This window comes from Cinclus cinclus, chromosome 26, assembly GCF_963662255.1.
Source record: "Cinclus cinclus chromosome 26, bCinCin1.1, whole genome shotgun sequence".
NCBI lineage: Eukaryota > Metazoa > Chordata > Aves > Passeriformes > Cinclidae > Cinclus > Cinclus cinclus.
Genome location: NC_085071.1, coordinates 2,996,084 through 3,138,027, shown reverse-complemented (window position 1 = coordinate 3,138,027; position 141,944 = coordinate 2,996,084). Strand labels below are relative to the sequence as shown.

Here is a 141,944-nt window from a genome sequence, read left to right as displayed (position 1 = left end):
AAATAATGCCACAACTCTATTTTCAGCTATATTATCTTCATTTTTGATGGAGCAGGAGCAGGTACACAGAGAGATTTTGTGCATAGGCCCAGAGTCAGTACAAATGTACACCAGGAATACAGATCTACAGACAAAAGAACCTTTGAAACAAGTCTACTCTTTGGCCTAACACTAGGGAAAATAAAACCCCACAGCTACATTGGCATGATTGGCACAGTCACAGCAATATGTTGGTGATGCTCAGTCTATAGATCCCTGTGTTGGAGAGGTTGTTGCTGCACATCAGTAGAGCTCAGGCACATTTGCATCCACTTGGTGCTGTCTGAGGCATGGTCCTGGGTGAAGATCAGGATTTCATAAACAGCTTTTAATATGTTTCTTCCTTTAATCCACTTATTAGACTCTCACAAGGCTGATTTAATTTTTCCTTTTTAAACTGAGCTCATCTAAGCAGTCCTACCTCTAATTTTGTTTCTTATCATGTCTGACTCCCAGAATTTCTCACTGCTTCTGCTCACAGCTTAAACATTTTCCCTGAGCAGCCTGAGCCAGAAGTATGATGCAGCTGAGCCTTGGGTTCCCAGGCTGGGGAGTGATGGAATAAGGGTTACAGGCACGTCCAAGGAGAATTAAACCTCATTCAAACCTCCTTCCTCAGAATCCCCAGTAAATGCCTCACCATATCAACCAGACTGTTGATTGCCCTAAGGTGGTGAAAAGCCTCTCCTGGTTGTCTGATTTCGCAGAGATCAGGTTTTTATTCCCTTGCTGCAGTAGAAAGGCTGAAAAGTTGATGTTTTCGTAGCGTAGACAACAGATTCCTTCCTGGGTGTAGCTGGAAGGGCTCCTTCTCAAGGGTATTGGCTGTCCAGAGTGAGCCCATGGTCTGTGGTCTGAGCCCTCCTCTGGGCTGATCCAGTTCAAGACCAAACATATTTGGGTGATGGTGTTTCCCCTACTGTGGCTCCCCAGGGAAGTAGGATGATAATTAACTATTTAATTTCCCCAGAAATTCTGGAGGACTCTTTTTGCTTGTTTGAACAGGAGGTGTGACAATCAGTAACGAAAGTGGGGCTGTACATAGGCACAAACTAATCTGGTTCTGGTGGAAGACTGCTCTGTTACACTGACGACCAGGAGAGACAAAACCTCTGAGACTAGAATTGTTTTGCTGCCCTGGCTGTAGCTTTTACAAGAGCTGGAAATATCCCCATGTCCTTGTCTAACATATGGGAGGGACACTGGACTGAGCAATAAGCATGAAAACCATCACCTGAACACATCCTCCTCAGGAGATGGAAATGACAGTAAAATGGCTCGATGGTGTTCATGTAAAAATATCTCCTTCCTCATCAGCAGCATGGCTCCCTGTGAGTGCAGCACAGTCAGATCCATTGCTTATGTGGACACAGTTGCAGATTTTCTCTTTGTAAATCTTGCCAAGCCCTGACTAGAGAAGGACAGAAGGCAGATGTCATCCTGAGTACTACAGCAAGTACTTCAAAACTGCTTTTGCTCACCATTAAACTATGGTGAGAACACTAATACAAGAGACATTCCTAGTTTTCAGTCTGTTTTTGCCAACTGCTAATTTACATCTATTTCTCCTGCATCCAGCAGGACCTTCCTTGAGGTTTACCCTCATGATTTACCAACCAACTCTTTTGTGAGGCAACAAAATGTACTGGCTTCTTGTCACAGAAATTTACTTTGGCTGAGGAAGATAGATGCACCACGTGAGGTCCCTCCTTTGGGTTCAGGAATTCTCTTTACTTTTTGATATTTGATGTCACCTTGCTTTATCATTGAAAACTTAATTAAAGCCCCAGACATTCAAAAAAAAGGAGGAAGCTCACAGTAGTTTCTTTCCTACATGAGCTATTTTCCTCTGAATTCCACGTTTTTGTCACATTCCAAAGCTCACACTTCGATGCTGACATATGGAAAATTCCTCAGGCACTGCTTCTCTACAGAAAGTGTATTTTGGCCTTACAGCTTTATTCTTAGGCTTGCAAAGGAGCAGAACCAAGAGCCTAGCAAATGCTTGTTTCTTCCGAGGCTCCTCTCTTTCCTTTCTCTCAACCAAGTAGAAAAATGTTCAGAAATTGGTACATAATCAAAATACAAACCTCTGCTATCATTGCTGAGGTACCTTGTAGCAGAGCCTTGAACTGCTTGGCACTTGCTTTCCCCAGAGTTCCTTGAGCCTGTTTTAATCATCTGATTTATGCAGAATATGGCTGATAAAGGCAGTCAGCTTCCAAGAAATTGTGTGTGCTCACTGAACTCCACGAGGTCTTATTTACACATTAAACAAAACAATATTGTTATACATAGACATGAATTTTCCTCCACAGAAGAGATGAATTCTCTCTCAGCACTGCCCTCCCACTGACTTAGTGAAGCATTTTTCTGCACAGAGCTTGTGGTCTTGACATCAGGGTTGGAGACAACCCATCAATCATTGAATGAGGAAAGACTGAAGGACCTGGCATGGTCATTTTGGAAAAGACAAGGGGGATCTAGCTCCCATCTTCAGTTAACTCCTGGGTTATGCCAGATGCCAGAATCTGTGTGACATCTCCATGCACAGCATGGGTATCTTGCTGTGTCCAGCACTGGCTGGGTCTCATAAAGCAATCATCAATCAGAGCTGAAGTAAGGAAAGGGCTGCAAACAGGTTGAGTAAACATTTATGTCTTTTGACAGTGATCCCTGCATGCAACCACCGAGAACCTTGGATTTTAAGCTGACATTCAGCTCTAATGTTGTGGCAAATCCTCTGAGGAGGAAATCTGCCCCAGGTGTTCATTAGTGGAAGGCTACTGAATAGATAAATATATTCTTGATTAAAAGTGATAGATCTCTATCTGCTCCTTGCCATCCTTTCCTTGTCTGACAGTCTAATATGAAGTTAATGCATGTGAAGAGAAGAACAAGGGAAAACACTGAAACACAACACACTTTGATTTAATTTTAAAAACCCCACTTCTCCCTGTCAACTCCCATTATTTTCCTGACAACATATTTTTCTAAGAAGGGTTCAAATATGCAAAGCTGTGAGAAAAAGCAGTCCATGTTTCCCTGCTCTCCGGTGGAAAGCTGCAGGTGCAGGATGATGCCAGCAATGTGAGCAGGCACACAGCGAAGAGCAGCGAGCTCTGTGCTGGTGGTGTCTCTGCTCTTGCATTATTCTCACCAGTGGCAGAGACTGAAATAGTCCCTGTGTATGGAAACACAAGTCAAATCCCAGGATAACAGGAAGGGATCCCTGGAGGTCTGTAGTCCAATCTCCCACTGAAATCTGCAGAGTTTAGAAGCTGTAGAGCAGGTTATGAAACCCCATCCATCTGGGACATGAGAATTGATGAGGGTGGAGGATCATAAAGAGTTACAGCCATGGGGTACCAGGAGGGAAATGTTGCCTGCCTGTGGAAGCAGTTCCTGTGAAGGCAAACCACCAGTGATCCCAGTGACAGATCCCAAAGAAGCACAACTAGAAAGCAGGCAGCAAGATGTTAAAGATAGAGGATTATAGCACATAGCAGAGGAAGGAGATAAAACAGATAAAAAAAATTAAAGCAAATGGAATGTTCATGTCTTTAATGCATATTTCAAAATTATATGTTTGATTTTTCTCAGTGGCAAAAAAATTTGGAGTAGAAAAAGAGAAAGATCAGCCTGGGAATGGAAGATCTTCTGTTCATGATTCACCTGGAAGAACTACTCTTGTTTGTAGTCATGAGAAAAACAGAATGTACAGACATAAAATAATTCCTCATATTTTGTGAATTTATAGGTAATTACACATTATAAAACACATGGAGAAAACAACATTGAGGGGGGAAAAAAATCTCAAAATAATTTCCAGTTTGTACACTTGTTAAAAAATAATTTTTTTACATTTTGTCCAAAATTTCATTGAATTTTTGAAAATTTGTGTTTCTGGACTTTTTATTGACTATTATTTTTTATGTTTTCTGTCTTCTTTTTTTTTCCTTTGGTGCAAAATTTTGAATGGATTTTTTGTTACTTTTGCTCCATCTACTTTTCCTTGCATTTAGCAGTGCCTCACTGGGTTTTTTGTAGGCAAACTGAACAGTGAAGAAAATAAACCATTTTTGCTCATCCGAATCCTGTCCAAAACTACACTTGAAAAATAAGCTGAAAGAAGGTAGAGGATGAAACCCATCAGAGCAGATGAAACAAGGACAGCATACTGCTTATTGACCTTTGGTTATATTTGTATCAAATCTCAGTACTGGAGTCTGAGCTACTTGCTATTGTTCATGGATGTTAGTGAGTGCCTTTACTATTATTATCTCCTTTTTTATAACCACGGAGCTATTTTCACTTTAATATCATACTTAGATTCCATGCTTTCAAAATAATTGCTTCAGTATCTGTCATTGTCATTAAAGGAAGGTATTTTGGGCGTTTCCCCTGGGTCTGATCCAATTTTTTCCTGAGAATTGTACCAAGTGTCCCCATCCATACTGAGGCAGTTCACAATGGAGCTTTATTGCCTAAGGAATTTAATAGTTTACTTTTTAAAATTTTAGCAGACAGCTAGAGTAGATCAACGCGAAGCTCAACAGATAAAGACATTGTTCATTTTTATAGCACTGGATAAAAATACCTCAGAGACTTATAAGCCTGGCATAAGAGAAAGAGCTAAGCATTATAATAACATTTAACTACCAAAAAAAGAAGCAGATACTGTGTAGTTTGTCGTTGGAACAGAGCCTCTTGCCTACAGCTCCTCAGAGAGGGTCTGGTGCCCTGGGATGGGCTCTGTACAGCCCTTGAGGAGCAGCACCCAGAAGAGCAAAGGGCTGTTCCTTTGGGAAAATCCAAAGACCCTGGAGACAAAGAAGCAGATGCAAACAAATTCCAAACTCAGAATACTCTGTCTCTGCTCCCTCTTTACCAGCTGGAGATGAAATGCAGCTCGGTATAGTACTGACCCCTGGAGCGTGAATTCCTCCTCTTTGCTCCAGCACGCTCATGAAGGCAAGCAATGCATTATATCACACAGCTAAAGGATTAAGCACAAGGGGACCGTGATCCAGAACAAGGCCTGCAGATGTAACACTCAGAGAATTGCAATTGCTGAGCTGAACCAGGTCCAGCAGTTGTCTGATCATTTACAGGTGAATACTGCCCACAAGAAAGGAGAAATGCACAAAGCAAAGCAGAGCTGGTGGAGCGTCACCAGATAAATATCTGAAGGATATTTTCTAGTTATTTTTCTTCCTTCCTGTATTTGCTGTACGTGCCCCAACCCTTGCATGCACAGCAGTCACCTTGACAGCAAAATCTTCTGAGAAATGGGTGAGCTGAAATGGCACTGCAGTTCCCTGGGGACTTGGGTCCCAGGCATTCTTTCCTCTCTGTGGGAATACTGAGGCTGCAGTCATACATATTCAATGTCAATGGGCTATATGCTACATTACTAGAAAATGTTCACTTTGAAAACTTCTTGGGTTCTTCTGTGCTGCAAGGGATTTTCTCAGTGCCTACCCAGCTGTCTGAAGATACTTCTGCTCTCACAATGGAAGGATCCTCTTAGAAGAGCTTTCTCCCACAGCAACTTTCCTTACAAGCCGCACAAAGTAGAGAAAATTGGAGCGATGCTTCATTTCTCTCTTTTGATTTCTGCTTCTAGCTAGGAACGAGGCTTGTCAGTAGTCCTTGTTTTAAAATGAGCACTGGCATGTTGTGAGTTACTGCTCTGCACAGAACACCTTTACCTGCTGAGATTGTAAATCATGGTCCTTGCTGTGGGTGAAGTCACACCCTCCTTGCTTCCTGTTTTTGTCTTGCTCTCCTTTCTTTTTTCAACTTTTTTTAGCTTTCCCTTGGAGCAGAATTTGCATCACTTGCTTTAAGCCTCCACATTGCAGCTGTCTGAATGAGTCATCCTGCAAAGCCAGAAAAGGGTAGAGTCTCCAGGAAGTCTGATCTGATCCTCCTTGGGTTTGGCTAACTGCACTGTCCAGTGAGTTTTCTGCTGAAAGGAGCAGTGGGCTGGACAAAACTCACCAGTCTCATCCTCCAGCCCACCGACCATCCTCTACCTCACAGCAAAGAGGATCAAGCTAGGACTGCCACCTGCAATGGGCTTCTCTCAGACTTCCTGACCCAGAGCTACCAGCAAATGCTGGCCACAGGGAAACACTGCAAGGCAGTGAGCAAATCTCCACTGTGGAGCTTCAACCACAGGGTGCCAAAGTGCTGCTCAGCCATTTCCATCGCTCCCTCAAAATCTGCAGCAAGATTTCAAGAGCAAGATTTCTTGCTCTTGAGTTAAATGCACACCACAAAGCCAGTTTCAATTTCTTGCTCTCTGCTGAGCAGTTATTCTGTAGAATGCTTTTCTTGTTGTACACACATAGAAAAGAGCAATATTTCAGGCAAGATGGGGTGACAGATATGACGCCTTCCAGTTATACAACTCCTCTGAAAGTAGCACCTGACCAAACTCTCATTGGTTTCAACCACAATGGAAAAGTCTGCATAGTTTTCTATTATCGCTCCCTGGTCTGTTGGATGTGCTATTTCTTTGGCTTTTACTTATCACCAGTGTCTTGATTTGTCTTTGCAGTTGGTTAGGGATTAGGAGAGCTTTGCAGTGAGGAGTGAAAAGGTACTAATGGGAATTACTACCAGACACAACCAGAACAAGCCGTTTCCAGTTTGAAGAATGTCCTACAAGAATCACTTTCACAGGGCAATCCTTCATTTTTCTTTCTGGCAGATGGGTTCAAAGATGCTTCTCAAAGAGCAAAACCCACATACTTCCGAGATAGTGAGGAGAACTCAGTCCTTGCTGGGCTGTGGCTACCACAGCACAAAGAGCCATGGCAGCACAGCTGCCTGCCAGAGGGAGGGTGGGACCCTGAAACAGCAGCTGGAAGCACTGGCTCAGTGTCTTAGCTCACTTCAGCACTGCAGTCGAGCGGAGAGCACAACCAGACGCAGAGGTTTTTCCTTTTGGTACAGTCCTTACCCTGTTCCTATTGCTCACCCTGAGGAGCAGTGCAGGAGAGGGACAGTGCCCTGCTCAAGGTGCTCTCACTGGAGTCTGGGCCCCCGATGCAGGAGCAGAACCCACTGCTGGCTTCAGTGTTTCTGCCTTGGCTCTCATCCACTAAGACATAGGTGGTAGAGAATAAACCCAGGGTCCCAGCCATGCTCCTCCTGGCTGCTGCAAAAAACCAACCCTGTTGTGGCTGGAACCAGGACACCTGTGAAGCCGCTTGTACCCCTTTTCTTTTGGAGCCTATTCAATAACTAACTTAAAAATTATTTTAATAAGCAAAAAACCAAAATGCTTTTAACTAGGAAAAAATTTGGGTTTGCCTGAAATGTGATTCCTGTGGCATTGTGTGGGTCTGATTTTAGTTACCTTGTCCCATATATTGATGTAATGGTGGCCCTTTATCTATATGCAATCCCTTAGTCCATCCATAGCCATAGGGTGTCAAAGGCCATGTCTTGGTTGACCTGTGATGCGATGACAGGTGAGAAGGACAGGTCTGGATTCAGAAGAGACCTCACTGGACCAATGTGAAGCAAACCAGCACTGGCTTGAGGCAAGATCTGTTAAATGAAGGAGGTCTGCCACACAGTCCACTCGCCCTGAGGGGAAAAAATCCCACCAGGCACACATGGGATTTTCTCCTCTTTGTGAACCATGGAACATGTAGAAATGTGCAGCTTGTCCTTGTTTTATCCTCAGGGTTTTCATGACTTGGTGGGGAGTTTGGGCTGCTGCAATGCAGGGGAATTTTGCAACATCCAATTCACTGAACATTCTTGAAAACCCCTTTATTTTCCTCTTGTAGTCATGCAGCCTTCCTACTGTTAAATGGAAAGGTGGGGATAATGGCAACTGTTGTATTAAAAATACATTGCCTTTAAACTTCTAATTATACTCTGACCAATTTACAGAAATGTCTCATTTTAATCACTCTTCAGTATGCCAGAAAAAAATCACTTTTAAAAGGCAGTTCTAACTGCGTATTCATGTCAGTAGGAGAAGTGCAAGCCAATATTTTGTCAAATATGCTAAATTTCACAAGGAAGGGGTTGCATATATCTTTAACTGTGTGAGGAAGGGCCTGTGTGGAGAAGGCTCTGGCATAGAGCAGTGAGTGATGGCAATGCTTTGGGCAAGAACTACAGGGGAAAAAATTACAGAGCAACATCCATCACACTTTGTCCAAATGCAGTGCCTTGAGACTTCAGTTCAAACCTGAATCACCAATTCAGTACAGTTTCTTTGTTGTTTGTTTATAATTTGCAGAATTACGGAGTAATACAAGACTTCTAAGGACCACCTGATCCAACCAAGCTCCCTAAGGCAGGACCAGCTTTGAAGGTAAATTAATTTTCAAATTAATTCAGGTTGTTGAGGGCCTTTCATTTTTAATATTTTCAAGAATGGAGCCTTGACACCCTCACTGGGTTCCTCTTCCAGTGTTTAATTCCCCACTTCCGTGTGGAACCATTTTGTATTTAGAAATCTGGAAACAGTGCTTCATATTCTTCTAATAGACTGAGCAGGCAAGTTCCAGACTGTTTTACAGAATTGAAAATTCAGCAAGATTCATGAAATAGTTAATGAGATCAAAACCTTCTGCTCCTGAAAATCCCAATCAAACAGCCTGTTTTTCTACAGTTTTGGAGCTGTTTTAGCACAAGCTGGGTGGCACTCATCCCCATTACCAGTTTCCTGGGCAGAACACATTAGCCTGCACTCGCTGTGTTCTCTGGAGGTGCCTGATGCAATCCTGAGTCCACGTGCTCTGACTCACTTGCTGGAAGAGACTGGGGGAGCTCTCAGAGCCAGCTGATCTGCAAGATGCTACACTTCTTGAATTGATCTTACCTGATGTGAGCACGCTTGTATTCAAGGTAAGACATCTGTGATGTGAGACCCAGCTCCACCATGGCAGAGAACGTCCCGTGACCAAAACAAGTGAGATTCTGCACGTCACCCTCAGTGGCACGGAGTGTTTCACATCCAGTCTGAGAGGCCCATCTGCCTGGCAGTACAGGAGCAGAAAGGCAGTCTGTAGCTCAGGCAGATCCAGTCACTCTGCAATAATGTTGGCAGACTCTGGGATGTGTAGGTCATGTGCAAGGCAGGAAAGTCTTCAGTCGCTCCCACAGGATTTGGTTTCATGGGAGCAAAACACTGAGCCAGCATTTGGAGCAGGCTCTGCACCAGGTTTTCCTGGAGCTAGGGGTGCTAGCTCATCTCCCAAGATAATATTTCCTTTTTAAGGGAGCCATGTCCATGCCACATCCACGATGTTCCAGCTGCAGTATTTGTCTGCACAAGGTCCAGAACAATTCCCATTTCCCAATTCCCATTCCAGCAGACAGCAGGAGGAGTGGGCAACACCTGCCCAAGCTGGCTGAGAGGACGAGCAGACTGCTGGCAGTGTGTCACAGAGTCCACCTTGCCCTGCAGCATCCTGTCAGGTCCTTTTGTCCCTCCCTGACTGCTCCCCACTGACTGTTCCCAGCTCAGCTCTGGGATTACTCGTGCAGCACCTGGTTCCACCCTGGGACAGCTCAGCCTCTCCTCTCTTTGAACTGAGCACTTTTAACTCTCCTGCTTTCCCTCAGCACCACAATTTGCTTTTGCAGGCTCAGGCACTTTAGATGAGAGACCCTGGTACCTGCTGTGCTGTGTCCAGCTTTGCAGCCCCCAACACAAGGAAAATATGGACCTGTTGGAACTATCCTACTTCTCTTCCATCAAGTCTTGGACTGGACACTTGAAATGGAAAATTAAGCAGCAAATCCTTACGGTTTCCAAAACAAAGATGAATAGTTCTGTTGGAACAGAACCCCAGCATGACAAGTGATTTTTTCCTGACATTTTGAAACTGAAGCATTTATTTTTGACATTTTAAAATATATGGCTTTCCCCCTCCCCTCAGTTTTTGTGTTCAGATTTTCAATTTAAATTTTTAAGTAAATTCAGTGTGAGTGGAAGGCAAACTGCATTAACAAAAATGGACAAATATGCCTCCTTGTACATCCTTCCCACCCCACCAGTCCTGCAGAAGACAAATACTCTATTTCAAATAGAGTATTTCAAACCAGATTATTTTCTTTTGTCCTGAAAGAAACCATTTTGGTTTTCCAAATTAAATTAAATCCAGTATTAAACGCTGAAACCACAATATCTGCATTCTCTCCTGTACACAATCATATGTTTCAGAGAAAAGTGCAGGAATCTCTTTTTAGCAGCATTGCCCCAGCCCTACCAGACCAAACCATCTGCTTTAGGGCTGAGTTTTAAAAGGGAGAGGGTCTCTCTAAAGAGCAATATGCAACTTATCCTCATGAGATCCACACAGCTGCATCTAGAATTCCCAGGAGTGTTTTGGTGCTCCAGAGCTTCTCTATTTCTCCAAGCTGGTCCTCTTCCTACAACTCTATACACTGAGGTGTATTGTTCTTTTTCCACAGATTAAAGAGGGGCACTGCATACAACTGTTTTATTTGTCTGCTGCAAAATGTCTCAATTCTACCTCGACCCTGCCCTCCTGTCCCCACATTGCACCCCCAGAGCACGGTCACTGAGCCCCTTTAGAGGAAGGCTGGGCTGGCTGAGAGAAGCTGGAGCACTCAGGGGAGTACAGCCCCATTCACACTGTCAGCATAAGGCCCAAAGTACCCAAAACTCTCCAATTTCCTTTTGCAAGCGAAAATCTTGCTGCTTAACTCAGTGTCAGCTGAGCCATGCAGAGAAGGTTTCGAGCAGAGGCGAGTCCTGTGACGTAGCATTGGTTCTATATTTGTGCACAGAGAGGACAGTTCACCCACTCTATGTATAGAAAACCTAAATGTGTCGTGTGTGTTAGCTGCTTTTGCTGTGTGTGCTCACACACCCTCTGTAAAACATTCAGGCTGCTCTACAGAACCATCCCTTCTCCAAGACTCACGCTGCTGTCTGCTTCCCACTGTGGCTGCATTACCCAAGAGAGAAGAGCCAACACAACCATTCCCAAACTGGGTCTGCAACTAACCCTACACCACCCCCTAAGAATCACCATCACCCAGATCTCTTCACACAAAAGAAGATTTTTTTACTTTGTGGTCAATCCAACCAGCTCGCTGAAAATTCACCGCAGTGAAAGCCCAGCAGAATTTTAAAGGAGATTTTAAATTTTCAAGCAAACTTGGAGTATTTTTTCAAGGCTTAATGAAAGTTCAGCTTTATATTCTGGAGTTTCTTAGCTTTTTCACTTACATGAAGCTCTTTTTTCTAAGCAGATGTTGAATATTTTCCTTTAGAAAATTTTTGCACCAAAAACTTCGCCAGTTTGTCTTCTCCTTGTCTTAGGATTTAGCCTGAATATTAAATGTAATTCATGAGATATTGTGTAAAACATAACATTTAATCATCCTAATGATAATTTAAACAGCAAGCTTATTTAATAAACTGTACTTCTTAAAGCCTAATTTCAAAAGCATTCCAGTGGTCCATTTAAGTAGCTTTTGTCTTTCAGCCATTCACACAATCCCTTCCTTCATGCTTCCCTCTTAGATTGGAAGGAATGAGAAGGAGGTGTCTGTGAGCCTGCTGATAGATAAAGCCAGATACTGATAGGTGAAAGAAGCAACTGGGAGGAATCTGAAATTCCATAAGAATTCCACTAATTGACACAGACTGTCACTCAAGACTGTGTTAAATCCCTGGACTTAGAGAAAAAGAAGAGAGACACAAGGAAAAGGAAAAGGGGGGTGGGGAGCAAACATCCAAAGGGGGGCTGTATAAGGTGTTTGGGGAAGTCTGTACCTCCCAAGTACCTCAACCAATGGGGAAATGCAGCCAGGAAATTGGGATTAAAAGGAGGTTGCATCCTCCAAACACTTGAGAGACCCCAGGGGAATGTGCCATGGTCTCTCCCTTTATTCAGATACAGTTACAGGACTCCTCTTTCTCCTTTTTGGACATAAACCTCTGGTGTTTGTGGATTAATTTTCCTGACGAGATCTTCTGGGCAGCAATCTGTCTCCCAGTCAGTACAACAGGAAGGCAGAATGTGTATTTGGTCTGTGGTACTTTGTTGTCATCCACCTGCTGTAGGAGTGCATGTGCTCTGCTGAACTCATTTGCATCTTTTGTTGATACAAATGACACTTTTCTCAGTGCTAACCAGTTTTATGGCATGGTGCTTACCCTGGTTTTCTCCTGATGCTTTCACACACAAGATGTGAAAAATCCAGTCAAAGTCATGTGTCATGAAATTATTTTCTCTGCACAATCTTGGCTATGTGTGAAAGAAATTATTTCTGTTGCACATCTTGGCCAGAACAACATCCTGGCCAGAATGAAGTAATACCTTGATTCTCTAACACTAGAAATGTTGTTGGAGATTTTTCTGTTTTTCCTGCAGTTTCGGTGACAGCCTGAACCTGGTTGAAATGTTTTTGTGGTTACTCAGATTGACATCCAAGCTGTCACAGAGGGAATTGATGCTCCCTTTCTTTGCAAAACACTATTCAATTGATATTGAATATCACTGTCTTAGCCACTCACTGTCTCCATAGCCACCTTCCTTCCTGGTACAGACACCCTCCTACTCCTCCTTGCACACAAATGTTCCTGTTCACACACTCACTAAGCCAATGTATTGCACCTGCTCAGATTATAGAGTGGTTGGAGTACTAACATGGCCCTGGTGGTTCTGTTATTTTCTTTCAACAACCATACTCAAAGAAGTTCTCAAATGGACTACAGAGGTGGCACCACGAATGTCCTAGGGAAAGACTTATTAACCAGAGAATTTTGATAATAACACTTACAGTTAAATACATACTTTTAAATTTCATTGGAAGACTGTAAAGTCAAAAGTCACCCATCTTGGCTTGGATATGTGAAAGACTTCCATTGTCATTTTGAGTGAGTGACCACATAGATGAATTAGCCTGCCAGGAGGTCCCAACTGGAAAAAGTCCCAAGCAAGCTGTTACAGCTGGTTCCTTCCATGTCCTTACATTCTGTGATTACATGATCTATTAAACAGTCCTTTACAGTTTGTGGAATAATGTGACAGACATTTTTGTTAGCATTCCAAATGCAGTCCTGAATTTTCAGCAGCTCATTAAAATACTCATTAAAGCCAGCTCAATGAATGCTTTGAGTGGGTATTTGCATCAGTAAAACAGGAACATTGAAACCTTGCAAGGAGAAAATGGGAAACAACACAGAATGCAAAACACAAGTGCTCAACTGATAATGTGTTCTTTCCAGCTAAAGCAGCACTCAGAACCAGTCTTACTGAGCATTTCCCACCCAAACCAACTATTGGCACTAAGTCAGCTTTCCTGGAGCTCTTAGGACTTGTTCTTGAAGCACCGTTCATGGCACCCTGTGCCTTGGACTGAGGTTGTGATGTGATGCTTTAGGCAGGCCAGCTAAACCTCATGGCAGGAGCAGAGGTGCTGCCTCTCTCTTTGCATATGCACAAAGATGCTGTCTGGGCAGCAGGGCCAGAACCCTCCTCTCCAGAGAGTGTCTTCAATGGAAATTACTGAACAAGTCCAGAACCATTCTTAGTTTTCCCCTTGACAATGGGCCACAAGTGAAACAACAGGACATTTGATGACTTTGCTGTAAAGTGAAAAAAACAGTGTCATCACTTTTTGCTAAAAAAGTCATAAAGTCTGTGAATTAGAGACACCTTGAACAGAGTTAGCTCTTGGGGCTCTCTCTCAAAGTGAGTTTCTTGAGAACCACGATTGATTTTCCATGTCCTGCTGTGCAGTGTAAGGGGAAGAGCAAGGTGTTGCCCAAAGGCTGGGAAATGCAAGAAAGGTGAATATAGCATGGCAGTCTTGTCAAGCCACTTCAAGATGTTCTAAAGACAAACTATCAGATTGTCACTCTGCATTACCTTCTTCCAGTCTGGCACAGAACAAGATGGTTCAAGATGAGCTGACAGCATCACAGAGTCCTTGGAGCAGGTACTGGAGGGCTTTAATTCATCTGACAGCATTGCTAAGGTAAGGTTCTCACCTTTGCTCATGGAGCAAAGTCTTCCAAAAGCATGAAACACTGGGCATTTCTCTCCTTAAATCCATCAGGCTGGCAATCTGTAAGCAAATAGATTCAATAACTTATATCTCATTCTTCCACAGACAAGAACGGACTAATCTCTTCCTCTCACAGGAAATGAAAGAGAATGTTTTGAGGCACAAAGATGAAGGCCAGACTGTAAAGATGATCAAAACCAAGATGAAACTATGAATGACGTGCAGAAGTGCCAAAGGAAAGAACAAGAACATGGAACAGTTAGGAGACAGCAGCCACTATGTTTCTCCTGTTCTTCAAAAGGGCCATCACAGCCTTGGGCTCCCAGAAAGGGAGACAGCAGCTGCTGGATCATGGTTCTGTTTTTGAGCACATCAGAGGGGTAAGAAGAAAAAGGCTCAGCTGCTTCACCTAAAGGGCAAAGATGAGTCAAAACCCATGATTTTGAGCTCCTGGGTTTAAGCTCAAAGTGTATGTGTTAGTAGCTCACTACCAGACTTAGTTTCTTAGGAAGAAAGCGTGCCCTGCCATGAAATCAGTAAGTGCAGAACCATCTCACTGCAAAGTGGAGAGGAATAAACAGCACAGCTGGATCAAGGGTTTGATGAAGAGGAGGATGTTTACTTGTCATCTTTGAGCTCTGGGACTGAATGATTGATCCTGGAGAACTCTTTCAACTCCACTCCTGATGAGAAGTGTTAGAGACCAGATCAGAGAACTACTCTCAAAAGATCCTTCCTAAAACTACCAACAGTGGTCACTGCTTTGGAAATTCCTTTTGGGTCCTATTTCCTGTGGACCATCCTTTATATCAACCACTTGACAGAAGTGTCCTGATGGATGGGCAGAATCTGTGTATCAATAACTAGAAATGGGCAACAGTTTCATGTGTTCAAATTGTGTTAAAAATATTTGAGTAGACTGATAGTCAATTTTTCCAGTAGCCCTACTTTAAGTCAACATTTTTTTCTATAGTTCCAGTATATTTAAGTATTATCCTTTTTCCTACATCCCTACTCAATGTGCATTATTTTAACAGCAGGAAAAAGACTTATTTCCCTTTGGTCAGAACCATGCACTCAGTGTTAATCCACGCTCAGCGATGAGTAGTTTTAGCTAGATGTAGTTTTAGCTAGCTGTATGACACACAGATCGAAAAATGACCCAACACTTCTTTTCACCCTGCAGGTTTTGGAGAAGATGCTGTCTCTGAGGGCCAGGATACCAGGAGCAGAGGGTGACCCCAGCTCAGACCATCCCCTTCCCAACAGGGTCTGAGCACAGTGGGCAGAGCTGGCTACTGGTAAGAGGATCCTCTGTCACAGACTTGGCAAGTGGTGAATGATGTCCAAGGTTCATCCCTGTATTTCAAACAGGAGCTAAAAGAGATGAAGCCAGATGTGGAGCTGGAAACGAGCCTACAACAGGGATCCCGGTCTGGATGCCTCAAACAGGGCTAGCTTGGAAGAAAAAGCAGGTCACTAAGGACCCAGCCAAATTTTGAACACCTCCATTGATGGAACCCCCAGAGCCTCTATAAGCTTCTGCCCTTGTGTTTGGCCACTCCAAGAAGTCTATTTTTGTTTCTGCCTGTTCAGACTTTCCCTTTCTGTATGCCCACTGCCTTTGGCTGCTATTTCACCAGAGCAGCCTGTGTGTGAAAACACTGCCTGGTGAGGCAAGGAGCTGTGGGAGGCTCAAGTAGAGCAGAGAGGATGAAACCTTCTCTCAGAGCCACCACTTTACATGATACAAAACTTTGCCTGACTGAACTTCCCAGCTCTTCACCAAGGTGTAGGATGCCAGAGCTCTTCCGGGAAAAGACTGGGAGAACTTGCTCACAAGAATAATATTTTCCTATATTGCTGGAAATTGCTGTGGAATATATTCAAGCTGTAGAGAACAACTTGGAATAAACAGGATTGTACAAAGCATACAGAGTACAGAACATTTCAGAAAATGATCGGTGTGTGAATTACATGTGATACATGGGAGAAGAAAAAGAAAGTTCCTAGTGCAAGTAACTTGAATTTTCTAGCAATTCAGCTTTGGAAACTGAGTTGGAAGCTTTGTTACAAATAAGACAAGACCTAGGCAATTTGTTGTTCCTGGTAACTCATTACTGTCTTTGAGCAAAAGAATTAGATCAACATGTCAGACTCAGACACAGCAAGTGCTTAGAGGTATAAGCTGATTCCCTACAAGGAGCAGCCATAATTCCAGACCATCCACAGAAAGTGAATTTGTTTGACCCTACTAATGACTTTTCAGCATAGATGAACTACAGATTCTAGGATTCTAGAATTCTGTGAACCAACCTCTGGTGTTTCTGAAATACTCAGACCCATAGCTGCACCTCTTGTTAGAGCTCATGAATTTTGATCTGATGAAGGCCCTAAAAATACAACAAAGGGTCCAAAAGAATTCAAAAGCTGTCTTTTCTTTGTCATGGCAAGAGAACTTGGAAGTTGTTCTTCCTTTGTCATGGCAGTTCATCATATTCAGGGTGGATTTTTAGTGGTAACCTAATGCTAAATTACTTTTAGCACTTAGATACCCCAAATCAGCACACAGCCTGGAGGTTTGCTTCACTCTAACTACTTACACTCCCAGTGTAAGGCATACATGACCATGTTCAGCAGTGATGTACAGGCAGCACCTTTTTTATGTCACAGTCTTGACAGGATTCACAAATGAGATTTTCTTCCCACCTCATCTTTGGGACAGGATTTGTCAGATTTTAAAATAAAAAATAAGGACTGCAAACTCTACCATGCGTGGCTCACATCTCTCCCCATTCCTGAGCCTCTTGTCCCTGTTCTGTGCTCAGAAAGCCAACAGGCTGGATTTAGAGAGAATCACTCTCCTTAGGGCCTTTTTATTGCTTTCTTTTGGAGTTCCAGTGACCCCAATTAACTTTTAGAGTATGACTGGTGAAAAACATATCAAAAAAGACAGGAAAAGGAACCTGGAGACCTCAAATGGAGCCAAACAGCCTAAATTACTCGAAGACTCATTCATTAAATACTAAAAACAGTGCTATGAGCACAGGGAGTCCAAAATGCTTCACACTGGTGGGGGAGTCTCATGATGTGCTGTGAAAAGAACTCATCCCTTGTTCTCCCCGCTGAGAAAGCAGAGGCATGTGGGGCCAAATCCATAGCACACTGCAGAGCTGGTGCCAGGAGACACCCTGGATGAGTCAAGGCTCCCTTCTGGCTCCCTGAGCACGGCCATGGAGTTATCAGTAACGTGCTCCTCAATGCCTGGTACCTTGTTGTTTCTGCCCCGTGCCACTGCTAAGATAACCAGGAGAGCAGACTCCCTTGGAGCCACAACATCTCACCCACATCTCAGCTCAGGGACTCTCCTTTCCCCCTTAATCTGCTCCTTCTTCTAAATAAGCTAAAGTGGCCTTTGGGGTGGGCTTTGCCACCCATTGTCAATAGGATCAAACCCCTGGGATGGCCTCACCCCAGACATGATCCCACCCAACACACACACCAAGGGGAAACAACAGTAGTTCCAGAGATCACTAATTAAGAAGAACAGTGGGCTTGGAGGCACTGATGGAGACCAAGGATCTGGGCTGGGGTAGGGTCCTCAGTGCTTACTGAGTGGGAGTACTGGGGGGTTATTGGAAGGTTTTGGGGGCTGATGAGAGAATTCACAGAATTCACAGAATTACTAAGTTGGAAGAGACCTTCAAGATCATCAAGTCCAACCCATGCCCTAACATCTCAACTAGACCATGGCTATTTCCAATTTCCAGCTGTTTTCTCACTAATACTCATTAGATGCCTGACCACCTTCATCATGTGGTTGCTCCTCAGACTCTGGTGAAACTGTTGTGCAGCAGGTCTATTAGTGGAGCTGTTCCCCATGTAGCTGTCCCTGACTCGTCCTTGTTGCATTGAGTTATTCACACCATGAGCAGGAGCAGATATTTCCCTGTGTTAAACTTCATAAGATTCCTATTGACCCATTCTTCCAGCTTACTGAGGCATCTCTAAATGAGAGCTACATTTCCTAGGGCTGACTACACCACTTCTGACACATTCCTGACCTATTTCCATGGCTTCTCAGATGTAAGTCCATATCAACTCAGGAGCTGATAGCAGAACAGAGCAAGGGTAGTTTAACAAATCATAGCTCATTTGCTGAACAGTTTATGGCTGTGAAGATGTGGAGAGATGCACAGAGAGTATGTTTTGAAGGTATGGAAGAAATTCTGCAGGGATGGGGTGGTGATGTCCCTGCTATGGGAACAGGAGGGGACCCAACTGGACATGGAGTACCAAGACTGGAAAGTGGGGAACCCACAGAACAAAGGACAAAACCACAATGAAACCCTGAGCTACAAGGCAGCTCTCCCTTCTCCCAGCACTCACTTCTGCTAAACCCATTCCCCTGAGTATAAATATTCTCTCTCCCAGTCCCAACAGGGCATTGTCCCAGCAGTAGGCATCCACTTTCTCTCCTTCATGAGCATCCAGTCCTTGGCCAGAAGGGAAGAGCACTAGGGAGGACAAACCCCCTCCCTGTGCTCTGGTGCAGGTAAGCCCTTCAGCTTACACCTTGGTTTTGCTGCTTGTTTCAGAGATTTGGCAGTGGTGTGTTGAGGTCAAACAGGACCAGCCAGTGTCTCATTCCTTAATGCCTTTTTCAAATTACTGCCTGCTCCATATTACATCTTCTACAGTAGCACTGGTTATTACCAGGAGTGAAGGAGGGATTAACCCATCCAGGGTTGGATGGTTGCCCTTTTCCAAGCACCCTTCTGCTCTGGCCAGGAGTGTCCACCCTTGGAGTGGAGCTCCTACACCAGGAGCCTGGACAAAGGCTGGAACACCTGCAGCAACTGACTGTGGTAGTGGAGGATCTGGGATGGCTGAGCTGACCAGACCACGTGCTGCCAGTCATCTCCTCTGCTCCTGGCTGCTCATTCCCAAGGTGTAGCTCTTGGGCCATGCCCCTTTTCATCCCAGTTCCTCCAGAGCTTGTGTGACCCTGAGGTGGTAACTCAGACCTTTGAGGGTGGAGATGTGATGGGAGCAGAGCTGCTGCTCCACTGGGCTGGCACTGTCCTACAGTTACCCAGCACGTGGCAGCTCCTGGGCTCCAGGTCAGCACTGAACACTGAGGGCAGAACAAAACCCTGTTATTGATCCTAAGCAATTCAGACACACTTACTGGCTGTCACGGCACTTTCTAGCAGGAATAATGTTACCTTCATCAATAATTTAACTCAATGGCTGTTTCCTCATAAGAAACCAAGATATTATGTTGAAAAATTACACAATAATCTTATTTTTAATGCAGAAAGAAATCAACAGTGATTCTATATAGGGAAAAAAGACATAAAAGTACCAATAACTCTAAGAAATTCTCATGAAACAATAGCATCTGAGTAACATGGAGAGGAAGAGGGTCAGAGAATATACCACAGATGAGAAAGCAATCAGGAACTAGTGCAGACAAACCTTTTAAAAATTAACTTCCATGCTGTCCATATGCTGCATTATTTAACATAGTGTGGTTACAATACACTTATATTTATCCAAGTTGTCATCTTAGAACCAACTTCCTGTGGATCTGGAGATGTCTGGGACAGAGGAACATTGTGGAAAACATCCAGATAAAGCTGCTGAGTGAGGACTGAGACGTGAGAGTTGGGTGTTCTCCAGGTAAGAGGTAGGTTCACACAAGGCACCACCTCTGGAGCCTGGCACTAACACAACTCAGGCACCACTTGCAGACGTGGGTCTGGTACTGCAGGATGTGTTCAGGGCTGGGTCGAAGCAGGCAGCAGGCAGGGCACAGCCTGAAAACATCCTTGTACACCTATACCCAGTGGTGTCTCAGCTGCCTGAGGAGCTTTGCTAACCCAGGTTAGCTGAGCCCTCCATTCTCCCTCTCACCCAGGCCTCTTGAGACCATGTCTTACCCAAAGGGACAAGTCACAGAATTACAGCAGTGCTGTAGCGGAAATCCTGGAGGTCACCAGTCCACCCTCCCACTTGGAGTAGGGCTGTCCTTCAAAAAGCTCAGGTTGACCATGGCATTGTCTAACTCAGCTCTTGTTAGCCCAGGGTTGCACTCCCTGGGGAAGAAGCTTTTCCTCTCCAAGTTCTTATTGCACATCTAGACATTGTGCCCTGCCACATGTTGGGCTGTTCATTTCCCTGAAGAGAACCTTCCCCTAGCATGCAGGCTGCATGGGAGACCTCCCTGTCTGATTCTGCCTTGACCTCCTCCATCAGCTGGAAGAGGAGGCAGCTGGAGGAGCTTCAGCTCTCTCATCTGGCTCTTGGCTGAATGGGCTCCTTCTTCCCCCACCACTGGCAGTGGTCAGCTTTCAAGTTACACTGTTCTCATGGGATGATATGTGGATCACAGCATCCTCTGCCTCTGTGAGGCAGCTCAGCTGACCAGTAGCATGAAGGCAGCACTTTGTGATGCTTTCCCAAAGGACCCTCCTCTGCAACCCATCCAGGCCTCAGGGGCTCCTGGACTGGAGATGTTGTCTGGGTTTTCTTCTCAGATCTTTTTCCAGGAACATGTGAGCCCTCACCCTCTGTACTACCCCAACCAACCATGTCTACATGTTTCACTATGTGCAAAGAGCAGGGACTGGTTGTGGTTTGGCTCACAACCACCAGCTTCTTCTGACATCCCCACATCTTATTCTGAAAGAGGTAAATGGGAGTATTGAGCCCTTCAATCTAAATGGGATAATCCTGAGCACACACCTGAGGCTTTTTCTGTGCATTTTGAGCTGTCCTGATCTATTCAGCCTTTTCTCACAAAACATCTCTCACAAAAGTTATTCCTTAACGTCTGTTATCTTTGCTGCTCTTTTCTGAACTTCTCCCTGCAACTTCACCTTCTTCAAACAGATGCTACAGACAGCATTGCTATATGGACGGGCCAGGGATTTAAAGAGCATTGCAAACACATCTTGCATTCTTTCTAAGCACTCTTCTTAGTTTCTAGCATCTGAGTCAAATTTAAAGCCCCTGCTATCTGGGCAATATCAGGATCACTTTTCCTACACTGGTGGTGCATCACTTGCAGTAGCTTTCCCAGCCTTGCTGAATAGTCATCAGGGCTTTAATAAAAAAAGGCAGAGGACTCCACAGTGTTATCTTCAAACAGGCTTCAAACCCTCTGTAAGTATTGTACCCTTTGGTCTGTTCTTTTGTTACATCTTTAACAAGACTTTTTGTTTTCATTTTTCATCAACACTACTGTATATGACTTTGCTATTTCGTTGTCCCTGCACAAGGCAAACCAGGCCATGTTGAAAGTCACTTCTGTTGTGTGTTCTCTATTCTCTGCTGCTCTATACAGTCACTTTTCTTGCTTTCAGTCATTCCAACATCCCTTTGTTTCCTGAGCCTGCTCTAAATGTTCTTTTAGCTTTTAGGCCTGTAACTTCATTCCAAAGGGGTTATTTGTTGAACCAGTTATTTGACTCAATGTTCCCTTAGCACATGGCACCACATGACACTGACACTGGAGATGTTATATATTGTGCATCCTAGCATCAGTGCATTCCTGGCACCAGGTGGCTGGTGTAATGTGCTTTCTGGTGTCCTCATTTCAAACTAGGATTTCAACTCTTCTTTTCTGGCATCTGTGAGGAAGAATGAGACATTTCAGGGGCTAGTGGGTTTTAAATGAACATCACAGCTCCTGTAACTTGGGATTCTGTTATCCAAGAGCCTCACATGACTGCTGGTCATCATGCAATGCTACTCCTACATCAAATAAGCTTTTTAAATCCCAGTGGTTGACTTTGAACTACAATCACATAAGCTTGTCCTCAGCATTGATCCCTCACACTTGCTCTGCCTAAAGCAGACCTAACAATTTCTGTAGTATAAGCAGCAAGAGATTTCCTCCCTGCAACCATCCTTTCATTCCTCAGTGCAGGAAATCATAGCCACTCCTTTATCTGCCAGCACCTGCCAGCTTTCCATCTCAGCACAGCAACATCAATAGTCCAGGGCAACTGACAACTACCTGCGTGGGATAAATATAAGAAATGTAAATGCCTTGGGAATGGAAGATAAAAGCCCTCCCACTGCCCACCAAGACGGGCGTAAGAGGTGAAGAACAGACTGGCATAAAAAGTGAAGAATGTGTGCCCTGCAGAGGGCACGTGCTGGTGGCACAGCACAGGTTTGAGGGCTCTGGAGGGCTGCATGTGCCATGTTTGCACACCCCATCCTGGCACTTCCTTGTCTCCTGGCTCTGCTTGTACAACAGCCTGGATCTAAGTGCAACTTCCAAGTGAGTTCATCTCCTCTCCCATCTGGAAGCCTCTTCCTCTGGAAGCAGCATGTGCCATTTAATCCCTGACTTGCAGACACTTTCCAGACCAGCTCAGGAACTGCTGGAAAGTCTCTACAGTGGCAACTTGTCCTCCCATCACATCCCTGCATGCACCAGAGCCAGGATTTCTCCAGTTTTTGTTGAAACTATCAGGCAGCAGAGCACTCCTGACCCAGCCATACCTGTTCCAGTGGGACACAGACCATGGGGACAGGTCTCTGCACCATGCCCCTGTCCTGGCAAGAGAAAGACTCTTGCTCACAACAGAAAGCCAGTCTGAAGCCCTGAAGCCCACGGCCAGAGCAATGACTGGGGACAAACTGGCCTGGCACAAGATGAGCAGATGTGACAGGAGCACCTGAGTTGTCCAAGACAGTGACATCAGTGGTCTCCTTTGCCCAAGTGCACCTAGCAGTCTCTCCCAGAGGCACACAGCAGCTACAGGACAGGGAATGGTTTCTTCTTGTTTCATCATGTTTCAATGCAGCTAATTCTGCTGATTCCTGCTTTCCACATCAATTCCTACACCTTTTCCATAGTTTGCCAACTTGTCATCTCAGGAGCAGCATGTGGGAGGGCATGGCTCCATGGGATAGGCTTCCTCAGCCTTCCTGTGCAAGTCATGCACCCCTTTGGCCACAGTCCCAGTTTGCTCCCACTGCAGGCACTGCTCAGGCAGAGCCTTCCTTATCTGCTGCTTAACATTGACCACCCAAACCTTTCCACCAGCTCCTCAGAATGCTCACAAGGGTCTCTGTAAACCTTAGATCAGGCAGATGTGCCAGTGCAAAGATGGCTGTAGCAGGAACCTTGCGAGCAAATGCGTTTTATAATAGTTTTCAGAAGTGTTTTTTTGGAAGGTGTCACATTCCAGACCCAAGATGGTGTAAAAGCACTCTGCAAAGGGACCATACTTTCACTCAGCACATTTGCATTTGTCCTACTTCTATTCCTGTAGACCTAAAAATCATCAAATTCCTCCTCTCTGATATGCAGTACCACCCTCCCCAGGATGCTATACCACAGCATTTGAGCAGAATATGTCAGCACTACTCAGAAAATATTTTAAGATCCTACCCTGTGTCAGGAACTCCCCCAAACTCACGTCTGTTCTGACTTCACCCCAAATCACCTGAACAGTCAAAAGAAGAGACAAAATATGAATAATACCTGTTTTATTTTACAGCTTCTCTGTATTTTTTTTTTTTAAGTAAGAAAAAATTATGCCCAAAAAATCAAAACTTCAGGCTGGTATGCCTGCAATGAGCACAAACCTCCCAAAGCAGGAGTGTGACTTCCTCCAAGACTGTAACCAAAAGGCCTAGGGCAGCCCAGGGCTGGAGCTCCTCTGCCCTGGAGAGCCAGGAGAGCAGGAGCAGGGGTCCTGTGCTCATATGCCAGGGAGATGCCAAGGCCATGCTTCAATGAAACAGTACCTCTGAGGGGACACACAAATCCTGCATATGCCTCTTGTCCTATTCAGAGGTTTCTGAAGGTGCCAAGCAATCAGATCCCAGGTGAAAACCCTTCCCACTTGCTTTTCTTCAGCAGCTCTCAGCCTGGCTGGAGAACAAACAGTCATGTCCTGCCTCCAGTCATACATTGGAATTGTGTGTTCAGGTCACAGCATCTCCATTGCACAAATCTCCCTGGAAACAGCATTGTTCTGCTCACGTTATCCCATCAGCAATTCCCTCCTGCCAGGACCCTGCTGCTCAGGAGGAACCAACAATCCAGAGCCATTCCTGCAGTGCCAAGCCCTCCCACAGCCACTTCCATGCAAAGGGATACACCTCCACCAGGAGAGGGATGGAGAATCCTCCAAAAGCCTGCAGGTGGGAACAGCTGTCCCCAGCCCAGCCTGAGGAAAGCTGACCCTGGGGAAGAGCTCTGGTAGGGACATCACTGGCTGCATTCAGACCAGCAATTGCAGGGATATCCCTGCTCAGGAGGTGATAGTTGGGTCCCGTGTTCCTCCTGCAGGAACAGGGTATGTCCCATGCTTCTACATATACAAGGACATCCAGGACCACCCAGCCCACTGGGTCACAGAAGGCTAGAGCATGGTTGAAAGGGAGCACACTGGGAGAGGAGGTCCTTGCCTGCAGGGCCTGGCTTGGGCAGTTCTCCAGGCACAGCCTCCAGCTGGGCTTTGCCTGGAACAGGGCCCATGGTCTCATTTGCACATGCACGTCAAATCTATATAAGAATATATTCACCTGTATGGGCAGGTCCCACTCTGCCTGCTGCAGCCAGATGTCATACTTTCCACCCACTGGAGAACATTTATTTTTGCTAATAAACAATAAATAAAGAGAAAAACAAGAGCACTATCTCCAGCAGGGAATTACTCCTGGGCTGGAAAGCAGCCCCCCCACATGCCAACCCCCCCAAAGCACCAAGCACAAGTACCCAGGGCGCATGAAAACATTCCCCCTTTGCACGAGGAAGATGAGGGCAATTACATACTTAAATCATGAATCCCCAAGTATTTCAATGCACTCAAGGAGCCTCAGGATCTCTAATCTGACTAGAGACACTTGCTGCCCCACAGGAGGTGGCTCCTGTGTGCACAGGGGTGCAAGGAGCCAGGAAATCCCCAGACTGGAGGTTCCCAAAGCAAAAGGCAGGCAGAGCTACAGGTTCCCAGCTGAGGGAGCTAGGGCACAGGAATAACCAGATTTCACAGAATTTCAGTGTGAAGACCTCCCTTGAAGGCCCTGAAAGTTTTGATGTAGGAGGGAGCTCAGTGACAGAACTCAGATGTGGGAGGCAATGACAGCAGCCATGGCAGACAGGTCATGAGACAGATCATCACAGCAGCCAATACTCAGGCAGAAGAGCTGTAAGGTGGATGTGGGTGGTTTCACAGAGGGGACGATGAGAGTTCACTGAAGTTCAGGACCACTCCTGAGCAGGGCCCAGTGACACCCAGCTCCAACACCTCTTTTCCAGGTAAGGGGAAGCCATGGAGGAAGGGTGCAGGCTGTGTGCCAAGGCAGGGTAAGCCCTGGAAAGCAAATGTGGTCCCAGTTCCACCCTGTCTCACATGGTGTACCCTAGGATACCTTGTTCTTATTTTTGCTGCTTTATGCACCTGTCCCTAAAAATGTGCAACGTACTCCAAACCTCTAAAAGCCTTCCTCATCCAGGAGAGCCCCAGAGCTCCTGTACCACACACATTCACAGAATGGTTTGGGTTGGAAGGGACCTTTAAAGATCATCTCATTCCACCCCCTTCCATGGGCAGGGACACCTTCCACTATCCCAGGCTGCTCCAAGCCCCATCCACCCCACCCTTGGACACTTCCAGGGATCCAAAGGCAGCCACAGCTCCTCTGGGCACCCCGTGCCAGGGCCTCTGCACCCTCACATACAGTATTTTCTCTGCAATATCCCATCTAACCCTGCCCTCCTGCAGTGGGAAGCCATTCCCCCTTGTCCTGTCTCTCCAGACCCGGGTCTAAAGTCCCTCTCAGCTCTCCTGGAGCCCCTTTAGGCACTGGAAGGGGCTCTAAGGTGTCCCTGGAGCCTTCTCCAGGCTCAGAAGAGCCCAGCTCTTCCAGCCTATCTCCACAGCACAGGTGCTACAGCCCTCAGAGCTGAGGCCTCCTCTGTGTTCCCTCCTCACACCAGCTCCTTACCCAACCCAGCCCATCTCTGGAGACCCTGAGGGATGGGTAGAGGGGTCTATAGTAACCACCACTAAAACCTGAGGTGTGTAAAGCTCTCGGGAGGTCATGACCAAAGAGAATTTATTACTTTTCATGTTTTGCAAGACTCTGTAGGAAATCCATTTCATCATAAAGCAAAAAGAAGCTGCATAGAGAGAAAATACAGGAAAAAGCATCAGAAATCAGAAGCAGAAACAGTGAAGTCTAAGGCAGAAACCAAGCATAAATCTTTGGAGCACGGAGTGAGCACAGGACATATGTTTACACTAGATAGTAACTGGCAGTTCATGACATTATCAACATAACAATAATCATTGTCACCTGCTGTTCTTTAATGTTTTTACATCAGTTGCAGGTGGGTCAGGTTCCTCCAAGCCATCCATGCCAGGAAACTTTGCACTCACTTTCCTGGTAAGCCCCCAGGTCACAGCTAATTTTTAGTGATCCTGGCTAGAGCTGCTTTCCAGGCACACCCTCCACAGTCACCCAAAAATCAGCAGCAGTGACGTAACCAGCTCCCAGTGATCCAGGCTGCCCCAGCCTTGGTTCCTGCAGAGTCTGACCAGTGCAACCAAGAGCAGCACAGCTCAGGAGGAAGGATTAGTATCAAATTTATACTGCAGAGTTGTCCAACTCCATTCCAAAGCCCTTCTTGGATGAAGGGCAGGCCCAGGAATGCAAAACTCCCCCAAATTATCACCCAGGTTGCTGCAGCTGTCTGGAAACGTTTGTTTCTGGAGCTGCAGGTCACACTTTGTCAACACTGCCCTGTTTCTGTGCTGTCCCTGCTGTCCCCAGTCCCAGTGCTGCAGCCCAGGCTACATCTGTCCCCTCAGCTGACAGCACTGATATCTGCACACTATTTTCCAATTCTGCCCACTATCAAATTCTTCTGATTTCCTTACAAAGATGAAATTCAAATATTGTCCTTCAGTTGTTTTCTCAGTTGATCTTTACAAACAAAATGATGAGGCAATGAGTGGTTTGGTAAGGAACAAATTAGCCTGCATTTCTTTAAATACATCTCTAAAGCACCTGCCCTCATCTGAGGGCATTTCAGGTAGCTAAAATATTAAAAAAAATCAGACTTTTTATTTGAACTCCAGCAGGTGGCAATAAAATCACCTGTAAAGAGCTGCTTGTTAATTTTTAAAATACAAGAACTATACACCGTGAAGAATTTTTTCTATGAAAAATAGATTCAAATAAATTGTTGGGGGCAAAAAAAGAAAAAAGTGAAATACTGAGAACATAACTCCGTTCCAGTTTTCTTGGAGCCCCTTTTGGCACTGGAAGGGGCTCTGAGATCTCCCCAAGCCTTCTTCAGGTGAACACCCCTAGCTCTCCCAGCCTGGCTCCAGAAGAGAGGGGCTCCAGCCCTCAGAGCATCTCTGTGGCCTCTTCTGGACTCTGTCCAGTAGCTCTTTGTCCTTGGGACCTCACAGAGGGGATGCAGCACTGCAGGTGGGGTCTCACACAAATACAACTTACACATGAGATTCATTTCCAATTCACAGGTGCCTTTAGAAAAAGCAAGAATTCGCACAATCAAACAGAAACATAAAGCAAGTTTATTCCTGTTCTGGTGGACTTGCAGGGCTGGGGATGGCTCCTCATCTGTAGCCGATGATTCCTTCAGGCCAGTCTTAGTTGAAAAGTGTCTCCTCTCTCCATGTTAAAGTAATTTTTGCTTGGTTTTTCACAGGATAAACATTTTTCATCATAAGAGACATTGAATTTTGATTGAACACAATGTCACACCATCCTGTTCCCAGGGAGCAGGTGCCTGCCAGCAGGCCACACCAGGGACTGTGCTCAGGGACTGCACACACAGCACTGACACCAACATGTGCCAGAATGAGACATCCCAGAAGATTTTGTTTCTTCGAGGAGGGCTAGAGCTGAATTGAACATCAAAACTTTTGGATTTTAAGTTGACAAACATGTTTGGTTTTGCATGTTTTTTTAAGTTGCCAAACATATTTGTCATAGGATTAACTATAATCCTGTTTTCATGGCCAAGTCTCCAAAATAACCTCGTGCCTGCTTCTTAATTTACACTTCTGTAGCAGCTGTTGTTAGGAAACATACATTCCTGCTATTCAGCAAGATTAGAACAATACTGCATGTAAAAAGGATTAAGCACAGGAAAAAAGACTGTCTTTCTGAGGGATTCTGGTAATGTCTGCCCAGCTGAACTGAAAAACAAAGGCAAACAGATCTCCACAACATGCCAGAACACTGCTATAGAAAAAAAGGGATTTTGAAGTCAATACACACATGCACACCAATTTTCACCTCTTGAAAACAGATCTGCATGGGCACACAGGCTACCTTCCATCCTCCCTGGAAAGAGCCAAATGGAGGAATATTGAAAACACACCACTGGGTGCATTCTACTCTCTTCTCAGTCCTCTGAAACAAGAACTTGCAAGCCAGGATGAAGCCAAACTCTTGGTATTAATGTAATCACAAGATAGTTCACCTTCAATGGCTGAAATTTCCCCACAAGGACTTGGCACTTCACAGGAACAAAAGCCCAAGATCACAACTTCTCATTTGTTTCACCATCATTTCCCAAACCAACATTCAGAATTTATTCTTCTTCATGAGAAATTTCTTTTTGCTTACAGTGGTTTTCTGTCTGATCTTATGCATCAGGACACTCCAAGAAAATACTAAAAACAGAGAAACTACTAGTGAAAGTCTTGTGTGGATGTAGCAGCTTCAAATAAGGTTTTTATTCAAAGGGAGCAGTTATGATTCAAAGAATACATCAGAAGGATGTACCTGGACCCTTGGAAATCAGCCACAAAGCAAAGACTTCAAAAGATGTTTATTAGGAAAACCAGTCATTACAAGAGGGTCAAACAGATTGTACAAGACACGTGCAGTTTCCAGTACAATGCAGAGAACAAGAAAATTCTGCAAATACAGGTAACACACCCACCTGAACTGCTACCATGGGCACATCCATGCTCAGGTCACTTGCCATGAAAGGCAGGTGATGGGGTTCTTCAGGCAGCCAGCCAATTCCTGGGACGTTTCACATTTCCTGCAGAAGTACAGATTGTACACAGAGTTTTAATGACAGTTAAACCAAAATTACTACTCAGGAATTCCTACATCCAGGTTGGGGCATTAACATACTGTATCTCATAAAATTTTATTTCTTTGTTGTCATTCAAGGTTTCATGTTCTTATAATTCATTTTTCCTTACAGACAATAAAACCTTGCTGTCTTAACATGATTCTGCCTAGCAAAGCATATCTGAGACTGTTTGCTTTGTTAGCCAAGGAAGAGATACAGATTTAATTACCTGTCAAAACAAGGTAATTCAGATGTATTGACAGGCAAGTCCTTTATAACCCACATCAGAGAACCAAGATATACATTAGCTAATGCTTTTAATAGGCTTTAGAACTAACATGTCCTAAACTTGACCAAACCCAGGAATTCTTGTCTTTAAAGCACAGCTTACAGCAACCAGCAATCCCCCATCACAGAGCAGAGAGCAAAACTCAGAGCTCAGCAGAGAAAAATGAACATGACCAGCTCAATAGTTTCTAGCAACAAGTGCAACACTAACACTAAATCAGGAAAATGAATAGGAAAAATATCTCACTGAATAGATTGGTGAATTTGCATCAGTATCTGTACCTTAAAGGATAAATAAATACTGCAAGAATGGTTAAAAATCTAATTCTCGAATTAGTCTCTTCTCCTCTCCATATAATACATAATAAATGCCCAATTTCTTGCCATTTTGTAATGGCTTTAGCAGCTGCCTGATCAATCTGAGAGATGTCCATAAATCCAACATCTGCCCATAAACTTCAAGGATTGTATCAGAAAAAAAACCAAAACAGATTAACTATCCAGAGCTTGGTTGTCAACCCCTTCGTCCCCAGCCCCAAGCTCTAAACTTACCTTCTGTGTTGCAACACAGCTGCTGGATATGCTACAAATGAAGACAAACATTTCAATCAACACTGAAATTAATAATTGGGGACACACAGCACCTAAGCCTTCATCAGACATGTCAGACCACTGGGACCAGAAAGGAGTACCTGCCACCAGACTGCACACTTAAAGTCCATGCTTTAGTGCCCATCACAGGGTCTATCCTTCACCATCTAAAAACAGACCAGAAATAATGGCATTTCAAAGAGGAGAAAGTTATTAAAACAAAGAACACAGATCCTGCAATCCTACCCCATGGAAAAGAGGAAGGTGGCATTCAGCAGATACAAAAGCAGCAAACATGAATAAAACAGAATTCACAAACTCAGGAAAGGCTCTTCATTAACGTGGTGAATAATTTGAGATTGCTAGGTAGTAATATTAATATGCAAATAGTTAATTAACTCACACACACACTGTTTACAGAACTGCAGTGAGCATGAGCAGGTGTTACACCATCCTCCTGCCTCTCTATAAAGCTGAAGGTAAGTGAAATAAGGTCACTTATTTCACATGCCACCAAATATCCCAAATTACTGAGGTAGACTTGGAAAGATCCTTACTGGTTTTTTTTCAAAATAAGCTGCAACTCTTTGCATCATACAATTCTCTGTAAGCTAAAACTTAGGACTGAAACTGGAAACAAGAATGCAGGTGATGCTCACCTGAGCTACTGCTTCAGCTCACAAAAGGAAATGTGACATACTGCCAGAGCTGATTTCAGCTATTTTTACAATTCAGTTTTTGAATACCAGTTTGGAGGTTTGGTCCATGGTAACAGTAATGAATATGTTTCTTGATTTTAGTGGTAAGACTTTCTTCTTTTTAATTCTGCTCCTCCTGCTATTTTTTAGATACTTCTCTTAAGCATGCAGAATGAAAAGAAATCCCAGCTATTGTGGAACAGATCATCATCTTTTTCAAACTGGCCATTGAGGAGAGAGAAACTGTTCAGAGATGGATCAACCTGAACATCCTGCATATGAAATAAAATGCAACAGTCACTTCACTAACATCTGCTCAGGCAATTCATAACATTGTGCAGCAGTGACATTAACTGGTGTTTGCTTACTCTTTTTCAAGACAAGGCAAGGATTTAAAGTCCTAAATGACTCTGATGTACTCATGTGAATGACGAATAAGCAGGCTGCAAGATTTCATGTTGCTTATGCAAGTATAAGTGATGATACATGTCAAGGAGCAAGGTGCTACCTCAGGAGGTAGTGCAGTACCACACTCCCCAAGAGCATTTTCTAGGACTAACAGCCAAAAGCCATGAATACAAAGCAGCTTATTCCAGAGAAACTAGAGACTAAGATTCAAGAACTGTGATCAAAACATTCTATTTCTCTAAAAAATTAATGAAGCCTGAAGAGATCAAGAGGCATAAGCTAAGCTGGGCTGATGATCCAGCACATGCCAGAGACCAGAGATCAAAGAACCCAGATGAAAACCACTTGCCTCAAATCAATGCTACCAATAAATAACTCTTAAAAGAAGCCATGAATGCTGATGGAGTCCTGCCATCAGTGTGTGGATATAAAGCTCTAAAGGTCACTCAAACCAAGCTGACTGCTGGACTTAAAACTCTTGGGTCATAGGACATACAATTTGTATCAGAAAGGGCTCAGACAACAGAGCAAAACCACAAAGCCAAAAAAGGATTGATCTTGTCCTTCCTGTTACCTCTGGTAATGCTCTGGAAGATGGAAACTCTTCCACCTCAGCAGTGCCAGGAAAGCAGTACTACAGACATGGGAACACCTCAACAGAATGGGAAGGTGTTTAGAGTCAATGAAGCAGAATCACCAGAACACCACCACCTCAAACATCACCTACTACTTCCACACCTCAGACATTACCCTGGACTCTGAGTGATGTCAGGATGGACAAAACCCACCAAAATGAACAAAAAGACTGAAAATATTTTACTTATTGTAAACATAAGCCAGGTAGGAGACTGGAAGACCAAGACTTGAGGAGCCATCATGAAAGCAGAAAAGGTCCAAGCCCAAAGAGGAAAGGGTCACACACGAAGTGGAAACACAGACAAGCACAGACTTCTTTGGCAAAACATATAAAAGCTGAAAAGCTGCAGGCAAAGCTACATTTTTGTTTGGATTTTGGCAAGACCAGGAACTTCCCTGAGAGAAACTGGAAAGGATGAAGGTTTTATGGGGTCTGACACGTTTGTGACCAAAGAGAGAGAAGCTGCAGGCATAGGTCAAGCACAAAGAAAGCAATGGTTGAGCAAGGAAAAGGTGCACCAATGCCTTACCTCTCTCCAGCTCCCAGGGCTGCCCTCCTTCAGCCAGCTCATGCAGCTCTGTGCTGCTCTTCAGCAGGTATCAATGGACAAAACACCAAAACTATTTGGTTCAATTCTTCTCCCAACCCAAATCACACGTGAAAAAAGCAGGCATTGAGCTCCACTTCTGAGAATGGATTTTTATCCTCCTCTGCCTCTCCTGTTGTGTCAATCTCAGAAATATTCCACCTGAGCCTTGAAAAGCAGCAGGTTCCTGGGAAGGCACTGAGTCAGGTGACACCCAAAAAGGCATTTTTAGACAAATATAATGAGCAGTTACACAAATACTTCTCTATCTCACCTCTACTAAAAGCTCATTAAAACCCAGCTTCCTAATAATTTCAATTTAAAGTAGAGAAAACCAGGAAGATGGGAAATACTAGTTTCTTTGTTTCTTTACTTCTTAAATGTTGCAAGGAGAAACAGCTCTAAACTGTGAGGTAAATATGAGCCAAGCCTTCTGACTACTGGTGCATGATGAACCTTAAGAGATTGAGAAAGACAAAGCCTAAGTCCAGGAAATGTAGAAAACACCTAGAAAAGGAAAAATATTTTTTAAATGTAACAAAAACATATGGGAAAGAAACTAGGGAGTCATAATCTTCTGTCCAATTTCTCTACTTGTCACTTACTTATTTTTTTTTTCAATTTTTCCCTGTGTAAGGTTGCAAAGGAACACTGAGAAGCCATATACTGGTATGCCCAAATTCCTTCAGTCCAGATTCAGCTGAAATTTGTGTGCAACACCATAAGAAGCAATTATAAATACTTCAAAAACAAGTTTTGCCTGAGCAGTTTCAATTCAAAACCACTGGGCTAAAAATAAACTTGATTTAAGTAGTGGAGCCTATCTTGATTATTCCAGATATTTAAGAAGTTTAAGAGCATGGTACCTAGCCCAGGAATCCAGGATGTGATTGATACTTGTGTTCCTGTTTGCTGTTCTGCCAGACATCAGCCAGCAGCTGCATCAGTCAGGCAGTGAAGAGGACTCCACTGGCCTGCAGGCTACAACCCACAGCACTGCCACAGGCCAAGAGTCACCTACAGGGAAATAGGAATTTTGCTAGATTTTTATAAATTTAAAAGCATATCTAGGCTCCAACTGACTTGATGATATGCCAAAGCTTTAGTATCCTAGGGTGTGTGGAGAGCCTGTAATATCAGATTGCAAAAATGAAGTCCTGAAATCCTTTCAGGAAAGCCAGAAATCAAACTTCCCCACATGTACAAGGAGAGGTAACTTACCAACTCAATTCATACAGCATCATTAATGCTCTTCAGGGATTATGAGATGACATGAGAATGGAAGCTAAAACATTATTAGCAGATAAAAGTCCAGGCACTTGTGTACAGAAGATAAAAAAATGAGTTTTAACTTCTTCAGAGCCTGATTTCTGATTGCTGTTAATAACTAGTTTCAAAAATAACTTATTTAGAAAACTAGTAGAGAAAAAAAAAGTGCATTTATACAGCCACAAACTTGTGCTTCTCCTTTCATTCTGCCACCAGCCATCTTCTTACAGCTGCAGCTGTAAGACACCTGCACTGGCTGAACTGTTTAATGACAGGACTGAACCATGACAAGCAAATTAACATCTAATCAAACTTACATCTCAATTTTCATCAACCACTCCTATCTCTGTAATTAAGTACAACCATTCTCAGCCTCTTGGTATTAAAGTCTGATTGTGGGTTTCTTCTCACTAAAGGTTTTGTGGTCTCAGTTTGGAACAGAGAAGAATTTTTTGCTACCACAAGCAGAGGCTCTGTGCATCAAAAAGGAGTCTGTTTTTCCTTGAGATCCACCTGGCTCTGCCAATCCCACACTTCCTCCTGGAAGTCTTCTTACATATTTATACACTACAGTTCCTCCGTGCCCAGGGGATTAATCAATTCAGGCATCATTATGTAATTTTCAACTACCAACACAGTACCTGACAACAGAGAATCAATGTGAATTATGTACCCCATGTTTCTGTTACATCAAGAGCAAAATTCACAGTCTCTAGGGCCAGATCCAGCTCAGTATCTGAAAAACATGTATTTTTAAATAGAAAAAAAAGTTATGCCAAATATCCTCATAGTCTGTCCTGCATTAATTAACTTACTACTAGAGGCTTTGTAAGAAATACACAATGGTTAAAAAAAGATGTAAAACACACAACTTCTTTGTATTTCAAGCTTGTAGAAGCTCAAACTGAAACAGCCACAGAAGACAGCACAGATATCATTTAGTGTTAGTACTTCCTACTCCTCTCCTGGCTACCCAGCCTACAAGCAAGTTGCTACTTTGCATTTGGGTTTCATGCTAGCAAAAAGCTGGTTCATTGCTGTCATGATTTTCACCTTACACTTGTAAAGCAATTTTATCCTGTATCCTTTCTCCAAAGGGTGCACGCCTAGTGGGAATGACTGAGCTGAGAGGAAGAAACTAAATGGAAAGGTAGAGCTCACTGCAAGCATTCTCTTAACAAAAAAATGCTTGTTACTTTCTTAAGAAAAAAACCTTGCAACTTTACCAGCTTTCTTCTCCCTGCCTAAATACTATTGCTACTTTGTACCCAGCCATCATATTTGGAAAAAATTAAGACATAACAACACAGAAAATTGAGACTACATCATCAGACTACATCAGATTTCTTTTAATGCAAATTAGATATTACTGCAAGCAGTCCTTCAACTGCCTATGCAAAATTCCTCTGGAAACTTTTACTTCAATTCAGGGTTTTAGACTTCACATACATTTTGCTTCAAAAACCTGATATGACTTTACTTGCCTGATATGCACATCTCAGAAGTGGAGTCCACTGGTCTGTGGTGGGCATACTTTCAGGAAAGCAAGATAACCCACTACAGCAGCACAGCCCAAATGTGTTCTTCAGAGATATTACAGGGAGATTGAAGTCAAACAGCAAGCTCCTCCAGCATGCTGCCTGCTAGACAACTCCGTAGCACACTTAGAACAAGATCCTGTAATCCACCACATCTTTCCAGTCATTGGGTGGAACTCCCCTGCTCACCCACACAGATCTGTGTCACTTGCTTTATTCTCTGTCTACAGCTAGTAGAGACAGCAGCCACGATCTGCCTCTCACATGCATCACTCACTTCTCCTAGCCTTGTATATGCCTGTTATCACCACATTAATTTATTCTTTAACTGAAAGGAAAACCTACAAATAACTTGCCAGCAGTTGCCCTCAGCTGGGGAATGGTCCATCACTACATGCCTACATCTTAAGCTGCTGGACACCTGAAATCATTTCACATACTTCACTGTCTCAGCCTTCCTGCTCCACTCCTGGGAACTTCTTTATGCTTTCCTTTAATGTAGCTGCTCATTCTGGCAAGGAATGGCTGCCAGCCTAGTATGGAAATATGGTCACATGTACTATGAAAGAGATGTAACCAAAGCTCTTCCAGTAAAATCAGATTAGCAGAAGTGTTTCCCACTTGGAAAGTCATGTAGGAAATGATGGGATCCACCACATTTAACCCCTTTTCATGATTCATTCTCCTACATCCCTCTTCCTGGACTGCACAAAAAGCTGTATCCTGGCTCTTCCCTAGCTCTCATTCTCAACCCTAAACAAAACATGCACTGCAGCCAAACCAGAAACCAGAGTGTTAGTGTGAGAAAATCATGAAGTCAGCTTCATTTTCAAGGATCTGTGTGCATTTAAACATAAAATATTTGTTCCAGCCAGCTCAAACAAATTACAGATCTCTGAGACAAACTCTACTCTTCACTACTAAGAGAGCTTCAGAAGGGAGAATAAAGTCCATTAGTGAAGAAGACTGCCTGTACTGGTCTAATGTACAATTGTTCTCCTAAATATCTGGTGCCCCCTCTTTTTCCTAAGGTCAGTCATTCTGTACAAGTATCAAGTAGAAAACATTCTGAGCTAATTCACTTCCATTCTTCGCTCACATAAAAACAACACTGAAAATAGCCTATCTCAGTAGGAACTGCTCAGAAGATTATATCTGCACTTGACAGTTCAAACAAGACAAGTCTACCAAAAAATGAAGCAATTTTCTTCAGAATGCCAAAAAACTCTACCCTGCAGAAATAATCTTCATGGAAAGTCAGGATATCACACCTGAATCCCCACAACTCAAATATATGGCCTTTGTATAGCTAGAGAACAGAAAACACCGAATCAGTACAAAAGTTCAAATGAGTGAAAATTACTGAAGTTAAAGGAATAAACATTCCAAGTGTTGCTTCTAAGAAGGAGGATGATTATTCCCACTGCAAAACTGGATTCTAATCCCTTATGCTAGAGTCTAGACTTTGCTATAACAGAAGAGCACTGCTTTTCATGTATTCCTGAAATGCAAATTTCCATTATTACTTACTCCTTGGTCAAAGAAGGGGTGGAGCTAATCACACCAATTAAGAGCTGAACAACCAACTTTCTTCCACATGTATAAACAAACACTCTGCCCATCCCACAGTGCACACATCTCATACCAGAAAAATCACAGAGCTACTCAAATACTTGCATATCTGTATCTTATTTCAGCAACTTCTACTGATACAGCCACACATTTGATGTTTTTTAGCTGCTTCTATTTTAAACTTCAGCCTAGCTGCTGAAAGGATTTTTTCAAGCTATTTCCAATGAATGAACAAGGATGTCTTGCACTGATGGAGATACCTCTCTGGCCACACAGCCTCCCACACTGGGGAAGGTGCAGCCTTCACTCCATGGACCCCACTTTGGCCCAATGAAATAGATTTAATTTGTGACCTTTAGATTTTACATGCTACACTGCAAACCCTTCTGAACCCACTCCTAAGGCATCTAGATGAAAACACCTATTTGACATGAGAGAAAAGGCTAAAACCAAGATTCAGTCAAGCAAAAAAGGAGAGCGGAAAAAAGCACATTTATTTTCTATGAACTGCCATGAAGGAAACATCAAAAAGATTTAATGTTTACCAGAACATTAAAGAAAATATATGTTTTAATGCTTCACAAACATGATGAATGATGAATGCTTTTTGCATAAAATTATTTTATGAGCAAATTAGCTCCTAAGTGCATGCCTGCATTTCTCTGCAACACCTATCATCTAGAAATGCTGACAAAATTAGTAACTCAAGTTCTCATACTTTATGTAGATAAGGAATAATATCAAAGAAATTTGAAGAATCCTGCAGTATTTTTACCTTTAAATACCACATAGAAAAATCATTTGAAAAAGAGCAAGGTCCACTCAAAAAGATCTCAAACTTTGCAATAGGGCTTTGCATCTGCACCAGCAGCTTGTTGGCTCAACAAGACACTGCAAGGAACTTTTCTCCCCCTTCTTTCTACATAAGGAGACAGGTACAGGTGAACATCCAGCCAACAGTGGGAGAGGAAAGGAAGAATAGAAGCTATAATGCTACCATTAAGGGTTTAAGCATCTTCATTTCTCAGGAACCTTGAATTCAATATCTCTACTTGTAATTATTGTTTTGTACAGTATCATAGCAGCAAGAACTGCTTCCAGAGAGCAGCCTTGTTGTAACAAGGGCAACAGCATTGATGGTCAAGTGGATTCACTTTGGATCTGAATGAGAAGCAGCTGAGAAATCCTGCTGGCAAGTTCACCAGGAGAACTGCTACAGACTCACTCTTCAACCTGAAACTGAATTTTGCCTCTGACCTATGTGTTCAGGTCAGCAGTGCTCTATGAAAAAGCTTACAGAATGTTTATGAGATGTAATGCAATGTATTAGCATCCTGCAAATGTACAGCAATTTGGAAAATCAAAGCTACAGAAATCCAAAACATGTATGGCATAAAGACCGACTAGGTATTCATTAATAGGGTTCTTGTAGTGAACCCCTAAATAATAGCTGAAAGAAAAACAGTGGGGCAGAAAACCAAATTTGGCAGAAATAGTTATGGTTAAGAGTCATCTTTAAAGTTGCATTCACCAAAATTTTAAATTGAATCCAAAACTGTTTGGAAACAATATAAAGGTGGCTGCTCAACTTTCTGGAGTAAATACAATGGGATAAGCATGACTGTCCTTATTTATGAGCTTACTGCTCAGCTATCTGGCTATTAAAGGACCCTTTTATGTTCTACACTCCTCCAGTGTTTGACCCTGCTGAACTTGACATGCAGAACGCTAGTGTGCTAATATTCTCCTGGCTTAATTTTTAGCACTGTACAAGATCTCTGTACTCCCAGCAGAGTTCCATGATCACCTAACCACTGCTCTTTTCAACTCTAGCCTTCCTGATACTCCATCAAGGACACTTCCAAAATGGGAAGACAATGACAACTGTTGCATGAAGAGATTTAAAAAACACCTGAAAAGTGGTCATACCAGCAAAACCAGAAATGCACAGTACTTTTCCTCTTCCTGGAGCAGCACGCAGCAAAGACTGGTGAAAGGCCCCAGACCTGATGTCAGACTAGAGCCATCCCTGCCAGTAACTCCTGTTTCTTGAAAAAGGATCCAGCTGTTCCTGAACTGCTGCACTAGTGGGGTGTTTCCCAAACCTGACCAGCTATCACCTACCTGCAAGGACACTACTGTAACTCCTCTGTCCTTCCCAGGGAGAGAAGGAAAAGGTACCCAGCCCACAGGGTGCTGTGGGCACAGCCATACTGTCTTTCCTTGTTTGAGACTTTGGATTTTTTTGTAAAGGTTGTTTGCTTGGTTTTTAATAACTGAAACTATTTTTAATCAGAAGACTTTTAGCCCATGCAGCAATTCACTTCCCTCTTTCTGCAGCAGTTAAAGCAGCATAGCAGGGAACTTCAGAACAGGAAGAAGCAACCATTGCTAAGACAGCTGAATGCTCTCCAGAATTAGATTCCTTTCCTATCATGAAATTAATGCTTACACCCCATCTCCTCCAAAATTCCAGCTGGATATGCACCCTTCTGCACACCAAATCTGAAATGTCTGAAGGTTATGTCGGAAAGAATAATGTCACATGAACAGGTGCTGATGCAATGGATGCTCACTTCTTGAAATTAAAATGGAAATACAATCACTTCTCACAGGCTGCTGTGAAGATTTAGAAACAGAATGAGAAAAAACTGTGTATCCTACACTTACACAAGCTCTGCAGGAAGTTCAACAGGAAAATCCCATGAGAAGACTGCACGTTCACTGGTACTTAGGAAGGAAAAAAGTGAAGCTTGTGGCTGAAGCAAGGAGGGCAGAACTGAAATTTGGTCTGCTTTTCATTATTTTTTTTTTCCCCTGCTTTATTTTGCATTTAATGCAATTTGGTATCTTACGATCACATGAATATATTGACATTGTGTTTTAAACTCATATACTTCACTGATGAGAGACTGATGTTTTATGGAAGGAGCATGTCCCATTCCCATTATTTCCAGCTATCTCCAAATTCCACACGTGCAAAAAGTAATCCATTAAGTGTTTTTTTTCCTCCTGTAAGGACCTTGCCATCTGCTTCCTTTCCCAGAGACAGGCCACCTGAGCAAGTGCAACACATTCTACTACATTCACTATCAGCAGCTCTATGGGACATGCAGATTGGAAAATCCAGAATTAAGAGATCCTCTTTTTTCTATTTACAGTCTTTCAAGTGAAACAACATTGATGGCTTCATATGATCATAACTGTTCTCAAGTTGCAGTATGCCGAGTGAAGTGTATCTGGAATTAAACAAATACTTCATTTCTGAAAAATCCTTACAAAATACCTCTACTCACCAGGCACATTTCTTCTGCAGTCGGTGTCAGAACTGGCATGTTATTCAGTCCCACGGTAAACAACGACTGCACCTGGAATGCTCCTCTAGCCTAGCAAGCTTTTCCAACTTCTCTGCTCCTTTCCAAGTACTGCATGGATAAGCAGGAAAAGACAAGTCTGCTGGCTGAGGAAAGGTGCAAGATGAGCAGGTGCCATGAAGAATTCAACATGTCCAAGTACTTGATTTGCAAACCTATTCTTCAGCTTTTGCTATTTGTTTGTCTAGAATCAACATATGCCCTCCACAAAAAGATTATTATTAAAATCCAATGGGATTTTATAATGGGATCAACTACAACTGTCCCTTGGTACAAAAGCCGCTCTCTCTCTATTAGTGCCTTCTGAGCATTATCATGTACAATATGCAAATGATTCAAACTCATGATATGCCAGTTTTGCTATTTCCAAGGCAAAATTTATTATTTTCCAGAGATCTACTTGGACACATTTCTTAACAGCATTCTTAAGCTTTGAAGAAGTGTGCTGCAAATTCTTTGCTTTTCCATGGCTGGGGAAAGAAACCCAACCCATTCCTGGATTTAATTAGCGAGGAAAAATTTTAATGTTCAAAATGTTTTATGCTTCCGGTACCCCTAAAAGAGCATTCCCCCTTCTTCTGAAGTGCAAGTCATCTTTATTTTCAAATCAATTTCAAGAACCTATGCCATGCCCCTCTTGGACAAATTTAGTATCAACCTTTATCTTCCACACTTGCAATCTCTCCATGGTAATGGCAGATTTTGAAAGCTATTCCAGTGCTCAGGTCTGCGCAGCTCATATCCTCCCTCCTCCCACACCAACCCTTTCACCTTACTGAAGGAAATGAGAAAGAAAGGTTTCTTACCGATAACTCCAAGGTTAATGTCCCCTGCGAACCCCACCTAGCAAGTCGACATCATGACATGTCAGGTCAGCCTCAATCACGCTTCCCTGATAGTCAGGTAAAAGGAAGGAGTTAAAATACAAAATTGACACTTGCAGATTTCTGGACATCAGAAAATATATTCTGAACTGTCTTTCAGAGCTTCTGGTAACCTCCAAGTTGTTAAAACATTTCTTCACAGGGATTCTGCTGTTCTAAAATTTCAGAAGTTCCTGATCAATAACCAAGTATCACAGATCCACCTTGACTATTTTATTTGAATGAGACCAAAAGCTTATGGTTTCCCCTTACTACAAGTGATTTTTTTTCTCTCTTACTCTACACATTTTATCAACTAATACATGCTCAACAAAACTGCTCTGGGTTTCAAAGGACAATTTAAGGCAACAGACTACAACACCTTCATTCAAATTCTAAGTTAACAGAAGCTCTAACTTCTTTTTTTTTGTTGTTGCTTTAGAAAAAACAGGAACACAACGTGGTACACTCTTTCTATAAGGCTCTGAGCTACTCACGTAGTTCACGTGAATGACAGAATTCCACTGACACCTCCACCGTCCAAGCAATCCTTAATCACACACATACTCCACCTCAAGTCATGCATAATCAAAGATTGCTGATGACAGATTTCTAGGACAGGTCCTTGCTGTTCTGTGGATGGGCCACCAACATTTTTTGATAACAATTAAACCTTGCTGAAAATGCATTCATTCAGTAGGGTCTACAGGTCTTGGTACCAAATGTTTTTGAGAGGTTTAAGACTTTTTGCTCAGTACTTGACATTTATTTCTCTCCTAGCCTTATAATAAGAGTGCCCTCTGTATTTTTTTTCTGTGTAGCTCAAATTACAGAAATAGGCTTAATGTCCAAACAGAGAAAGGACAAAAAGTAGTCAGGTTTTTATACAGTCACCAAAATCATGCGGTGATCTTCTACTTCGAGTTTATTTTAGAAAGGTTTAAGCAATGCAGTTGTCATTCTTTAATAATCAGACTACAGAAGCTGAGATTTAAAAAATAAACAATTGCTAGAAAAAAATTAACCCTTTAACACTTTGAAAAAATGCAAGCTACGCTGAATGAAATAGTAAAACTGTAAGTTGAGTTTAGTAAACGGACTTGTTAATAAAGTGAAATTAAGTATATAATAACACATCTGTAAAAGTATTTTGCTCAAGTTTTGGAACTGCTAGGAATCTGGTAACTTGCTTCTCAAGTCAAAGACCTTATCAATACAGACATTTAAGCAACTGCTATAAATGAGTGATCAAATGATTACTAAAACTCCATTTCATGGCTCCTCCTTCAATGCCAGCAGGACACTCATAAAAGCTGAATATTGGTGTGTAAGTTGAAATCCATTTTCAACATATTATAGAGAATCTTATGCTAAGTTATACTGAAGAAACAATCAAAAGAAATGCAGGAGAGTAAATTTAAATTTATTTTTTAACTAGATGCCAAAATTGTGCTGAGAAATTCTCCCCTTGAGTCAGGCATGGTAGTTTCCACTGTACTACATTATCTTTGCTTGATAATTTTTTTCCATCATTTCATTAAGTTCTTCAAGTACAGCACACACTACTATTCAAGTAAGCTGGAGTACACCTTATCTAAGTACTGAAGTACTGCTGCAAATTTAAGAGGTGAATTTGAGTAGCCATAAACCATCTAAATCAAAGAACTCGATAGATCTTGTAAATATAAACTTCTACTGAGTTTAACTGTTACTTTCATTTATAAAAATGTTCAACTCGCTCCTCATAGTTAATAACTATTAGAATAAATGGTGATTTGGGCAGAAATAAATACAAGATGCAGCCTTACAGTTCTCGAGGAAGATAATTTAACATTTTTGTTTCTCAGCTGTTTTGCAACCACTATAACTGAAGTGTTTCACTTCCTCCCCACTCCCCCCACAGCATTTACTAGCACCTCACCTCTCCTAGGCTAATGTGCAGTATAAGAACACTACCTTCTTCCAAGATGGAGAGGACTTGAAATGATGATTCCAATTAAGCTCCTTGTACTAGATCCCCTTTACATTGAATACTGAAAAGCCAATATTTATTGGGACTACAGGGTTCTGCTCAGCACCACATCAGCTGTATAACTACCAGAAAGTCATCTAGATTGGGCAGCAAAACTTTTGTGTTAGAACAGAATTACAAACCACATCCTTCTCACAAGCAAAAGCCTGAATATATACTCAGGCAATAGCCCTGTGAATTCACTGCTCAGGTAAGAAACAGAGAGGACATGATTTGGCCCCATTAACTTTATGAAGTGGGGAAAAAACCCCAAACCCCAACATACTAGATACTGATTTTTTTAAAAAGCACTTTTGAGGTACTTATGACCAATTGTATTAATTGGAAGAGCCTGACACGGGCAAACCCATTTCTGAGAAGCAGACATCTTTGATTCAGGTCACAACTCAAACCCTGCAATCCCATTCCACATCCACACCAGTGTGGGCAGGCCCATCTTACTGGATATATTCTGACATAACACACTTGAGACACCAGACAGGAATAGAAGACAAAGGGAGGAGTATGACCACTGAAGTTTAACTTCCTCAATAGTCTGTGTTTGGAATGCTGTAAATCAAGTATGAGCAACGTATTGGATTTGGATATTTAGAGGTCCGGCAATAGTTTTCTTTAGAGAGAGTATAAATCCGTTTGTTTCTCTCTTTTCTTGAGAAGCAAATGTTCTTCATTGGGGTACAGAATGGCTTAGATGCAACACAAGAGTAATGTCATGATTTGCCAGTTAAAATTGACATCTGGGAATGTCCAAGACAAGGGTCAAAGCAACACATAATATAATGTAGCTAGCAATGCCCTCAAAAGATAAAGTCTTAATTTTTTTAACAGCCTTTATTATAAGGCAGGAGAATTCTAAGGCAAATTGTTCATCATGGCAGAACATCAAATTAAAATGTCAAGATAGAAATAAGCAGAATCTGGAGAGTATGTTTGTGTTATCCATAGCAAGAAGTTAGTGTGCCACAGCACCCAAGTTGTAATTCTCATTCCTAGTCAAGTACTATTTTAGATTAGACTAAGATGCTTGAGATCAAAATAATTTCCCTGTGTGTTTGAACGCTCAATTATACAATAAGGCTGGATCCTACCAGAACAGCCTCCACAGGGACTCCACAGGACATCATCAAAGGAACAAAATTAACACCGTTGTAGGATCTGCTTCCTGTTCCACATCACAAGACTAGATTTAAATTAGATCTCTGTGAATGCTTGGATACAATTCAACACTTTTGAATAGGGAAAAAAGTTCCAAAATTAGATGCTGATAAATTATTGAACAGCAATTAAACAGTGAGTGCCTTTTGGGCTGTCTGTAATTTCTCCTAGTTTTCAGTCGAATGTCCACAGTGCTACAGGTTGGAAAGCACAGGATATTTTGCATGAATTTGATCACTCACATAGGCAGTTATACTTTGAAAACAATATTTTTCACAAGAATTACCAATGAAATAATGTTTTAGGACACAATTGAATTTGAAATAGGTAATGTTTTGAATAGATTTTTGAGTTTTATTGAAATCTTACATGAACAAGAAATTGGAAATACAATCACATCAAGGAACAAATTGCCACGGCTTTGACGTTTTAAGCCAAACAAATTTTGTAGGGCAGATTTTCAAAAAGGTGTGAAGTTATAACAATTTAAAAACACAGTTATCCTACTTCTAGGAATGCAAAACATACAATCATGTTATTTTCAATACAAGAAAACTTAATTTGTTGTAATTTCTTTAAACTACTAAGACAAAGCACTAGCTTTTACTTTTATGTACAGCATACTCCTATGTAGTCTATCCCAAATCAAAAAAAAAAAAAATAAAAAAAACCAAAAATTAAAAAAAAAAAATAGAAACTGTCCAAAACCAGAGGTTCTGCAAAATCATGATTGAACAGTGTGCCATTCCTGCTTTTAAACTGCTAAAATGAAGCCTAAAATGATAAAAGCGCTGAAACCCCATATGGAGTTCAGGAATTCTGCAAGCCCAGTAATGTCCAAGTGCGTTTATGAAAAAAGAAAACTAAGAGACTCGAGTATATACACAATAGAGTGATTCTTCAGCCCAATACAAATGGCAGCCAATCGCTACTGAAGGATGAAACATTAAGCCAATTTTTTTTTTTTTAAGATGTAGAGCTATAGCCAATTCTATGTTTCCAATATTCTCAATCCCTCCTCACTTGTCTACTTCCACTGTTGCCCATAAGTATCCTGATAAAATTCCTGGTTGTCATTATTGTAACCATAGTTACCGGCATAGTCACCACCTTGCTGGAGCGGCTGCTGAGCGATGGGTTGGGAGCCCCAGTTCTGCTGGTTGTTGGTCTGACGGCGCTTGGAATCGGGCTGGTTGTACCCATCTGCCTTTCTCTTGCCTCCTACGTTGCCCCCACGGTTGCCCCTGGCTCCACGAGCACCACGTCCTCTCTGCTGCTGCGCAGGGCCCCCTCTCCCCCCCCTGGCTCCTCTCGGCGGTCCCATGGGTGCCCCCCTCTGTGAGTAGCCAGCTCTACCTCTTGGTGGTGGTGCTCCCCGCCCCCTAGGTGGTGGAGGGGCACCTCTCCCACCCCTTCCTCCTCCTCCTCTTCCTCTTATAGCATAGCCATCATCATAGCCGTAATAGGGATCTTCATAGCCACCACGGTAGTCATGATAGTCATAGCCATAGTAATCATCATAATAATCTTCATAGCCATAGTAATCTGGGGGATAGCCATATCCACCTCTTCCTCCACGGCCTCGGCCTCTAATAGGAGGTGGCATGCGAGGCGGAGGGTAGTAATAATAGTCTTCATACCTAGCAAGGAAAAGAAACACACAATTATTTATCTCCAAAAGCAACCCAAAACACAGCCTACATTTGCCTTTGTAGATTAACAATATGCGACGTGGAGAACAGTTAAGTCATTCAGGTTCTTCTAGAGCAGCCCCAGTGTTCACAGCACAGCTTCACTGCAGCATTACCACAGGGTGAAGGTGACACTCACGCAGTGCTCCGGGAGGCCTGTCTGGCAGCCTGACGTTCTTTCCTTTTCTTATCCGGTGGCTTTGCTAATACTATTTCAATTTCTTCCCCTTCTATCTCTTTCCCATTCATTTCATTCATAGCCTGTGTAAAAATTAAAAGAAAAACAACTAAAGATGTTTTTCCATTCAAAAGTGAACTAAAACTTCCTACAAGAAACCAGACAGTGGGACTGCTCCAGGCTGAGCTGTGCCATGTGCTTTGCTTTTGTGCTACATAAACAGACTGCTACACACTTTTCCAAGTCCCATTTTATTCACCAGTTACAGGGAAGGAGTATTTTTTTTTTAAATATGCTCTTTATATCATAGGATAATAAAGAGGATTAAAACATATTAAGCATTATTTTTATAAAGTCAGATGTGGCACCCTGAGTTTTTATGCTCCTAGAAACCTTTCAGAAATACACAATTTCTCACTACTCACACTGACATGAATGCTCACTGCACTTATAAGCCTGGTAGAACATGTGCATACAAGAGAAAGAATTGTTATATTTGGGGTTCTCAGGTAGCTGAATGAGTCAAGCGACTGAGAAAATCAAGTAGTTCTGAGGACACATACTTGAGAAGAAAAAAAAAAAAGATTACTTGATGATCTCATCAAGCAAGCCCTGAATCTTCCAGAAAAATAACGTGTAATTTTTCACTATCAAATGCACCCACAATGAGAACTTAATACACAAAGTACAATTAGGACTAGACCCCAAATTCCTCACCTGGAGTTATCTGCTTTGCATTAAACATTGGGTATTAACATTTGCATTAATGAAGACTTTATGTCTGTACAGCTACATGCCTCAAAAGCATTAGAAATTATGGCAATTTATTTCCAAGAAGGTATGAAAATCAGGAGATACTAGAATCAATGAGCTAGTTCCATGCACTCCACACATAAATACCATTACAATCTCAATGAAAGCTAAAACACCCATACACAAAAATATCTCATGAAGTTCAAAAGCCAATTTAAAGGCCATGAAGCAGTCACATGAGCCAGATGTGCTAGTTCCCAGCTTGAGATGAGCATTAGTGATGCATTTGATCTGTCTTTTTCCCAACTGCTACAAGTTGCCACTTGTTGAACTCTAACAGAGCACTTAGCAGGTAATTGTACAGGGGAGAGGCTGGAGAATGTTTACACACATACTACAGAAAATCACATCCAGAGAGAATGTGACTTACCCTCTGTTTTAACAATTTCTTGTCTCCCTTGGACATGGTCTAAACTATCCAAACTTACTTCAACCTCATTAAATACGAGTGATATTCATCCTAAAGCCATACTCAAGAGTATTCTAATCTTGTGTGTAGTAAGATCCTAAGCAATTAAATGGCTATAAAATCCTTAATAAGAAGATTGAGTATAGAGCCTTTCAACTGTCCATGTGGCCACATACACCACATACAATGTATCTGCCTCAGGACTCCCAAATGCAAAACCACTTCCTACTCTCCTTCTTTCCCCCATGAACCATGGATTTAAAAAACAGATGGAGTAATTTCTATAGTTCAATACACTGAAGCACAGACAGCAGATATTAATGACCTTCTCAAGGGCTCACGGACACAAAAGAGAACTCTGAAGCTTACAATAATGATCTTCAAAATTTAACGAGTCATTGAGAAGAAACCTCGGGTGCATGCAGAGTTAAGAACAGGTAATGCTTAAAGAGTTACCAACATTTTCCTCTCCTTCACAAAGCATTTTTTAATTACCTCCCACTTTCTCTTTGAAACTTTTGTCACTCCAAAACTACACACAGCCTTTATATAGGGGTCTTTGAGAGACAACTGATAACTTCTGCCAGTGCTTCCTCAGAAAAATTGTCTAGGTTGATCTTTTTTTATTTCCTCTTCTCTAGACTCCTGAATTGTTCTACACCTCTTTTCCAGTCTACTTGTTAACTTGCTACAGTTTAGTCCTTTCAAGTTTCACATCCTCCTAGCTACTGAAATCATAGGAATAAAATTATTAGCATTAAAATTCTCACAATGGGAACCTTAATAAAAATGGGCTCTACGGTTCGTTTTATAGAGGTATTTACTGTGAAGAAATTTCTTAAAATCATTCGTACAAAAAAAGTGCTCTCACCAACTTAGTTAGGAAAGAATAATCAACCTACCTTCACTGCTGCACCTCTGTCCTCAAAATGAACAAATGCATAATCCTTCAATTTCTTTACTCTTTCCAGCTTTCCAAATTCAGAAAAGGATTTCTCAAGAATTTCTTCTGTCACAGTAGTGGCCAAGTTTCTCACAAATAAAACTTTAACCTAGTGAAAAAATGAGAACAAAGATGTAACCTTTACTAATCAAACCTCAAAGGAAACCACCAGTTCCTTTTTTTTGTTGCATTAAGAAATTTGGGTACCTTTACTAATTCTGTATCTGTTGGGAAGGGAAAAAAAAAAAAAAAAAAAGAAACAAAGGAAGTGCCTTGCAGTTACCTGTATGAAGTTTCTACAACTTCTCTCCTTACACAGTTCCCTTCCATAACCAGAAGAATATCCAATTTTGATTTTCTGCTTCTGGGATGCTAAAAATCCCAGCAAAATTTTAGAAACAGACCTCAAGGACAGCAAAGAGAGACCCCGAAACACCGGGATAAGGTGCACATCATTCCCCAGGCTGAACTTCACCTCCATCTCACTCTGGAAATTAGTTTTGCACAATACCTACCTGGTACTGATTACAGCTAAAGCAGAAAATGCACAGCCTGATGTGTCAATCCAGCAGGATAACCCTGCACAGGACTAGTTTAGATGTTTCAATAATTAGTTACAGCGCATTTCCAACATCTTTCAACAACAACTCATCTGCAGTTGAAATGCCTTTAATTGCTTTTTGTGCCTCTAAACTAGCCTTGCTCAGCTGGAACAAATCTTTGTCACTATGGCATAAAGAAATTCCTTCCAAAGCACAAGAGCATCCAGTGAAGTCTTTACTGACCTTTGCCATGACTTCTGGATCAGGTTCCTCTACTGGATCAGCCCATTCCACAGTAACAACATTTCCCCAGACTTTTACTTTCCCACTCATCAGGCGTCGGCGAGCTTGTGCTGCTGACTTGTGATCCTCATATTCCAAGAAGCAGAATCCTCGATTCTTCTTTTTATCATCAGGTTGATGATACAAAATTACATCCACCAAACCCTCTGAAAAACAGATCTTTAGTACTGAGCTTCAAAAGGAAAGAAAAAAAATCTATAGTCTACCCTAAAATGCCTTGTGTTTTGCAGTGAATTTGAATTTTACTCCTGAAAGGGGGTGGGAGCACAAGAAAAGCAAAACAAATAGCAGATATACATCCAACTTACCCAAAAACAAGTCACCTAGCAAATGAAATTGTACAGTAGAAACTTACCTCACAGTTAGGCTCTGCAAAGCATCAACCTCAGCAACTCACACAGTTTTAAGTTTCCTATACTTTTTAAACAATTTTTACATCTTTGAAAGGCAGCCAGGACTAACATATGACCTCCCCTGCCTCCTGTGGAACTCAGAAGGAACATCTTGCACATCTCTCCAAAAAAGAGGAGAGAGAACTAAATGAATATTCACCTTCTGTTTTCACCACTTCCCCAAAGAACTTATAAATAGCAATCCTAAAAAAAGAAGCAGGAGGTTAAAGCTCTCCTACAGGAACAACAGCAAGTGACTCAAACTCTTATCTAAGGCAGAAGCAGCCTTTCAGTGATGAGCTGACTTCTCTTCTTCCTACTTGCTGCACATAGTGGAGAATGCTGAAAAACTGGGACAAAAATTAGTCTGTTATGAACTATTTCTCTAATAATATTCCCTCTACACCAATTTAGTATTCCCTCCCTCCTCCCCTTCGCTGCTCAGGAATACATTTGCTTAGGGTTCCCCAAAAAACCTTTCCATGTTGACAGCAGCACCTCCTGTGGATCCAGTAACAAAAACAGAACCTTCAACAGAAAGCTAGAACAGGTAAAAGAAAGGGAACCTTCATTTTTTTTCTGATTTCATGTGTGCTGGTTTGTCTGAGTTCATTTGAACGGTTTCCATCTAATTGTAAAGTTACATCATCATTCATTTAACAATCACAAAAACAAACACAAGTCCCTTTGCACTTCACCTTAAGATAAAGTACATATATAAAATTTCTAACAAAATCAAACCTGGAATCCAAATTGAAAATAGTTTAAATTATACCTGAACACATCTGTCAAACAACTAGACCTACAAAACAGAGACTAAATGGTATTGTGGGACTCATTAAGTCTTACCTGTGACTTTACCAAACTCTTCCAATATGTTTTCCTTAGTTTTGTTCTTTGGAATTGACCCAACAAATAACCTGTTGTTTGCCACGGAGATGCATACTCCAAGGTGCTTTCCAGGACGGATTTCATAGTTGTCGCACTGAAAAAGCAAAGCCATTGATTTGCTTTATCCACAATACTATGCATAAAAAAATCAAAAAATCATAAAATCAGCTGTTTTCTTCATCATCTACTACTTTTATACATAGCACATTGAATCAGCATTGCAAGAGAATTCCTAGAACAGCTGTTTTTGTGTCGGCGTTCACTTGGAAGAACAGTGCCAATCTTAGGATTTCCACAAACTTCACAAGTCCTGTTGAATGGAAAGCTACAAAAAACTGCAGTAACAGGAACAACAGGGGACCATATACAAATTGCATGGCATAAATTTATTCATCTACTGTTTATCACAGACTTGAAAGATCGTTCTAGCAACTGGTTACTGCTTCCTCTGCTGTCAATCACTGCTGCAGCTGCTATCAGTAAGCAAATACATGGAATTAAAGATACTGGGAGTTCTTCCTCTTTCCTTAGATAGCTTTGAACACTGACATGGTTTGCCAAGACAATCAACAGCCAAAATCAGTCTGTGACCTGGCTTCTACCCCATTCCCACTATCAGGTATTTTTTTGACTTTGTACATGATAGGATCAAAAAATGTTAACATCAAGATTTAAAACTTCCATCTCAAAAAATCTAATCCACTGCTCCATGCCTGTACCACAGCTGATTACTCTGAAAACAAAGATTCCCAATAGGCCCTTAAAAGTACAAGAATTCAGCCATTAAAAAAAAAAAATTCAAGATAGACAGTCTTTGTTTTAGTCAGGATTTTCAAACACAGCAAAGAGGATGGATGTTTCATCATCAGTCAGCTTCTGAAAATCTCATTAAATTCTTTAAAAGCAGGCTTTTAGCCATTCTAACTCTAGCTGAGACATAAGCCCTAAAAATGTCAGCAATACCTGCTTCATAGCCTAGAAAAATGTTAAGTTACCACAGATTATCAAACAAGATGACTTCAAGGAAGATAAAAGCATGTCAGGATTTTGCTTCACATACTAAAGTGATTCCTAACACAGTAAAACTTTTTCTTCTGGTGCCAGGAACTTATGACCTGAACCTGCTTTTCCCACTGTATCTTATGCAAAGCCATTTTGCTAATAGTCAGTGCCATTCCCACTGGTGCCTTGTCAATACAAGAAGGCTCACAAGGTTTTAACTGCTTTTAACTTTCTCCAGGTTTCAGGTTTCCCTGCCCTCACATCTTAACTAAGGTGTTCAGATTTTACCCCTCTTCTTCATCCCTCATTCAGGATGAGCTAAATTCCATGAAGGCAATTGAGATTAGGTTTTTCAACTGTTTTGGCTCAAAGGATACACAGTATTTCATAGCCATATCCAAAACTCTTGGGAGATACACCACAATCTGCCTAATTCTACTTCTTCCTCTCAGGCAGAGGCAAGGCCCCAGTCAGAATGCTGTCTCTCCCTTTGACCATCTATTGCTCCATGTCCTTTCCCAAATTGCCTAGGTGCATGTATGACAGCTTCCAAGCACTGAGGAGACTGCATGACAGGAAAGAAAAAAAGGCCACTGGAAACGACCAAAGGAACTAACTCAAGAGACCTCCTCCATGGCAGCAGCAGCTAAACAAGGCATCTCCAACTAGCTCTTTACAGTAGAAAGGGTAAGGAAACCTGAAACACACTGAAGCTTAAAAAAATTAATTTTCTAGCTGGAATCAAGTAGGCTCCTAACAATCACCTACGTACTCTGATTGGCTGCAGTAAGATACAGCAGATAACAGTCTTATAAGTATCTGTACTTACTAATGAAATCAGGAGGCCATTTTTAAGTAAGTAAATTTTTGAGTCTGTCAATGGATACTTTAAAGACTTCTTTACTTAAGAAATTACCATCATGTTTGCTGTTTACTTTGTCTTGACCTGTCTGGAAATAAGTTAACTCACCAGTTTGACTGCTTCTTGTGCTGCATCTTTACTACAAAAGGTAATGAAAGCATAACCTCTGTTTTGACCAGAAAGAGGATCCATCATGAGACGCAGATCCCAAATTGGACCAGCCTTCTCAAAGAGTGGTACCAATTCATCTTCGTAAAGGTCTCGGGGAATTTTACCAACAAAAACCTAGAAAGGAACAGGACACTTGAAACAAAGCTTTTTCAGAAATACAAGCTTCTTTTCAACACTTGAAATTTCCTAAGGGAAGAACAATGCAGATAAATCAGCAGAGCAGAAACATTGCAGTCACCAGTGCAGCCTTCACAGCAGCTGATGTTATTCTATGTCCCAAGTGTTCTAATCCTTCTGGCACTTGTGTGAGGTTTTACACACAGAAAATCTGGGTTTGTTACTAATATTGAAGAGGCTGTGAATTTCCTCTGCTGAAGAGATAAATGGTTCTTACCTGGTTTTAGTTTTGGCAGTTAAAAACTAAGACCTTACAGACTATCTAGTTGGGTATCATATGTTAAAGCAGGCCAAGCACTTCCTTGCTCTTGCAGTATTTTCAAATCACTCTGTAAACCAATCTTCCTTGGAAAGTTACAGAGATGCAGAAATAATTTAATAATAATTATTTCCTTTTAATTGCTTGATGCACATTTTCCACTTTTAATATATACTGTAGTCCTGTTTCAGCTTCCACCAACTGAATGTTTAATATTTACTTCAGCAAACCTGTGAGTTCCTGTGGTTTTGCTCCTTAGAATTAATTTGAGTTTTGTTAAGAGTTAACGTCTTTAGCTGAGGTCTCCCCAGAAAGAACCCCCAGTTGTTTAATCACTGCAGCTATCCCCTGAATTCTCAAAACCTCTTCCTTGTTAATACAAACAAAACATTCCAAACACCCATTAAGATCAAAATACATTTATTTTAACTTCAAACACTTTTTGTAGAAAAAAGCTATGAGTCAACATTTTCCTTCTCAGTAAGGCCTTCTCATAATTGCATCTCACACTGAAGGCATAGCAGAATTTCAACTGTAGACACTCAGCATGCCCATGTTAGCACCAAAATAACAAACTCATGAGAATATGACTAACTTGAAAAACATGGAACATGGTAGAACTTCTAGAGATTTAATGTTATAAATATACCTGAAATTCAGTTTCCAGAACATTTCTTAAAATTTAGCCTCTCTCAGTTCAGTGTGAATGTTGACTGAACATTACTTACTGGGGAGAAAAGAAAGGAACTGATTTTTTGCACTAAGTGAAAGTTTAATGGCAGACCCAGAAGGTTTTCCCCACCACCTCCCTGGAAAGCTTAAGGTGGTTCTTTAAATAGGCATTTATATTGTCATTACTTCCAGGACACTTAATTCTAACTCATTTGGAGCTTTTAAAGACAAAATCTCAATTAGCATAGAGCACACAGACATAAGCAGAGCTTGAGAAGTTACACACATCAGTTATTATCTTTCAGTTCAAGGACTCATTCTAATTATTTAACATCACCACTATATTAATTTTCCTTCATGGAATATGAACATTCCCTTTAGAAATCATCCTTACTGTGATACTTCTTGACATCTTCTTGACAATAAACACAACAGCTTCAGCATCTCAAAGAATGGAAAACTTCTCCATAAATTGAAAGTTATTTCTCAAATCTAGTCTGGTTTACAGAAAAATCTCTGAGAGAACTCCTGTACTGGACATGCAGCAGTGTGACAGAGTATATACAGTGTTGAGCATGTAGTACAAAACAACCTGCTAGGGACTAAAACCTTGAAGAATAGCTAAGTGAAGAAATACACAGTTCAAGCATTTTCATAACCAAACCTAAGTTTGCTCACAGCTTGCTAGGAAGATGCACAGGTTCAATCATAACCTTTAATTCCTAAATAATTGCTTAAGACCTTGGAAGGAAAAAAAAAATAAGTCTTTGAAACTCTTCCAACTATCTTCTAACTTTAAAAAGAACAGCAGGTGTAACATGGAGTAAGAAAAGGCAGAGAAAAGAAGATGTTAGAAATTTTAAGCAGAACAAAGGAGCACTGCACAAGTCCTTCAGGATAAGCAGTTATCAGCATGTGCAGATGCAAAGGACAAAGTGAGTGTAACAAGGGAAGGAAACACCCAAATAACTGCTTTTATTCTCATCAATATATACCCCAAAAACCAAGTATCAACATCATGTGGCCTCACTATAAGCAAAATGTCTTACAGTGGAGCAGCAAGTCCTTTAGTAAAAGGAACACTCAATATTATACAGAAAATCCTACTGCCATTATTTTCGTCTTTAAAGCCATCTGCACAGCTGTAACTTTGTCTTTTATTACAGAATCACATTCCAAAAAAGTCCAACTGCTCTTGAAGCTCACCCACTTAAAAAAACACACAGGACTGCTTCACCCACCTAATCCTTAGAGCCAAGTGTTCACTGTGCCAGTCTGTTAATGTTCAGCATGCTGACCAGTCAGAACATAGCTTATTAATACTTTAGCTTTATTGCAGAATGTAGCTTTAGCTCTCAAGATGTTCATCTGTATCTTGAGAGCTAAAGCTACAATTAACATACAATGAATTCAACTTCATGTTTTAAAAATTAGTTGGTGTACAGATATTTACAGCAGAAAGACTGAGGGCAAGAAGTTTAGTACACATCTTCAAATTAGTAACAGTACTTGGGAATGCTCAAGAACCAAATGTTTGCCATTATTGTCATGAGTGACAGATCTGCATCCGTCTGAGCTGACACAAGCTACAAGAGATTCATTATTATTTAAATAATAAGTTTCAGACAAAAAATGCACTGTCACAGTCCAAAGGAATAATTCTTAAAATTTTTTTTATCCCTAAAAAGAAAAGAAGCATATATGCTACTATATAACCAGAAGTGTCTGGAAAAAGAAACCGAGAAGTGGTTCTCAAAGGCTTAATTAAAAGGAAACAAAAAACACCACCAAAAAACAAAACCCCACCCACCTCATTAAGGCAGAAAGTGCCCACACCATTTATGTGCAAACATGCTCTGCCTACCATCAAATCCTAGGATCCTGTTTAAATTGACTGCAATGCCTCAGAGCTCAACAACAGGAGACTAAGTCTACATTTCATAGAATGAAATGTACACCAGTTTCAGCAACATGTTCAGTATCTCAGGCTGTCAAACCAAACAGCATGTCTAAGTGAGTAATCAGCCCTTAAATCCCACAAAAGGCCAACAATACAGTCTTTTAGTAGAGGTATCATTTCTAGAATTAGCTGGCTGAGGTTTGCTACAGCTTCTAATGCTGATTGAAGGCGGAAGTATTTCTGTTAAGGGAGTTTCCACAAGTTACTTGTTCTAGCTTCAGGAAACTTAAAAATATAAAAACTTATTCTTCATAGTATGAAAGAAAGTGCAGCTAAATTTATGACTTTCTGTGAACTCCTAAAAAGCCAAGCCACCACTGGACAATACACTTAAGAGCAGCAGTCAAGGACTTTCAGTCCTGAGAGCAGTTCACTGTAGGAAGGGACCTACAATGATCAGCCAGTCCAATGGCCTGTCAACTTCAGGGCTGACTAAAAGGGAAATTATGTTATTAAAAGCACTGTCCAAATGCTCCTAAACCCTGACAAACCTGAGGCACCCACCAGCTCTCTAGGAAGCCTGTTCAATGTCTGACCACCCTCTTGGTAAGGAGATGCTTCTTTATGTCAGTGAGACACAGTGCAATTAAATAACACTTTATACATCCCATAATCACCCTGGCAACATCACTAAGTTGGTAAACAACCTCTAAGTCACCTTTCTAAGTGCAGAAATTAAAAAAGAAAAACACCAACACAAAAACAAACAAAACCCTGAAGCTACAAGGCCTCTTTTCAATGTAGTAGTTGTGCTAGTTTCATTATATCAGTCCATGCAATCATCAACGATTTTTTATATAGATTGAAACAAAAGTAAACAAATCCTTACTTATTACTAATCTCATCTGTCCTCTCCAAACCTTTCATGTGAGTACTTCATACAACACCCAAGTCTTTTTCACTTTTAACACATTACATGAAACCAAGCTAGTGTTGCTTAAATTCCATTTCTTGTAAACAGCATCAAATATCTTGAAGTCACGTGTTGACCTACTCATGCAGCCACAGTCACTTTTCAAGCAATGGACTGTAAACTTCAGGGTGAAACATTAAGTCTGAAGATTAAATTTTAAGAAATTTTGCATAGCCTTTCTTAGTATATTCCACCACCTTTTTCTCCACTTTAACCTATCTTCCTGTCTTTTGCAGAACACTGAGGAGTAGGAAAGACTGATTAAGACACATAAAAGATTACTTTCCTCTACAATACATTAAACTTGTAATATAGTTTATTCTCAAGTATTTCCTATTTATGAGTTTGCATAAGCTTGCCAAGCAATTATCAGATGAGTCTGTATATACCAACCTCTGTTCCAATGCCAGGCTGAACACCAGAATACACAGTATCTGGAGGAGGACCCCCATATTTCCTCTGTCCTGTAGTTACATCCAAAGTGTAACCAGTCCGCTCTAGCAAAGCCTAAAAAAAAATTAAATAAAATTCAGACTACTTTCAGGAGAGAGGGCAGTGGGTTAAAATAACAGAACAAAAAAAAGCATTCCAAGATAAGCAATTCTTTATCTGCTCCTTGCCACACTTGATAAGGTATATATGAAGAGACAGAACCTACAAAAACCCTGGCTGTTTTGTGGGTTTGAAAAGCTATCATGAACAGCAATATTTGTTTTATATTACAAGACAGCTGGAAAGAACTAGTTTGTCTTTGCCCTTATTTTCCATTTTATATGTAACATCCCAAGAAGTGCAGAACACCAGACAACTGAGACAATTCTTAAACAGATACCAATATTTTTAGAGAGCTTAAATTTTGGCAACTATGTGATCAGAAAGAGCTGCCTTCCCAACAACTCTTACCTATAGAATCTCTATCATGCATATACTTCTTTAATTTTTAATTGAATACTTATCCAGGTGGTATTGATGTGTTTTAAGTTCACATTCAGTCTATGTACATGTTAATATATCAGCTAGTACAGAATAACCAGTATCTCTAAGTGTTACCTTAATCTTTGCTTCATCTGGTCCCTTCGTTGATTCCTGCACTTTGCTGCCTTGTTTCTCTCTTTGCCTGTAGGTCTTCATAACTCCACATAAAAATGCACTTTTGTTCTGTAGATACAATTTACAAAACAATTCAATTGTGTGTATGACAAGCCCTGGGAATCCACTGAATTTTACATTCCATACCATGAAGTCAATACTTCAAGTCAATGCAATAAATCAAATGTCAAAAGAATCCTTCAGGAAAATAAAATAATTAATTGAAAAAACTTGTCAGATTGAAAAAGTCATCAGATTCCAAACAGCATTTTAACCTATTTTCTCAATTACACACATATTTTTATTATCTGGGAGCTTTTCTTTGTGCTCAAACACCAACACACATAAGGCAATTTTTAACAGACTTGTTATTTGGGTTTGAAACACAACACAGCAACATCAGTGAATTTCTAAGTTACAACTCTCCTGCCAGTAGTGCCAGAACACTATTTATACTTGTGTGCTCACACTCCTGGGGCTCTCACCTTACCTGTACATGCGACAGGTCACTTTCTTTAAATTGCTGTAATACAGAGAGGGCTCCTTCTTCATTAAATTCCCTAAGAGCATCAATTGCTCTTTCATCAAGATCGACATAAGCTACCAACCCTAAAAGTTAAAGATAAAGAAGTTACAGATTTCTATTGAATTTCATACAAACTAAGAACTATGCAGTTTGCTTCTAAAGCCAAAAAGTTACATTCCATAGCAACAGACTTATACATTTAATTATATATTCCTACACAAGTATATGAAAGAATATGAGTACAATGAAAAAGTTAAATTAAAATGTATATACCTAAACACTAACTGATGTGCAAGATTATATCCCATGTGTAACAGTTTTCTAGCATTCAGGAATGCAATCTGCATAAAAGCAGTATTACACACCATGGTCTGAAACATTGAACTCTGGCTCACTTTTAATAATTTGAATTTTGTTTGTTTATCCCTCATTTTAAGTTCCACACTTCCTTCTCCTGAGTTGAGCTGTTTTAGAGTAAGCTGACAGGTGAACATTACAAGTATCCTATTGTACAGGAAAAAGGAGCTACCCAACTGATGATCAAATACCTAGGAAGCTCTACCCCACAAAATATTAGGAAGCAAAAATTATTTGTTCACTCTTTCCTCCAGCTTCAATAAAGCAGGAGTAAGTGAACTTCCTGTGTATCTTAAATAGTGTTTGGGGTTTCTTAAACTCATTTTGTTGCTCTATGTAGTTCCAAGAGCCAGAATTCAAAAAGGTATTACTTTGAGCCCTGCTATGTACCCAAAAAAGCTAATGTTAATTTTACAGGTACAGACTCCCCCAAGAAACACTGGACCAGTTCTGAAGCATTTTGTTTTTAAGGATCTTTACAAGGGTTGGTTTTTTTTTTTTTCCTTTTGTAATGCACTTGCATCAGTTGTGGAGTCAAGACATAGAGACTGAGATTTACACTTTTAAAATAATACATTCAAATTTAGGACAAATACCAAAAACTCCACGCACTTTGCAACAGCTTGACCTCCAAAACACAGAGATTATTTCACTGCTACTTGATTTGGAAAATGTACAGTAGTGCCAAGCCCAAGGACTACATTTCAGAAGTGATCCTGCATATTGGAAGGCACCTGTATCTTTCATAGAAGACTTCAGCAGATAAAAAAATTGCTGAATTCAACCCCAAATTTGGCTCAAGTGTTAAAAGCAGTTTGCTTCACTGACAAACCCCTCCACAATGCAAACATCTTCAGTGGCATTAATGAAGTGTAAATAAATGTCTTCAGGTAACTCCTGCAGTGGAATTATACTTGGTAGTCAGGTTCTGGGCTGAAAAGATTTTAACCTTAAGAACTCCTCACAACACAACCTAACTGCAACACATGTTAGAACCCCACGAGTTCCTCTGTTTATTTACACCTTCTCTCAGACCATCAAGTGCATGTCATCATGACCCACAGTTGGAAAGTGCATCTCTATAGCCAATAAAAGCTGGTAAAGGCTTGAAGAAAGCTCACTGTGAATGACTTCCAAAAGACATCACCCACATGAGCCAGTTTCACACTGAGGATTGATAAGGTCTTGGTTTTGAACGGCCTTCACTTGATCAGTGTAATTTTAACTCTTTTCAACAAAAACTGTCATCTTGCCACCCAGGCATTCAAGATAAGCACATAGAGCAGTTCTACTGCTTCTTGTAAATCTGTTCACAGAACACACTCTAAAAAGGAAAAGAAAGCCTCTGTCTGTAAGATAAAATAGGGTGGTTTTAAAACAAAATAGGAAAACCTCTGTATATAAAGAAACCTCTTTAAAAGTTGCAGAGACCACTTGCTACCAGCAAGGTATTACTGGAGTTGCTAGATAGCTTAGTCCTCAACTTTGTTAGTGTCAGGCTGAACATTTCAGTGTAATAACATGGATTAAACTGTCCACTCAGAACTAGAGAGAACAAAAAATCCACAGGCAGACTCAATTCAAATGTAGTCCCAGGCAAGACAAGCTAGTTGCTTCCCTCACTACGTCACCTATCCAGCCTTTGAGTGTTTTAGAATCACTGTGACAGCAGAAACGTAAAAGCAAAATGATGATTCGGACTGAAGAAATAAAAAATGTACAGTTTAGTATGCGGAAACATACATCGTCATTTGACGTCTAAGGAACTAGAGCTCTGTGCCCTAAAGCAACTAAGATATCACATACAACTCCAAGGATGTGTCAAGTAATTAGTCAATGTCAAACCAAATTTGCCTTTAGGGAAATCAAAGTAGCAAAACATTCAGAGCTACACAGATCAAAAACAATTTTTTAAATCTTAATCTATAAAAATTTGAAAATGGTATGCCCTCACTTTCATAACCAATCAGAAACAAGAAATGCATATTATACCTGTCTGAAATATTTCATCAAGTCTTTCTGCCACCTTCTGTGGGAGGCCTGCCTCTATCAGTGTCTTGTAGTGTTCTGTGTGAGTTACACTGGAAGTATCCATTGGTTCTTCCTCTTCTTTTAACTGTACCGCATTACCATTCACCTGATTAGCCATTTTATTATGCTGCTGGAAAAAATTCAGGAGCTATATTACAATAAGCCAGAAATAACTAGTTTGTAGGACAATGCATGATTTATCTAAACTAATTTGTATACATGCTGCAAAATCACCTGTATCAAGTTTTATTTAATACTGTTTGGATGCAGCTGATCTAAGTTTCAAAGGAAAGTACAACCCTTAATACTGTGGAAAATGTACATGGAAGAATTTACAAAACTTTTAAAAAATGTACTTCATGTACATAACAATATCTAAACTCCATCTACTGATTGTCATTAACTGGTTACCATAGCAGCTAGAATGTATGGGGACATGGCAGTAACATCCTTCAGCAAAGACTCAGAAGATCTAGTGCTATTTCCATTTCCCATTCTGCTACTTTTAAAACAATCGTTTAAAATGTAGTGAACACATAACCCTGGAGAGTAGCTTAAGGTATAAAAATGTTAAGACTTGTTTCTTGGTAATACTTATTTCCACTTGCTTGGCTTGTTGCCATGTCTTCCTTCAAACCCAACATGCTGCACAAGACTAGCCACACGCTTTCTCACGACGCTGTCAGAACTCAAGGACAGAAAGAGAATAATTGCACTTTGATGGACATCGTCATTTGAAGCTGCAACGCAACAGTTTCCATGCTTTCAGATTCCCTCAAATAGGAGCTGTACAAATCACAGCTACTATTTCATTAATATATACCTTATTGGTTTAAAAGGAAGGCATGACTGCAGCATCTTCAGTTCTTTATATTAATAAAAGTACTTGCTTTCAGAATTAACAATCTGATTCCAAATACGTGCACCAAAAAAATGCACAACTATCTTCTCAGACAATTCCAGTGGGCTTTGCCCAATTCATTAAAGACTGTTTCAATTTCCCAATTAGCCAGCCAGCTGATATTCAGTGCTTTCAAATAAAAAGGTTGCCAAGAGACAATTCAACTACCTGGCAGAGAACATGAGGATCATCAGCTGTTAGGTTCAGAAATGAAACAAGCCTCAGACTTTAATTGATAGGGCAGAAGTTGATGAGCAGCAGTGAAATGATAACCAGGTAGACAATGCAGCGTGGTTGGAGCAACACAATTAAGTACTGGAATACAGGTATCAAGATGATTCAAGAACAGGATTTTTAAAACATGCTGAGGCCTCAAGCTATTTACTACGCTGCAAAACAGGTCTCCAAGCATAAGCACACCTCTAACAGTCCCTTGAACACCCAACCTTTCCAGACTACAGCTCATGAACTGCTTGGAAGATATCCTATGATGATTGGCAAGCTAGAGCAAGGGAAGAAAAAAACCAAATCATTTTCCTTCCGACAGTAATGATTTTACTAAAACTATCTTATCTTGAAGGGCAATTTTAGAGACATGTAAAGCAGCCTCACACTGTTTCTGTCAGAAGCCACTTCTTTAAGCCATTAGTGTGGTAAAGAAAGGAAGTTTTCCATAGCTACATGGCATATTTATACACACATTCTGTTACTTGAAAAAGAGAAATTATTTTCTAACCAACTCAGTTTACTCAAAAGCAACTATAGCCTAATTACGGAAGAAAAACAAAATGCTACCCGAAGCTACAATAATGCTTAACTATCCTGACAGGTATTAACTATCAAAACCCTAATGAACATCAATTTTCTGTAGGTTATGGACACCACAGAAGGCAAAACTCAGCTACATGTCTGCTTGCCAGACAGCCTCAGCAAGATCTCAAATTTGAAACAGTGCAGGGCAGAGCAGGTTTAATTACTCCAAAAATGTTTTAGGTACAGTATCATTCTTAACCCATCTTCTCAAAAACTCACAAGCTGAGACACACAAAAAAGATATAAAGAGGAGGGCATTTTTGTGTTTACCTTTCTACTGCCTTATAAAATAATTTAATTACATGTACACTGTCTTCTCTGTACACAGGGAAAAAAAAAAACAAAACACAATGAACTGAGAGGCTACAGCAACACCTAAACACAGAAAATGTACTTGAAGCAATTACTAGAACCTTCTGAACTACAAGGGCTTATGGTGACATTCAAGGACAGTTTTTTGTTAACCCAGAGCAGCTTCCAAGTGTCACATATCCTAAAGTTGAACACTTCAGTGTTGCCTACAAGTGAACAAAAGTTTGACAAGCTATGCTGTGCCCAAGTAGAAACACCTCCTCTGGAGTACAGTGACTCAAACTTCTGACAGGCAAGATTTAGAGCATGAAAAGATATCAGCCTTCACCACGAGCATACACCAGTGTGGGGAGCAATATCTAATCCTAAGAATCGGATTACTACACAGCATCATAGCTCAAAGGCTTTTTAAAGTAGGCTTTTAGGCAATTCAAATTAATACTAAGCTATGTAATTCAATGGCTGTATTGTTTATTTTTGCTTAACAATCAGTATCTTCATAAAGAACTAAAGTCAAGTGCAATGCATGTTCTGTTTGGGTTTTAGAATCATTAAAACCTATAGCTATTAGGTTTTAGCTATTAGCTAAATATAAATTAAGCTATTAGCTAAAATAGCTAAATAGCTATTTAGCTATTTCCTGTCACACAAACTTAATTTAAAAGGTTTTCCTAAAGAAATATACTGTAGAAAATTCTGAAGTGAAACAGCTGCCAAAACATTCAGGTACCAAGAGCATCCAGAAGACATATTTCTTCTCACTGACACAGCAATAGATCCCCTAATAGCTTGGCAAGCTCAGCCTGAAATCTGAAGTTAAATTGACTTTTCTTCCACAACAATCACCAACAAGCAAAACTGCATCTCTTATAACACTGGTTCTTCCCTCTGAGTTCAGCAGAGATATGTGGGTTAAAGTCATAGCTGAAAAAGACTGTTTAGCTCTCCCTCCAGGTAACATCAGTTATTTGTAGCTAGAAAAATATTTTTAACTGAATTTTATCTAGTAAGTAAAGCACGCAATGACTACTTTAACATTTTCAGTCTCCTCTAAAAAAATACTAAAAGCATGTTAAAGAGGAGTGCCATCTCTGTTGGTATGCAGTGTGTCCACGTGACTCAGCCTATGACAGGCCAGGCCATGCAGAAGAGCATCTGCATACACTCAGTTTTTAATCTGCATTAAATAAGATATGAAAAAATCTAGATAAGAGGGAGACTGTTTGAAAGACTTCAAGGCTGGATTATAAGTAAAGAATGATGTATATAAGTACATGTGGGATATGTATTTGTTTTTAAAACATGCAGAAAATTATTAATTTAGAACAGCGTACACAAAATCACGCTTACCAAATGAGCAGAAGTAATAAATAGACATTGGGGATAATTTTATATAGGCAAGGAGAATTCTCACTGGTGCCCAAGATGTTACCTACCCTCACCACCTCCTAACTGCATACTGGGAAGAGTCTTGTTTCAAGTTTCACACTACTGTTACAAACAGTACTTTTCTGAAGACTGTAAATACTTCATGATAAAAAGCATGTTTTTAGCTGTTCACTGTCTTTCATCCAAAATTCCTTCATTTCGAGTGCAATTTACAAAGTTACTAGCCCCTTTTCAAAGCTCTCATATGACAAGTAGGAAGTTAAAACTACAGGTCCTTCCAGTGTTTCATAACTCAAACGGCTCAATTTGTTATTTTTCTGCAAAACAAAAACAAAACAAAAACAAAACAAACAAAAAAAACCCAAACAAACAAAACCAGAAAAAAAAAACAAACAAACAAAAAACCCCAGTGGTCCTAACAGTGTATGGCATCTTGAAAAGAGATGGCTGATTGCAGACTTAATCTGACAATCACTGGTTAAACAGCCATGATGTTACTATTCCCTTTATCTTATAGCATGCCTCTAACAGAGGTTGCCACCTACAGACTATCTAAGTATAACTCCATCCAATTAATTATAAATTCAGTCTAGTTAACTCAAAACATGCTTAGGGACAGCTTAATTGAGAAGGAACATAAAATTTCTGGCAAAAGGACAATACCTAAAACGACCATAATGAACTTCACGGTAATTATACACCACTATTGGTTTTGCTGCTGAAAATTTAGTTTCATGTAGGAATGGAACTTATTTAGCTCGGGTGCACAGGAAGCCAACTAAGGTACACATAAAAACTCTGCACCAAAGTCATTCCACTTGCTTATGTTACTACTCCTTCTAACCAATACATTATCTGAGCCAAGCAGTTAAATCATGTTAAAAAAAACACTGAAGGAAGTTTGGGAGACATTTGTTTGGTTTTGTTGTTTTAATTGACCACAGGAAAACAAGTGCAGTCCCTGTAGTTATGTCTCACATTTCAAGAAGGTTCTTGTTAAGCAAGGAAGATAAACATACGAGTAGGAGGGAAATAAGAATTCGCATATAAAGACTGAACCGGGGTTTTATTAAAACCTCACTTGTTCAGAAACATTTCTATACATGAAGGCATGTACAAAAGGGTGGGCTCTTATTCTGTACATGCAGGCATTATAGTTATTTCTTTCGTCCCTCAGCTTATTCAAACACAGAAAGCACATTTTAATAGCTTAATTATGATATACTAAGGGTTTCTTAGCATGAATTGCAAGAAACCTTATTCTGAAGTCATCACAGCTTGAAGACCTTAACACAGTAGCCAGGATTTCTCACTGCCTGTAAGCTAAAATGCAGTTGGCACCCTCAGCTCTCCAGCTCAGCTTTGCTCACTCCACAGCCCCTTAGAAAAATCTGAGAACCTCCAGCATGATGCTAAGCAAGAGACCAGCACAGCCCACAGAGAAAAAAAAACTCTGCTTCAGTACCCACACAGCTATGATTGGGGGATGACTTTAGCACAGCAGGTTAGCAACGTGTCCATCAGTGCCATAAAAAAACACTGACTGCACCAATAGCTCCTATGTTTTGCTAACCTAAACCATAAAGTCTGCCCATGCTCATTTCTTACTGGTGTTGGCTATTCATAGCTCATTTAGTTGTCTGGGTTGTACTAAACAACACTCCTGGTACTCCAGTTCCAAGCAACACTTTAACAAAAATGAGCTTTGTTTCGAAGAATTTATCTTCAAAGTATTGTGCAGATGTCTGTCTAACAAAGCAAGGAATATTGGGATTTTTGACTAAACTAAGAACTTGAGTGTTATCAGGACACTCGAGTATTATTTCAACAGTGTTCACCTCGACAGAAAAACTGAGAGGAAAGGAGGACATGTAAAGCTTGTGGGAAATACAATTTCAAGGATGCAAAATTATCAAGCAGACAGTGCTCGTTTGCAAACACTATATTTTGCATACGTTACAAAATCCTTACACTGTGAGATGCAAAATTTGTTAAGATTACTTTTGCAAGTAAAAAACAAATGCAAAAAACTGTGTTAAAGTGTAGTCTCAAAAGAAAAAAGAAAAACTACCAACCAATAAAAAAAAAACAAACAAAGCACCAGCTTCACAAACATTAATGTCCTTTGCAGCACTAAGTGCCAGTGGGATCCTTCAGAGCCATAAATATGGGAAAGGGAACCCAACACAGTTTCAAAAAGAGTAGTCCAGCACAACTTATGTACTTAAGTACCATGTTCAAAGACTGACAGATAACAAGACTGCTCAGACCAAATAAATGAAGTCTTATTTTTAAAGTATTTGCAATAACGATGCATTTAAGCAAAACTTTTCAAGATTTAGTAAAGGCTTTTGACAGAAGTTAATTTAAGAAAAACAATATCATAACAACAAAACTTCGGATAGTTTCTCCTTTAAGTGCTTGACAAGCGTTATTCCCTCCATGGAAGTAGGAAGCGCAGACCCGAGCGCTGCGGGTGGGTGCAGCTGTCCCTCCCGGCTCTAGCACATTATGCGCTACCTAAGATCTAAGGGCGCGCTGCGGCGGCGACGCGTTTGCTTTTGAGAGCGTTCTTCCGTGCCTGCGGGCAGAGCGGACCGGGCACAACCGCAACCGCCGGGGCTGGTGCGGCTTTAAGAGCCCGGAGGGACCAAGCAGGGACCCGACCCGACCCACAGCCCCGGGAGAGGCGCGTCCCGGCTGCCCGTCACATGCAACCCTGACCCGCAAGGCTGGGCGGCGCGGGCCGCCCCCCCCCCCCCCCACCACAACGCCCGCCGGGCCCGCCCCCGGCCCCTCCCCGGCGCCTCTCCCGCGCTCGCGCCCGCCCGCCTTGCCCGCGGAGCTGCCCCGCGATGGCCCCCGCCCCCCTCCGATCCGCCGCGCCAGCGCCCGGGGCCCGTCCCGCCCGCGCCGGGCCTGGCCGCAGCCCGCGCTGCCCGTTCCCTCGCGGGGCCCATGCAGTACGGCTCGGCGCGGTCACGGAGCGCCCCTGTCCCGCGGGGCGGCCCCGGCACTCACCGGAGCGTGGCCGGCGCGGCGCAGCTCGGGCCCAAGCAGCGACGGCAAATGGCGCGCGCTCCTCCTTCTCCTCATGGACGGCGGCGCGACCCCGGCAGCACGCGGGGTTTCCCGGAACTGTTTCCAGGGACCGCTGCTTCGCCCACTCAGGAGCCCGCGCTACGGACGGGCAGCCGGCTGCGCCAATGAGATGCGAGAGGCGGGACGCGCCAGTTCTCCCGATGACCAATGAGAGGGAGGCGCCATAACCAATCGCGGGGCGCCTTCCAGCCGGCGCGCCGGTAGGGCCGGACTGGGGGCATTTAAAGGGGCAGCGCCACCCGCGACCCGAACAAAGGGAGCGCGCGGGGCTGCTCTGCTCGGCTCCGCCTCGCGCGCCCGGGGCGGGGCCTGTGCTGAGGGGGCGAAACCGGGCCCGGAGCTACCCCGGGCCCTGCTGCCCGCGGTGCGCCCGGACCCCGGCGCGGCCCTGCCTGCCCGTGAGGCCTCTCGCTCTCTCCGGGCCGTGCCTCGTGTGAGCCCCCGGTCCGAGTGTGGGCGCGTTGCCCTCCGGGCCCGAGGCAAGGAGGAGAAGTTAGGCGGCTTCCGGAGCTGCGGGTCAGGCTCATCTCAGGACGCTGGCGTGCGGGGCTCTGCAGCTGCTGCTCTGTAATTAATCGGTGATTAAGTCTTACTTACCTGCTCACCGGATTTTCTTGATCAGGCTTCGATAAGTGCAGACTGGACACAATAAATAGAGATAAGTCAGAAGAAATCAGCCTGTTGGCACCGATGGTGTGCGGGCTTCACGTGTTTGTGGTGCTGTTGCATAACGTGCAAGTCGATGTGTGCTGGGTTGGGTCAGGCTGAGTCCCGGAGTGCTGTGTCAAACTGAACCCAGAGAACCTGTGTCTGTTCTACGGTCATGTGAACTGTGCATCTGGAGTCCGGTGAACAAAAGTAGCAGTTCACGGACTCTCAGAGAAGGTTATTCCAGTACCCTCACCTTAAAAATCACTCTCCTGGAGATGGCATGTACCTGTGTGGTGAATCATGTATGTGTGATATCCCACCACTGGTAATGAGGGACATGTGAGAAAAAGTGGGAAAGTTTTATGTGATGTCCAATGTTTCCAAACCAGAAGCTGGAGGCAAGGTTGTGCAGATACTGGAGGTGTTCGGTCTGTCTTGCTGAACCTGTCTGGTGGTAGACATGCTGCTTCTTCTGTAGAATTGGCACTGCCTCAGTTACTTCCCTCTTGAGATTTGGCAGTACAGCCAGCTCTTCATTGCTGGATGTAGGGTTTACTGTGATGTAGAGATGGAAGGAGGAGTAATCATTTATTGCTTTGTGCATCCCAATTCTCTGCAGGAGTTTTCTGAGAATGATGAGTTAAAGAAGTTCTTACAATACAAATATTGAGAATAATTGAGGTAGCTGAGCATCTTTGGTGGTGCTATTAAGCACCACTAAATGTCTCACAAAGCTCTTAAATTTTTTATAATATAGTATCTAGGAGTGAAATATAAAGTATAATGACATATGTCCTGTCAGCTGGCAACTGAACATAATGAGGCTAATGAGCAAAATGTATATTGAGGTATGTATGTTTCTGCAGTGTAATAAATTGGGAATAATTACCAGGACATCTCTAGCAACTACCACCCTAGCTTCTGTGTGCTTTGCAGTGCTTTGTTCTTTGGTCTCATGTTCCACACTACAGCTTCAGCCCAAAATGATCTGAACTTCGGACACCTCTAACCAGGAACAAGCTATAGCCTGCACGTAGTTGGGTTAGTTCTGTTGCAAGCTGTGCCTGAGACGAGGCCCTGGATGCTCTGAGATGATGAAATTTAAATTTTTGCTAGATCTCTGAATTGCACTTTTTTTCCTAGAAAATCCCAGAATGAGACTAGTTACAGCTCTTCAGTATACAGTGATTGGAGGTGAGCCGACACATGCAAGATCTGATTTAGCCCTGTGCCAAGGCAAAACAAAAATCGTCTTGGAATCAAGGAGAGGGTTAATCTCAGCTGCTGAGAGCTGGGAGGGCAGGATAGTCCCGGTACCCCTGACCATGCAGAGGGCGAGCCTGCCTCTGGCAAGGAGGCTGCCCTGCTCTGCTCCTTCAGCACGTTCGAGTCCTGCAGGGGGAAACGCTGAGCAAGCTCGTGAGGAGAGAGCAAATGAAGTAAAGGGATCCAGCTTTCCCACAGCTCTATATATTTACTCTGCAACCTATTGACGTTTTCCTGTGTTAAGTGGCCAGAGGTTGCTGAGGCTCAGCATGTTCCCATCAGTCTGTCACTTCTCTTCCACACTGGGCTGAAATTCCCGTGTGTTCCACATCACTGGTAAGATGACAGAATTAAATCTGCTGTAGTCTGTAGGCGAGCTCTTAGCTTATTTATGGAATATGACATTTCCTGATGCTCTAGACTTCTTATCCTGACCAATTATTAGTGCAGCATACAGATGATATGTTACAGATGTGCCTACCTCCAGCAAGTACCTTGTTCCGAGGAGCTCTGTGTGCACCTCTCACATGTTTGGTAAATCCTAGGCTTTAAGAGAAAGGTCTGTTTTAAAAATCTTTAGGCTTTATTTATACGGAACTTTCTGAGCACCCCCAATGTGTTCCACCACCTCTACAGCAGGGAAATGCTCAGGAAAATTTCTGCCTGCAGAGGCCAGGCTACTGTTATTACCCTGTGCACATACATTTATTTTGCCTTACACACAGCCAGTGCATTTGCTTTTTAGGAAAACACACACATGTGCTTTGTCTTTGTCTTGCCTCTTTCCCTTTATCTCCTCTGGAGTGGGGAGGTTGAGTGTTACAAAAAGGCCCAAAGATACCAGACTGGTCTCTCTCAAGGCTATCTGGGTGCCTTGCACTAAAAACAGCTTGCTAAAGATCTTGGATCTTACTTTCCTTTCTTTTCATTTTTTCCTCTACCCCTGAGTCAAGGATTCTTGGCAAACAAACAGAGAAACTCGGGAAATAACTTCTGTTTGCTGCAGCAAAAATCACCAGCTCAGTTTTATCTGAAAACAAATTGCAGTTTTCCTGCTTCTGCAGTGGCCAAGCAGTGTTAGGCTGTGATATTTAGAAGCACAGTGCAGACAGAGGATCTGGTGTTAAGGAAGGATAAGCATCTCATTGAGACATAACGGCGGCTTCAAGAAGTGAAACTCTTCATGGAACTAAGAGTAGGTGGCTGTGGGAAGTCAGGGTGTTCTGAACAGGATCAGTCCAACCCTGATGAACTAGTAAATAACCAAGATGCAGCAGTTCTGGCAGAGAAGAGAGAAGAAACCCTTCCTTTGTGTACCCCTGTACTTGTGGGACAAAGCAGGGGCCTAGTCATGCTATCAGTCATTCCAGAGAGACTGAGGAAACCCAGAACAATTAGCCCCTCTATGGCCTGTTATCTGAGTTCAGCACTGTCCTTGCAGCCTTAACAGTTTCAGACATCAACTTTGGGTTTTGGTTGCTCTAAACCAGAGTTGCCTGGAAGCAGATGGCAGAAGTTTGTAGCTTTCTGAAAGAGAAGTAAGCCCTGCCTTCCAGGTCACACAGACTGAGGGGGAGTCCTGGAAAGGTCTCTAGACAACTCGTGCCTTTTTAACTCCTCAGCAATCGCCTAGCTCCGAGGTATAATCTTGTTTTACTCCCTAGCATTCCTGCTCTGGAATCCTGCAGTCAACAGTCTGTAGTTGGCATCTCTCTATCCATGGGCCCTGGAAGTGGTGACAACCCAGACAAACTGCTTGCTGCAAGTCATTCAAATGCTCATGTCATATGCTGGTGGGCAAGAAACCTCATGGTGGTGTAGCAAGGTACTGACTTGCACACTGCAGCCCTGAGGGACTAAAGTTTGTAACACCTCTCTCTGTGGCACAGTACATCACAAAGATTCAAATCACTGCATTCCCAGTCTCATAGCAAATCCTTACAGGTGCTTGGGCAGAGGCTCTGTGGCTGAGCTTAGATGGCATAGTTAGTGCACCAAAATGCAGAATAAAACCTAGAGACATGAATTTAAATCCTCATCTGTTCCCTTCTGAGTACAGGGTTGTCCTAGTATTTATGTCAGCTCTCCACAGTCCACTGAAGCTGTTATGCCAAACTGCTCTCTAGTGACTCTGCAGATTTTGGGAAAGCCAACCCCAGCTGACAGATACAATAGGAAAAACATTCTGAAAAAGGTTAAAATTTGGATTTTTAAATAGATATAACTCAAACAGGTTGATAGTGTATTACTTTTCATGACTCAGTTCATCTCACCAGCTTCAGAGGGGGGGAAGGTACTCCTATTTTGTTAATTAGCCTCAACTAAAAGGAACAAAGCCCACAGCGAAGCTCTGTACACAGCCTTGGCAGAACTCACCACACCACCATCTCTCACAGAATGAGCATGGCCAGGCAAAGACACTCCATAGCATCTCTTCCAGGGCTGATCACATGGCTAACACCTTTATTGAAGAACAGTGTTTAAGTGACAGTGACAGTGGTGTCATCTACTCTGCAGACAAGATGTACCACTACTTGCAAAATTCGCCAAGTGAGGGCAGCCCAAAGGGAGCAGCTGGCTGGGCATGTATCAGGAAACACAGGAGAAACTGGGACACCTTTAGCCAGCTAGTCACACCCTTGTAAACCACTTTCAACATCAAAGGCATCATTTGCCTCCTCCGCTTTCAGACAGGGCAGTTCCAGTTCCAGGCATGGACCCACCCAGTTCGAAGTTGTTGCCACCCTTCACTGACTGTAAGGCAGGCAGCCTTTCATCAGTGCTGCACAGTAGGCCTGTTGGGGGAGACTTAACAGACATGACACAGTGTGGGCATAGAAGGAAGAATGTTTTTCTTACCAGCCTGTTGATACATAAAGTCCCCTTCTTGTCAGTGCTTACTGCAGTAAGGGCCCATTATTTCACGTCACTTACTGTTAATTTTATGATGAGTTTCCTACATTAAAATGTCAAAAGTGTTTGAAACTGCATAAAATTACTCTGAATTCATCCTTCTTTGGAAAGAGACTTAGCTAAGGAACTGAGAAGTTGAGACAGTAAAAAACCCCCTAATCTACTGTGCAGTTGAAGTCATTGTGGAAAAGAACATTCACATGAAAGTCAGGATCTCAACTGTCTTGCTCCAGGAATTAGGACCACCACAAGTGACACCAGCATAACTTAGAATACTATTTTGCTCTCTCGGTTTATAAATACTACTTTTGTCAGTTTATGGCACTGAACACTAAGCACAGCAAGTGAACCTTATTTTGTCACCTACTAGTTCAGTGGAGATAACAGCCCTCTAGGCCACAAAGATAGTTTACTTGAAACAAAGTTTCTTCTTTGTGAATGGATTGCTACACAGGTACTATTTTTCTCCAACTCTTCTTGCAGCTCTAAAGTCATTCCACTAGGCACATAGTCGTTTCTTTCATACAAATCTAAAAAAAAACAATAGCTCGGTTCTATACAGGCCTGCCTACTCATGAGTGCAGCTTTACATTGGAATGAAATGAAGTTTAAAAGCAGACAGTGGGGTTGGTTGTTTTTGTTTGCATTGAACAGTTACTGAGCAAGAAAGTGAAGCTGAGTAGTTTATTTGATGTTGTTGGAGACATTAATTGTATGGATTGGGATTATGTTGACCAAAAATACAGTCTTCACGCTGTTTTACACCATTATTAGTATTGGCCATGCACATTCAACAACAGCACCAGCTTAGTCATCTTTAAGTTGCTTGATCTTATGCTTATGGCGCTCGATTTCTTTCTGCAGACGCTCAATCTCTTTCTGGTGGTGGTGGATCTCCTCCTCGTGGTGTTTCCGTAAGGCAGAGAGCTGCTCCCGCTCCTTTTCCCTGCAAGAGAGCACGGCAGAAGTGTAGCCCCGCAGCCGAGCGGCGCGGGAGAGGCCGGCCGGGCCCTGCCCCGGGCTCGTGGGGAGCGGCTCCACAGGCCCCGGGCCCCGCTCACCTGAAGTACCGCTCCTCCTCGGCCGCCTGCTTCTTCCCGAAGGCGCCGCCGGCCTCACGGATGGAACCGCCGCCGCCTCCGCCCTTGCCAGCGCCTTTACCCAGCTCGCCCAGCTGCAGAGAGAGACGGCGGTGAGCGCGGAAGGACGGACGGACGGACGGGCAAAGCGACAGACTGCCGACAGACTGCGGACATACGGACGGAGGGGAGGACGGACAGACGGAGGGGAGAAGAGACACACTCGGAACACCCACCTGGTCGGCACCCGATCCCGAGCTCCAGCGCTGCTGTTGCGCCAGCAGAGCTCCACGCAGGCCGCCCCGCGCCGCCGCCACGGCCGCCGCCGCCATAGCCGCCTGCCCTTGGAGCGCCGGACGAGCCCCCGGGCGGGCGCGCCCAGCCGCGCATGCGCAGCCGCAGCTCCGCCCCCAGGGCCCGGCGGCGCTGGGGCGGAGTCTGTGACGTAACAAGGCGGGACCGGGGCCCCCGCGCGCTCTTAGTCCGCCCACGCGCCGTGGGGGGGCGGGGCTTGTCACTGCTGCGCGCGCCGCGGTCACGTGTCCTGACGCCGCGGTCACGTGTCGGTGGCGATGGCGGCGGCGGCGGCGGCGGGGCCCGGCGCGGGCGCGGCCGAGGACGCGTTCCTGACCTTCTATAATGAGGTACCACCCGTGCTCCCGCCCGCCCCCCGCCACCCCGGCACCTGCAGGCCGTGCGGAGCCGGGCTCTGGCGGGGTCGGAGGCCGCCGGCGGGCGGGACGGGCGGAGCCGCTCTCGGCGTTGGGCAGGGAGTGGGCGAGTGGCGAATGCCGGCGGGTTCGTGTTCGGTCCGGCCCTGCCACGGCCCTGGTGGCAGCTGGGGACGGGACCCCGCGTTCGGCCTTCGTTCCGCTCGGCTGAGCCCGGGGGGAGCTGTACGCTCACGGTCCGTGCGCGGGTGGCCCCGGCGCGCTCCTGCTCGGCCTCGCTGTGGGCGAGCTGTCACCGGGGAGGGGACGTGGGCCTCTTTCCGTCTGCCGGGCCCCGTTATGTGGGCACAGCAGCCTGAACGTGTTTCCTGAGCTGTCCGCACAAGGCCTGTGCCGGTTCGGTGGATGCACATTTTTGTAAATAAAGGTGAACGTTAAATATAAATACATGGTTTGGTTCGGCATAGTACTGAGAAGGGTAAAAACGGAACTAAATTACCTGTGGTCGGAGTTAAGTGGGCTTATGTATTTGCATCAGTATCACTTAATGTGTTTAAAGGGATGCACTGCCAACAACAGGTTAAAAGTATTAATGCCTTGGTTTCCAAGGAATCATAGTGACTGAACTGCTAGAGGTGCATGGGAGGAGGGAAGGCATGGCTGTAGAGCAGGCCATAGAAGAAACAGACAGAACTGTTCTGCAGTATTTTTTATAGTTCATATGTGATGCTGAAATTACTGTTGGGCTGCAGGAAAGGCTAAAAGAAGCATGCTGCTGGTGCCTGAGAAAATAACTACAGGCTTGGGGTGAGTAAGGGACATTATGAATTGTAGTACAGGACAAGGATGACTGGTATACTAACAGCATGGAATAAGCAGGTAAGGGTGTTGTGATGTTCAGTTCATACAGGTCTCTCTTGTTCTTTAGGTGAAGCAAATTGAAAAACGAGACTCTGTTTTAACATCAAAAAACCAAATTGACCGGCTGACCCGACCTGGATCTTCATATTTCAACTTGAACCCTTTTGAGGTTAGTTTGAACAGTCTATCCTCCTTTCTCAATTGGTGTATGAGCTTCCTGATTTCCTGAGTATTTATTCCAGTAAAAGGCAACATAAGGAAAGAAGAAAATTTTCTGGATACAGATTACTGTGCAGAAGGTTTGCAGAAGTCAGCAGGATGGTGTATGTGTGCTCATTGTCTTTCTCAGTGTTTGATGGCAGCACAAACTGCATATTGTCACATTTCCCTCATACAACACAACTGGAGGATTTGGCTGGATACTTTCTAAACAGTGAGGTAGTAGCTGGAAGTGGCAGCTTGACAGGTTTTTTATTTTGAGTGTTCATTGTGTTCATACCACTGAACTCGTATAGTGAATTGAGTAAGAAAAGGTTTCTCAGTGGTCACACCAGTGAGTAGTCTCTGAGGAGCCATTTGGTAATAGATAATCCCCTTGCACTTTATAGTGTTTGATTCCAGTTGCAGTCAGTTATAAGTCTAGATAAGTAGGAAAGTCTGAGTTGGCTTGCCCTGGGCTTGTTCCTTCCTGATGTCATCTTCACTGCCTTTTTCAAGCCTCAGGTGCTTCCCAGTTCAGGGCTGGTCAGCCAGATAAGTCAGAAGATTAACTTCCACAATATTCAGTTTTGTATAGGTCTTATTACTTGGCTTGAAGAGTAAATTAAGAAAGCTGTTTCAGAGTATACTGTAGCTTTCCTGTAGGAGACTGTTTTTAATTTACAGATTCTTTGAGGCAGACCAGTGTGCATCTGATCACTTTGTTGCTTAAATCTTACATTCAGTAAGTTAATTCACAAAAGAGTTCCTAAACTTTGCTACATCTGTAAAGATTAATAAACAAGTGGTGTCACTTATGGAAACAAAACAGTAAAACTCTTCTGTCTTCTTTCAAAATGATAAGATTAGTAAATTCTTATAAAGGAGTATGTTTCCTGTCCAGAATTCTGAGTTATGAATGACCTGACATTGTCCCCAAACCACTGTATGCTTTTGTTTCTATGAGACTGAGTGTTCCTGTGGGACTGGTGGAAGGTTCAGACCTTAATGGACTGTAGCTGTCTACACAACACTTGAACAGAAGGGACACTGGCATAGCCAGAGGAATCTAACATTGGTGAAAGTAGTGTCACAAATGTCAAAAAAGACTGTGAAATGTTTCTGTTTTACTGGGTGAAAATTCATGTTGTTGTGGGGCAAGCTTTCTGGTACGTGTCTGTGTGCCACTGAACCAAGTCTTGCAGAATCATAGAATGTGCTGGGTTGAAAGGCACCTACCAGGATGATCCAGTGGATAATCCAACCCTGTCCCTGCCCAGACCCCCCAACAACCCCCCCTGTCCATCCCTGGAGCGCTGTCCAAACGCTCCTGGAGCTCTGGCAGCCTCGGGGCCGTGCCCATTCCCTGGGGAGCCTGGGCAGTGCCCAGCACCCTCTGGCTGAGGGAAGAACCTTAACCTGATCTCCAACCTAAGCCTCCCCTGACTCAGTTTCTTGCAGTTTCCTCATGACCTGTCACTGGTCGTGAGAGTGAAGAGATCAGTACCTGCCCCTTAGCTGCCCCTTGGAAGGATGTTTAAGAGTATAATGAGTTCTTTCCTCAGCCTCCTCTTCTTCAGGCTGAACAAACCAAGTGACTACAGCCACTCCTCACGCGAGTGTTAGAGCTTACTGCTAGGAACCTGAAACATAGAGAGTAGCCTCACACTTGCTCTGCTTTCATGGTCTCTTTTAGGTGTTGCAGATGGATCCTGAAGCCACAGATGAAGAGATAAAGAAAAGATTCCGACAGGTATTCAGCTTTTGCACTCAAAGTCTGTGGAAGGGAATTAGAAGTGCTGTAGAGGTTGTGCAGCTGGGTGTGGGCACAAGAAAAATGGTAGTAAAGCTGTATCTGGGTAGAGGGGTGTCTATTTTTGGCAGAAATGCATAGAACAATGATTGTATCAAGAGGAGAGCTGCAGCAGTGTCCCTGGTCCAAGCATGATAGTCTGCTTTGCCTGTGCATGATGAGGCTATTGCAAGCTAATATAGCCATGTATAATCAGACTCTCGAGCCTGAATTCAAAAGGAAGATCAAAAGATATTTTTCTCAAACATATAGACTTGGATCCAGATTTTCTCTGAGATTTCTTTAAGAATTTCTGTGGTCATTTTTAGTGGCCTGGTTACCTGGAAAAGAGGCAGCCCTGCTTACTGGCAGGTCTGGAACACAGGAAACATTACCCCAGCCTCCCTCTGTTGACAGACCTGCAAGAAAAGCTTTGAGTTTAATCAGTTCATACAGCAAAGAAATAGTATTTGGAAGGCTGCTGCCTCTACCTGAATTAATGGTGTGGGTGTCTTTAGATAGGAAGATGCTGAGTGGCACAGAAACAGGATATGGGCTACTCCTGTATGTGGGAAGTGAGAGGATAACTCTTTGGTCTGTTGCTGACTTTTCACTTCTTCGAGACAATGAAGTGTGATGTTGTCAGCTTGAGGCTGTTAAAACACTACAGGGAGATGTTTTGAATTCAGGGTAATGACATGAAAAATAAGCATGTGATAGTTCATTGAAGAAATCAAACACCTAAGTGTAGAATGTGGAACAGCCAACAAAGGGGGAAAAAGGCACTGGCTAAAGTAAAACTGTACAGGACTGAAGGCAAACCTTTTCCTGGGAGCTACAAGCTGACAGCTGTAGAGTTCCAAAAGCAGTTATTTTGTATACTTCAACAGTAAATCAGTTTCAGTTGCTGCTCTGTACAGTAATGGCAAAAATAAAAGATCCTATATAGAAAAGAAGCGGTGTGGGGAAAGTCTGAAATAGCTTTCTGTTAGAGGGATGTGGAGGATGTGGTTTCCAGCCCAGTTCCCCTCAGCATGGTAGTGATCCATTTCCTGTCTCTGCCAGGTAGAGTACAGGCAAGAGTTTTCTTAACTTTCAGTAAAGTATCCTAAGGAAAAATAGCCACTCTTAAATAGTCTGGTGTTTGGACACCCTTGAGGATGCTGGAGAACTCCTTGAGAGACTGGTTGAAGATAATCTTTTTATGTTTGTTTTATGTCAAGACCAAGGATACAAATCTTTGATGACCAAGGGGTTCATATCAGCCCAGGCACTGCAACTGAGGGGTGTTAAATTGTTCCTCTCATCACAAGCTGCAGCTTTTCTTGGACAGCATGTTTGTTACAGGGATTGTTTGTTCTACCAGCTTGTACTGGCACAAACTTATGCACGTTGTCAGCTGGTTTGTCTGTGTACAGAGGAATGTGATCTCTTTGGATTCTTTCTGTCTGAGACTATTTCCCTTCTCTCAAAAATCTCTGAAATACACTTCATCTTTTACCATGATCTAGACAGCAAGATTCTTTTTCTTGCAGCTGTCAATATTGGTGCACCCAGACAAAAACCAAGATGATGCAGATAGAGCCCAGAAGGCGTTTGAAGGTAATACTTATTCTCTGGGCTGATCTGGGTTAGTATGTGAAGCTTTTCTGGTGCTGGTTTAAAAAAATCATTAAGGAAGAGGGGACAGAATGGTTGATGTAGAGGGGCTTTGGCTGGGGCAAAAGCAGCTGTGGTAGTAGCAGCTGTGAGGTGGTGGCATTTCAGCAGGTGGCACTAGGTGGCAACGATGCCATTGTCATGTCACAACAGGGACAGACATCTTCATGGGGTTTTGGGATGGTTCAAGAAAAACTGTTTAATCTGTGCATTAGATTTTATTCAAAGACCATATGTCAGAAGTAGAGTGATGGTTTTGGGTGTGTGCTTTGCATCACAGTAATGTGTTCATGCCCATAACTACAGCTGGTAGGACTGATGCTTTCACCTGTTCCCTCCAGAAGGTATCAGACAGTTCCTGCCATTACTGTACCCCAAAACTCATTCAACTAATTGTGTTCACTTTCCTAGATGTATTTAGTAACAAAACAGACTGCCAAACAAATGATCTCCACAAATTCTAGAGGCCAAATTAGCAATGCCAACAAGTAGCAGTCTTGTGATGCCTTGTGAACATGACTACTGAGGCTATTAATATTGATGCTTTATTTTAGCTGTAGATAAAGCTTACAAGCTGCTGCTAGATCAGGAGCAAAAGAAGAGAGCCTTGGATGTAATACAGGCAGGAAAAGAATATGTGGAACACACTGTGAGTATTCTGTGGGAATGTCCAGAGTTGGGGGTGAGTGGTAATCAGTTGTTCATATTTCACTTTCTGGTACACTTACTTCATGTTTAGGTTACTAAACTGAGCAAACCTTGTAATGGCACTGTGCAGGTGGGCTCCAAGCTCTTCACAGCAGAAACAAGCCTGCTGTGTCCAGGACTGCTGTTAAGCTCAGTGCAAGATAATTCAGTGAAATTCAGTACTTGAAATAATCAGGTCAGACCACATGATCTGACCTAAATATTTTTTTCCAAGTCTGTGAATGAATGATGCAGTTGAGATGTGTGTAGGTGGAAGAGAATAGGTGGTGACAGCAGGAGACTGGGAAGTTTGGGGGATATTGACCTATAAGATAAGAAAAGGAGCTTGGATTGCATTGGCCAAGAAGTTAGAGTGATGTGGGTGAATTAAAACACAGAAAGCTTGGGAAAGCAGATGATACAGGAGAGCTCAGATACTTTAAACACAAGGAACACTTGATGTTCTGTTCGTTCTCAGTCACCTGAATATCATGAAGCAAAATAAACTTCCTGCTGGTTTGGATGATGTGTATTGAATAAGAATATATCTTTTAAGAAGCCAAAAGGGATTCTGTTGAAGGAATAGTATCCAACACAGTATTTTTAATTACTGCAGTTCAAGTGATAGTAATCTTGTATGTGTTTGTCTGAACGTAGGAGGGTTTGGTGTAAAACAAAATGCCAGTCAAGAGCAGTTCTTTCTATACACTGGAATACAAATACAGAACCACTTGGATACAATCATGTAAGCCCTAAAAAATTTATTATTTATTTCTTACTCTTATTTTTGCTCTTGATCTTTAGGTGAAAGAAAAGAAGAAGCAGCTGAAGAAGGATGGAAAACCTCCCACTGTAGAGGAGGATGATCCTGAAGTTGTAAGTCGTACTATGTTCAGAGAAACTGGAGAGTACAAAATGCGTTTTGAGGAACTAAGATTAACTAATTCAAAGCCAGTATAGAAGTATTTATTAGACTTACTAATGCTGTAAACCCTTACATTTACAGAAGAACAAATTCTGCTTAGCCACTGTAGAGCATTGTGTGTCAGGTGATGCCTGTGTACTGTGGAAAATAGCTTCACTGTAGTGTAAAGAGTAAATATATTGTGAGATTATGTAGATCAAAATACTCTGTTCTTTTCTCAAAGTAAGTCTTCCTTGCTTGTGCGTCCTGCACCCTTTTTTGATTTGAATTTCTTGTCTTCTGACTGCTGGAATTGTGGCAATCCTGCTGCTGGCAGAGGCGTGTGTAGCACTCACTGCAGTGTGGTTAAAATGAGCTTGTGACTTTTTAATGAGAGCAGTTCCATCTGTTTCATTCATGTAACACTGAGGGACAATTGTGCTGTTCAGTTGTATTAAGAAGGGCATGGCATAGCTTAGTTCTTACCTGGGTTCTGGTCTGGAGAAGTCCAGCTATATGAGAGGCTGTAACAACGATAGGTGATTGCCAAACATTGATTTCATTACTCTCATTGCCCTTTTTTTTTCCTGGAAAGTAATTTTTGTGTCAATATGACCACAGTAACCCCATAATGATCCTATTTTTCATTTTTCAGAAGTCTGTTGCTCTTCTTTAGTAATGAAGATTGGTTTAAGCATACTGATTTCCTACTGGGAAGCCAATGCTAGATTTTTACAGCACATCAAGATCTACTGGATAATTACTCTAAAACTGTGACCTTTTTGCTTTTTTTTGTCAAATGTAACAATGCAAGACTTAACCCAAAAATAAGAGGGTTTGAAGTGAACAGTTCTTGTTTAGGCACAGCTTCATGAACGCAAATTTAAATGAGATTAATATGAGGTGAATATGCAGTTGTTTTCTGGTGCCAGGGCCAGAATTTATTGTCAGGGCAGGATAGGGGTTATGTGGGCACACCTGTGGTTTGTGGTTTTCTTCCTAGCTTCTTACATTGGTGTGTAAAAAAGACTTTAACTGTGTTGATAGGCATTTTTTTAAGACTGGATTTGTGTTTTGCAGTTCAAACAAGCTGTATACAAACAGACGATGAAGCTCTTCGCTGAACTGGAAATTAAGAGGAAAGAAAGAGAAGCAAAAGAAATGCATGAAAGGTATAAATTATGTTCTGCTCGTGCAATTCAGACTCTTCTTCCCCCTCATGCTTCCTCAGAGAAGATAAGGGATCTGACTCTTAGAAGAGTCTACATTTGAGTGAATATCTGGAGATATCTGCTCTGACCTCCTGCTGAAAGCAGGGCCTTGGATTAGTTTAAGAAGGGTCCTATCAAGCTGATTTCCAGTAATGTGGATTCTTCCATTTCTCTGGGTAGCCCGTGGGTTGTAGAGCCCTATGCTTGAGAAAAGCACACAGGAAATTTGCCCTCCTGTGCTGAAGGTGTCAATATATTTTATATGCTTGTATTCTCTTACGTGCACACGTGGAGGCCATCAACAACAGTGAAATAGTGACACAATTCTGCATGCTGTTAGCTTGTGAAGGATTGATTTTTAATTTTATTTAAGTGCCAGAAATACCCTGTGGCATGTGTGATCCTGAACTATTTTATGTGTCTTGATCACATGATGCCCGAGTGGTCACTGCAAATACACTTCCTGCAGCACAGTTCTGTGCTGGTCAGTGAGGTGGGAGAGGGCTGTAGGACATTTCTTGTGATTACAGGTGAAAAGTAGGAATTTAAAGTGTAATTTGTACTTTGCATGCTGAAATGGTTATTAACTTCTCAGAACGTGTACCCTCAACAGTTCTAGAGATTTAACACTAGAGTAATGTCCAGCTTCTTGGATAAAGAAGTCCAGCTTATTTTGCTGAGCAAGAGAAGCTAACTCCTTAATTTTATACCTGCTGTCAGTGGGACCAAACCATCTTCTCTGCTCACTGCTCTACCAAATTTGAAACCAAACTCTATCTGCTGTGCTATCTTAGGTGTGCATATTTATCTCTCCTGTAATCTGTCAAAAAATTAGAGGAGATACCCAAGGTGTTTTGAAAGTATTGCCTTGCTTTTTAAAGTAGATGCTTGTGGGTTTGTAACTTTTGTGGCTTCCCTTCCAGGAAGCGGCAGAGGGAAGAGGAAATTGAAGCACAAGAGAAAGCTAAACGAGAACGAGAATGGCAGAAGAACTTTGAGGTATTTAGCAGTTTAAGTTACAGAACTGGCCTCAGCAATTCTTGTCCATGTTGCAGGGAATTCCCCTAGGGAGATGAGAGACCTTTTGTATGCAAGTCTGTAAGATAATTTAATAGATGTGCACCAACCTGGATTTTGTTCATGTGTGTGGAGAAGAGCCCATCAATAGGGCTTTGGTATCACCTATGCAGAAACAGGTCTGGTAAATTGAGGTATACTATTTTTCATCTCTGTCAGCAGTTCATTCTTGTCTTCAGTTGTAAAATAGAATTGCTGCTTAGCCCAGGTCACTGGTAACCACTAAAACTTACTCTGGGAAGTATTTGTGTGGACTGTTGGTGGTACTTTCCAGTCTGGTTGCCCCAGCATCCCCAGATCCCTGCTGGGCATTGGGCCCTCTCCCATCCTGCCAGGGAAAGGGGGCAGGGAAGGAGGCAGCTGCTGTAGCCAGAGCCCATCTGCAGCTCTGGTATTGCAGAGATGGGCCTGGAGTGGATGGATCACATGCTGTAGAGTGGATCATTTCTGGACTTTTTCTGTCCTGCTGTGAAATCTTCAGCCTGTAGAGATCATAGGTTGGGTTTGTGGGGAGATTTGGGGGTTTAGGGGTTTTTTTGTGGGTTTTGCTTGTTTGGTTTGGTTTCTGCTTTGGGTTTTTTATCTCCTCAGGAAATGTTTCTGCTGCTCAGCAGGTAGGGCAGGGAGAGCAGAGAAGTGCACCAGAGACCTTTTTTTCTCGTTGTGTCAATGCATGAGACTTCGGGCAAGAAGTGTGAGAGAAGGCAACAGTGCATTTCCCTTCTCTGTTCTCCCTGCTTCCAGTCTGCAGCACCAGGAGAGTGAGGAGTTGAGACAGAGAAAGGACATGACACGTTCTGGGCTGACAGATTAGGAACATCCACTTGAGAGGTTTCTAGTTTCCTTTGAGGATTCTCTAGAGAGTAAGGACTGCCCAACCCAGTCTGGTGGTTTCTGAAACAAGAATCCAGCACAGTGCTTGCTTATACTGGTGTGTGTAAGCTCATTTGTAGTTCCAATGCACTGTGTTGCTCTGGCTCTTCCCATTGTCTTTGTGTCCTGGCTGTCAGGGGCTGCATGCTGGATAAGGGGAAATTGCTACTGATCTCCTGAAACTGATATGTACAACCTGTGCTTTGGCTCTTGCACTTATTAACTCTCTGCTTCCTCCCTGTTGTTCACAGGAAAGTCGGGATGGTCGTGTAGACAGCTGGAGAAATTTCCAGGCAAATACAAAGGGAAAGAAAGAAAAGAAAAACAGGACCTTCCTGAGACCTCCCAAAGTAAAAATGGAGCAGCGTGAATGATCCTGGAAGCACTGCCCAAGTGCAGCTCCTCTGTCCCTTCTCTGCTTTTAAGGACTCATTGGCACCTAGAGTAAGATTTGCTTTTTAGTAGACTGTTTGTTTCCAGTACAGTTAATTATCAGTCAAAGTATTTTTTGTACTCTGTCTGTTTGAAATAGGGCCAGAGAATGACTCTGGCCAGGGCCCCACTACACATAGAGCACTTGGCTTAGGAGTCCCCGCCAGTCCTGCTGTCCCGTGTGTCTGCTGCCCTGTAACTCGGTGTTTTGTACTTCACAGAGACTGTGCTGTTTCACCACTTCTGTTTCTAGTTTGAGAGCTGAACAAAATATTGGAAATGCATCCAAACCCTTCCAGGCATCATCTTTCTCAGCAAGTTCAGCTTGGGAAAGATCTGGACTGACTCTGGGAGTATGCTTCCAGCACTGTGCAGTGCAGCTGGCCTGCAGTTAAGTCCTGCAGCTCCTCACTGCATGGAGTGGTGTTTGGAAAGAACCTGTCCCCAAGATCTGATTTCCAAACTAAAATCCCAGCTCTCAGGCTTAGACTTCTAATAATCTCAGACCAGCTGGTCACTTCCTATAAAGGAAAATAACTTCTCTTGATGAATAGTTAAGCTGCAATGGTCTGTATGTAAAATAAATTTTTACCCAAATTACCACAGTTTTTTTTCTTGAAATTATTAAAAAATGCAATAGCAAGAGTGTGAATGGAGTGCTGCCACTGAGATGCTGCTGCTCTTCAGCATGAAGCTGTGCCTCAAGCTCAGACTGTGGTGCCAGCTTTCTACCTTTCCAGTTCTCCACATCCCTTTTAAGCTGTCCAAGCTGTTCCAAGTGCAGTGTTACCAGCCTGATGCAGAGGGGACATTAACTGTCCTTATTCTCTGCCTGTGCTCCTGGCAGAGCCTGGCTGCTTTAATCCACAACCTGGCGGTCTCTGCTGGCAAAGGCCATCATTCAACTGGTGCAGTTTGGTTGTTCAGCTGGGATGTTTGCTGCAGCTCTGCACTTGGGTGCCTGGGGAGCTCCAGGGCACACAGCCAGCCAGTTCCTTTGTGCACCTATGGGTTGTGACTGTCTTGCTCTTCAGGACTGTCTTAAAAGCTTTACACTTCCTTTCCTGCCAAAATAAGAGACAATTCTTAACTAACAAGGAAACCCCAACAACGTTTCCTTGTTAAACAACCCATGGGGTGTAAAGGGAGCAGACAGAAACCTGTGATTTCTTGTTATGAGTGACTCAGGTGCATGCTGTGCCCGTGACCTGAGCAGTGCCAGTGCCACACAATGTACTGGGGGAACCCCCATGTGGAATCTGGGCAGAGCAGTGCCAGTGGCAGCAGGAAGGAGTGGGTTCCCCATGTGCCCAACCACCCTTTCCTCCCAGGCTGAAGGAGCACAAGGACCGGGGGCAGATTACAGTGCTGCACAAGGGGTACAGGAATGAGCTGCCATAGCCTGGAGTACTTTCTGGCTGATGTTTTCTGATTTGGGGACTTCCACAGCACAGCAATGCCCTTCCTGGCACTTTGCCCAATGAATCTCCACTGGTCATGGAAGCCCTGGAACAAGTACTCAGTGTGCTCCCTCCTGACCCCAGGACCTGGAAGGAAATGAGGAGCCCAGAGGACAGATCTGGTGAGAGTATTGGCCTTCTCTTGCTGAGCTGGGACCACCTCTCCACCCCTGGCCCAACCAGGGAGTGCCTCTGACCTGGAGCTGCTCCAGGGCCAGGCTACTCCATCTCTGGACTGTGAGGCACCAGGTGCCACAGGAATGTGACAAGCCCCTCACCATCAGTAGAGCCTCAGCCACTGTGTTCCTCCTACTGCCTCCCCAAGGAAGGACCACAGGAACTGGTGTCAAGGTCCAGGGTGCAGCCAGGGCATGGCTAAGCATGTAACAAGTGCCAAGAGGGAAGTGAGTCACTCACCTGGGAGCCAGCATGACGCCCTCTTTCCTGTCAGAGCCTCTTCCCAGGCAGGAGCATACACACAACTTGGCCTTGCTGCTGGCTCCACTTGCAGCACAGACTGGTGTGTTGGGGTCTGTTACTGAGCTGGAGCAGGTGCTCTGTCACTCCAAGGTAAGACACTCCTTTCCCTTCTGCTTGCCCTCCCAGGCCTCCCTCCCCAAGCTCTTTCTATGTCTGGGTAGCTCAGGACATGGGTTGGCTCCCTGTTCCCCATGGATCTCTGAGCCATGGTGTCTCAGACAGGGCCAAGGGCTTCTGAGACATCTTCATCCTCCCAGCGTGGGTGTGGAAAGAAACTCCTTGTTCTGCATGCCCAGCAAGCAGGGGTGAGGTGAGGAGGTGCATCGTGACAGTGTGAGTCAGGTGGGTGCTGCTGGTGCTTTTGGGGCTGTGGGGAGGGGGCTGCTCTCACCGAAGTACCCATTCCACCCCTGAGTGACAACAGCCCTGGCTTCACTTGGATGCTGTGAAGCAAGGTGAGGAGCCCTGCTTGGTCCTCACTCCTGCAAGGAAGAGGAAGCAGCGCTTGGAGCATCTCAGGGAGGGCAGATCTCTCATCCCACTCATGCACAGTCCCTGCCCAGGCTGGGTGGGCAGATGGGGCAGGAGGCCAGCAGCTGGAAGCAGCAGGAGCACTGTCCCAGCTGTGGCAGCTCAGGCAGGATGTGGCTTTTGCCTCCAGCAGAGCTGTGACAGCCTGGGGCTGTAGCACACAAATCCTGCCATGGTGGCTCCTGAACTCCCTCCTCTGCCCAGTGCAGCAGGGCTGAACTTGGGAACCAAAAACAGCTGGAGGCTGCCCTGGCCCCTTGTCTCACCCACTGCTGGTGATGCTGTCCAGCTATCAGCAGTGACATTCTCTGCCAGCCTGGGCAATCCCTGTTGCACAGCTAGCAGCAGAAGCCATGCCCTGCCTCATCAGCTGTCAGGAGGTACCCAAGGAGTGCCACTGCCCCAGGAGTGGCTTCTGGCCCTTTTGGTTGGTGTGTTTTCCTGCTGAGTAAGTCCAGCTCCAGGGCACATTCCTGCAGAGTTGGTAGTGAGGTGGGGACAGGCTGTGCTCATGACAGGGCAAGTTGAGTTTATTTAGTATTTTTTTCCTGCAACAAGCTAAAGAAAATTTTGTGGAGTGTTATGTTAGTAGTGCAAACTCACAGACACTAACACTGAGCACCAGCTGAGTGTGTGCTGCAGCTCCAGAAGAATTTTATGGTTTTTCAAAGACCCATCCTGGCACTCAAGAATGTGTCTTGGGGACTGGAACCAGCAGGGACCCAGCTCATCTGTGTGCCAGTGGCTGGTGCTGTCACAAGCTGCATGTTGGTATTTCATCTCGTCCTTGTTTGAAGCTTGTATCAATGATGGGGCAATCACAGACCCATCAGCTGAAATGCTGCTCCTCCATTTGCACTCCCTAGAGAGCTCTTCACTGCCAAGGCAGTGTAGCTTGCTCTTGGTAAGAAATCTCTGAATATTTTATAAAGCCAAGAGTTTCTGGTGCCACCAAAATTTAAATGTGGTTATCCAAAGTGGGTATGTTGCTAATGGGCTACGTCTGAGAAGGAAATAACCACAAGGACATGTGCCAGAGGCAGGTGGGGCTTACAGGAAGCACAGGACATCAACCATGGCAGCACGAGGATGCTGCTGGGTGCCAGACCCATGGGGAACAGCCACTGCCCACCAGTCAGCCTGTGTGGGGCTATCCCCAGAGAGTGGAGTTTGGAATGGCTGCTCTGGGATCCAGCATGTATAGCCTGAAGGACTATCAGTGCTCCTTAACAGCCTACATGGGAATCAGAGTAAGAGAAGTTTATTTATTTTGTATTAGGTTGTAAGTTGGCTTGATGAAAGTAAAGGCATATTCAAGGTTGTTGTTTTTTTCTCCACTCAGCCTTGCATAGCCATCAGAGCTGTCAGCCAGTGCCTGCATTCCCTGGGTGGGAAGAGCAGGAAATAGAGCACAGGGCAGTCAGACTGCCAGGAGTGCTGAACGAGCCCAGCCTCCACTGGCAAAATGCATCTTAATATTGGAGTCAGGTACATGCTCAGAAATCGGCAGCTGAGCCAGGAGAGCAGGGAAAGAGAATCCTCAGGTGGGAAGGGAGTAAAGGGGAGGAGCTGTGCATTGTATGGGAACAAAGAGACCTGCCAATGCAGAATGGCCATGCTGCAGGCTGAGCAGAGGAAGAATGAAGACTTCTGAAGGTTCCTCCTCAGCCCAAAACTCTCTGGGTTTTCATTTCCTCTAAGGGCTGGGTTGTGGCGGGACAGTGAGCCAAGATTTATCAAATGTTGCTACCTCCCCTGCAAGCACTCTCCTTTCCCCTGACATCTCTGGCTGCTCTCCCCAGAGATTTGGGCTGGCTGTCAGCCGACCTTCATAGCACTCTCTTGACTCTTCTTTGGTTTTAAGTTTAAACTCCCAGGAGCAGCCTAAAGGGCAGAGGTGGGGCTCTGAAGGGTCAGGTTCCTTTATCCTTACAGCAGCTGATGGGCAGGGGAAAGGAGGGAGGATTTATGGTGGCAGAGGGAAGGAGATGGCTGCAGCTTCCATCCCAGCACAGCTCTGGAGGATCACTGCAGGAGCCTCAGCTCATCTTGACAGACAGAGCTTGGCTGTCCCTTGCTCCACATGCCAGCCCCCCATTCAACCCACCCTGCTGAGGCTTCCACCCCGTGTGGGCTCCCTCACATTGCAGGGGTTCCTCTCTGCTCAGGGTGCTTCCAACTACCTTGGCCACCCTGTGCTGTGGTGCCAGTTGTGGTGTCCATGGACTTATGGTTGTCTTGGAGGTCTTCCTGAGTGGGGTTCAGAGCAGCAAGACATGGATTGTCCTGCAGTTTGCAGAGCACTTGCACATTCTCAGCCTGCCTGGAGCTCAACTGGGGATCCTGGGGGCTGCCTGGCCCCTGGATGCACACCTTCAGAGCACTGTGCTGTACTGCATGCCAGGTGTTTCTCTCTGTACTGACCCTGGAAAAGACCATCTGCACCCTCTGAAGAAGAGCCAGGGAAGAGCCAATCCAAGCAAAGAAGCCCAGACTGGTACTGGGGCTTTGCCTGCACCTGGCTGGAGACATCCAGGCACTGGCACATACAGTGGGTGGGTTCTGGCATGGTGCTGGGTGCCCTGGTACTGTGCAGCCCAAAACCTTGGGGCTCCTGAGGCCAAGTGAGCCAAAAGCCAGCACGGAGCAGCACTGCTGCAGTCCACCTTGGCCCCTCTGTCAGTACCCTGTTTCCCTTGCTCATGAGGAGATTGCCATATCCCAACTTGGAGCCAGGGCTCATCAGGCCAACAACAAAAGTGTGACCTGAACGTGTCCCAGTGTCTGTGCCAGCTCCTTGCTCTTGGAGGAGTTTGGCTGGTGTCCTCAGTGGGGAGGCCCAGGGCACACAACCCTCAGTTTGTCCCTGGGGCTCCCAGGACATGAAGTCACACCACAGGAGTCTCTGGTGCCCCCACAGCATGGACATGGCCAGGACCTTCTATAGAATGTTTGCCATAGGGGGCACTTCCTGAGAAGAGCCAGGAGAGCTTTTCCCAGCCTTCCCAGAGGAACACCAGAGCAGAGTGGCCTCTTCTGCTGCTGCTTGAGCCCCTGTCAGTGCTCAGCAGCCTTGTGGCAGGCTCAGACACCCCTTTGTCCTGGTGATAGACTCTGTGGCTCTGTTCCAGTGTGTTTCACAGTGACCTCAAGCACCAGACTCAGGGATCTAGTTCCTGTAGGTATGTCAGGTGAGAGGTTTTTTCTCTAAGCTCACATCTGTGCTGCGTGCAGGTGTAAGAGCAGAGGAAGGCATGGAGGGCAGGTTAATCATTGCCATGGGAGCTACATGGCATTTACAGCTAAGCTGGGACATGTGTGCAGCTCTGCTTGTCAGTGGTGTCTCTGAGCACCCCACCATCAGCATTACCATGTTAAGTGAGCTTCAGGCTGCCACAGGTAACAGTGCCCATAATGTGATGGTCTATGGGACAGGTAACAATCTGCCCTGATGTGATGTCTCTGTCTGCTGAACATCCCTGAGATAAAGGGAGGCATGTGATGGTGGAATCCCTGAATTAGTTCCAGCACAAGTGTGAAGGAGACTGCTAGAAAATGAGTCTGTCCATATAAGAGTTTCCTGTCTCTTCCTTTCCTGGAAGTTATTAAATGGAAGCTCTTCTGCCATTCATCTGTTTGGGAGGAAGATGTTCAAAAAGTCTTCTAATCCTAAATCTAGCTGGGGACACAGGGTGGATTCCTATTCTGCCTTTAGAGGAAAATCCCGATTTTTGCCTTCTTTCAGGATCATCAGAAGCAGAGGTACTCTGAGGAAAAAGCCTTAAGGACTTTCCAGACCTTTGCTGTAGCTAATTGTCTTTCCTCTACAGCTTATTTTATTTCATTTCTCATTTCCTTTAGCTGATGACACACATTTCCTCTCTTCTGGTGACTCTGCAGTCATGCTACGGTTACTTCCATTCTGGTGCCCTCTTCTTAAGAGCTGCCAGTGTGGAGAGTGTCCATCCCCAGGGCAGGGAAAATAACAACTGGGAGACAACCAAGCATCCTCAGTGAAACTCCCACTGCTACTAAGGCTGAAGATGGACATATTGTGCTGAATTTTTTCAACTCTGGTAAGCAGAAAATATACTTTATTAGTACTATTCCTCTTGGAATATACTCTTGCTGATGGCAGAGCTTGCTTGCATCTATAAGCCAGTAAATCCTGACTGAGAGGGCACAGTCCGTGGCAGAGTCTATAGACAGAGAGCAGGATCAGCAGGTGCCCTGACTGTGCTGGTTACTTCCACCTTCAGCCCTGCATCCTCTGCAGCTGATGGTTCAAACCACCTGGGATTACTGGCTGGGGGACTGTGGACAAGGCAGTGGCTTGGGCTGGAGTCTCCAGGGGGTTTGGCCAGGGAGCAGAGGCTGCTGCAGCAGAGACCAGGGCCCACAGCCACCCGTACCCTGCCCGTGGTGCCTTTCTGCTGGCACCACAAACAGGCATGAACAGGCTTCAGAGAAAGGGGAACTGCTCAGCAAGACGGGCTGAGGAGAGCCCCCTCAGAGTGCTCCAGAGCCCAGGGCTCAGGGCATTCACAAGCGTCCAGAGACACAAGCCTGGGTTCCTCAGGCTGAAGAGGGAATTGGGCATTGGTTAAATTCTGTGGGAAATGGTGCTGTGTTCCCTTCTAGCTGTGCTCAGTAGAACATCTCACTTGGTTCATGAGAAGGAAAGGACACCTCTCTTGTGATTCCCTGCAGGACCCTGGCACTGGCACAGCACAACCTCCCGATGCAAAGATAGGTGAGCTCTACCAGGTGGTGCTGAGGCCAGGAGGTGGCACTGCCATCTCCCACAGACCACCTTTGCCAGAGATTGCAGCAGACTGGAAGCAGTCACAGAGCATGTTCTCACACCCACCTCTCCATTTCAGAGCACAGACCTGTGGCTCAAGCCCACCTTCTGTGCAAGACTCTGCCGTGACGGGGACATGTGTGTTCACTTTCCCTTCCACCCTATCTGCTAAATCTGGCAGCTGGTGTGCAGTCTGCAGACAGTAAAGCTCTCCAGAACTCCTGGGCAAATTTGATGGCCACCATGCAATTGTGCAGAACCAGAAACGGAGGTTGTGGGTGGACAGTGCCCTGGGGCACTGTCTGAAGGGATTTTGTGAACAACAGTTGTGCCCATGTATTGGACGTCAGCACTTCTCATCAATACTGCTAGAGAGTTGCATCACCTGTTTTCTTTTCCCCCCTACTCCTGGTATACTCAGGTCTGGTGCCACAGGAATAGACCACCTTTAATTGCAAAGCAATTAAACCCCAGCCCCAAGCACCGTAGCTATTTGCTGGTGTTGCAGATAGTCCCAGCAGTGTGAATTTATGATGCAGATTTTGCAGGGGGAAGAAAAAAAAAAGGAGCTTTCTAATGATCTTAGATAATTAGGACTTCTTGGGTTTTTATTCCTTATTCTAATGTCAGAGTAGTGTATCAAACACTACACTCCCTGTGATGAAGCCCATCACCTGAATGATCTAGTGCCCTTTGGAGATCAGAAGAGTGGCAGAGATCAAGGTGAATGAGGGGAAATACATGTGAAATACAGGTGAAATGCACCTGTCACCTGGGCCAGCTCCCAGCACTGCCGTGGCTGTGTGTCCCTTCTGCAGGGACTGTGGCTGGAAGATTGAGCTTAAGGACACTTGGAACTCAGCACTGCCCAGCATGCAGCTGCCTGGGAAGGTCCAAATCTTGTAATTGTTGTGTCCTTAGAGGACCTGAGAGGGGTGAAGACCCTCAGGAAGATGACTGCTGCCTTCCTCTCCTAATGACTGGAGAGCAGTACTGAGGGCTGCAATTCTGCAGAAAAATGGAGAGCAAGCTCTGGCTCCAGCTGACTTCCCCATTTGCAGAGGAGAATTGCAGATGTGCAAATGTGTAAATAAAGAACAACACCACAAGGGGACTCGGGGGGGACTCAACCCACAGAGGATGGGATGGGGTTTCCTGGCACTGCCTGCTGCTGGGGAGAATCCAGAACGTTTTGAGGCAGGAGGGCACCTACTCAGGAGCAGCAAGTGAGGAAAGTGATCCTGCCCCTCTACTCAGCCCAGGTGAGGCCACGTCTGGAGTGCTGTGTCCACTTCTGGGCTCCTCAATTTATAATTAAATGCCTCAAGAAAGCCATAGAGCTCCTGAAGTGTACTCCAATAGAGGCTGCAGTGATCATGAAGGGACTGGAGCATCTCTGTTCTGAGGAAAGGCTGAGGGAGCTAGGGCTGTTCAGCCTTGAGAAGAGATGTCTGAGAGGGGACATTATCCCTGTCTGTCTCTGTCTGCAGGGAGGGGTTAGGGGGACAGGGCCAAACTCTTTTCAGTGGTGCCCAGCAACAGGACGTGGACACCAGGCTCAAATTGAAACACAGGAAACCCCATCTGAATATGAGAAGAATTTCTTGACTGTGAGGTTCTCACAGACCTGGAACAGGCTGCCCAGAGAGGTTGTGAAGTCTCCTTCCCTGGAGTTATTCAGACCCTGCCTGGATGCCATCCTGCACAACCTGCTCAGGGTAATCTGCTTCAGCAGGGGTTGGGCCAGGTGATCTCCCAGGGTATTTTCCAACCACAACTCTTCTAGATTCTGTGAGACATTTTACCACATATTTTTTCACATCCGGAATTCTTTAAAACAAGTATAAAGAAGTTAGAAAGTATCAGGAACCATGGTGGGAGGTAGGGGCAGTGGGGATATGGCAGGGGAAGAAAGGAGAACCAGATGCAGGGAGAGGACGAATCATAGAAAACACTTCTGATTCTAGTAAAAGATTAAGAAACTTGAGACAGGGCAGAGTAACAGAGTATTTTTATCTAAAAACTTTCATGCAGAAAAATATTCTAAGATTAGAGATCAGTGACCTGAGACCTCACTGCAGCAAACAATGCTGGATGAAGACATGTAGGTTTGTATGCTATGGAAATGGGATCAAAGAGAGGACCAAGGAGACATGGCAAGTGTCTGGCTGGAACCAAGGCATCAGCAGAACTCCTCTGGTCATAGATAACTGATAATGAAAGGTGGGGTTTGGCTTAGCAATGGTGCCAAACCAATCAGCTTGATTTCTGCTGTCTATTTTTAGGTAAGAAGAAAAGCTGTGGCAGGAAACTGTGCTTCAGACATGCCCATCGACACCATGATGTCTGGAAAGGACAAAGGAGGTGTGGAAGGCAGTGCTGATCCCTACATTTCATGTCACATAGACTCTGAGTTTCGTTACAACCTCTTCACTGTTTTCTACAGCATTATTTTCATTCTGGGCTTTGTTGCCAACTGCTATGTTCTCTGGATTTTCAGCCGTATTTACCCCAGCAAGAAACTCAATGAAATCAAGATATTCATGGTGAACCTGACAGTAGCTGACTTGCTCTTCTTAGTTACTATGCCAATGTGGATTGTTTACTACCACCACCATGGAGACTGGATCATGCCTGAGTTCCTCTGTAATGTGGCTGGCTGTTTATTTTTTGTTAATACCTACTCTTCTGTTGCCTTTCTGATGGTCATCACATACAACCGTTACCAAGCTGTGACTAATCCTATTAAAGCAGCTCAGCTGACCACCCAGAGAAGAGGTATCTACCTATCAGCAGCTATCTGGATCATAATAGTGGGCAGCTCTTTGTATTACCTTTTTGACAATAATACTAATCAGGAGGAGGTCGGCTTCAGGAATTTCACTCGGTGCTTTGAGCGCTATGACACCTCGAGTGGTGTTTCAGCTGTTCTTGCCATTCATGTCATCATCTGCATCCTCTTCTATATAATTTTCCTTTTAATACTAGGTTGGAACATTGTCATTATCAGGACCTTGTTCTCCAAGTCAGAGCACCCACGGAAGAGCACTCACATCAAGCAAAGGGCACTCTGGATGGTGTGCACAGTGCTGGCTGTGTTCATCATAAGCTTTGTGCCCCATCACATCGTGCACCTGCCCTGGACTCTCACTGTTCTGGAGCAGTGGAAGAAGGAAGACTGTCAGCTGCGCCAACAGCTCAACGATGCTCACCAGGTGACTTTGTGCCTCTTGAGTACAAACTGTGTGTTGGACCCGATCATCTACTGCTTCCTCACCAAGAAGTTCCAGAAGCATCTTTCAGAAAACCTGAAAAGCATGAAAGGGAGTCGCAAATGCTCCAGGCAAACAACAGACACGGTGATTGAGGGCATGATTCAGCAAGAGGATGCCATTAGGATCTGTTAGGGCCACTCAGTGTGTTCGATGGCACATGGAGAGGCATAAATCATTCACTCATCTTTTCTCAAGAATCGGCACCAAGGGACACAACAGAAGACCAGCATTTTACATTTTATTTTTCCCATTAGACAGAAGAATGGGTGCTCATTTCTTCTGTCACGTACAATGGGCAGAACTGGAACCTGGCAGCACCTTCTGTCAAGGCTGGTGCTCTCATGGGCACTGAGAACAGCTCAGATGACCTGCTTTAAGGTGAAAGAAGTGTGTCACTGAGCCTCTGCAGTGAGCAGCTAGAAGCTGAGTGTACCAAAATTACCCATTGTGTCAGTCCAGCACAGACAACCATCCCTGCTCCTCTGCCTGCCCTCGCAGCTCTCACAGTGGACCCAGCATCAGCTGTAAGGAACTTCTGAAAGACCTGGAAGAACAGATTGAGCCCTGAGTATCATTGGGTGGCCCTTCTAAGCAGCTTACATGGTCCTGTGAAGAGAGTCTGAGCTAACAAAGGTCTTGAGTGGCTGTAAGGGATGTAGTCCACAGAATTCCTCAACTGCTGTCAAAGAAATCTGCACCTCTGATCCCTTCATCTCTTCTTAGTGACTCACATGGTCTGCTGGGATCCAAACTTGATAGATGTCTGGGAGCAGCTATTATGAATCTTTGCTTGCAGATCTTGGGTCAGTACAGCAGGGAAGCAAAGGAAGAGAAATTTGCAGTGCCTCAGCACATCTCTACCCCTCCCTCCACCAGGTCAGAATTATGGCCAAAGGCAACCATGGTCTGCCCTGGCTTCCTGTGTGAGAGCAGAACTGGCCAGCCAGTGGCCTCATGCACTTAGTTTAGTAATTTCTCACTGAATGCATGTGTCTGCAGACACCCAGTCTTGCTCAGGAGGCTCCAGGTAACAGAGGGCTACTGTCAGCATGGGCATTATGATAAAGAAAAAAACTTAAAATGCTTCCATATCTTTGTACATATTTATTTAAATTAGGGTTACAGCCATTGCATTATGCCTTCCCTAGGCTTTCTAGTTCTGCTGAAAACAATCAAAGCTGATCAGTTCTTGATCTAGAGCAAGCCAAGTGTTAGGTCAGGACACTTGGCAGACAAATAATTTACACACACTCCAACAGCACTGGAGGCCCCTTGCCCAGGGCCGGATGCAGTCCACTGGGGCACAGGGCAAAGTGGTTTTCCGTGGGTGCTGAGTTCTCTTACCAGTCATGAGACACTTGGGGTTCCTTTTCTGACCCAGATTACTCAATCTAGCACAGGAAATTGGGCAGGGAAGGGAACTTACTTGTTTTCACAACAGTTGTTGGTTCCCTAAAAGAGCTAGTCTGTTGATGACGGGAAGAGTGTATCTGACCTGTGATGCCAATTATTCATGTGCAGGACAGCAGCTTTCCCCCACCTGGCTGACAACGGGAGAGATAAACTCAAGTCTTTCCAAAGACAGGACCAATATATGTTCTGCTTTGCCTGTACCCACTGGAGATACAGTCCTTCAGATGTATCCTCTGGCCATTGCGAGGGCCAGCCCTGCACTCCAGGCCCAGGGCCAGAGGAAAGAGTCTGATCACAAGAAGAATGCATCTCCCTCCTAATCCTGGGCTCTGTTCCAGTAATGGCCACCCACAACACTTGCCAGTATCTCATGCTCCTAAGACATGTTCAGAGATGCACCCTGAGTCTGCAGTCACAGCACGCAGGAAGGGAGCAATTTCTGCAACTTAAAAGCCTAAATCTGGCTTGCTAGAGAAATCTGCCTCTGTTCTGTGGGCATATTCTGGAGGACGAGCTCTTGCAGCTGGCAGACAGGGGGACCTGCTTTCCCCCCTTGGCTCCCAGCAACAGTGGAATTCTCATTTCACAGACCCTAAAGCCCTGATAGATGGAGTTTGGCAACTCTTGGAGGAAACTGAAAGGATTTTTACATGGAAAGCTGGCAGATGCATGATCATCTCCTGATTCTTGGAAAGCTTGCAATAGCTTACAGTTTAGTTCTTTACCATGGGTACATAACTTTATACATAAGGCTTTATTCCACAGCAAGCACTGTGGGCTTAGGGAACAAACATAAACTTGCATCTGAGGAAATGGATAAGCAGAGGGGAAAGCCCCGAAGCCACTTCAGGAGATGTTATGCTAACTAGTCAGTAAAAATGCATTTCTAAAAAAACAGACTAAGCTGCTACTTCTGTTCCTGGAAATACTTTCTTGCTCTTACTGCAATGTGGCATTACTCTACTTTACCTTGCAATGAAATGGATCCTCAAAAGTTCTTTTAAATAAAATGTGTTCCTCAAGTTTGCCCTTTAAGTTTTTCCACCTTCTTATCTTTCTATATTTATACTTGAGGGAAAGCCTTGGTGCCACACCAGAACTGCTTCAACGTGTCTCTTTTTTTATTTTTTTTAACCATCACATGAACTCTTGGGAGGGGTGAAATTAAAGGCTTAGCAAGGTTCTACCGGCTAAAAGGGCAGGGGAAGAAATTATTTCAGATAGGAAACAACAACTGAAAAATCTGCTAGAGCTCTCCAAAACCCTTTGAACTCTCTGACCTGCATATGGGAAATTTATATGGACCAATTGTGTGGCTGTGATGTGACAAACCATTTTAATGTATTGATTTTGCAGGGCCAGGCTGTGGTAGTGGAGGAGGTCAGGAGTGGGGAGGGTTGCAGGGGTGGCTCCTGTGGGAAGCTGTCAGAAGCTTCCCCCGTATACAATGAAACCAAAGCCATTAGGCTCCAGGGCGGAGATGAGCCCATCAGTGATGGTGACAACACCTTTGCGATAACATAATAAAAAAGGAAAAACAGTTACTGCATAGGAACAAGTAGCAGCCAAAGAAAAGGGGAGCGAGAATATGTGAGAAACATCCCTGCAGAGCCCAGCGTCGGTGGGGAAGGAGGGCAGGACCTGCTCCAGGTGCTGGGACTGAGATTCCTCTGCAGCCCGTGGAGGGCAGCGAGTGCAGAAATGCCCCTGCAGCCCCTGGAGGAGCCCAAGCTGGAGCAATGCCCGAGAAGCTGCGACCGCGTGGGAAGCCCGTGATGGAGCAGGGTCCTGTGAGGACCTGCGGAGAGAGAAGCCCGTGATGGAGCAGGGTCCTGGCAGGACCCGCAGTGGAGCTGCCTGCTCCTGAAATACTGACCCCGCGGGAAACAGCCCATGCTGGAGCGGGGAAAACTCTGAGGGGTCCATCCCTTGAGGGACGGAGAGAGCCCCTATGATCCCCTATTACCCGCCCCTGCAATGCTGGGAGCAGCAGCGAGAGAATCGGGAACGCAGCCGAGTCTCACAAGCAGGGAGGGGTGGGGGATTAAGATGTGGGTTTATTTCTCATTACCCTACTCTGACTTCTCTCGCAATAAATTAAAGGGATTCCCCCAGCCGGGTCACGTCTGCCGTACCGGTGCTGGCTCCGAGATCTCTCCTGCCGTTCTCTCGCCCCACCAGCCCCTCATTCTGTATTCTCTGCCCGGCTGAGGAGGGCGGTGATGGAGCGGCTTTGGCGGCACCCAGCCGGGCTGGCCGGGCCCCTTCTATTGAAATACCCGCCGGGAGAGCGAGCGGAGAGGCGGCCCCAGGAAGGTGACACTGCCGAGACCGCAGCGACGGCTCCCACACGGCCCCGGCCCCTCAGCCCCTCGGTCCCCGCGGGCCCCCTCGGCTCCGCCCGGGCCGTGACGCCACTGCCGGCGCCGCGCTCTGTTCCGGCGGCGGGCGGGGAGCGCGGGCGCCGCTGCCATGTCCGCTGCGGGCCCCGGGCCCGGCTCCGGAGCCGCCTCTCGGTAAGAACCCGCTCGGGCCCTGCCCGCGGAGCATCCCCGCAGCCCCCGGTGCTGTTCACAGGCTTGGGCTGGGACCTGCGGGCCGGGGCTGCGAGGCCGCGGGCGGTGAGGCCGACGCGTGTGCTCAGCGTGTGCTTCTGCCCCTGCCTGCCCGGAGCGCGGGCCCGAGGGGCCGCGGCAGGACCGGGGCCTCGGGGCTGGACCCTGTCTCGCCGCTCCCGAGCCCGGCGAGGTGTGCCCGGCTGTCCCGGCTTCTTCGCTGCTGGTGGTGCGCGGAAGAGCTGGGGGAAAGGCGGGAGGGGTAGGGGGGCACTGCCCGGCTCCCTGGGCTCGCCCAGGCAGTGAGGAGCGGCCAGAGGGAGCCTGGACTCAGAGCCGGGCCCTAGACGTGCCCAGGGCTCGGTAGATGGCTGCCGGAGGGACCGCGGCTCCCGGGGCCGGGCGCGGGCCGTGCGGGCTTCCCCAGGGCACAGTTCAGCACACTGGCATCGTTCTCGAGTGGCTTTAGCTGCTGGTGCGATCTGATAGGATGCTTGGGCCTCACAAGCGAGGTTGGGATCCATATCAGCTCTGCCGGATGACCCTGGTTCTGGGAATGCTGTGCAGAGTTGCTGGAGCTTTATGTACAGCCAGCTCCAGCACAGAGTGCCTTGTTGGTTTGGTTGCTGTGGTGCATGGTGTGGCTGAATGGTTTCCAGACTAGAGCTAGTCCTTGATGGAATGTAGCTGTAGCCATTCTGATGGAGCATCAAACAAAGACTTATGGTGGGGTTTGCTTTCAGAATGGAGCTAGCTCTGCTTCTGTGATACACTTAATATGTAATGCAGTAACCTCCAACTGGTAGTTAGCGGGCAACATACTGATTAGGATTATGGTAATCATAAAAGTCTTATGTGCCCCTTGTTTGGTTTCCTTCAGTTTTGTCTGTTGTGGATCATCTTAAACTCCGGAAGCTGAATAAGGTATGTTTAGTTGAGAATCACAATTCATGTGCCTCAAGTCAGTGGTTTCGTAATAAGTTACTTTTTAAAATGCATGAACATGGTGGCTTTCTCAGTCTGCAAACCTACAGGCATGTTGGGCTGAACCTACTAGTTTGAGAGATTTTCCTTGTCACCTCATAGTGCAATCCCTCTTACTTGTGGAGTTCTGCTGTCCAGCTTTTGCCACAGAAGCAGTGATCTGCTGGTGCATTCTCCCTGCTCTGTTTGAAATGTTGCTGGGCTTGAGGTCCTGCAGTTTCCAAGCTGCTGCAATACCTGCAGTATTTGCCTGCAGCTTTTGTCTCCCCCTCAGCTCTTTCCTCAGCATCAGCAGCAATTATGGCTCCTGGGGAACTGTGTATTGTTGGGTTGTGCAACACATCCGATTGAAAAATTGTTGCTTTTCAAATAATCTGTTTGAAAAACTGTCACAGATGTTTGTAATAGCTGTAGGAATTCTCAAGTAATTGACGTCTTTAGAAGTATTTATAACTTCTCAAAACTTTGCACTGGAAATACCCAGATGTTGAATGAATTTTGAGTTGAGTATGTCAGAAGACACTATAGGTGGATTTCCATGTGTTGTGTGAATGAGTTGGAGCCCCTCTACCGTAGTTGAATGTACCATTTCCTAACTTATGTGTACCAAAAGGTGGCTATAGATGGCTAAAAATAAAACTTGATAAAATACACTGCAATACTTTAATTGAACTTAAAGTCAGGCAAGTAGTGTGTTCCTGTGTGCAAGCCATGCTACACACAAAGTACTCAGGGCATAAAGCAGATAGTATGTCACTGGGACATGAGTAGCTCCATGCTTGTACTCAGTTACCAGAAGTAGGGTTATTTTTTTCTCCTCTTGGCAAGTCTCTGCTCTTTCTCCCTGAAATTGCTTTTAGAAAATGGATGTTTGATAAAACTTTTACTGGGTCTGCAAAACCCTGTGATTGGAAAATGAGCTGCCAGGATGGAGAGGTGTGAAAACTTTTAAGCCTGAAATAGAACTGTGTCAGGACTTAACCACTGGTGTTTTATATATGTTCTTGCACCAAGCAATATCTACAGACCCCATCTCCAGACAGTGGCATGGCATGGTATAGGTTATATGTCGAGGAAGGTATTTTTCAGCTTTTTCTTGCTTTGTCTTACCCTTAATTGATTTTCTTTATTTCATCCGAATTTGTCTAGAATTTTTTTACTTTGTTTGGTTAAAGGGCTGCAAACAAGCATCTCTTCATCAATATTCTCTGGTGGCCCCTCTCCAGCACTGATTCTGGGATAATTTGTGCAGATGCCATGACTGGAGGCACTCCAGTACCTGAGGGAGTAATTTCAAACCCTTTCTTTCTTCTTGCAGCTGCCTCCAGAGCCTCAGTGAAGGTGATATTGCAAGGGCACAGATCTCCTCCTCATCCCTTACTCAACATGATGTTTAGGAGAGTGCTGTGACACAGCAGGGCACAGCAGCCTCTTAAGGGTATGGTATCATTGTGATTCACACCAATCACTGCCCTGTCTTTTCCAGGTTGTCACCCATCAGTTCTATAGCTGAACAAGCTAACTAGAAAACAAGCCTTGTATTTAGAAAAACAATATCATATTGTGATGGAGCTGACTGGGGACTCTTTTAATCTCTTAAATAGACTTTTATTTGGGTTAAGGGTATGTCCAGCCTAATCTCAGAGGTGATGGAACAATTCAGTAGCAGATGGGTCTCTCCTCAGTTAAGACTTGACCTGAAGAGTATTCTTGCATCCCAGGAGCTTCCTGCTGTGTCTTGAAATGTTTGTTGGTTGTGTTTGAATACTGACAGTGCTGTTTCTTTGAGTCACCAGCTGGAATATCACATAAAGCTTGTGGCAGCTTTAAACCTTGGCTGATGGTTCCTATTTCTATACAGAATGCACTATTATGTGTAATTCCATTTCTGGATTTTGCAACTCAGTCTCATAATAGTGGCTTTTCTGTGACGCTTTTTTTGCCCTGTTCTTTTTGAGACAGCTTAAGAAATTCTTCCTTAAATAGTAGTGTCTTATGATGATCAGGGTAGAAAAACCAATATTCAGGACAAGATGATTATTAATTATTCAGAACAGAAGAGAATGTAGCTGCTGTTTTCAAAACCACATGGAGGTGTTTTGAGTAGAAAAACAGTGATACTGGTTTTCTGTACTTCAGATTTCCTCATGCTGTTCTTTTGGTAAAGGTATAGTTATTCTTATCTACCTGTTGGGGAAAATACTGCCACAGAAAACAATGCTGTTGGTTCAGGACTTTGAAATTTCACATGCAAGTCTGGTCCCATTTGCAGGATATATCTGGTCCTTTGTTCCCTGCCTTTATAATAGGTCTTGAAATTTCAAAGCTGTTGTCTTGATTATTCTGTGTATTTTAAATCCCCATTTCCTGTCCATCCAGAACTTTTGGGGTATAGGAAGGGGAGCTGGCCTTTCTAGAAAGTGTGATTCAGAGTTAACTGGGGCACTTCTATTCTTCATTAGCTTGGCTGGTATTCTGAAGAACTACAAAGACATTTACATCTCATTTACAAAGAGATTTAATTCTTATTCTACTCTTTTTTCCCCCCTCTTCTATCCAGTAGTTAGCTCACATGTCAAGTGTCCTGGTATGTTGATGTTTGTGGATATGAGCAAAAATTAATTCTTCTGGTTTAAAAAACTAAAAGAAGCTACAAAATACTTAGTCTTGCCTGACCTGAGGAAAGCCAGAAAGTCCCCATGAGTCAATGATATCACTGCCAGTGGCATTTTACAAGATAGCAAAAGTAGTTACAGTAATTCTGTAAATTACTAGTCTGTATGTTAGCTATCCAGCACCTAAATAATTTAACTTTCTGCTGAATAAAAACAGTGCCAACTTGTCATTTTTCTCTAATGAATAGAATTAATTTTTTTTGTGGCTGCAGTTGCAAAAACCCAAATATAACAGGTCTTTACTGAAAGTGTAGTTCTCACTGAACAACTTGCAGAGTGCAGTGTTATGTCATGCAGTTTCTTTTTCCAGTGAGGGAGGTAAAAACTGGACTAAAAAAAGCAGACTAGGCCTAAGCCAGAGACGACAGCCCTTTGGGTAAGGTCTTGGTACTGATGGATTTTGGAGCTGAAAGCCACCAGGAAATGCTGTGGGCTCTCCTTTCACAAAGGTGACCTGGTACATATGTAAGTGAGAAGACACAAATTCCCTGGGCTGTCCTTCAGCCTGAAAATGTGTGTCAACCTCTGGTTCTGCCCTAACTTCAGTCCTGTTTCTCCCTCTTCCAGAGCCCCCTGGGATCAGGCCTATGGTGACAGGTGATAGAGCTGCCAGGCCCCAAGAGCTGTGGAAATGAGTTGTGCTCTGCTCCTCAGCTGTCCCAGGTGTCAAAACTGGTTGTAACTTAATGGAGTTTTGGGTTAAACTTGGTTACCACTGTGGCAGTTTGCATTGTGTGACACCTCTCAGCTGCTGTCAGCTGAAATGGAAGTGCATGATCTTATCACTGGCCACAGACTAATTACACTAATTAGTGTAATTACTAATTACAAAAACTAATTGCAGATGTGTTAGTAAAGCAATGACTAGGTCATTCAGCTGCAGGCATGCACTTGAGATTGTCTGTGGTCATCGGGCACTCCAGGACTTGCAGCACTGGTTTTACTGGGATTTGCTTGTTATCCAGTTAGCAATTGATTCTCAGCGCCAAGATCTGAAGAAAATACATTTATAGCAATGAAGATACCTTCATGATCTTGTTCATTTCCTCCTGGAAGCTGCACTTCAGCAGTTTTGGTGAAGTCATCACAGGTACCTGGTCTTTGCTTGACCTCCCAGATTCTTCCTTTTTGAGCTTCGGCAGACGTTGTCTGTGCAGCCAAACTGTTCTCCCCATGCATTTACTAATTTTCTTGCCTCTTGGGGTTCACTGGGCTCTTGTGCTTGGGGAGCTGTCCTTGATGATCAGACTTTGCCTCTTCAGGCTCCCCCATAGCACTATGCAGAGCAGATCAGCCTTCTGAACAACCTAAGCTGGCTGTTTGTTACTTGTCATCTTCACTTCTCCTGGGACCATGAACTGAGTACAGTTGAGTACTGAAAGAGTTTCTCTAATATAAGTATAGGTGCATTTCATGGTAGCCTCTGGTACTAGCTATGTGATTATTTTGATCTGTGTGAGTCAAATATTTTATTAAAAATGAAATTTAGAACTACATAATGTCAATAAATCCTTTCTGTGGTTAATGTGATGCAGATTTGCTTTTTGACTGAGATTCAGTCTTTTGTTCAGGAAATGTCCTAATATTTTGGAATATGTCAGAAGTGGCTTTTAGGAATTAAAGGCAGAATGTCCTGCTGTTGGGAAGTTTGTTTTTAAAACCATGGAAGTCAAGCAGCATTCTTTTTCTGTCTAGGGCTGCAGCTCTAGAAGTGTGTTACCTGTTTATTAATTCCCAGGAACACAAAAATATATATGGGCTGAGAGATTTTAGGTACCACACCCTGTGTGATCTTCAGGGGAACATCTGTGTGGCCTCACTGCAAGTAATATCCTCAGGAAGAGAGGAGGGAATCAATTCTTGTACTTGGCTGATGTTTCTGTATATCACTGTGCTTTGGTTTTGTCACTGAAAGGTAGCAGCAGTTCTGTGTTCTTGTGGCCTGTGAGTGATGCATGCTGGCTCTGTCTAGCAGGAATTGCTGCATGATTTCTGGGCTCAGTGGGAGTTGTTTTTCTTGAGGATGAAGTTGTTCTTTCCAGATCTTCTGTTAGTGAAAACGGTTCTTTTCCGCATTAAGATTTTTCCCTGCTGTGTTTCAAAATTGAATTGAAAAAGTATTGCATAAGAACTGGCAAAACAAGCATGTGTCATCAGTTAAGCAGAGTGAGCTGCAGACAGTCAGAGCACTGATAGCTCTTCAAGGATCTAAAAATCAGGGGGAATTTCCTGTCAGTGGAACAGGCTTTGCTTAGTAGAAAACTACATTTGTATTTCCATGTTTGATTTCTGTTATTTTCTCACTGTGTTTATTTCTTGTTTTATTTCTCACAGCACTTTTTTTTTCCATTTTAAGGTTATGAAATTTTAATCAAACCATGATTTTTCTGTCCTACAAGACAGCATTTGGAGGCTTGTCTTGACCATCCATACGTTCAGAAATAGGGCATACAAAATGCTTTCCTTGTAACTTTTACAGAGTTTGATTCTAAAATTTCCTGGTTGATAAGGGAGGGAAGAAGGAGCATGGAGAGAGAGCAGGGAATCATCCAGCAGCACTCATTGCAAAGATTCATTCTTCTGGTTGTCACAATATTTTGCAGATACCTGTGTGTGTTGTACTTAGGGACGTATGGGTGTGTGTGGAGGATGAGAGAAGTCAGTAGTGGAGAATCAGTGTTCACCTCTGCTGGGTTGTTCAAGACAGAATCAGCAGGCTGGTGTGTAGCCCAGCTTTCATTCATAAACTTGAGTTCCTTTTCAGTTGCTTCACAAGAAGGAAACTAGGAGGAAGCTACTTAAAAAGGAGATGGATTTAATGAGAGAAGCCCTGAAGGATGGTGTCTTGAAGATGGATTTTAGAGGGCATTCTCAAGATTTGTTTTGAAGAGCAAGGCTGTTGAGGAGTCATTAATATTAGAAAATAGGACTTGGGACAGAGGAAAGACAGCGTGAAGTTAGAAATCCCACTTCCTTTTCCTTCTTATTTCTGCTGATTTTCAAACACTGGATTAAACTGGGTGCTTAATCAAGCTATTTCAAAACAAAATGGGAGATTCTTGTAAACTTTAGAGAATTCCTGTTTTTGCTAAATCCTCAGGAGAGATCCTGTAGGAGCAGTCAGCAGGTTGGATGTGCTGCCTTGGCATACTCAGAACACTGATCTGCCTGTGTTGAATAATATGTTGGAAATATTTCATCAGCTTGGCAGGTGAAATACTATCATGGTTGGATATAGGAATGCTGAGATACAGGGAAGAACAAAATATGTCCACGTGCTTGCTTACACCCTATTGTGGAGGAGCACAGGCCATTGCCAGTGAAAGGGATGACTGGGAGCATATTTTGCCTGAAGATTAAAACCTAAGTCAAACCTTCAAGAATAAAAAGCACTCAACAGCTGTGTAGTGCATAGTAATGTCAATATGTGTCTCTTCTACTTTTGTTCTTATTTGGGTATTTTAATTAAATCTAAAAAAAGAAAGGGGGGGGGGGTAGATCTGCCATGGTGCACTGTGCCAAGTTCTGCTCCTCTCTGTCAGAAGCTGATTGTCATGTGGTGAGTGGTGTGGAGTGAAAACATTGTGAGGAAAAGCTCTGCTCTAGCTGGGTGATGTCTTGGGTTGCTTTGGCTCTATTCTCTGATCCTCTGTGTGTGTAATGCAGCAGCATGGGGCACATTGTCATGAAATGCCCCACCAGAAAATATGGGAAGACTATACTGTTCTGCTTCCTAATTCATGTATTTTTGTTGCTGTTCATTGTAAGGTGGTAGTCCTTGAATAACTAAGGAGTGAAAATAACTGGCTAGGTTATTTGGGTTAACTTGCACAAAACATTACAGCCATTGCTGTAAAAGACAATAAAAAAGCATTTCTATAAGTACATGCTACACCACTTAGACAAGTCTCTGGGGCCAGACAGGATCCAGTCAAGGGCACTGAAGGAGCTGGCAGGGGTGCTCACTGAGCCACTCTCCATAATTTCCCAGTTTTCCTGGCTAACCAGGAAGGTCCCACTTGACTGGATGTTTTCAAATGTAATGTCCATCTAGAAGGAGGGTCAGAAAATGGATCTGGGGACTACAGCCTGACCTTAATGGAGTGGAAGGTTGTAGAACAGACCACCTTCCATGCCATCATATGGCACATACAGGACAATCAGGGGTCAGTCCCAGCCGACATGTTTAGGAGAGGCAGATCCTCTCCTGATCAACCTGATCTCCTTCCACAACAGGGTGACTTGCATCATGGATAGGGGAAGGGGTGGATGCATCTACCTGAACCTTAGTAAACCCTTTGACACCATTTCTCCTGGAGAATCTGGCTGCTCAGGGCTTGGGCAGGTATATTCTTCGCTGGGTTTAAAACTAACTGGATGGCTGGGCCCAGAGAGTGAAGGGGAATGGAACTACATCCCTGTGGGGCCAGGCACTGGTGGAGTTCCCCAGGGTTCAGTACTGGGACCAGTCCTGCTTAATATCTTTATTCCCTTGCCCAGAACATTCATAGAGTGCATCCCAAGCACAACAATCCCATGGAACACTCCAGGCTGGGGGGAAATCAGAAAAGTACTTTACTACAGTACTGGTATTGAAGGGCTGGAGCATGTCCAGAGGAGGGAACAGAGTTGGGGAAGGGGCTGAAGCACAAGTCTGATGAGAGCAGCTGGAGAAGCTGGTGTGGCTCAGCCTGGAGAAGAAAGGCTTGGGAGGATCTTCCTGCTCTCCACACCTCCCTGACAGGAGGGTGGAGCCAGGTGGGGTCAGGCTCTGCTCCCAGGGGACAAGGGACAGGATGAGAGAAAATGGCCTTAAGCTGTGCCAGGGAAGGTTTAGAGTGGATGTTAGGGAAAACTTCTTCCCTGGAAGGGCTGTCCAGCCCTGGCAAAGGCTGCCCTGGGCAGAGGTGGAGTCACCATCCTTTAAGGGATTTAAAGGACAAGGCCCTTGGGGACATGGGTTAGTGGTGGCCTTGGCAGTGCTGGGTATTGGTTGAACCTAATGATCTTGGAGGTCTTTTCGAAAATAAATGATCCTGTGATTTTATTCCAACTCTGTTTAATAGATGCAATTTCATTACCCCAATCAAAGCTTTGTTCTTAGGGAAATAGTGACTGCTTTAAAGTAATATAAAACCATTTTTTTCCTAACCAATATAATTACTGCATATTGGTTTTATCACAGTATCCTGACTTTAATTATTTGCAGCTTGAGAGAGCTGTTTCTTGCATGAAATTTTATATTCAAAACCAAGGCAGATGGGCTTGAAAAGCATAAGCTGAAAGTAAATAGCAGTCTATCCAGGTGCTGCTCATAGCAGGCCGCTTTCAGAAATTCTATCCAGGATATCTAGTTTGAGAAAGCCTGACCAAGCTAGACTTTGTATTTTAGGATTTTTAAAACAGGATTTAGTGCAAGAAACTGGCGATCACTTGCCAGGGCTTTTAATGGTGAATTATTGGCATCAAGATGATGTGCAGAGCAGAAGGCAGCTGCTGAGAGTGATTCTGCAGCCCATTCCTCTGCTGTGATGCTTTCTGGTTTGAAGTTTAGATAATGTGACTCCTTAAATTGAGTGAACAAAATAAAATTACATACAAATCCAGTTCTTAGTATTTTGCTTTGCTGGTGCTCCATGCAAGGTGGAATTAAACAGGATGGTTATGACAAACAAATCTAGATCAAATAAAACCTGGTGTTTAGTTCACATATTACAGAATAGTTTTCATGAGGTAATTAACAAAAATCATCCCATAAAGGAAAAAAGTGTGGTACTTTGCTGATTTCCAGAAGCACAACAGTGGACTAATTTTTCTGGATATTTCTTTCATTGGAGCAGCTCATTTAATGGCTTCTTGAACACTTGCTTCCATTTTGTGCTGTTTTTCTCGTTCACAAACCCATTGGCCCCCAGGAGCATTCCCATCACCTGAATCTCTGATACCTCTGCTGTTGTGTTCACTTAGGGTTTAAAAATGTTCTGTAATAATGTGTGATAACCTTACCTGAAGTGCAGTTAGCTTGAGTTTTACCCAAGTTAAAATCTAATTTTGAGTTTTGATATGTGAAAAAACCACAACACAATTAAAAAAAAACACCAAAAAACCCCAACAAAAACCAGTGTTGTGTATTTTCAGTTTTTAAAAATCATCTTTGTTGCTAGTGTGGCTTGTGTGTTGCTAGTGCTGGCTCAGTGTGCTTCTCTGAGGCAGCCCAGGCTGAGCAAGTGCAAGGTGCTGGGTTTGTTTTTAATTTTTTAGTTTGTTTTTCAAGCTCTGGATGGTTCAGACCTCTCAAGCTGGGTAAGGAGGTGTCCAACAGCACCAGGAGGGGCTCAGGACCCTAGGACATGTACCCACCAAGGGCTGGGGCTGGCTGAGGGCAGCTGGGGATTAACTGTGGTGGAGAGGGCTCTTAGGGATATGAGCAGGGCAGGAGCAGCTGCTCCCTGGATCATCTTCTGGTGGCTTCAGCCTTGGAGCTGACAGCAGCTTCATTCAGCCTCTCAGTGCAGGAGGAGAGCAGCAGGGAGAGGTTCCTGTCGTGCCAGGATACAAGGACTTCTTGTGCCCAGCCCCAAGGAGACATGTACCTGCTCTGTGTGAGAACCTGGTGCTTGGGTGGGTGATTCAGGTGGAAAGGGTGTTGTGTATTTGTTGCCGTTGTGTCTCTGCTTCATCAAAGTGAGACATCAAGTAGATGTTAAAATTATGATTTCATTTATCGTCGTTGTGGTTGAAAAAGGACATCCTGCTGCTCTGCTTGTGTGTTTTTCCTGACCCCTCATCCTGCTGCGTCCCCTGGAGCAGGGCTGTGCCGGGCCAGAGCTGACCTTTCTGACATCATCTTAGCAGAAAGACTGTGCTTGGGTCTCTCTGGTTTTTCTTTCTTTTCCCTTGGCAGATCTTACATCCAGACTGCTGTCCAACTGCGCGAGCCTCTGGTGGCCATGAAGGAGGGAGTGTCAGGCAGGAGTGGGGTGTGGGAGGTCAGGAGAGGCAGGAGCTCTCCCTTCTCCCACACCACTGTAAGCTGCTGCTCCTGCTGCTGTGGCCTTGCCTGGGGGAGGATGCCCTCAGCCCTTGCTCCCAGGTGTGTTGAGTGCCTCCATTTCACCCAGACACTCCCTGCTGCTTGGTCTGTGGAACCACAAAGGGGGGCACACCTCGAGTGTGAGGTGTCCTCTGCCTGTGCTGCTGTTTATGGAGGTACAGGGAAGGCACAGATTCACTTGGAATTCTCACTTCCCTGGGAGAAGGCATGAAGCCACCAGAGGTCAGGTTCTGTCCATCTGCTTTGGTTCAATCATCTGCTTCCAGGTGCTACAAGGTGCCCATCATATTTGGAAAGAGTGTTTTCTTCATGCTCATAACATATTCCAGTGGGACTCTGCGAATCTTTTTGTCTTTGTAATTATTTACATCTTTCTCAAAACCAAAATTAAAGAACTAGTCACAGGTTTTAAGCATAGCATGGCATGGGAGGTTACTGCTGTATGGATCAGTGGAATGTAAAATATTTTTCCATACTGAAGAGTTTAGTTTGGGATTCTTCTGTGAAATTACACAACAAAACAGTGTTAAATACCAAAAGTGAAGGACAAGGGACAGGACCTCTTGGTATGAATTTCAAGTCTTCTTGCTGTCAGCCGTTTTTATAATTTGTGAGTGGCAGAGTTTCTATTTACTCCTAATTTTTCTGTTATTTTACAAAAATAAATTACATCTATATTTAAAATAAAACTAATTGAAACTGGTGAAGAAAAAGCTGAAAAGGTGACAGTAAGTGCTTTATGTTGTGGACTTGTGTGTTGTGAATAGGGTTGTCTCCAAAGAACCTGAATTATGGAAGAGACTAATTGTGAATTCAGTTGACTTAGAGTTCGGGCAGTAACGCTAAGTAGCTTTGATTAAGGGTGGCAGCCTGAAAAAACCCTCAAACCATAAATAAAATTTTATCCTGGTGCATACAATACACCCTGGTAGGTAAGACCTGTCCTCAAATGAGGGAGAAACCTTTTGTGTTTTCCTGGTTAATATGGACTTATTCCAGGCTGCATAGCATCCCTGTGAGTGGCATGTGGGACCGTGCTGCAGGTGGGCTGCACGTGCAGGTAGGTTAAGTAGGTCTGGCAGGAGTCAGGGAGGGGACAGACAGACATGTGGTTTTCAGGACGCCAGAAAGTTGTTTCTGTAAGTTCAGTCAGTCACTCTGTGTGGGGATAATCCCATGATTTGAAGGTGCCTGAATGCTCCCAACAGGGTGGGTAAGCAGAGGGTCCTAGAGGAGGGAGTGGTGTGTAAAATTGCCCTTTAGTTTTCCAGACACTTAGAGCTCAACTTTTGTGCCTGTGGAGGCAGGAATGGGTTGTACCTCAGCACAGAAAGTCGCTGGATTTGATTGCTCCAACCCACTCAGTCTTTTTCAGCGTTTCTTCTAATTTCTGCAATCCCTGCAGTTTTCTGTGTGGATGTGTGGCAGGGCAGACTCTGCTGCCTGGAGGAGGAGGCAGTGCAGGAAAAGCTTCTCTGAAGAGGTTGGGGTTGGTTTTAATAATGTGGCTCCAAAACGAGGTGGAGGAAGAACAAAAGCACAGGTCATACTGCTCATGCACATCAGCTGGGCAGAGGGGGAAGCCAGGAGGACACAGGCAAATTGCAAAAGTTCATCGGGTTGTGAAAATATTCTGCAAATTTTCTTTTTTGTGAGTTCAAGCCCCTGGAAGGCAGCAGCTTTTTGATGTATACAAGATCTCTCTGGTAAATGCTTCCAAAATCAAAATTGTTTTATAATATTTAATTAGACTTCGCTTTTTGAAAGGTGCAGTTGAAATAATGAACTTGCTTTGTGAATCTGGTGGGGAACAGTGCTGTGTGTAAATGCATTTAGGTGTACAGTCTTGTCCTGATTTTTTTTTTGATTGTTACATAAATGTTCTAAATTAAAACAGGTTAGATTGAATCATGCTGTTTACTGACCTAGTAGACCAGACTTGATCATTTAAAGTGTCTTTAAAATCATGGTGCACGTGTCTGATTAGTGTGTTAGCTTCTGCAGTCAGTGTGGTCCAAGTAAATGATGTAGAAATGTGCCATGTGCATGAAAAATCTGCATCTTCAAAGCTTAAAGCTAAATCCCTTGTTTATGAAATCTTTCCATATATGGATTTTGTATTTTATTTGGGAGATGGCCACACGAGTTTTGTGGGAGGAGAATGTAACAATTAATATTCTCTGATAGCCTACATGATAAGCCCCCCAAAAGTACATAAAGCTATGAACACCTTTCTTTAACAGGGCTTGAAGACTGCTGAGGAACACCCGATTTGAATCATTTAAGCATTAAAATAGTAATACCCATGGAAGAGCCACAAGACTTACCCGAACAACCAGTAAGTACATTTAAAAAACGCTGAAAATGAAAATATAAAACAAATTAGCAGTCTCACAACTTCAGTATACAGTTATTTTAACTAATATTGGAAAAGAAGTCGTATACTTAGTATATTTATCCAGAGGACAAAAAGCATTTTGTTGTTCATAAAATGTGCTGTACATTTAATTTACTATAATTGTACAGGCAGTAGTAAGAAAGGAATAGTTATGTGTACTTGAACTCTTATGATGTTTCTATGCAAAATGATTACCTGTTATGCTCAGAAAATCAGACTTATTTTATGCCTGTGGCAGAGATAGTAAAATTCACTATTTTAGGGACAGAATCAGCATACTGATTATTACAGAGTGTATGGTCTTTAATTCTTCTTATGCCTGGGATTTTGAAAAGATCCCGTGATTCATTGTTTCCACAAGTGGAAGGCATTTTTTAATAACTAATGTAACCGTATGTTGGGGTGGGGAAGCATGTTTGAAGGTTAAAGTTGGTACATGTATGTGAAGTATTTGTGATATCAATAATAACTGTAATATCAATATCGATATAATATCAATAATAACTGATATTAACACAGCACGGAAGTGTTGGGGAGAGAATTATCAATACAGTATGAGATTAATAAAATTGTGGATCTAAAACACAGCAGCATAGGAATTAAGCAGAAATGTTTGTTTTAATGTTCTGTTCCCAAAATAAACCTGGTATAAACTCAAGAAGAAACTGCCAAGTTACAATAGGAGTGATGCTTGTGATCTTGAGACCATCACTCCTACAATAGGAGTGATGCTTGTGATCAAATGCACACAGAAACAGAATAATGTGCTTGAGGGCAATTTTGGATGTGTTGTAATTCAAAAGATCTTGATGCCTTTTTAATGTGAGAATTTAACATTCTTTAGTTAAACTAGTTAGAAAGTACGCTGTAATGTCATTTATGCAGTTTTATGACTTAGGAACAAAGTCAGATTAAGTAAAAATGTAAACTTGAAATTATTCAGAACCTGGCTTGCCACAACCTGCAAATGATGGGCCTGAGTAATATCCACAAAATGTGAAACTAAGCATCAAAACTATATAGTTTGTACACCAGCTGTTTGAGGAGTTTAAAAATGAATTGCCTGTACTAAAAAAGGAACTATCTCTAAATCCATCTTTACATAATGAAAACTGTCTTAATTCTTCAGTGCATGAGAGATAGGGTTCAGCTAATTTTCAGGGCCCTGTCTGTTGATTCTGCTGTAATTTTCAGCTAAAGATTTTCTTGGTAATTTCTTTTAAGTACCTGATACCAGTCAGTCAGTCTGTGACAATATGAGACTAGATGGATAATGAATGAGTGAGGTAGTATTTTGGGTATAATGGCATGTTCTTGCAGGAGAAACTCACCCTGCATCCTACTGAGGATTTCACAGTAATATTTGTAGCCTGCAGAAACGGAATTTGTGTTCAAGCCAGTGCTGTGTTGTAGTACCTTGTACAGGAACAAGATCCAGCTGGCACCTACAAAATGAGAAAAAGTGCTGTATTGATTTTATTCAAGAGTCAAAACTCCTAATTTATTATAGAAAAAACATTCATGTTCCTATCTTTATGCAACATTAAAATATAAGGTGGGAAGAGCAAAGTTTGTTTGCTGTAGTACTGAATCTGTGCAGAATAGCATTTTCTTAAAATTTATGACTGTCTTATTCAATTTCCACAAAATTATCCTTATCAGCCATTTTTGTGGCTGTATATCTCAGCACCTGTTGCTAACATAACTAACATGACAATTCTGCTATACAAGATCCAGTGTTAGCCCTTGTTTTCTAATCAGGAAAAGGCTTGTTTGGAGATGAAGAGCCTGTGGTTACACTGGTGAGTTCTGGAGTGCAGAACAAGGCTGTGTATTTAGCCACCACTGTGAACTCTCCAGCTTGTGTTAGTTGTAGCTCTGAACATTTTTGTCTTTGCAGGTGAAAAAAGCTAAGATGCAGGAATCCAGAGAGCAGAGCCTGAGGTACAGGATTTTAAATTTGATTTTGGTGTGGAACAGTTCTTTATGGTCTTCTTTAAAGCTTTCATTATAGAAATTTGCCTCTTGATTTATTTTTTTACAGAGCTATGGAAAATATAGTTGCATTTGTATTGGTATAATTTTGATTAAGTTCCCAATAAAAATAATTAACTCACCCTATGGTATAAGGCTTTTGTAAAAGTGGCTACAAAGAGTCTTAATGGCATCATCACACCCATCTTTCACAGAATGAGACTGTCACATACTGCACATATCATGCATTTAATTTGGTGAGACTCTAGGTATTTTAATAATATCTGTGCTCCTATTCTTAGTGAAACTGTGTGGATAAGCTTTGAGAAATGGAGCTCTTGAATTGGTAGTCTCTCCTATGTAAAGCTGTTGTGTGATACTATTTTTAGCCTCAGTAGATGCTTTCTGATGGGTATTGTATCTAGGAATTAACTATTATTATTACTGCTTATAATGAGAATAGCTATATTAGGATTTATTCTGTTTCTCTGAGTAGCAGTAAATACAGTGAAGAAATATTTCTTTTTGTAGTCTCTGCCATTCCAGTAGGAGCAAGGAGGAAATGCCATTTCTGCAGGAGTGGATGTGGTATATTCTAAAAATTAGAATTTTGATCTAATCACACAAGCTCCATTTCTGGCTCTCTCTTGAATAGAGAGGGCCCGAGGGCAGCATGGGCAGGTCTGAGTATGTCAGGGTGCTTTCCCTTCTCCCTCTGTGGCACCCTGCTTCAGCACAGCCACAGCTTCCCTACGGGCACAGGGAGCTCAAGATTTGGGTGTAAACATCCTTGTATTTTAAAATTGTAGACATTCAGTATTTAAAAATAGAAGAGGGGAGGGATGAAGATGCGTTTCTAACTTGATTAAATACTCTGTTTAAATAATCTGGCTGTTTTTATAAAGCTATATGTTATTTTAAGTTTGACCAATGGGTAAGTTTAAATTAATTTATTGGACCTGTTTCTCTCTTTCCCCTGCACTGCGGGAGGTGGAGGAGGAAGAGAAAATCGGTTTAGTTGAGCCCAGAAAGCAGGGATGGGTGGGGGAAGGTGTTGTGAGATTTGGGTTTATTTCTCATACAGGCTCCTACTCCCTGTATAATTCAGCTCAGTCACCTTTAGGCTCTTCTTGAGAGTTTCACTTGTTCACCCGACACAAAACTGTGCAGTTGCTTTTTGTTGGGATGCTGAGTGGAGTCAGGTCATGGAGGGAAGCAAAGAGCACCATGCTTGGTGCACACCTGAGCTACAAGGAGAGGGAATTCCCTCCTCAGCAGCAATGAACAGATCCTTTGGCTCCTTCAACTAGAGGAACTGCAGTCTCAGAATGTCAGAACAGCACACAGATAGCTGGAAACCTCATGAAATGCTGTGTTGCAGAACTAGCAATAATAAAACTAAAGCCAGGAAGACAATAATTGAGGAAGAAACAGTTTCATTCAGAAATTACCTGTACTTCCTACTCTGTACGTGGGCAAAGCAACATTGACATGGAACTGAAACAATGCAGATCAAAATAATCCAGTAACCTGCAAATATATAAGTACAGATGTGACCTCGTGTACAGGGGTGTTTCAGCACTGGTCTCCAGGTGCAAGTCCAGCAGTGAGGCAATGCCCATGGGCAGGAGAACCTGTGACAGCAGGGTCACACACCACTGCTGGCAGCAATTCTTTGTTCTGGGGGAATGGAGATGCCAAGAGGTGTTTCTCACAGAAGCCACCCCTGCAGTCCCCCTCTACCAAACCCTGGCCACTCAAACCCCATGTAGTTTGATGTCTAATTCCAGCTGCAGATCCCTCTTCATGAAACATCAAAGAGCACGGGGATAGGTTTTGTGAAGAGTTAGTTTGCCTTGGTCAGAAAGGTTGAACCCAGGGGTTATGATGCTCAAGGATGTTAATTTAAGAGTTCATAATGCTAATACTGAGCTTTTATTTGTCCTGGCAGTCATGTGAGCAACACAGAAGTCAGTGATCAGAAAACTGAATCTTCAAACCTTGGTTCAGACCTTCCCATGTCCAGTGAGAGTGAGTATCTCTGGAGTTCTCCCATTGTCTTTCCTCGTGTCTTTCCCTGGTACCATGCTTCATCAACCACAAGCTGTCTCCTTCTTGTAATCCTTAGCCTGCTCTCACTATCAGTTGTAAAGTGAACATTTGCTGTAGTGTTTACAAAGTGTTAATGCCTGATGATAAGGAAATACCTGTTTCTAACAAATATTTTTGCATCACTGCCCCTCAGCTTGCTGTTGAGTGCTTCTGAGTACTGCTGTGTCTTAGACATGATTCTTCTTGTGGTTTGAGTCAATATTGATTATAATGCCTATTGTAAACGTGTTTTATAAATCACTCTCTACACAGCTGGTTGGGTCCTTTGTAGCAATATGCCATACACTTCATCTTAGAATCTGAATTGTATTGAATGTCTGCAGAAAGCTCTTAAGAAATAAACAGAGAGGAAACACACAGGGAATACAAAGATTGTATAGTAAGTGTAAGTGGAGTGTATCCTTTCTCTTGGAAAAAGAGGACTGGAAATTATTAGGAAAGTCAGATTCCTGTGTGGTGTACCTTTGCCAATACATATTTTGAAGTGTAAATCAGCTAATCTTAAAGTGTGTACATTCTATTGTAATTGATTTAATCTTTGCTATTTTAATCCATGTGCTGTGGTGGTGCAGGAGAAATTTGAGAAATTACAAGAAATTTCAGCCTGCAAAACCTGCTGGTTAACTAGATAAGCCATTACAAATCCCAGAAATTGCATGCAGTGTTATTTTGGATTTTCTGCTTTTTTACACCATTGCCTAATTCTTTGTATGTTGTTTTATAAATATAAATTCTAGAAATATCATTACTACGTAACTATTCAGATGAATATTGACATTTTTAAAAAAAATCCCTACAATCCAGATTTTTGTAGGAAGGATGTGGGAACTGACAAGTGTTAAAGGAAAGCTTTTAGGTCCAAAAGTTTCCAGTTTGTGTTTCCTGTTGTATCTTTTTGCTAAGTGAGCTTCACACTATGAGTAAAAGCAAACACTGAGGAGCAGAAGAAGGTGATTTGTGGATCATTTGGGAGGTTCAGTGATTGATGGTTTGTACTTCTCAGGTGCTTGTATTCAGATTACACAAAGAGAAGGTTATTGAGTTAGCAGAATGCACTTTAGGGTTGGAGTTGCCTGTGGTGACTGTCTTGCTTCCCTCAGTGTAACTCAGAGTTAACTACATGGTCATACGAGAGCAATAATGCAGGTCTGATATGGAAAGCCCAACTTCTTTAGCACATTATTGGCATTTGCATCAAATCCCAGTTCAGAATATGCTGTTATCTGTGACCCTGTGCCATTTGGAAGGCTGTTAATCGAGTCACTCCAGAGGGAGGGAAAAAATATGGGCTCTTGTAATGGTGATGGGAGAGCAGGGCCCCTTGGCCCACTCAAGGGATACACTGTTAGCCTGGATTGCCTCCTGGGCAAGCCCTGGGTGCTTTTCTTTCAAAGGGAAATCAGCTGGATCCACAGCTGTGTTTGCTAAGGGTTTGGGTATGGTGCTTCTAGATGTGAACTGCTAAACCCATGTACTGTGCAGACTGTACAGTCACAGAAATTGCTGCACTGGGCTGGTGGTGTGTGCCAGAGGGGCTCATGGGGCCAGATTCTGTGCTGGGCTCCTGCCCATCATTGCTTTCCTAGTTTGATGGACAGCTGAGTATTTAATCAGGTCAGCTCATGTGAATCCAAGGGGTATTTAATGGCTCTTGGATTAAGAGCCCAAGCCCCCGTCTCCATTCCAGCTGGAATGCTGTAACAGAGCTTTCTCACACTGGGTGTACTAGAGCCACAGGCTGTGTTGAGTGAGAACATTTAAAACATTTCTTCCATGGGTTGCCAGCTGAGCCACTGTGTCTTACCAGTTGCAGAGTGCAATTGCTGTGGATATATTCAAGGAGAAAAAATGGAAACATCTGGTTAAATGTAATTACCAGATTACTTTAGAGGAATCTCTGAGCCTCGTGCACTGCAGCTGTACTTCACTGGATATGAATAATTAAATTCATTGAGCTGGAGCTGTTCCTTTTTGCAGGGAAGACTGTTTGCTGGAGCCATGCATGGATACAGTATGTAGGGGTAGAGGAAAGCTTTGCAAAACCGGTGTTTGATCTCTGCTCCAGGACACAGAAATGTTACCCTTGGTGCAGATGAAGCCCCTTTGGCAAATATGCAGGGTTTTGGAGAGGACTGAAATCAAAGTTTTGGTTTTTTATTTTTTTATGACAGTTGCAAAACATTATAGTACCAGCTGATAAAGAGTGCTGTTTCACAGGGAGGAATAGCGTGACTGACTGGTCTCCCTGCTGTGAGCTGGCAAAATATTTTTGTGCCAGTTTAACAGTGTGCTTTTGGGAATTTGCTTTGAAACAGATTTTCAGGGTACTAAAACTCTTTGTGTATACGGTGTGTTGACTAAAATGTACCATTAGTGTTGATATTTGTCTTTATTTGTTGGGTTTTGAAAGCATTTCTGTAATTACACAAACTATTTTTTTTTCAGTTATGACATGCACTGATTATATCCCAAGGTCATCAAATGATTATACCTCACAAATGTATTCTGCAAAGTAAGTCAAGAAATTTGTTACTGAGTTCTGTAACTCTTTACTCCTCTCTGAAGTAATCTTTTTGTATCTTTATGCATTTCTCTAGTGCTGTAAATTGCACTACTGACAGCAGCTGTGTATTGCTGAGGACACTGAACTTACACAATTTACCCTTTGGCTTTAGTGATTGTTGTTTTATGTTCACAAAGATAAAGGAGGCCCTTCAAGTAGTTAACATGATAGTCTCGGTGAATAATGTGCATAATATTTGTCAAATAAACAAATAGACCATAAATAAGTACAAGAGGAATATAAGATTTTCTCATCATTCACTGTTTAGGGATCTTTTTAGTTCTTCCTATTGGAGCAGGATGGGCCTCAACCCCTGCTGCTTGTTTTTGTGTAGTTCTGTGTGTGTGTCCCACTGGTTCTTACAGATACTGCTAGATTACAGTAGCTTCAGGGTCTGCTGTGGTAAGGCATGATAAGTGGGACTGACTCCTTGTGCCTGTTGGAATGGGGAATTTGTCCCTCCCAGTCCTGGATGAGCACTGGTGCTCTGGCATTGTGGAGGAGGGTGTTTCCCTGGTGTCACCACAGGAAGCTGGCAGTATCTGTTAACTCAAGAGCCTGCCTTGAGAAACACAATGAGCTTATTGCAGTAAGAGGACGTGTCAGTCTGAGTAGTTTCTCCTTTCTGGAGCAATTTTTAAATGCGTCTTCTGGTTTGAAGGATGAAAGATGCATAATGTAAACAGTTCTTTCTGACTTTTGTTCTCTCTTTTCACTAAGGCCATATGCACATATCCTTTCTGTACCAGTGTCGGAAACAATGAGCCCTTACCCTGGTCAGCCTCAGTACCCAGCACTACAGCAGTCCCAGCCCTACACCATCTACCCCCAGACCACCCAGACCTATGGACTACCTCCTTTCGGTAAAGAGTGACTTCTCAGACTTCTCCTTGCCTGCAATTACTGTTTCATATCTCAATAAAAAGCCAATGTTAAGCTTAACCAGGTGTGTTGGAGAGAAGAGTTTGTAGGAGAGCGCATGCATAGCTTAAATTGTAGATGGGCACTGATCTCTTGATGTGACTTCAACTTAAAAAATAAGATTTTTTTTTTACAGCGTTGTTACTTTGGATCTCCCCATGAAGTTCGCCATATGGTTCTTGTTTTGGGATCATAATTGTCTCTAGTTGTGGTATAGCTATGTTTGTGCAGTTTCCTTGTTAGTGCAATGACACAACACTCCGTACTACAACTTACCTGCTTTTTCCTTTCCTTTTTGTTGTCCAAGATTAAGACATTTTTATTTCATCTTTCACCAAATGAGAGCTCATGTTAAAATGTTTCCAAGTTTACTAGGCAAATCATTTGCTTAGTTTGCTCTAATAACTGAGCCCTCTTGATAGCTATTCCAGTTTTTGGCAGCTCTCAAAAAATGGAAGGGAGCAGAGGCTGTTTTATCTGTTAGCATGCAACACTGATGAGAGGGGAGAGCATCATGCCACTGTGCATGGCACCTGGGGGAGCAACCCTGGATGCCTGTGGTAGTGGTGGAGTTAGCACCCCTTGCAGTGTTCAGAAAACTCATGGATATGGCACTTGAGGTTTAGTGGTGGACATGGTGGTGCTGGGTGATTGGTTGGACATGATGATCTTAAAGATCTTTTCCAACTTTTACAATTCTGTGATTCTAAGTGTATGTCTCAGGAGCTTGAGGTTGTACTGCACAACCATATGCACTGAGCCTCTTGCAGATTTATCTGTAGTGCTAAAATCAAAGTACCCTGATGTGTCTAAGGATGAATTTTTCTTTAGTTAAAGAATTGGATGTTTTTAAATAAAAGCAGCTACATTTCTGGCTTTTGTTAGCTGCTGACAGAGCATGGGCTTTTCTAAAGGTTACAAAACAGTTGATTTGTCATTATATATTTGAAAGATGGTGTAGGAGAGATAATAAAGCCAGACTTGTCTTTGTTAAACATAAGTTAAATTACTAATACTGTAATTACTAATGGTGGCTGGAACATACTCCTCCTCACTGGGTGCCTGCACTTTGGTTTCAGTGCCTTAGTACACTGGTTTTTGCTGTATATGAACAGTGGCTGATGGTTTCTTGTCTTCATTTATTTGGTGTTTCTTGATAGCATGTTGTGCATGGTGCACTGAGCTGCTTCGTGTACTGTTGCGTGTTTTAGTGTGTCACATATTGGTGTATTTAAAGGCAAATATTTGTAAATATGTGGAGTGCTCCAGTGAAGTTGTTTAAGATAGTGGTTTAGACTTCTACTTTTTGGAAGGAGTTTGGATTTTGGAAGAAGGGAGGGTATAGGGGTTTGTTAGTGTGTTGTGTGTGATGTTTTGTTGGTGGCAGTAGTGGTGGCTATATTTTGGGGGAGTGGTTTGTTTTTTTTTTAAAGCCAAAGGTTCTGGAGTGCAGGGGTACTCAGCTGTTTCAATATTACAGTCTAAATGTAACACGAGAAATATTTTGAAGACCTGGAAGGAGATTTGCATTTTCTATTGACTTCAAGGGAGCTTTTGTCTGTAAAATACCCAAAATGTCATCAGTTACTGAAATGTCTGGTGTGGATTTTGAGGTCTGTTGTTAAACACCTGAATTTTTAGTGTTAGGAAGATGTTAAAAGTTATTATTTCCAGTAATGGAAAACATACTGGAGTGGTACCTGCTGAGTCATGCTGAGAAGATGGACTTTGCATGGTTTGATGGAGAGGTAGAGAGTAGAGGATTGAACATGCACACTGCAGAGGGAATTCTGGAAATTGGTTCTGCTCACGAAATCTCCAGTGAGCAGGTGAGGGCCAACCACTTGGTCACATGTTTTAGCAGCACCAGAGGGCTTGTTATGGAGCTTGGTGTGTCTTTCTACCATGTATTTGTTTCTGTGCCAGAAAGAAGACACCATGGTTTATCTAACTGGGATGAGCCAGCATGAAATTCAGGCAAGCTGACAAGCAGAAGCTTAGTCTTGAGGTGGCTGAAGTCAGGATGCCCCTTTTAGAGAAGGGATGGCCTATGCTCTTGCTGATTTGTCACCTCTCTTGGTGTTCAGTGCATTGTTCTGCATGGGATGCCCTTGTGCTCTGGAGAGATTTTTTTAAAGAAGTATTAAAATAAGAGTAGTGACATCCAGGCTGTATATGTGGAGCTGTAAATTGGTGTTAGAAGCACCATGGATGTGATGGCTTACATTAACTCAAGAAAAACCTACAAGTGATCATACGTCCTGTGTGGGGCCTTTCCCTGTATGCAGATGTGTGCTGTGACATTGTGACATCCAGTGCTGCCATTGGACATGGAAGAGTCTCCGTCCCCTTCTCACAGCTTCTCCATCATCCTTGGGGCTGTGCTAGCTTATAATGCTGTCCTGCAGAATGAGAGGGGAGGGACATACACCACCTGTCCAGGAGTGTGCCTGGCTGTCTGGAAAGTAGGACATGTCTGTAACAACAAGACAGTCATGGCGTGAAAAATGCCTTAGCACATGACCTGAACCAGCTCCTGCTCCTTGCCACCCAGCCAGTGCTGCCAGCACCTCTGTGTGTGTCTGACCTGGTTCCACATCCCCTGTGTGGTCATTATCCTGTAGCATTCAGTGTGGGTTTGTGTTTCACTGTCAGGTTGTTTGGCACTTCTGCATGTCATGTGGCCATCACATTGTGTTGCTGCTCCTTGTCCCTCTGCCTTGTGCCCTAAGGAGCTTCTGGTTACTGTCCCCTGTACTGCTCACCCATTTGGAGATGGTGGCACTCCCTTTCCAGACTAAACAAACACAGCTACTCCCACTCTCCTTGGAGGATCTTTTTCCCATATATTATGTTCTGGTGTTTCTGTATCTTCAGTCTTACTTAAATCAGCCTTTCCTTTTTGATTGCTAATTATTGAGGTTCTGGAGGTTTGAAACCTTAATGAAGACCCAACTTGAGAGCTGAAGAGTCAAACCCTGGGGTGACTGTGCAAAGGGGAGTGATTTAAGTTGACTCATAGGTGTCAGTTTGAGATCAGATATGTAAGTAAATCAAAAGGCCATTGCAGCCTTTAATTCTGACAAAGCTACAGCCTGGAGTGACCTCTTGGAGCTGCTGCTCATGTCCAGCTTGATGGAGTCTCCCATATCTTCTGGGAAGGAACCTGGAGCTCATAGCTCATGGCTCAGTCCTGCTGCAGTGGGTAAAGGGCTGCAGGTGGCTTCCTTGGTACTGTTTTTGGGGTGTTGAAAAAGAAGGGATGGTCTTTCTGATGTCCCTGAACTCTGTCTAGCTCCAAAAGTCCTTTGTCCCTCTGCTTTGCATACTCCTGTTTGTTTTTAAGTAGATCCTCTCAAAATATTTCTGCTTTCTAACCAGGGCCAGGGAGAACTGTCTTTGACTTTGGCTGTAGATTTGGAGACACTCAAATGAAAACCTGAAGAGCCCTGAAGAGTGAGCTGCCTCAGTTGGACACTGTTGGCACCTGTCAGTGCAGAGACCTCAACCTTTAACATGGCACCTGAGCTGAGCCACGTACTAAGTGTGCCCTGTACACAGAATTACAGTCACTCTGCTCTCTGTGCTGTGCCCAAGAGTTGTTATGAAAGCATTCCAAAACAACAGGAGATCTGGAAGAAACATTTGGATTTTTTTTTTAATTAGTTCTATATTTATTGTTGTCATTCTAGGAAAATTACTGACTTGTGGCTTGGTTTAAAATACTCATCTCAAAGCCCAGTGAAGTAGTGGAAGTGTTGAGCTTGGCCTTCATAGTTCCTAGCTTTGGCCTCACTGTGTAACAGCTGATGTCACCTGCAGTGCTGTGCAGCTCAGCCTAAAATCACAGCAATTGGCAGGTCCTTTATCTGCATGGGCAGTGAATCTCAGTGAAACAAACATTCTTAGTTAAAAGCTATGTGAATTAGTCTTGGTGCTTTTAATTTTCTCTTTTTCAGCCATTTTGTCACCAGCTCTAATCCCTGCACAGCCTGACAGTCAGTGCTTACTACTGCTGAAATTAAACATTTTCCATGTGTCATTTGTTACTTGCTTTTGTGATGAGCAAAAATCTTAATCTGAGGTAGGAGCATGCTGTTTAGTCCCAGCATATTTGTTTGTAACTGGTCCAATTTATCTGATTCAGGTGCACTGTGGCCAGGTATGAAACCTGAAAGTGGTTTAATTCAGACTCCATCTACAAGTCAGCACAGTGTTCTTACCTGCACTACAGGGTTAACCACAAGCCAGCCCAGCCCAGCACATTATTCTTATTCCATTGAAGGTAACTTGGCATGGTTTTTATCTGCATCTCTCTCCACCTAACTGAGTCCAGATACCAAACTCTAGAGAGGCTTGCACGCTTGTCCTTGGTTTGTGCATGCTTCTTCATGCTTTGCCTCTTTTCTCTTTCTGCCTGTGTGTTTCTGGGTTTGTATTTGCCTCATACCTGTGTGTGCACCAGGCTGGCTCTTTGGTGCCATGCTGCTGGGCTGAACAGGGTGAAGAGCAAATGGGAAGGGGAAAGAGACATGTTGTGTTCCTGCATGCTTTATTGGGAATGCTCTTGCATTTCTCTTTGTTTGTAGTCTTTAGTTTGATGTCAGGAAATATGCTGACTGCAGTGAGATTTTTAAACATTTGTTTTTAATTCCTTCTGGAGGTAGATGGCTATTGCATATCACACACAGCAGGTTGGTAGATGTGCTAGGAAATTAATTTCTCAGTATAGAACTACCATTTAAATATTGTAATTGCTGGAACTGCCACATCTAAGAAGGCAGGTGATGAATTTCACCAGCTTCCACAGCAGTTTTTAGGAGTGAATGTGCCAGATAGCTGAATAGTGGAATATTTTTGCTTATGGCACATATGTGCAAATTGATACATTTTCTTAGGCTGCCATTTATGTTTTGGTGATGAATTGTGAAAATTTGTCTCTTTCTCTGGAAATTTTATAAAGCATTTCAGGAATTTGTAATCTATTTCTTGTGGAATATTTTCACAGAATAATTCAGAGACTTCGGGAAATTTTTAGTTCAGCTTCCTGCTCAAAGAGCAGTTGATGCAGAATTCCGAACCAGCTTGCTCAGAGCTTTATCTAGTTGGATCTCCAAAACCTCCAAGGATGGAAATTTTGCCAGTTCCAGAGTCTGACTGTCACTATGATGGAATGTTTTTTGTTTTGTCAACTCAGAGCTTTCCCTCTTCCACGTTCTGACCATTTGTCTTCTCCTGCTGCACACCTGCAAAAAGAGCTTGTGTCTGTCCTCTCACTAATGTCCATGCAGGTACAAGCAGGCTACATCAGGTCCCCAAAGCCACCTCCTCTCCTGGCTGGACAGTCCCTCTCCCCTGAAATGCCCCTTGCAGGGCACATTCTCTAGATCCCTGACTGGTTTGGTGTCTCTTTAGCAGACCCACCAAATTTTATCAATGTATTTCTTGGGCTTGAGGGGCCAAACTGAGCACCATAACCAGATGTGCTCTCATGAAAGCCAAGAAAAGGAGGATAGTTCTTAAAATAGCAGTGAGTGGGTTTTAGCATGTCTTTCATGGAGGAAGGTCATTGTATGTCATGGTACTTGCTCAGCTTGCATTATTGTGACAGTCAGTGGCTCAGTGAAATATTTATCCTTAATTCAGTTTTCACATTCATGAGGAAAGCAGTACTGGAAATACTCCCTTCCTTCCAGCATAACCCTCCTTCCCATAGTCCCAACAGCAGAATGACTTACTGTGTCTACCAGCACCAGCCTTAATTGCCAGGGGTCAGGAATGGTTCTATACAATGTGACCCCTGCCAGATTTCCCAGTGATATCCCATGGGGAGCAGGTGGACCCCTGGGGTTGGTGAGGTGACAGACCCATGTCAGGCTTCACTTTGTAGAAGAATTATAAAATCACAGACTTCTTTGTGCTGGAAGGGACCTTAAAGACTATCTACTTCTAGCCCCTCTGCCATGAGCAGGGATACCTTGCATTAGACCAGGTTGCTCCAAGCCCTGTCCAGCCTGGCCTTGGACATTTCCAGGGATGGGGCAGCCACAGCTTCACTGGGCATCCTCACAGCCTAGAATTCCTTCTCAATATCCCATCTAACCCTCCCCTCTGCCAGTGGGAAGCCATTCCCCCTTATCCTATCACTCTATCCCTTGTCCAAAGTCCTTATCCAGCTCTCTCTGAGCCCCTGTGGATGCTGGAAGGGGCTCTAAGGTCTCCCTGGAGTCTTCTTTTCTGCAAACTGCTCTACGCCGGCTTTGTCAGGCTTTCACACAGGAGAAATGATTTTAATCTGTGCTTCTGGGAGAATGTGTGATGCGAGAAGTTTCCCTGCAGGCTGCTCTCTGAAACTGTGCACAAGTCACCCCAAAGCATGCAAAAGTCACTCCAGTTGTGCAAATACTGTTTCTTTTTGGAAAACGTTTGCAGACTCGCAGGAAACTCTTCCTTTTTCAGATTTTCTGTATTTCCTTCTCCATTAGCCCACCAAGGGATCAGGTCATTACAGGGGCTTGTGCCAGGGAGGTTGTGGAGGGCAGAGCTGGGCAGAGTTGTTTTAATAGTAATCCATGGAATATCTGTCTTCTCTCTCCACTCAAATGAGCAGGGTGAGACACAGTCATACAATAATGCTGACCCATTGGAGGGGGATTTCAGTGCATGGTTCTGGTTTTGGCTCTTTGAAAATGATTGAAGCAAAGGAGATTTGGATTAATAACGTAGAGGAGGCAGGGATGTAATGTCTGAGGATGAAGTCTGAAGTGGGGGATAAAGAAAGGAAAAGAGTCATGGCATCTTGAATGTAGTACTTGTGTTTGCTGGTCTTTAAACCTCAGCCCTTTGAAGTCATATTTGGCAAATCCATGCCAAATATTTTTGCCTGGTTCTGGCCCAGTCACAAGTAAAAAGAAGTGGCCCACAGTGCAGAAAGAATTGGTTCATCCATGTAGTGGGAACTGTTTGAAAGAATCTGATATCTAGCACTGTTTAGATACAGGATTATTAAAAAGACCTGTTGGAGGGAGACCAGAGTTAAGATAAACAATGACGTTCATGTGAAAGTTCACGCCAAACCTTGAAATCTTATTTCTCATTTCTTACCTTCTGTAATCAGTCTCAATGGAGAAGCAGCTCTGCAGAACATTACAGATAAGAATCACTTTGTTTCCTCTCCATGATAGTCTTGAGAGCAGTGGTGTAACAATCTGCCTTCCAGAGAATTGCTCTGCCCCAGCTGCATGGCAGGTTTGTTCACTTAGCAATGATCTTTTCTGGAGAGCTGGGCTTCACAGGGGCCTAGGAAGGGACCTTCTCTTAAGGTGATAACAGCCTTGATAATTTCCATAAGGTGTGTATGGAAGGAGCTTTATTTGGAAACTGCCCCCTGTTTTTGAGCAGTTGCTTATGAGCAGTGTCTGTGACAGGTTCTTTGGCTCACACAGCTGGGCTTCAAGTAGCTGTGGAGCTACTGTAGGTCCTTGAGTGTCTTCATTGCCCTTTTGCCTTTTTCTAAATATTTCTGGGACTAATTTCATCCCTTTGTTTCTGCTTCCACAGAGATTATACCCTTTGTATTTCTCATCTCCTGTAAATACTGTGTATTTCTACACATATTTTAAGATCTTTTGTTTTCTTAACTTTTTTGAGGGATATTTTAGATCCATTACTCTTTCCAAGAGGTACCAGGTTGTATTGGTGCTTGCTATACCATAACATACACTTGTTAAGAGTTCATGGTGGGTTTGTTTCCCTGGGGGAGCAGGACTGAAGCCTTCAGAAAACTGAGTTCTTGGGGTGAATTTTGCATGGTGGTATTTGCAGAAAAGAAGGGTTTTTCTCAGTGATGGTCAAGTGGGGATACTGTGAATTTCTACAAGTTTTTACATAAGCATCTAAAAGTGATTTTTAAATTTTTTTTTTTTAGTTTTATTTCTGTGCAGAGGAAGGTGGTTTAGAAAAGAAAATAGTTCTTGGTGGCATCTGGTTTTGTACATCCTGGTTTTGTTCCTGCTGATTTAACTATTTGTTGTTATCCTTGTGAGTCCCAAAACCCCATGCTGAGGAATGTTTAATGGAGTGGTCCTGTGTCTGCAACCCTCACAAAACTGCTAAACAACTGGCATTCCAAGTGCTGCTCTAGCAGCCTTTTCTGTGTTTTGGGAGACTGAAGGCAGTGACATGAAGTTTATGAAGCATCTTCAAGTTGGTACTAGCAGCTGCACATCTCTAAGAAGTCATCCTGTAAGCTGTTGACAGATTATTTCAGAAAGTCACATCTGAAAAAAGAGTTCTAGACACAGGGATATTGGGAGAGATGCTCACTTTCTCCAGCAGGAAATGCTCTTTTTCTACTATTTGAAAAATTCTTAATGTTTCCTTAAATTTCAAATTTGACTAAAAATGTTAAGTTTGATGCAGATTTTTTTTTTAACAGAACTTATTTAAACATATTCATGTCCTTTTTCTTGATTTATTCTGATTCATTTTCATTTGCTGCTGATTGATTGTCAGAATGGGATTGTTGTCTTATCAAAACATGTAGTAAAGATCTAAAACTTTTAAATTCTACACCAATTGCTTAGTAACCATGGAGGGAAAAGGTTTCTGAACCATTTGAAAGGCCTGTTTTTAAAGATGTACTAGCTCTCTTTTCTTGTAAACCCAGTTGAAATGTGGCTGGTGTCAAAATACAGCCCAGGTTTTTGCTTTGGCTCTTAGTAGCAGAGTGGTGCTGGAAACACAAATGCTTGCACATTTGCCTAGTAAGTATTTATTTCACAACTTCTCATTTCTTACACTTTTCTAGAATATTTAATGCAGTAATTCTCAATTTTACAGCATCAACTACCAATGCCAGTCCAGTCTCTACATCCTCAACTGTTGTCAATATTTCCACATCAGCAGTAGCCAGTATCTCACAGGTAAAACTTCTTTGGTGAATTTATGTGCACCATCTCCTTTACCTTTGTTTAACACGCTGCTCAAAACTAACATGGAAATGTCACTTCAAATGGAGCACAGTGGTACTGGAGTTGTGGGGCTCAGTGTGTAACTCACAGTCACAAAATCACTCCTGCTGTCTCTTTGACAATGATGCTTCTCTCTTTGGCCTTTGCAACAAGCTCACTTCATCTGTTCAAAGCTGTTGCCTCATCTGCAAATTATGAGGTGAGTCTTAAAACTGAGATTTCTGAAAGAGAGGTGGAGGGGAAGAAACAATTCAGCTATCTGGAAGACTAAACCTGTAGGGAGGATTAGAGGTGGATGTTTTTTGGGCACCTTTGTTCTCCCTCAGCAAGAATAGGAAATGAGGTTGTACACAAACAAAACCCCAACCCAATGAAGTGGGGTGTGCATTCTGATGGTAGACTAAAACAAAGTGAGGCAGCCCTGTAAGCTAGCAAAGACCATTTCCCCTGCCTTTTTTCTCTGTGGGTGGTAACTGCCATTCTGAATACTTGGATATACAAAGGAAGCCTTCAGTGTCCAGCTTTTCAGAAGGAAAATACAGGAAGTGTGGAAAATGCAACTGGATGCAAAAAAAATCCTTCTGTGCTTTCGTTGCTTTTTAAATACAAACTTGCTTGGAACAGTAAGGGGAAAAAGAAGATTTTCTTTTAATGTTTCAGACCAAGGTACCTGGTTCACAAACCCAGGCTGCTCTTCAAGGGAATCAGGGGGGCACTGTGTACCAGAATAGTGTGATGTGACATTTGGGATTGCTGCATTTTTGACAGTCAGTAGCAGAAGTTAAAATCCTCAAGCACAGTTTCAGGTGCTGAGTGATCTCCTAAATGAATTAAGTAATTTTCATAAATGGATACCTTCCAGCATGCAGAATTACTCCTTGATGAAGTCAGGAAATAAGTAAGGGCCATTTATCCTGTAGTTGTGCCCTCAGCGAGGCCCGAAGTCGCTTTCTGTCACTGTCAAATGCAGGAAGTCAGATGCAAGACAAAAGCACACATTCCAGAGCACAGAGTGCACTGATGTCTTGGCATCCACTCAACTCCCCTGTTACTGTCCATTCATTATGAATTCATTTTTGCAGACACTGGAAGCAGAGGAATGGCTCTGTGATCACTGGCCTCCTCTGCAAAACCTGCCTGTGCAGGGGCCATGGGGCAGCCAGAGCTCTCAGCCCTTTTTGGGAATGTCTTGCATATGCAGAATGAAACAGCATCAAGTCAGACTGTGCTTTCACTGGGGCTTTTCTTAGACAGGATATTCTAATACAAAAGTCATCCTGATGCAGTGTTTTCTGAATGAGGTGTGCTACCATCACTAACTCTCTCCTCCAACAGGAATATCCTACGTACACGATCCTTGGCCAGAGTCAGTACCAGACCTGTTACCCAAGCTCAGGCTTTGGAGTGGTGCCACCAGCAGACAGCAACACGGAAGGCTTGGCATTAGGCACGACCACGTACCCAGAGGAGAAACCAAATGCCCTGGTGCCAGCACAGGCAGTGCAGAGACCTCCCTCTGGTGAGGCGGGGTCTGTAAAACACCTCTGCTAAGCAGTGCAGGGTACAGGTGTGGGGAAACATCTCCAGAGGGTACCTGCAGCATCTTCTCATGCTGGGCCCCATGGAACACTTGCCTTCCTCATCAGAGTGGTCTCTCTGGTGTGCAGAGTATTATGGTGGGCCATCCAAACCTGTGTATCAGAAGCCTTCTACTGCTGCCATTCCAGAACACCTGCCACATACTCCATGTGCCCTAGGGAGAGGGAGTACTCTGAACACCTGGCTGCAGGAGAGAAGGATGCAGGAGGTGGTGTGCTCTTTCCCTAGGAAGGGTGTTCTTACCAGTAGCAGAACAGGCTCCATCACATGTTCCTGTCAGTTGTGGCCATGCTGTTTGGCCAAGGCTGTGTTTCCAGGGCCAACGTCATTGCTATTACTCTTTTTTTTATTCAACTGTCTATTAAATAAAATAGACATAATGGAGTAATAATAGAGTAGTTCCAGGGCAGTGAAATGACTGCAGGGCTCCAGGCCTTAGGGTGGAGGGTGCTCTGCTCTGGCTTTGCTCTGTAGGCAGTAGGTCTTGCAGTAGCTCACTTCAGGGGGACTGAATTGAGGAGATGGAGCTCATCTCCTGATTATGATGGGACAAAGAAATCATGGCTTATGTTCTAATCAGGTTTCAACTACTACTGCCATCCACATAGTAAAGTAACATCTTAGCTTTTGCTAAGGTGGTTTGTGGCCAGTGCTGTGTTGGTGTTTGTTTTGAGACACAAGGGGATGAAAGCTGTGTGATTTCTTTCTTCCAGGAGATGCATCCACAAGTCCTTTGCTACCAAGAGCAACAGCAAGTAAAGAGTTAGATGAGCAAACAAGAAAAAACATCCCTGGAAAGAACAGAGGGAAAAGGAAAGCAGATACCTCCTCCTCACAGGACAGTGAACTGGAGGTAAATAGTTATCTTTTTTTCTCCAGGTAGCATTGCAGAATAGTGTGATGGTGAAAATTCTCCTCCTTTTTTTTCATTCCACCTTTATGGAAATGGAAGGTAACTGTAGAAGGGTTTGGGTTGAAGAGACCTTTCAGGGTGATCTAGTCCAACTACCCTGCAGTGAACAGGGACATCACCTTCAAGTAGATATCAGGTTGCTCAGAGCTCTGTCCAGCCTGGTCCTGAATGTTTCCAAGAATGGGGCATCCACCACCTCTCTGGGCAGCGTGTGCTACTGCCTCACCACTTTACTTGTAAAAAATGTCTTCTTTACATGTAGTCTAAATTTACTCTCTTTGAGCTTAAAACCATTCCCCCTTGTTCTATCACTACAGGCCCTACTAAAAGGTCTGTCCCCATGAGTTCAAATTGAGAGTAGGTTTAGATTAACTATTAGGAAAAAATGTGTTCCCTGTGAGGGTGGTGAGGCCCTGGCACAGGCTGCCCCAGGCAGTTTGTGGCTGCCTCATCCCTGGGAGTGTCCAAGGCCAAGTTGGATGGGGCTTGGAGCAATCTGGTCTAGTGGAAGGTGTCCCTGCCCATGGCAGAGGGGTTGGAACTGGATGGTTTTCAAAGTCCCTTTCAAACCCAAAGTGTCACTTAAATGCATCTTGGCATCGTAGTGGTGTTATTGAGGAGACATCCAGGTGTCTCCACTACAGGTTCATGCTCAGGGCAGGGCTATCCCCAGCACTGGAGCTGTGGCTTTGTCTGTCTGAGACATGAGAGCCACCAAGGCTGGAGGTCCTGTACTTAGACAGTGGGATCCTGTACCTTGTGATCTGTCCCAGCAGTACCACATCCACCCAGGGAAGGAGGTTTTCTATCTCCAGGTGGAATCTCTCATACTGCAAATTTCCCCTTCTTCTTCCACAGCAATTTTCCATCCGCCACTACTGAAAAGAATTTGTCTTATCTCCTTTGCAGTTCCCTTTCAATTAGTTGTGTCTCCTGTTAGATGTCCCTTGGTCTCCTCTTTGCTGAAACAAGCCATCCCTGTTTCCTTAGCCTCTGCTGTGGGCTGCTGACCATCTCGATAGCATTTTGCTGGCAACTCTCATTTCCTCACATATCTCTGGGACCAGGGGTGCAATCTAGGGTAACCTTCCCAGTGCTAAATAGGTTGAGACAGCACTTCCTTTCTGGCACACATGGCAGACTTCAGCAGGAAAGTCATCCACAGGGAGAGAGGACTACTGGCTTGTGCTGGTGTCCAATTTGCCCTGTAGCTCCTTCAGCCTGGAATAGTGAGGGGTTATTCCACTCCACATATTGGTCCAGCTCTCAGTGTCAGAATCCTTCTGTACCAAAAGTCCACCATTCCTCATGGCAGCCCATTGCCTTATTTATAACACAGGTTTCTCTGACAAACACCAAGGGCATGTACCTGGTGCTCTCCAGATCACAGGAAGTACACTTTACCTCAGCAGGGCTCTAAAATTCATTAGCACTCTAAGCTTTACTTTTATAACTATAAAAGAAGCTTTTGAAATAGTTTGACCTAGCAGCCATAGCCTGAGTGTGTACTTTGGTGGCAGTAAGTAAACTGCACTGCAATAAACTGAAGAGTTGAATGTGTTCAGCCTGTAAGATGACAACTGTTTTTCATACCTGTTAAAGCATACTGCAGCTAACCACAAAATTAACTCTAAAACTTGTTCCTTTATTGAAGTTCCATGCCTGGAATATCTCAGCTCTAACCTACTCTTGTTCTCTCTGCAGCGGGTGTTTCTCTGGGACCTGGATGAGACCATCATCATCTTCCATTCTCTTCTCACAGGGTCTTATGCTCAAAAATATGGCAAGGTAATACTGTATTTTCCATGGAAGAAAACCTGTGCAGAATTAAATGTTAGTCTTTGGATATTTATTTTCCAAACTCTCTATGGTGATAGTTTTAAGTTGTTGGCAGTTTGGGGCCAGGAAAGAGCTAAATTTGGCTTTATACAGAGCTAGGACATGGACATCACCAGCATATCCCTTCTTACAATGCAAGTCTGTCAAACTGGTTTCATCCTCACTGGGAATAACTGAGGTCCTCACATATGGAAAAGAAATGGTTTTTCTCCTTTAAAATAATGTATATTTTTGAATGTTCTGTATGTGCTGACTGTGAAAATCTGTGGAGCACTGAAGTGTTTGATTTTTTTGTTTGTTTGTTTTTCCAGTTGAGTTGTTTAAAATATTAGGGAAATTGTAGTTCACACCATTGACTGTAGCTGGAATTATGCCAAGTTTGATATACAGTGGAAAACTGTGCAGTTTAACTGATGAGAGATTCATGACAATTCCCTTATGCCTGTATCCACTGTGCATTTACATTTTCTTTTTGTGTTTTTTCCAGGATCCAACTCTAGTGATTGGCTCAGGTCTGTCCATGGAGGAGATGATTTTTGAAGTTGCTGATACACACTTGTTTTTCAATGACTTGGAGGTACATGGCAAATGTGTTTGAAAGGCAGAACTCCCTGTTACCATGTCAGAATTACACCTCACTCTTTGTGAGGGCTCTGTGCTTCAGAGCCTGTTACTGCTTGTTGCAAGCACAGCCAAATCAGGGGTGCACTCTTAATTGAGACAGGTATTCTGCAGCCTTCTAGTGTCAGGAGCTCTCTTAGGTTTTTGCTTGAACCTGTACGAAAAGTGGTGTCTGATCCATCCTGTACTTGCATTTCTGGACTGGTGAGCACTTTGCTTCCACTGGTCCTCTTTTGAAATGGAGACTAGAGATGTGAGGAAAAGGCAATCTTGAGGATGTCAGTTCTCAAGGGCTGTGACTAAGCCAAGGCTAGAGTGCAGAAGGTGACTTTGGCTGTGGAACAGCTTTGAAAGACATGCTGCATATACAAGCAGGCTGTACCCATGGAAGACCCACAACACCCTCCCTTTTTCTTTTGTGTTGTCTTTGATGTAACTCCCACTCAATGTAATTTGCAGAATTGAGAGCACTAGTTTAAGACTTAGGCTGAATATGAACAGGGTTAGTTGTAGGTGTATAAATGATGCACATTGTGGAAAAGCAAGATAGTTTTGATGCAAATTTGATGAAATTAGAGACTTAAACAATATTTCCATTGTGGCTGCGACTGCTGGCAGCAGTGAACTTTGCAAAAATGGTAAGAAGTTACCTTCCTGCTTCAGGGAAAAAAGCAACAAAAACCCAAATGAAAATGCCAGGTAGTCTGTTGTGCTGGAAGGGGACTCATGGATGTGTTAACTGTGTGCTCAACCACAAAACATATTGCTGTAGGTGTTGGTTAGTGAGTTAAATCAGCTGCACTAAACACCAGAGCCATGGCAGTGCCACCACACAGCTGTGGCTCTGCTGACCTGTGTTGAGAAAATGGAACAGCAGTGTTTGACCGGATAATGTGCTTTGGGGTATTTTTGGATATTTTTTGTTTGCTTTTTTTGAAATGGCAGAGGGTTTCAAGTGACAAGTGAGCTTTGAGTCTGACTTATTCAGTGAGTGTTGAAGTTCCTTTTGTGCAGACGACTCAGAATGGCAGAGAAATTTGCTTTTTTCCAATCCTTTCTGGTACTTAAGATCCCGGGCTGGGAAGTAAAGCCCAGTACTGGCAGCTGGAGCCAGTGGAAGCTCTGTGGGTTTGTGGAGGCAATGTGTCGTGGCTTGTTGCTTTTGGGAAGTGTGAAGGGATTGATTTCTATCACAGTTTCTTTAATCTGCAAAATGTCAGTGTGTTTCTGGATTACCACAACATGACTTTATTTTTTGGATTTTTTTTTTTTGTGTTTAACAGGAGTGTGACCAGGTACACATAGAAGATGTGGCATCTGATGACAATGGCCAAGATCTAAGGTGTTGTACTGATGAATGCAGGAAATATATTGTGGATGTAATCAGGTTTTGTTAAGACTTCAAATGCAGGGGGGGTTAAGGGATGGAGCTCAACATTGTGCAGGGGACATTGCCTGGCAAAGTGTTTGTTTGCTGGGAGGCATTTCTTTGAAAACCTAAAAAGCATTAAGAGTTTTGAAATTATGTTGTGAATTATATTGTCCACTGTTGAATGCTGCCTCTGTGCTCAATGACAAGCAAGGAATGGAGAACCAACACTTGAGATCTCATGATGACAGCATTAATTAGTAACCTAATCTATGGTTACTAATTAATGGTTACTGCAATTAGACTATTGGAAAAAATCCCTGCCTATGGCGGGGCTTTAGAATGAGATGATCTTGAAGGTTCTGTCCAACCTAAACCATCCTGTGATTCCATGTCCCCCTGTGGTTTGCATCCCTCTGAGAGCTTCTGGTGCTCACTATGAGACAGGGGAAGGTAGTTTTTTTTACTGAGTTGAACTGGCTCATGAAAATGTCTGAGAAAGATATGTCAGGGAGAAAGAAATACAGGGAAAATAGTTAAGCAGGACTTGCCTTCTGCAGTCATAAACTGGTGAAGCAGCTCATCTGCCTGTGGAGATGCAGTTGTGATGGAAAGGCATGGATGGTATATTTGGAAGATGTTGTGCCGGGGTTTATTGCTGCAGGGATGAGGAAGGGGTCAGTGGGAAGGGTGCTCTGTATGGCAGAGGAGTGAGCAGCCAAAGAGCACAGGAAGGTTTTGTGGTGGGAGATCCAAAAGGAGCTGTATCAGTGCAGCAGTTCAGAACCAGCAGCAGCTGTAGTTGATGTCAGCATACCACAGGAATCCCAGGCTCTGCTCTCCAGGTGCCAGTGTGCTTGTGCAGCTCTTCTCTGAGGTGTTCTCCAGCTGCTGCCAGCACTGCCATCTGCAGCCCTGCCACAAATGCCTGTGGTTCTGCTGCTGTGGCACACCTAACACATCTGCTTTCCTGGAACAGCAACTACAACTTCTCCACGGATGGGTTCAGTGGCTCGGGAAGCAATGCAAACCACAGCTCCTCAGTGGGTGTGCAGGGAGTGGACTGGATGAGGAAGCTGGCCTTCCGCTACCGCAGGGTACGCGAGATCTACAACAAATACAAAACTAACGTTGGAGGTGAGTGGTCACCTGCACCCAGGTCTGAGCACTGAACAAAGCTTGTGGAGCCAGACTCCATTCTTCCTCAGAGCTTTGGCTTTCCTGATGTGTGGACGTGAGAAGTAAATCATTCTCCTAGTGCTAACTGGGACCAAATTTTCATGGAATCTAAGGGAGTATGTCTTCCAGAACTGAACAGTATGCCAGTGCAGGCTGTGATTTATCATGGAGGTAAGGATGGTCACCCGGTCCTAGAAGCAAAAGTTTTGGTGCAGATAGTATCCCTGGCACTCTGCTCAGCAGTGGCCTGAATGACTCATTTGCCCTGCTGCTCAGGAGGTCTCATTCATGTCTGCACAAAGTCTGCCTTTGGTCATGCCATTATCAGGAAATACACCCCTGGGCTATCACAGTCTGACATGACTTCTCTGCTCTCTCTTCACAAAGTCACTTAAAGCCTTCTAGTTTTGCTTCCCTTTCAACTCCAAAGCAGTCATAATCATGCAAACCATAGTGAGCAAATGGAGATGAATTTTCTGTTTTGTCTGAATCTTGGCATTGCTATCCCTGGAAAAGGGATATTGCTGGGGCAGCTTACCTGGTGGTAGGGTGACTTAGCCTGGTTGGTTGTGGGTTTGGGTACCTTTTTCTTACACAAAAAACTTGATAGATGGGGTTTTTGTACATATTTTCTAAAAATCAGGTGTTCAAAGCTACAACTTTCAGCCTTAAAAATCTGCTGGTATAGGTCTACAGTTTGGTGTGCTGCAGTTACCTGATTCCTGGGATCAGGCCATGGTTTCATATTTTGCTCACGGGGAACCTGGATGCAGAGTTTTTCAGGACCTGTGGAAAGCTAGATGATGAAGCAGCTGTCAGTGCAGCCTGCTGTGGGTCCCTCTGTGGCTCAGAGCAGAGGACTGGTGTAACAGAAGGCTGGACTGATGGGGGGCTCACATGTCATATATGGGAATTGGAGAGATGTGCAGGTTCCACATGCTCCTTTCTTGCTGTGTTTACTGTCAGGAGCAGAAGTGGGCTCCACTTCTGTCTGCTTTTAATTCAAAAATGGAGGCTTGAAGAAAATGGTATGTGAAAGCATGGGAATAAAAGAAAGGGGGGTGAATTAAAAAGCATATGTAAAAGGATTTAAAGTGGAAAGGGTCCTTGGAAAGCAGAAAGTCAGAGAGTGACTGTAGGAGTTCATTCCCCTGCTCTGTGGCCTTGGACCCCTGCTACTGTGAGTGTTTTATACAAGAGGAGTGCCTGTATCCTGAGCAGTGCTTTGAAATAATTGCAGATAATTGTCTGCCCAGTTCCCCATGCTCAGACTCCTGGATGGATGTCTGGCCTCACTGATAAATCACTGGGAGCTGGTTTTTTTCATTGCTTTTGAGACACAGTCCAGCTTGCAGAGGCCTTCAGTTCTGTTACTTACTGCAGAGCAGGCAGCTGGTGCATTGGGGGACAGCCCTGCCCATGTCAGACTTACCTGGCAAACACATGTTCCTCACCTCGCAGGCCTGCTTAGCCCACAGAAGAGAGAAGCTCTGCAGCGACTGAGGACCGACATAAAAGTGCTGACAGATTCTTGGCTGGAAACTGCATTAAAATCCCTGCTGCTCATCCAATCCAGGTATGGAATCTGGAAGTGCATGTGAGGCTTTCTCAGCCCTTTCTTGCTGACTGCCCCTATCACGCTGCTGCTGTTCTTCACAGGTGCCAAGTGACTGAGGGAAAGAACTCCACCCCTGTTTCTCTGCTGCAACACCTGTAGTTAGCAAGGTCCCCATGCTCACCACATGGTTTTTCTGACAGGGAATTGGGCCAGAAGCAAACAAGCAAAATTGCAAATACCTCCTGAAAGCAGGACAGCAAAGCACATGGGGAAGCTGATCAGGCTGCCCAGGGCAGTCCTGGCACCACTGCTTGTAGATGTTAAAAGTGTTTTTCTTCTTTTAGGAAAAACTGTGAGAACATCCTGATCACAACTACCCAACTGATGCCAGCTCTTGCCAAAGTTCTTCTGTATGGATTGGGCGAGGTGTTTCCCATTGAAAATATTTATAGTGCTACAAAAATAGGTAAGGGGTTGTGCCAAGTCACTGCTGAGAATTCGCTGGGATTTTTATATGGGGAAATGCCATTTCTGCAGCTGAGCAGCCCTGTGCTGTGGTCCACCTGATTGAGGCTTCTGGCCTTGGGAGCTGAACTGGGTACCACCCCTTGCCAGTAAGACAAGGAATGTTTCTGTACTGGGAAGAAGGGACCTGTTCAGGCTCTGTTTTTCTCTGCCTGAGGCTCCTTACAAGGGGATTGTCTTTGGCAGGTAAAGAGAGCTGTTTTGAGAGGATTGTGTCACGGTTTGGAAAGAAGGTCACTTACGTGGTGATTGGAGATGGGCGTGATGAGGAGGTCGCAGCCAAGCAGGTGGGTCTGACTGCAGAGGTGGGGCAGCACAAAGGGAAGTTGCTGGCAGGCTTTGTCTACAAGGACTCTTGTTCCAAGGCTGAACTCTTAAGGCCCATCAGCCAGAAACAAAGTTTGCTTTTGATGCGGGAGATCTTCCATTGTGTTAAGATGGGCAGTTTTCTGGTTCCTGGTTGTTTAAAGTTTCTCCTTTAACTATTGTTTAGGATTGCATATCACACTGTCCCTATCAGCAGTGTCTCAGCATAGCATGTTGAAAGGTTGGACTCTGTGATCTTGGAAGTCCCTTCCACCGTTGATGATTCTGTGCTTCTATATGCTGATCATAGCCTGTGACTGTCAGGATACTGCAGTTTCTCAGGAGTGTGGAGGAGTCAGGGCTCAGGAGCAGCAGCTGATCAATACAGCGCCTGCCATTAGGCTGGATTACAAACAAGGAGCAAAGAGTTTGATTGATTTCGACAGGCCTGGGTGGGTTAGTGATGAAGTGCAAAAATGACTGTCAGGATGTTGACTCTGCAGGCTTCACACATTCAGCGGTGTGCCAGAGCTGTGAAACAAATGTACCAGAAACCTGTGCAGGTTTCCTGGGGGCCCTAGACAGGCATTCTTGGGTGCAGCAGCAGCTCACAGCCAAGGTTGCAATTGTCAGCAGCTGACAGCCAGTGCTGGTGCCTGTCACACACAGATGTGCACATAAGACGGGCTCCAGATACAGATGTGCACATGGCTGAGGTCTGTCCTGAGAGTGTCGTGCTCAGAACCACCACACTGCACAGCCCTGCAGCTCTACCCAGCCTGCTTCCACCTCAGCTGAAAATCCCTGCAGAAACCTGACTGTCCTCTCTCTTTACAGCACAACATGCCGTTCTGGAGGATCACAAATCACGCTGACCTCGTGTCCCTTCACCAAGCCCTTGAGTTAGACTTCCTGTAAGAAGTTGGAGCAAAGATGTGACTGCAGCTCCCACAAGCCCTCTCTGTTACTGGGCAGGGCAGAAATCTCACATGTTTGGGGACTCACTTTTCAGCTTGATGAAGAAAACATACCTAATGCAAACTGTGCAGTGGAATATGACAGCAGGTTGTTCCTTGGGAGCATGGGCCCTGTCAAGCCCAGAGGTGTCCTGTAAGGAAGCCTTAGACTCAACAGAGCTAGAGCTTGTCTGCAGAAGGGACTTACAGAGCCAGCTGAATGCCTCTGGCAGGTGTCTCCAGAGGGAGGGGCCATAAAACAGCAGATTTATTTGTAAGAGCCTTCTCCTTTCTATTCAGCTTAGTTGTAGAACCCAAGAAAACACAAAACTTTATTTTTATAGGAAAATGCTGATGGCAGAGCTTAAACCTCCCTTGTTTTGCAAACCCGAAGAGCTATGGTTTTTTTCATAGGAAATATTAATGAAAATGTCAAAAATACCTCTATTGCTGTAAAATGTGTCCTCTCTCCTTCCCTGGGTGTTGAAAACAGTTAATTTATTGCAATGTCCTTATGTTATTTCTTCAGTGTGGGATGACTGGAAAATGTAAAGGTAAGGGAGTGCTTCTGGGATATGTGGTTCCTTGTAGAGGCAAGTATTGGTGTTCTGAGTTGATCCCAGTGGCTTCTAGTCAATGTGTGCACAAGCCCTTTTAGCCAGCAGGAGATCACTGGATTCCAGCCTTGGTTTGGACTATAGATCCCACAGATTTTCCCTGCAAAGAAAAATGAAACCACCTGTGAACGTCAGGTACAGCAGACTGGTGCAGACTGCCCAGATGTCAACAGTCTTCACCTGAACTAGGAATAATCTAATTCCTAAATCCTCAAGAATGTTGCAGAGAAGGCTCTGGCTATGGTATAACCTTCACCTCTGTGTTCCTGACCCTGTTTGTAAGTTCCTTTTAGAAGAATCAGGTTCAATTTTCTTATATTCTTTGCATTAGCCTAACTACACAGTGAGAAACAAATGCCTTGTTAAGAGGGACTTAATTTTCTAAGACACTGTGACTTGGCAGCATGAAGCACTTGGGAGGGATGGTGATGCTGATTTTTCTGCTACTGTCTCAGAATGGAGGCTGGAGTCAGTGACCTGCAGCTCCCCTGAACAGGAACAGCCAGCTAGGGCATGGGGCTGGCACAGGAGCTGGTTTTGTGCCAACTCAGGCTGTGTTTGGTGGTCTTCCCCATGTACCCTTATGGCACCAGGTGAGCAGGTGCCCTGAGAACAAGGGTGTGCTGTGCCCCAGAACCAGCTGCTGCTGCTCCTGCAGAGCCAGACCTGTGGCTGCACCCAGACCCCTCCAGACTGGTCATCAGCCCCACATCAGTCATTGGGAGACTGGGCTGAAAGTGTGCCACTGCTGGGAGGACACTGACCCATTTGCTGTACCCATACAGGCAGGGATGTGTTTGCTGCATTCCTTTCAAGGCATTAATTACTGAGGGTTAATTTCCATCAGTGCAGGGGGAGTTGCTGGGCCACCTTGGCACAGGCTCTGCTGTGCCCTGGGAACATCTGTTCCTGGGCCAGCTGCAGTGACCATGGGGCAGAAGGTGCCTAGAGCCAGGGGTTTTGATACCTTGTGCTCAGGGACTTGGGAAGTCTGTTACACATGGCACCAGCTCCAGTTTCCTTTCTTTAAATTTTTGTTATTTGTAGATTAATTAAATTGGAATTAAAGGTGATTCTCTTTCTCCAGGGTGGTCACTGTAGTCAGGACTGATCTGCTTTCCATTCAGCTCTTTGCCAGGTGTTGGCCTTGTGCTCTGATCCCAGTTAGATACTGGGTCTGTATTTTTTCCCCAGGATCTCTGCAGCAGGAACATGCTGTCCACGTGGGAGCTGCTGCCTGCCAGCAGCAGAACTGTTCATCCCATGAAGAAAATATGAGGAGTCTGCTGTGGGTGTCACTGGGCAGGTCAGCAGAGGGAAAGGTGTTTGGCTGCCCTTGGCTGCTGGCCCGGCAAAGCTCGGGGAACAAACAGGCTGTGGTGGGAGTGCTCAGCACTGGATTTGGAAAGGGGAGCAGGACCCAGGGATGTTCTCTGTCTACACCAAATTGAGAGCTCAGGTCCCAAGCAACATGTCCCAAGGCAGCTGAGGCAGCTCCAGCTCCCTTACTGCTGGGTCCATAGAGTCCAGTTCCTCTGGGGTCCCTGTGAAGTGCCAGAGCTGTGGTGAGGAGTAACCTCATTGCTCTCAGGGCTGGAAGTGTCACCAGAGGATCAGGACTCAGCTGTAGTCACAGAAGAGTCTGTGCTGATGCTGAACATCCATCAGCCCATCCAAAGGTCTCCTGTAAGCAGGTTTGGGAGCTGTCCCAGCCTGTGCAGCAGCCTGTTGGGAGCATATCTCATACTCCAGCTGGCTGAACTTTGGGATTAAAACCTGTGCCTTAACCTCTCACCACCAGCATGGCCAAGCAGCCCATGTGCTTTGCTCCCATCACAAGCAGCTCACCAAAGCCATGCTGGAGAGGGGCTGGGTTTGCCCAGGCACTGGCAGCAGGTGCTGGACCTGCAGGCCTGAGCTGCCTGGCAGCTGGCTGTGCTTTGTGTTTGTTTACTTCAAATGTTTTAAGGAAATTTTAAGTTGTTGGTAAAATTTTAGCTGAGTGTGGAACTTGCAGCCACTGACATTTCATACTGGTATTTATATGATGTTTCCTTGAATGTATGTAAAGTACTTTTATAACAGGAGGTTGATGGTACATTTCTGTGTTTGTTAATGTAGGGGTGACCTGGCTATTTTATTTTTTCCTCTACTGGCTGAATTTAAGCCTTTTCCTGTCTCTCTTGAGGCAAGAACAGCATCTTTATCCAAGCATTGATTTTCTCCTGTCTCTCTCACCAGTTCAGCTACAGTCAGGTCAGGGACGATGGGAGAGCAAACCTGAACACCTGAAGGACAGTCAGCCTGCAGGCCCAGAGCACCTGGGCTCACCTGAGTGCTGCTGGCTTCCCCTTCAGCTTCAACACAGCCACAGAGGCTTTAAAAACCACCTGATCCACTAATACTTGTTGCCTCCAACAGCCCTTGGGGAGATGTCTGTGCTGGCACTGGTGGGAAGCAGTAGGACCTGGAGCCCACAGCACCTCTTTTGCTGTGCTATGAGGGGCGAGTCCCAGGTGCTGCTGGCTGTAGGGCCTTTGCCTGTTCGTGGTCTGTAATGGGAACTGTCCTGTGAACTGGAAAAAAAATAAAGTCTTTATTTTCTATAGTCAGTGCTTCTGCCTGTTCTCTGCTCCTGTGACAGCCTGAGCCAGGCTTGGCAGCACCAGGAGCATTCAGGGTGGCAGAGGTCACAGTGCAGCCACCAGAGAGCCAGTGGGGCACGGACCTGCTCCTGGGCCCTGCTGAGGTGCCCTGAGGAGACACGTGGTGTTTCCTGCACAAATGTTACCTGCCCTTTTGCTTTTGCACAAGGCACCACCCCTCTCCTACCCTCTGCTGTGATGCTGCTGGCCTTGGGCAGGGCTGAGCTTCTTCCAGGAGCAGCTGTGAACCAGCATTTCAGCTGCCCCTCCAGCTGCATCCAGATGCCTTCCCTGGTATGGAAGTTCCTTCCTGGGATGGGGTGCAGGGAGGGATGTGATGGAGATGAGGGGAAGGAGCCAAAGGGGGGCAGCTGTAGGCAGCCAGGATGTGCCACAGCTGCCCAGACAGGCAACAGCGAAAGGCAGGGGCTGCTCTGGGGCCTGCCTGGGTCTGGGGACTGAGCTGCATGGAGGCAGCCCCACCTGGGAAGGG

At 43.8% G+C, this 141,944-nt stretch overlaps 5 protein-coding genes and 1 long non-coding RNA gene across 16 annotated transcripts; 3 read left to right on the top strand and 3 right to left on the bottom strand.

Annotated features, from left to right (window-relative positions):
* Positions 1-28,900: 28,900 nt before the first annotated feature.
* LOC134053857 (uncharacterized) lies at positions 28,901-31,369 on the bottom strand. Its single transcript, XR_009933973.1, has 2 exons — positions 30,011-31,369; positions 28,901-29,134 (listed from the first exon to the last, which is right to left on the bottom strand). It is a non-coding gene; the product is annotated as an uncharacterized LOC134053857 (long non-coding RNA).
* A 13,140-nt stretch (positions 31,370-44,509) lies between these two features.
* On the bottom strand, positions 44,510-66,876 carry HNRNPR (heterogeneous nuclear ribonucleoprotein R). 4 transcript variants are annotated; one of them, XM_062508928.1, is made up of 11 exons: positions 66,799-66,876; positions 60,324-60,510; positions 57,939-58,057; positions 57,410-57,517; positions 56,753-56,866; positions 52,316-52,492; positions 50,302-50,437; positions 49,001-49,206; positions 48,175-48,324; positions 46,012-46,133; positions 44,510-45,821 (listed from the first exon to the last, which is right to left on the bottom strand). In XM_062508928.1, the coding sequence occupies exons 1-11, from the start codon at positions 66,871-66,873 to the stop codon at positions 45,209-45,211; spliced, it is 2,007 nt and encodes a 668-aa protein (XP_062364912.1). In that variant the 5' UTR covers positions 66,874-66,876; the 3' UTR covers positions 44,510-45,208. The 4 variants fall into 4 exon arrangements, with proteins under 4 accessions (XP_062364912.1, XP_062364910.1, XP_062364913.1 ...); XM_062508926.1 differs by having other exon boundaries at positions 60,324-60,492; XM_062508929.1 differs by having other exon boundaries at positions 60,324-60,489.
* Positions 66,877-72,379: 5,503 nt separating this feature from the next.
* ATP5IF1 (ATP synthase inhibitory factor subunit 1) lies at positions 72,380-73,186 on the bottom strand. The gene is made up of 3 exons (XM_062509120.1): positions 73,025-73,186; positions 72,771-72,883; positions 72,380-72,655 (listed from the first exon to the last, which is right to left on the bottom strand). The coding sequence occupies exons 1-3, from the start codon at positions 73,118-73,120 to the stop codon at positions 72,517-72,519; spliced, it is 348 nt and encodes a 115-aa protein (XP_062365104.1). The 5' UTR covers positions 73,121-73,186; the 3' UTR covers positions 72,380-72,516.
* Positions 73,187-73,354: 168 nt separating this feature from the next.
* Positions 73,355-89,657, top strand: DNAJC8 (DnaJ heat shock protein family (Hsp40) member C8). Of its 4 annotated transcripts, none has more exons than XR_009933971.1 (11): positions 73,355-73,432; positions 74,388-74,489; positions 76,215-76,271; positions 77,846-77,912; positions 78,524-78,618; positions 79,461-79,532; positions 80,641-80,732; positions 81,695-81,770; positions 82,973-83,165; positions 84,603-85,183; positions 89,486-89,657. XR_009933971.1 is itself a non-coding variant. In XM_062509077.1 (9 exons), exons 1-9 carry the CDS (start codon positions 73,361-73,363, stop codon positions 83,093-83,095), a joined length of 756 nt encoding a protein of 251 aa, XP_062365061.1. In that variant the 5' UTR covers positions 73,355-73,360; the 3' UTR covers positions 83,096-83,753. The 4 variants fall into 4 exon arrangements, 1 of the variants encoding a protein (XP_062365061.1); XR_009933972.1 differs by lacking the exon at positions 89,486-89,657 and adding an exon at positions 85,312-85,431; XR_009933970.1 differs by lacking the exons at positions 84,603-85,183; positions 89,486-89,657 and adding an exon at positions 83,375-83,753.
* A 13-nt stretch (positions 89,658-89,670) lies between these two features.
* Positions 89,671-110,640, top strand: PTAFR (platelet activating factor receptor). Of its 4 annotated transcripts, none has more exons than XR_009933969.1 (3): positions 90,577-91,690; positions 92,714-94,506; positions 110,628-110,640. XR_009933969.1 is itself a non-coding variant. In XM_062509076.1 (3 exons), exons 2-3 carry the CDS (start codon positions 92,753-92,755, stop codon positions 93,833-93,835), a joined length of 873 nt encoding a protein of 290 aa, XP_062365060.1. In that variant the 5' UTR covers positions 90,577-91,690; positions 92,714-92,752; the 3' UTR covers positions 93,836-96,138. The 4 variants fall into 4 exon arrangements, 3 of the variants coding, with proteins under 3 accessions (XP_062365059.1, XP_062365060.1, XP_062365058.1); XM_062509076.1 differs by lacking the exon at positions 110,628-110,640 and having other exon boundaries at positions 92,714-93,206; positions 93,417-96,138; XM_062509075.1 differs by lacking the exons at positions 90,577-91,690; positions 110,628-110,640 and adding an exon at positions 89,671-89,700 and having other exon boundaries at positions 92,714-96,138.
* Positions 110,641-110,648: 8 nt separating this feature from the next.
* On the top strand, positions 110,649-141,382 carry EYA3 (EYA transcriptional coactivator and phosphatase 3). 2 transcript variants are annotated; one of them, XM_062509071.1, is made up of 17 exons: positions 110,649-110,722; positions 112,683-112,726; positions 114,708-114,787; positions 117,314-117,380; positions 118,152-118,294; positions 122,500-122,637; positions 127,194-127,276; positions 128,660-128,843; positions 129,637-129,776; positions 131,541-131,624; positions 132,163-132,252; positions 133,580-133,638; positions 134,645-134,802; positions 136,306-136,420; positions 136,747-136,868; positions 137,114-137,214; positions 138,071-141,382. In XM_062509071.1, exons 1-17 carry the CDS (start codon positions 110,690-110,692, stop codon positions 138,149-138,151), a joined length of 1,722 nt encoding a protein of 573 aa, XP_062365055.1. In that variant the 5' UTR covers positions 110,649-110,689; the 3' UTR covers positions 138,152-141,382. The 2 variants fall into 2 exon arrangements, with proteins under 2 accessions (XP_062365055.1, XP_062365056.1); XM_062509072.1 differs by lacking the exon at positions 122,500-122,637.
* Positions 141,383-141,944: the final 562 nt, after the last annotated feature.

Excerpts from the sequence above, each read along its gene's own strand:
- PTAFR (XM_062509075.1), top strand. The coding sequence starts at position 92,753 with ATGCCCATCGACACCATGATGTCTGGAAAGGACAAAGGAGGTGTGGAA.
- DNAJC8 (XM_062509077.1), top strand. The coding sequence starts at position 73,361 with ATGGCGGCGGCGGCGGCGGCGGGGCCCGGCGCGGGCGCGGCCGAGGAC. Across the intron at positions 78,619-79,460 it reads AAGAATATGTGGAACACACT|GTGAAAGAAAAGAAGAAGCA; the intron begins GTGAGTATTCTG and ends CTTGATCTTTAG. Across the intron at positions 79,533-80,640 it reads AGGAGGATGATCCTGAAGTT|TTCAAACAAGCTGTATACAA; the intron begins GTAAGTCGTACT and ends TGTGTTTTGCAG.
- ATP5IF1 (XM_062509120.1), bottom strand. The coding sequence starts at position 73,120 with ATGGCGGCGGCGGCCGTGGCGGCGGCGCGGGGCGGCCTGCGTGGAGCT. Across the intron at positions 72,884-73,024 it reads CGGGATCGGGTGCCGACCAG|CTGGGCGAGCTGGGTAAAGG; the intron begins GTGGGTGTTCCG and ends CTCTCTCTGCAG. Across the intron at positions 72,656-72,770 it reads GAGGAGGAGCGGTACTTCAG|GGAAAAGGAGCGGGAGCAGC; the intron begins GTGAGCGGGGCC and ends GCTCTCTTGCAG.
- HNRNPR (XM_062508928.1), bottom strand. The coding sequence starts at position 66,873 with ATGAGGAGAAGGAGGAGCGCGCGCCATTTGCCGTCGCTGCTTGGGCCC. Across the intron at positions 58,058-60,323 it reads TGATGAAATATTTCAGACAG|GGTTGGTAGCTTATGTCGAT; the intron begins GTATAATATGCA and ends TTTAACTTTTAG. Across the intron at positions 52,493-56,752 it reads AGCCTGGCATTGGAACAGAG|GTTTTTGTTGGTAAAATTCC; the intron begins GTTGGTATATAC and ends GTTCCTTTCTAG.
- EYA3 (XM_062509071.1), top strand. The coding sequence starts at position 110,690 with ATGGAAGAGCCACAAGACTTACCCGAACAACCA. Across the intron at positions 110,723-112,682 it reads AAGACTTACCCGAACAACCA|GTGAAAAAAGCTAAGATGCA; the intron begins GTAAGTACATTT and ends TTGTCTTTGCAG. Across the intron at positions 128,844-129,636 it reads AGTGCAGAGACCTCCCTCTG|GAGATGCATCCACAAGTCCT; the intron begins GTGAGGCGGGGT and ends TCTTTCTTCCAG.